This window comes from Manihot esculenta, chromosome 5, assembly GCF_001659605.2.
Source record: "Manihot esculenta cultivar AM560-2 chromosome 5, M.esculenta_v8, whole genome shotgun sequence".
In the NCBI taxonomy this organism is placed as follows: Eukaryota; Viridiplantae; Streptophyta; class Magnoliopsida; order Malpighiales; family Euphorbiaceae; genus Manihot; species Manihot esculenta.
The window spans coordinates 6,441,999-6,583,859 of record NC_035165.2 but is presented as its reverse complement, the minus strand read 5'-3'; the positions used below and the strand labels follow the sequence as shown (position 1 = coordinate 6,583,859).

The following is a 141,861-nucleotide window of genomic DNA, read 5'->3' as shown; positions in this document are numbered from 1 at the left end:
GTTAACAGATGATTTGTGGTCATCAAAAACATGAGCTTGAGTCCACTCATTTTGATTGCCCTCCTTCCATATTATGATTCGCCCATCATAAGAACATGAAGCAAGCAAGGACCCAAACTTTGGGTGCGCCCAGGCTACTTGCCAAACAGGTCCTTGATGGCCCGTGAGCTGAGCAAGATGCTGTGAAGTATTGTTGCTAACACCAATTATCTTAATTGTGTGGTCCGATGAGGCAGTAGCAATGCGCTTACCATAATAATCCATAACCACATCATGGACTGTGTCCTGATGACCTGTCTCAATCTTTTGAGAAGGCATATCGTCTATACTGCTTCCAATAGCTCCTATATTAAAATAGTTCCTTTCTCCTGAATAACAAACAAAACAAAATGACTCAAAACTTTAAATTCTCTTCTTATCAGATATATCAACTACCAAATTTCCCAAATCATGAACAAAACCTTGATTTCTGAAGCATATTCTAAATACCATCAATTGGTGATAAAGCAAAACAAAACAAAACTTTTTTTACCCAAAATATCAACAATCAACTAGTGAAAAACCCAACAGATACGCATATTAAGGTTTTGAATGACTGACCTACATGCACCAGGACATGATATGGAACAAACACAACCTCAAGTGAATTCCCTATAATTGCAACCATGGATATACATAGATTTATTCGAAGCTAAAAGAAGACCTATAAAACAGCTGACACATTGTTACAGAACTAGTGAAAGAGATTTGCTTTCTAATTCAAGATAAGGTTTTTTGTATATTATAAAAAAATGCTAATACAATTTGGATATGGTAAGGACTAAAGAGTGTAAATGTGAAAATAAAAAATTGAGTCACAAAGCTATCTTATGATGAAGAATGTTAAGTAAAAGTGAAACTTAGTTTATGGGGCCATGACAACAAAATTCCAAGCAACTCCCACTCTAAGGCCATTTTTCATTTTCTAGGGGTCTGATTTTCACTTCTAGAACAACTATGTACATTTACACTCGCATAAATTTGTTATTCACTAGCTGATGACCGCTGGATTTCTCCATCCCCTTACGAGGCCGGACCTACGGTAGTAGCCCACAATCAGGAGGCTCCTAAGCCCCCGAATAAGCCAGGCCCAACCCGTCCATCCTCCTGATCGGACTCCTATTTAAGTCACTCACTCAGACCGGCCCAGCCCATTTATCAGCCTTAAAGCCAGCCCTTTCCTAGGTTCTGGTCCTTTTCCCTCAAACCCGGTCACAAGAAGAAAAGACTGCGGGTCCAGTCATTTCGCAGCCCTGTCCACGCAGGCGCCGAAGGGAATTAAATGCTTGCCTGACACAGGGAGGGGCATGGGGTCACCCCTACGTACGAATATAGTACAGCTATTCAAAAGTCATATAGTGCATTACGATATATTTTCACAAGCTGCTAATGATATTTGAGGTCGAAAACTGTTGACTTTCACTTAATTTGTCATCAACTTATGGGATTTGGAATAAATTATGAGTTTATGCTGAAACATGGAACTAGACTATCATAACATCAGCCATTCAAATACTATTGGCTTGAGTATAGGAGGTAGCTTTCCCTAGTGGAATGCTGATATTTGAGGCCAAAAAAGGTTGATTTTTTTTATCCTACTGATAGCACCCGGAAAAATAGATATAGGAGACAATTAGAAAGAGAAAATTGGAAATTTGAATTTTCCTAAATTTGAAATTTTTTAGAATTTTACTTTAAAATCAAGTAAATGAAGAGTAGTTACTGGCCATTCAAAAGTCTATTATTCTTAGGAAACAACCGGATGCTTTCAAGAGTTTTGCTCGTTTCAAAAATGTCTACCCATTAGTGAAATATACTGAAGGATATTTACCTACTCCAAAATATCCAATTACTAGAGACGGACTATTTTGCCATGGATTAAACAGAACGAGGTAAAATTTATAGAATACTAGCACCACCTTTGGATTTATGGCATTCTGATACAGATTATCAACGAAATATCAAGCATGGGTGTGGCATCTAGTTTGACTGTGTGTCTTGAATATATGCAAATAAATGCATTTGTGTATGCACGCTAAAATAGCAGGTCAGCAATAAACTAAAAAAATTGTATGGCAAATTAGCAGCTAACTAGACAAGCATAAGAATGGAACAAAGCTAAGAATATGACATGGGCAACATAGCAAATAGATCAATCCTGTACTATCCAAGCATGAGAATTAGCAGCCTAATAACTAAAATGGCAATATTAAAAATTTAGCCCGCACATATTCAACCCCCTAGAATATTAACAAATCAGCTTATCTATCTTGCCAATGTATACATTCTTCCTCTAAAATCTTATATAACTCCTCCAGCAACAATCTAGGTTTCGTCTGTTTTCTCATTATTATCCTATCATGACCAGTTAATCAAGCCACCAAATCTAAAAACCAGAACACACTGACCTATACCTCAGAATAAGACACCAAACACAAGCAGCTAAATAGATACACCCTAGATCCCAAATTTCAAATCCACAGCTAAAAATCGGCCAAAAACAACAACGCATCAATAATTTCACCGATAACAACTACCATATAGACTATAAGAAAACGTATGGGCATAAATAATTTTAAAAAATAAGCAATGTATAGATCTCCACAACGGTGACACAAACAGTTAGAAATCAGCAAATTATACAAATAAAACGATTGATAGATAGAGAGAAGGAAGGAGAGACACCTGCTAGGGAGCGAGTGATTGAATAGAACAGTTGATAGATTTGAAGGATTCTGAAAGTAGATAGAGAAATCAAGGGTTTCCAATCCCAAACCTCTCGGATCTGCGCCTGGAGTTTGAGCTTTGACAATGAACTGGTTGTTTGTGATCTGCTAATGTATATATGATTTCTCCTTGAGGTTTGTTCCCGTTTCCGGATTGCCCTTGATCGGCTTTGGTTTGGTTCTGTACTTCTGTTTGATGCCGTGGATATATGAAGCTTCGGTTAGAATTAAAAATCAGACGAAATAGGGCACTCTAGATTAATAACCCAAAAGCGATTTTATGCCACCGCAGTTTTGGCAGTTCAGTCTAAAATTAAAAGATTTTATATATTTTTTATTTTAATTTCATTTAATATATATTTAAAAAAATAATTGATATTAAAAATCAAATATTTATATATTTTAATAATTTTATTCAAACATTTAATATAATATTAAAAGTATTGTATAAATTTTATCATAATTTAAAATCATCATTAAGGAATGTGTATTTTTTTATAATGCAGTAATATATTTGACTTTTTTATTATTAAATATAAATTAATTTGATATTTATGCAAATTTTGCTACACATTAATGATGCTACCTAATGTTTATCTAAAGTAGAGCGTAAATTATCACTACAGAGTAAGAACACGTGACAAGAATCAGATATATAGAAACACAGTCTAACATGAAAAAAAGAAGATCTAAACATTTCAGCACTCGAGTTATTATCAAAAAGCTCGCTCTTTCCTCGGCAAAGCGAGCCTTCATATGTAATTATTGTTATTAGGCGCGGCCTAACATGTCTTCATTATACCTGCAATTGTAGAATTTCCACCTAATGGCTAACAATGCCCTATATCAAGCATATGACTATATTATTGTCGAATTATTAAAAAAATATTATGTTCACCTTTATCTCTTACAGAGTATAAAGGTAGAAGAATTACAAATACTAAGATACGTTATTCTCTTACATAAAAGTTCTAAACCATTTTTCACATTCATTCTCTTCTCTAGTATACTAACTTGAGCGTCAGAATGGTTGTCGTAAACACCCACCACCACCTCACGTTTCCTCTCTTGCAAGTTTCAGTCAGTCACAGCATAATTCCATTCCGGCCACGTCATTAATTAGTCTCAGCAACATTATTTGGTTCTGTTGCCAAGAGATCCATTGGTTTCTCTCTGATTCATTTGGGTTTATGCCGGACTCTTGTCTACTTTTTTTATCTCTAAAGAAGGAACTTTTCTTTCCTATTCTTGGAAATGGACAAAATTGTATATGTCATCACCGAAGGACCTGATAAAGGTAAATGAAAAAATAAGCAGGTAGCAAAAGATGTCCTATCTATCTATCTATCAATAACCATAGACCAGGCAAGAGGTAAGGTTCGGCTCTGTTGACAAAGCGATCAGATTCTTTCAAAATGGCCCGCTGGTCATTAAAATCCTCATAAACCGGTATGAGTAAGGAGGGTACTGGTGGATACAAGTAGTTCTGTTAACCTTGTAATCTTAAATATTTTTAACAAGTTAAACTTGGATAAAAACAGTCTTGTCAGAGTCTCTAACCCTTTAGTAGGATAATGAGATAAGACCGTGGCAGTGTAGGGTACCATCAACCTTCCTCCGGTACTCGGGAACGAAAAGTATAGGCGAGAGTTGTATGTAGAGTTTGCGGTGGTAGACATCTCATTTGCATACAATGTGATACTTGGTTGTCCGGTCCTGAACTATCATTATATCATTATTAACATGGGTACTATTTGTCTTAAGCTTCTAGCTCCCAGAGAAATAGCAGTGGTCCGAGTTTAGCCAAAGAAGATTATGAACACTATGCAAAAAGCCTCGGGAAAGCAATCATGCCCATCCACTTGCTAGAATAACCAGAATCTCACGTAAAGCCAGAACCTGGGGATCCAGTAGAAGAGGTCCAAGTAGGTAAGGAGCAAAAGATGTGGTTTGGCACCACATTAATCAAAAAAATGAAGGTTCATTTAATAGAGTTGTTGAAGAGGCAAGTAACCACTTTCTGTAACAGCCCGGAAACCGGTATCCCTCTGTAACGGCTCCAAACTGCTCGGCACTAGGATCCAGATCGGCTTAAGGCCGCCGGGACCCGTAGTAAGCCTACATACATACTATTACCTGGTAAAATCCCATGCATGATCAAAACTTTAACGTAAAAACTTAAACATAAAACCTGTAATCTGAACATACACCAAGCTTGATCCGTATGCTACAACATAACTGTGAACATAAACTTTCCCATGCTAGAGCCCTCACCAAAAGCTCTAGCTGGGTCAACATTACATACATCAAGCCTGGTTCTCAACTCAACATATAACATAAACATAACCATGCATTAACAGGGATTAACCAATCTATAGGGCCAAGCACACTCTAATCCATAAACATTAACTCTACTATCAGATACATACATTATCTCAATTTACATTACATCAACTTATATTACATGTCCACTTCTAAAATACTAAACATAAGCTATTACAACATGCAGATCTGAACCTTGACTTTACCCTGCAGCCTCTGGACTCTGACTTAAACCTGCAACACTGGGGTTAGGGGAAAGGGGTGAGCTAAAAAGCCCAGTGAGTAGAAACAGGAAAAAACCATTCATTAATTACATGCTTTCATGAAATGCGTCATAACACAAGTAAATCACATAACTTTCTCTGGTCCGTCTCGGGGTTCATGCAGATAACTATTCCCCACGGAGTGTTTTCTGAGAGTACTCTTGAATTGCTAGCATCTTTACTCTCAAGGATCGGACATGACCCCAAAAATCCCTCTGTCGGTGCCCGGCTCCCCAAAGAAGCTCATAGGACTAATATAGACATAACATGGTGTCTGGTCCACAGAGAGCTCGCATGGACTTTCCTACAGGTACTCGTCCGGCTCTCAAAGGACATAGACAAGACTCAATGACAGATATGGGCTATTGGAGTCGCCTTGGTCCAAACCTACCTCAGCATCAACATGAAATAATGCAATGCAACATATTCGTGAACTAGTGCAATCAACCTACTATACATAATCATGATGCATGCTCATGCTTTAGGCATTAGAATTTCTTAAAATAAAACATTTAGTTTAGTTCTACTCACCTCCTAGTAGACGCTGACTGACTCTGCAACTGCTAACACTGATGGCCTCCTCGGTCTCTCGGGTCTGATCCTACACAGGTGGATTCGAATGAGGTGCCAAACACATTCTAACAACTCATAAGCATACCCCCTAAAACCCCTCTAAACATCACTGAAACATGCATAGAAAACACCCAAGAAACGGCTGGACAGGGCACTTTCGGCGGCACCTTCGGCGGCCGAAAGTCCCTTCCAGAGACGAAACTCGGGTAGGTTCGGCGGCAGGTTCGGCGGCCGAAACCCTAGGACAGAAACGAAAGTCCCTCCTTCGGGGGCACATTCGGCAGCCTAAAGACTGCCTCCCATGCAGGTTCGGCGGCCGAAACTCCTTTCGGCGGCCGAACCTGGTCCCCTCTGGACGACAGGTCCGATTCTGCCAAGCCAAAAACCAAACTCAAATCCTCACACACTCTCTCCCAATCATGCATACTCACTCCCACAAGCAAAGAGAGCAAAGAAACTAGCTTAAACTCCTCAACACATCATCACATAACATACATTGGGCATAAAACCCACATAAACCCTTAACATGCATATCTACCCATTCTAGCATAAAACCTTCATAAAACTTACTTAAAACTTCATGAAAACACTAGGGAAACAAGGATCTACACTTACCTCTTGAAGATCGAGGGTTGGTGCGATCCCTAACTCGGAGGTGTGGAGAATCCAAGCTCCAAAAGCTCCAAGCTCCCAAAACTCCTTTTAAGCTTTAAATCTTCAAACACAAGGGTAGAAATCATGAAAAACTTGAGAGATGGGTAGAGAAACACGAAAACGACCAAAGGAAGGCATAAAATCACCTGAGCTCGAGAATGGGGAGAAAACTCACCCATTTCCGATCTGAGGGCCTTTTATAGGTGGCCTGGTCGAAGACCTTCGGCAGCCTAACGTGCCCCCTAAACTCATGCAAGTTCGGCGGCCGAACCTCACTTTCGGCGGCCGAACCTTGGCTCGTTCAAACAAGACTTTCGGAGGCCAAAGGCGCTCCCGAAGCCTTTCCATGTTCGGCGGCCGAACTTCACTTTCGGCGGCCGAACCTGGCAAACGCCTCCTTGGTCTTTTCTTTCCAAACCTCAATTCATTTTCATTTAAAACCATGAAATCAGTAAAAACATTTTAGAAACACATTTTACCCCTCTAGAAGCCTCTGGCATCTTCAGAAATTCTAGATTCCAACGGAGATTCCGCCGGAAGGTAGAAATCCCGATGCCGGATTCTAGCCGGGTATTACATTCTTCCCCCCTTACAGAACATTCGTCCCCGAATGTTCCACAAACATACATACATAAAAACATGGCATCAATCATACATGAACAAGCAAGCAAAACAGCAAGCAAAACCTAAAAATCTCTCTCCTGGAAGAGAGACACAGGCACTACTGGAGTAAAACTCCCGGGTCTCCAAAAGAAACACCTTAGCAGTACCCAACCTACTCCTGAACTCCACTGGCTTCCGCTGCGCTACTCTGATCCTTCTCTTCTTCTTCCTCTTTCACTGATCTTACTTTTCTCTTCTCTTCTCACCTTTACTAACTGGCTTCTTCTCACTGCTAACCCGAACTAACTCTAACTCTTACAGGTAGTACCCGAATTTCAGACCTATCTTGGAAAAACAAACAGCTCCTGCTAGCTGTCCCAATAGATCATCCATCCTGCATGGGCATACCTGCTCTTGGTAGTGACCTTGTTTAACTGCTTACAGTCGTCACAAAATCTCAAGGATCCATCCTCCGTTTCCCAACACAACACTGGAACACTCCAGAGTGAGGTACTAGGTCGGATAAAACCCTTATCTACCAAGCCTCACCTCTATTCTGACAACTCTCAACTACAGGTGCCATTCTATAGGGAAGGACAGAAATGGTTCTGCGTCCAGACACCACTCCTATACCAAACTCTAACTCCCTGATAGATGGTAAACCTGACAACTCGCCTGGGAAAACATCTAAGACTTTCTCTCTACAACTGGCACTGAGGCTGGTTCCCGACCTGACTGCTAAACTCTCAAACAAGAGCTAGAACCCTCTGACAATCCCTCCTATGCACTCTACGATACCTGATAGGTTGACATCAAACCTCTAGGCATCCCTACTGTGTTCCCTCAGAAGACTACCTCTGACCCATCCTGTCCTCTGCACCCGACCACCTAGTCTCTACAGACCAAAGTAGCACCATAAGTAGAAATCCATCCAACCCTAAACTGACGTCCAGACAATCAAGTCTAGGACCTCAAAGTCGGGTGGAAGGCATCTACCCTCAACTGACACAGAACTGAACCGGCAGACTGACTCTACCACAGATGGATCACACGTGAGTCCACTGACTCAAAGAGAACACTCTAGCCCAGAAGCTATCAACTCAACCTCTCGACGGCTCCTAGAGCAACTAAAGAAAGAGAAACTCCAGGGTTCACAAAAGCATGCACATCAGAACATCAAAAGTGGGCGTACCTGACACCACCGTGTTCGATGCGTCTGCCTCCTGCTGAGCCTGAACAAGGATCCGAGCCTGAGCTGACGGACCTCCTCTAAGGGAACCTGCTGAAGAAGAGGCTGCCCCTCTCCCTCTGCCTCGACCACTAGCCTGAAACAGGGCTGGAGCTACTGGCTGAATCGCTCTATCTGAAGCTGCTTGCTGGGTCTGAGCTGACCGGAGCGCATTAGGGCACTCACGTGCCATGTGCCCCTCCTGTCTACACCTGAAACAGGTTGTCGTCCCTGCCAGACAAACTCCCTGGTGTGTCTTACCACACCTCCTGCAACGAGTTGCACCCGAACCAGAGCTCGAACCACCAAAACCCAGACTGGCCTTCAAATTCTGCCAAAACTTCTTCCGCGACTTCCTGAGACCTCTCTTCCATTTCTTACCTCTCGTGGCAGCTGTACTCAGAGTGGAGGGATCAATCCCTCCTGAACCCGAGATTCTAGAATCCTGGGTCTGAGCATCCTCCTGAGAATCTCCCATGCCTTCTCTAAACATAGCCACATCCAAACTCATATCTCTCCTCTGAACATCCGACTCTACTTCTCTCATACTAGCTGACATTCTTCTTGGAGCCATTGCTTCTCTGCTTGCATCAAAAGACCGTCCAGGGTCCCTTGATGTTCCCCATCTGCCAACTCCCCACGACTGCGCTCTTGGCAGAGTAGGGGGAAAGGTGTCCATACCTTCCCTCACAGATGGAACCCCAGTCGATTCCACAGACCGACGAGTACCCCACATCCTGACTCCTCTGAAGCACACACACAAGCATGCAAACAACATCAGCATCATACGGTCCATGTGGAAACACATGAACCTACATCATACATACATAGCATACATAACATGTCATACATCATAGCATTTATGCACATGCATGAAATCATGGCATATCACATCATCATAGCAAGACAGGACTCGACATCCTATCCTAGTGGACATGCTCTTACTCTTAATCTTTCTTAATGTGCTTGCCCTACTAACACAACCTCTATGACAACCTCTTTCCGATGTCTGAGCATCTTCGCATCAAAACACCGTACTCTCGAGGCCCTATGCTCTGATACCAACTGTAACAGCCCGGAAACCGGTATCCCTCTGTAACGGCTCCAAACTGCTCGGCACTAGGATCCAGATCGGCTTAAGGCCGCCGGGACCCGTAGTAAGCCTACATACATACTATTACCTGGTAAAATCCCATGCATGATCAAAACTTTAACGTAAAAACTTAAACATAAAACCTGTAATCTGAACATACACCAAGCTTGATCCGTATGCTACAACATAACTGTGAACATAAACTTTCCCATGCTAGAGCCCTCACCAAAAGCTCTAGCTGGGTCAACATTACATACATCAAGCCTGGTTCTCAACTCAACATATAACATAAACATAACCATGCATTAACAGGGATTAACCAATCTATAGGGCCAAGCACACTCTAATCCATAAACATTAACTCTACTATCAGATACATACATTATCTCAATTTACATTACATCAACTTATATTACATGTCCACTTCTAAAATACTAAACATAAGCTATTACAACATGCAGATCTGAACCTTGACTTTACCCTGCAGCCTCTGGACTCTGACTTAAACCTGCAACACTGGGGTTAGGGGAAAGGGGTGAGCTAAAAAGCCCAGTGAGTAGAAACAGGAAAAAAACCATTCATTAATTACATGCTTTCATGAAATGCGTCATAACACAAGTAAATCACATAACTTTCTCTGGTCCGTCTCGGGGTTCATGCAGATAACTATTCCCCACGGAGTGTTTTCTGAGAGTACTCTTGAATTGCTAGCATCTTTACTCTCAAGGATCGGACATGACCCCAAAAATCCCTCTGTCGGTGCCCGGCTCCCCAAAGAAGCTCACAGGACTAATATAGACATAACATGGTGTCTGGTCCACAGAGAGCTCGCATGGACTTTCCTACAGGTACTCGTCCGGCTCTCAAAGGACATAGACAAGACTCAATGACAGATATGGGCTATTGGAGTCGCCTTGGTCCAAACCTACCTCAGCATCAACATGAAATAATGCAATGCAACATATTCGTGAACTAGTGCAATCAACCTACTATACATAATCATGATGCATGCTCATGCTTTAGGCATTAGAATTTCTTAAAATAAAACATTTAGTTTAGTTCTACTCACCTCCTAGCAGACGCTGACTGACTCTGCAACTGCTAACACTGATGGCCTCCTCGGTCTCTCGGGTCCGATCCTACACAGGTGGACTCGAATGAGGTGCCAAACACATTCTAACAACTCATAAGCATACCCCCTAAAACCCCTCTAAACATCACTGAAACATGCATAGAAAACACCCAAGAAACGGCTGGACAGGGCACTTTCGGCGGCACCTTCGGCGGCCGAAAGTCCCTTCCAGAGACGAAACTCGGGTAGGTTCGGCGGCAGGTTCGGCGGCCGAAACCCTAGGACAGAAACGAAAGTCCCTCCTTCGGGGGCACATTCGGCAGCCTAAAGACTGCCTCCCATGCAGGTTCGGCGGCCGAAACTCCTTTCGGCGGCCGAACCTGGTCCCCTCTGGACGACAGGTCCGATTCTGCCAAGCCAAAAACCAAACTCAAATCCTCACACACTCTCTCCCAATCATGCATACTCACTCCCACAAGCAAAGAGAGCAAAGAAACTAGCTTAAACTCCTCAACACATCATCACATAACATACATTGGGCATAAAACCCACATAAACCCTTAACATGCATATCTACCCATTCTAGCATAAAACCTTCATAAAACTTACTTAAAACTTCATGAAAACACTAGGGAAACAAGGATCTACACTTACCTCTTGAAGATCGAGGGTTGGTGCGATCCCTAACTCGGAGGTGTGGAGAATCCAAGCTCCAAAAGCTCCAAGCTCCCAAAACTCCTTTTAAGCTTTAAATCTTCAAACACAAGGGTAGAAATCATGAAAAACTTGAGAGATGGGTAGAGAAACACGAAAACGACCAAAGGAAGGCATAAACTCACCTGAGCTCGAGAATGGGGAGAAAACTCACCCATTTCCGATCTGAGGGCCTTTTATAGGTGGCCTGGTCGAAGACCTTCGGCAGCCTAACGTGCCCCCTAAACTCATGCAAGTTCGGCGGCCGAACCTCACTTTCGGCGGCCGAACCTTGGCTCGTTCAAACAAGACTTTCGGAGGCCAAAGGCGCTCCCGAAGCCTTTCCATGTTCGGCGGCCGAACTTCACTTTCGGCGGCCGAACCTCGCAAACGCCTCCTTGGTCTTTTCTTTCCAAACCTCAATTCATTTTCATTTAAAACCATGAAATCAGTAAAAACATTTTAGAAACACATTTTACCCCTCTAGAAGCCTCTGGCATCTTCAGAAATTCTAGATTCCAACGGAGATTCCGCCGGAAGGTAGAAATCCCGATGCCGGATTCTAGCCGGGTATTACACTTTCGCTTAGTCTCCAAAAGATGTAATAGGTGTGGACCTGACTCTCATCACTCATAAGTTATCCATTGACAAGATCGTCAAACCAGTCCAACAAGAAAAAAGAAAATTCGCACAGAGAGGCAGCAGATGATCAAAGAAGATGTTGATAAGCTTTTAAGTGCAGGATTGATAAAGAAAGTTCAGTATCCTACATGGCTGGCCAATGCAGTTCTAGTAAAGAAAGCTAACGAAAATTAGAGGATGTGCGTGGATTTCACTGACTTAAATAAAATATGTCCAAAAGATCATTACCCGTTACTGTTCATCGATAGATTAGCGAACTCGACCTCAGATCATGCAGTGGTCTCCTTCTTTGATGCCATTTTAGGATATCACCAAATTATGATGGATACCAAGGATGCAGAGAATACTGTATTTATAACAAATGAATGAGTTTACTGTTACAAAGTAATACCTTTCGGATTGAAAAATGCATGAGCAATTGTAACAGCCCGGAAACCGATACCCTGCCGTAACGGCTCCAAACTGTTCGGCGCTAGGATCCAGATCGGCTTAAGGCCGCCGGGACCCGTAGCAAGCCAAACATACATACTATTGCCTGGTCAAATCCCATACATGATTAAAACTTAACCATAAAAACTTAAACATAAAACCTGTAATCTGAACATACACCAAGCTTGGTCCGTATGCTATAACATAACTGTGAACATAAACTTTCCCATGCTAGAGCCCTCATCAAATGCTCTGGCTGGGTCAACATTACAGACCTCAAGCCTGGTTCTCATCTCAACATTCAAAACGTTACATAACCATGCATCAACAGGGATTAACCAAGCTATAGGGCCAAGCACACTCTAATCCATAAACATTAACTCTACTATCAGTTACATACATTATCTCAACTTATATTACATGTCCACTTCTAAAATACTAACCATAAGCATAATCTAAGCTATTACAACATGCATATCTGAACCTTGACTTTACCCTGCAGCCTCTGGCCTCTGACTTAAACCTGCAACACTGGGGTTAGGGGAAAGGGGTGAGCTAAATAGCCCAGTGAGTAGAAACATAGAAAACAGTTCATTAATTACATGCTTTCATGAAATGCGTCATAACACAAGTAAATCACATAATTTTGTCCGCCTCGGGGCTTATGCAATATTTATTCCCCACGGACCCTGGTTTCTGAGAGTCTGTCTATTTGCATGCATCTTTCCTCTCAGAGGATGGACATGACATCAAAAATCCCTCTGTCGGTGCCCGGCTCCCCCATAGGAGCTCACAAAGGCCTGTAACATACATGACATGGTGTCTGGTCCACAGAGAGCTCACATGAACTTTCCTACATGTACTTGTCCGGCTCTCAAAGGACTAAGACAAGACTCGTGACAGATATGGGCTATTGAAGTCGCCTCGGTCCACCCTACCTCAGCATCAACATGAAATAATGCAATGCAACATATTCGTGAACTAGTGCAATCAACCTACTATACATAATCATGATGCATGCTCATGCTTTGGGCATTAGAATTTCTTAAAATAAAACATTAAGTTTAGTTCTACTCACATCCTGGCAGACGCCGACTGACTCTGCACCTGCTAGCACTAATGGCCTCCTCGGTCTCTCGGGTCCGATCCTACACAGGTGGACTCGAATGAGGTGCCAAACACATTCTAACAACTCATAAACAACTCCCCAAAAACCCCTCTAAACATCACTTAAACATGCATGGAAAACACCCAAGAAACGGCTGGACAGGGCACTTTCGGCGGCACCTTCGGCGGCCGAAAGTCCCTTCCAGAGACGAAACTCGGATAGGTTCGGCGGCAGGTTCGGCGGCCGAAACCCCAGGACAGAAACGAAAGTCCCTCCTTCGGGGGCACGTTCGGCAGCCTAAAGACTGCCTCCCATGCAGGTTCGGCGGCCGAAACTCCTTTCGGCGGCCGAACCTGGTCCCCTCTGGACGACAGGTCCGATTCTGCCAAGCCAAAAACCAAACTCAAAACACCCCAAATCCTTACATACTCTCTCCCAAGCATGCATACACACTCCCACAAGCATAAAGGAGCATAAACTAACATAAACTCCTCAACACAAACATCACATAAACCTTAAACATGCATTTCTACCCAAACTCAACCATCAAACTCTATAAAACTTACTTCAACCTTCATTAAACATAAGGAAAAGCAAGGATCTACACTAACCTCTTGGAGATCGAGGGTGGTGTGATCCCTAACTCGGAGGTGTGGAGAAACCAAGCTCCAAAAGCTCCAAGCTCCCAAAACTCCTTTTAAGCTTTAAATCTTCAGACACAAGGGTAGAAATCATGAAAAACTTGAGAGATGGGTAGAGAAAACACGAAAACGACCAAAGGAAGGCATAAACTCACCTGAGCTCGAGAATGGGGAGAAAACTCACCCATTTCCGATCTGAGGGCCCTTTATAGGTGGCCTGGTCAAAGACCTTCGGCAGCCTAACGTGCCCCCTAAACTCATGCATGTTCGGCGGCCGAACTTGACTTTCGGCGGCCGAACCTTGGCTCGTTTAAACAAGACTTTCGGAGGCCAAAGGCGCTCCCGAAGCCTTTTCATGTTCTGTAATACCCGGCTAGACTCCGGTATCGGAATTCCTACCGTCCGGTGGAATCTCGGATGTCGGAAACCTCTAGAAGGGTAAAACCATGTTTTATGAAATGTTTTTAATGTATTCTATGTTTTAAACAAAAAGGAAATTGAGTTTTTGAATGAAAAAGACCAAAGGAGGCTTTGCCAGGTTCGGCCGCCGAAAGTGAGGTTCGGCCGCCGAACATGGTGGGGTTTTGGGAGCGCTTTAGGCCTCCGAAAGCCTTGTTTGAAAGACTCAAGGTTCGGCCGCCGAACCTCATGTTCGGCCGCCGAACATGCATGAGATGTGGGGGCACGTTAGGCCGCCGAAAGGTGACAGAACCTGCCCTATAAGAGACCCCGTGACCGAAACAGGCGAGGTTTTCTCTCCCATTTCGGCCGACGGTAAGCTTTAGCCCTCCTATGATCATTTTAAGTGTTTTCCCTCAAATCCTTTAGATCTTAACAAGTTACATCTTGTTTTTGAAGAGTTTTAAAGTTTAAGCAAGTTTTGGAGCTTTGAGGTTCAAGAACTCGAATCTCCCCATCTTCGAGCTAGGATCGTTTCTCTCTCGATCTTCAAGAGGTAAGAGCCGATCTCTAGTTCTATATGTGTTTTAAGTAAGTTTTATGCAAGTTTTTGGGGTAGAAATGCATGAGTAGGCTTGATGAGTTTTTATGAAAAATCCATGGTTTAATGTGTGTTTATGTGCAATGTGGCTTGCTTGTGTGTTGTAGTTGGGGTTTAAGCTTGTTGGAGGCCCCTAGGAGTTTGTATGCTTGAGTATGATTGTTGTAGAATAGGTTTATGCATGATTGGTTGTGTAGGGGGTTGTTTTGGGCAAGAGGAACCAAGTTTCTGCCCTTTGGCAGAAACCAGGTTCGGCAGCCGAAGGTACTTTCGGCCGCCGAACCAGCGTGGGAGGCAGCTTTAGGCTGCCGAAGCCTGCCCCCGAAAGTTTGAGTTTCGGCTCTGTCCGAGACTTTCGGCCGCCGAAGGTGCCGCCGAACATGCATGAGTTTCGTCTCTGTCTGGGAGTTTCGGCCGCCGAAGGTGCCGCCGAACCTGCCTGACTTTCGGCTCTGGAGGGACTTCCGGCCGCCGAAGGTGCCGCCGAAAGTGCCCTTCCCAGCCTTTTCTTGCATGTTTTCTAGGGATGTTTTGAGGTGTTTTTAGGAAGTTTTTGGGGGTATGTTTAGAGTTATGTTCTTGTTGTTTGGTGCCTCATTTGAGTCCACCTGTGTAGGTTCGGACCCGAGGACCCGAGACCCCCGGTTGTGAGATAGTCTTTCAGAGTCCGTCGTTAAAGCTTCGGTCACCAGGTGAGTGGGATTATTCCCTAAGTTTTTAAGTAATGAATGAATGAACAAATGAATGAATCTGATAGCATACTCATGCATCATTAATGCCATGTGATGTTCAGGATGTTTGCATTAGAAATTCACGAATATGTTGCATTGCATAATTTGATGTTGATGTGGATGGTTATTGGGTGATCCATAGTCCTCTAATGTTATGTTATGATGATATGTTATGGAAGACCAGTGAGGCCCATTCTACGCCCCTGGCACTATGTAAGAGAAAGACCAGCGAGGCCCATTCTACGCCCCTGGCACTTTGGAATGTTATGATATGTATGTTATGTAAGAGAAAGACCAGCGAGGCCCATTCTACGCCCCTGGCACTTGGAGATGTGAGGACTAATGGTGACAATACCATCCTTTATGTGATTAAATGTGATGTGTTGCATTTCATGAAAGCATGTGAAGTAAAAGTTAAGTTATTCAATGTTAATAATAAAATGAATAATAATATACCTAAAAAGTGTGGAACTAAATCAAATGATAATAATAATAAAATTAAGAATAAAATACCTAAAAAGGGAGGAATTAATATCATGTTTTTACTTTTTACTCACTGGGCTTTTTAGCTCACCCCTCTCCCCTAACCCCAGTCTTGCAGGTACTGTGTAGATAGAGAAGTCAGCAAGAGTAAGAGAAGTCTCTGTAATAGCATAGAAGTGGACATGGTTTATTCATAATGTAAAAGTATGTTATGTAATGTAATGTAAGTTATATAGTGTGCTTGACTAGAGTCTGTTGTAATCCCTTGAATACATGAGATAAATGTTTTATGATGTTTATGTAACCCAAGCCTGATATATGTTATGTACCCCATTGGAGTATTTGTTGAGAACTCCAATGAGGGGTTTATGTTATGGTTATGCTTGCACAGGCTAGGCTGGGTAAAGAAATGTTTAAATGAAAGAAAAGTTTTAATTTTTATGTATGTTTTGGTTCATGTATGGGATTGAACAGGTTCACAGGATGTATGTTTGGCTTGCTACGGGTTCCGGCGGCCTTAAGCCGACCTGAATCCTAGCGCCGGTAGCGGTCCGGTTTCCGGGTCGTTCCAAAATGGTATCAGAGCCCTAGGTTCATATGGTCGGACCTAGAGTGTCGGGCTCATAGATGTTATAGAAAGGTCAAGCACAATAGGAAATCATGTCCACTAGGATAGGATGTAGAGTCCTGTCTAGAATGCAAGTATGTATGCCATGAGATATGCTATGATTATGATGTGTATATGATGTGGGTTCATGTGTTTCCACATGAACCATCTGATGCTAATGTTTTGTTATCTGTGCTGTTTTTCAGTAAACAGAATGCGAGGAACTCGTCGATCAGCTAGATTGACTAGAGTACCACCGGAGGATGAGGGCACGAGCGCCCGTCCTCCAGCATTGCCAAGGGCAATGTCAAGCAGGTCCAACAGAGACAGAACAGTGAGGGACCCTAGAAGGTCCTTGGATCTGGGTAGAAGCAGATCAGTAAGGGGTACAGTTCAGGAAAGAATGTCAGTTGATGGAGAAGAAGAGATGGATGTGGAGCAGAGGAGGGACGGTAACCTTGGTGTAAACATGCCAGAAGAGGGCATGGGTGAGTCTCAGGGAGGCACTCAGGCCTCGGGGTTTGTTCTACCACCCCAGTACCCACCTTTTTCACCATACCCCGGGTATTCGATGGGAAGTACATCGGATTACCCCAGTTTTAATCATTACCCTTCTCACATGCCATACCCACCTTTCTACCCACAGTATCCACAGTACCCTATGTACCCACCTCCATCCTTCCATCCAGGCACGGCAAACCCTATCCCAGGGGATGTCGCACCACCACCACCAGCAGAACCCACAGTTCCAGAAACCCAAAGACCTCAACCTACCTCATCTAGAGGGAGCAAGGCCAAGATGACCGACTACATGAAGTTGGGTGCTCCCCAGTTTGATACAGGTGATGATCCGTTTGTGTACCTGGAGAAGGTCAAAACAATTACAGATGAGATAGGTGCTGATGACAGCAGAGCCATTCAGATGGCTGGTTTCACCCTGAAATGCAAAAAGGCCCGTGAATGGTTCAAGGGCTATGTGAAACCGAGGGTGGACAATCTATCATGGGAGGAGTTCGCGACTGAGTTCGCAGGTTGGGCTTTCCCTGACAGTTCAAGGGAGTTGAAGATGATTGAGTTTGAACAGCTGAAACAGACAGATGAGATGGGTGTCGATGAGTACACCGATAGATTCTTAGAGTTGTTGCCGTTTGCTGGGCAACATCTGGACACAGATTCGAAGAAGTCGAGGAGGTATACCATGAGGCTCAATTCCAGGTATTCCTCTTTGATTCAGTCAGCCGATAGAGAAAGTTTCCATGCCATTATAGACATGGCCAGGAGAATGGAGGCTAGTGCCGTAATAGAGGGAAAAGTTAAACAGTCAGTGGCACAACCTTCTGGTTCTAAGACCCCAGGTGGGGGAAGGATAGATCCTTCATCCTTGAGTTCAGCTAGTAAGAAGTGGAGCAGTACCACTAAGAAACCAAAGAAGAATAAGTTCTGGAGCAAGATCAAATCAGGTCTGGGACTAGGAAGTGGCTCAAGCTCTGGTGCTGATAATGCAGTGTGTGCACGGTGTGGTAAGCTACACAGAGGGGTATGCCGTTTTGGGACAACAGCCTGCTACAGGTGTGGGCAGGAGGGACACATGTCCATGGAGTGTCCTAGAGCAGTTCCTATGGCACGGCCCCAGCAGACTACTTCGGGTAGTGTGGCACAGCCAGCAGCTTCAGCCGCGACACAGGCCAGTGGCAGAGGCCGAGGGAGAGGGTCAGCCTCTTCTTCATCAGCTTACAGAGGGGAAGGTCCGTCAGCTCCAGCACGGATCTTCACTATGACACAGCAGGAGGCAAACGCATCCAACACCGTGGTGTCAGGTAATATCATCATTGGTTGTTCAGATGCTTATGCCTTAATGGACCCGGGTGCATCCCATTCTTTTGTTTCTCCGAGAGCGGTCGAGAGATTGGGTTTGATGGTCTCTGGGTTAGAGTGTCCCCTATGGGTCAGTGGACCCAAGTGTGACCCGTCAGTGGCAGAGTCAGTCTGCCAGTACAGTCCAGTTTTCATAGAGGGAAGATGCCTATCCGCCGACCTTGTGGTTCTAGACTTGACAGATTTTGACGTCATTCTAGGGATGGATTGGCTATCTACCCATGGTGCTACCTTGGATTGCAGAGACAAGGTAGTTAAGTTCAGATGTCAGGATGGGTCAGAGGTTGTCTTTAGAGGAGACAGGGGGAGTACACCTAGAGGTTTGATATCAGCCCTACAGGCTCGTAGGCTGCTCAGGAGGGGTTGTCAGGGTTATCTAGCTCATGTGAGAGAGCTAGACAGAGATGTCAGAGAGCCCGCCTCAGTGCCTGTGGTTAGAGAGTTCTTAGATGTCTTCCCAGACGAACTGCCAGGTTTACCGCCTCCTAGGGAGATAGAGTTCGAGATAGAATTGATGCCAGGAACCAGACCGATCTCTATCCCTCCCTACAGGATGGCGCCAGCAGAGCTGAAAGAGCTTAAAGAACAGTTGCAGGAGCTGGTAGATAAGGGTTTCATCCGACCGAGTACCTCACCCTGGGGTGCTCCAGTGTTGTTCGTGAAAAAGAAGGATGGATCCCTTAGACTTTGTATCGACTACAGACAGTTGAACAAGGTCACTACCAAGAACAAGTACCCGTTGCCTAGGATCGATGATCTATTCGACCAGCTAGCAGGAGCAGGTTGTTTCTCCAAAATAGATCTGAGATCTGGGTATCATCAGCTGAGGATCAGAGATGAGGACGTGCCGAAGACAGCTTTCAGAACCAGATATGGGCACTATGAGTTCCTAGTGATGCCGTTCGGGTTAACAAACGCCCCTGCAGCATTCATGGATCTCATGAACAGAGTATTTAGCCAATACCTGGATCACTTCGTTATTGTCTTCATAGATGATATCTTAGTGTATTCCAGGAATGCAGAAGAGCATGCCCATCATCTGCGGTTGGTCTTGCAGACTTTGAGGGAACATGGCTTGTATGCCAAGTTCTCTAAATGTGAATTCTGGCTGAGGAGCATTTCGTTCTTGGGGCATGTAGTGTCAGAGAATGGTATTGAGGTGGACCCCAAGAAGACAGAAACTGTGGCTAACTGGCCTAGACCCACTTCAGTGACAGAGATTAGAAGTTTCTTGGGTTTGGCTGGTTACTACAGGAGGTTCGTTCAGGACTTCTCAAAGATAGCAGCTCCTCTGACCAGGTTAACCAGGAAGAATCAGAAATTTCTGTGGACCGACCAGTGCGAAGAGAGTTTTGAAGAACTTAAGAAGAGGTTGACTTCAGCACCAGTTTTAGCTCTGCCATCTGGTGATGAGGACTTTACAGTCTTTTGTGATGCGTCCCGTGTGGGACTGGGTTGTGTACTGATGCAGAATGAGAGGGTGATTGCTTATGCTTCTAGGCAGCTGAAGAAGCATGAGTTGAATTACCCCACACATGACCTTGAGATGGCAGCAGTAATCTTTGCACTCAAGATGTGGAGGCACTACCTCTATGGGGTAAAATGTGAGATCTTTACAGATCATAAGAGCCTGCAGCACATCCTGAGTCAAAGAGATTTGAATTTGAGACAGAGAAGATGGGTAGAACTGCTCAGTGACTACGATTGCAAAATCCAGTATCATCCGGGTAAGGCTAATGTAGTAGCTGATGCCTTAAGCCGGAAATCACTCGGCAGTCTATCCCACATCACGGCAGAACGAAGACCAGTAGTAAAGGAGTTCTACAAGCTCATCGAAGAAGGGCTACAGTTAGAGTTGTCGGGTACAGGTGCCTTGTTGGCTCAGATGAAAGTGACACCCGTGTTCCTTGAGCAAGTTGCTCAGAAACAGCATGAGGACCCCGAGTTAGTGAAGATTGCCAGGACTGTTCAGTCAGGCAATGATAGTGAGTTCAGATTCGACAGTAAAGGGATCCTCCGCTATGGGAGTCGATTATGTGTACCAGACGACATAGGGCTAAAAGGAGACATTATGAGAGAGGCTCATAATGCAAGATACAGCATTCACCCCGGAGCCACCAAGATGTATCAAGATTTGAAAAAGGTTTATTGGTGGCCAGCAATGAAGAAAGAAGTGGCACAGTTCGTGTCAGCCTGCGAAGTGTGTCAGAGGGTGAAGCTGGAACATCAGAAGCCAGCTGGAATGCTTAACCCGCTACCTATTCCAGAATGGAAATGGGAAAATATAGCTATGGACTTCGTAGTAGGGTTACCAGCGGCGTCCAACAGAGTGGACTCCATATGGGTGATTGTGGACAGACTCACCAAATCTGCTCACTTCATTCCTGTCAGGAGTGGCTATTCTGTGGACAAGTTGGCGCAGGTGTATGTGGACGAGATCGTCAGGCTGCATGGGGTTCCCGTTTCGATAGTGTCAGATAGAGGGCCCCAGTTCACCTCCAGGTTTTGGCGGAGTCTGCAGAATGCCATGGGTACTAGGTTGGATTTCAGTACTGCCTTCCACCCCCAGACTGATGGACAGTCAGAAAGGACCATCCAGACTATCGAGGATATGCTCAGAATGTGTGTGCTGGACTTTGGCGGTTCTTGGAGGCAGCATCTACCTTTGGTGGAGTTTGCCTACAATAACAGCCATCATGCTAGCATCGGGATGGCTCCATATGAAGCTTTGTACGGAAGGAAGTGCAGATCACCTGTTTGCTGGGAGGAAGTTGGAGAGAAGGCCTTGGCAGGGCCTGAGCTAGTAGAGATTACCAGCAGGGTGGTACCCATAATCAGAGAAAGAATCAAGACTGCTGCAAGCAGGCAGAAGAGTTATACAGACTACCGCAGAAGGCAGTTAGAGTTTCAGGAGGGGGATCTGGTATTGCTCAAGGTGTCTCCAATGAAGGGAGTGGTTCGCTTCGGGAAGAAAGGTAAACTAGCCCCACGATACATCGGACCCTTTGAAATCTTGCAAAAGATTGGGAATGTGTCGTACAAGCTAGATTTACCTGCTTCAATGGCAAGAATCCATCCGGTCTTCCATGTTTCGATGTTGAGGAAGTTTGTGTCAGATCCGAGCAAGGTTCTTAGTGAGCCTGATGTGGAGGTCCAAGAGGATCTCACCTATGTTGAACAGCCAGTACGGATCATAGACACGCAGATCAGAAAGTTAAGAAACAAGGAAATCCCGATGGTGAAAGTCCTGTGGAACCACCACAACTTGGAAGAGTGCACTTGGGAGACACGGGAGTCTATGCTCCAGCAGTACCCTCAGCTCTTTTAAGGTTAGATCCCTATGTGTTGATGTGCTTAGTATGTATGTTATATGTTTGCCATGTTATGTGTTGTTTGGTGAACATTCGGGGACGAATGTTCTTAAGGGGGGAAGAATGTAATACCCGGCTAGACTCCGGTATCGGAATTCCTACCGTCCGGTGGAATCTCGGATGTCGGAAACCTCTAGAAGGGTAAAACCATGTTTTATGAAATGTTTTTAATGTATTCTATGTTTTAAACAAAAAGGAAATTGAGTTTTTGAATGAAAAAGACCAAAGGAGGCTTTGCCAGGTTCGGCCGCCGAAAGTGAGGTTCGGCCGCCGAACATGGTGGGGTTTTGGGAGCGCTTTAGGCCTCCGAAAGCCTTGTTTGAAAGACTCAAGGTTCGGCCGCCGAACCTCATGTTCGGCCGCCGAACATGCATGAGATGTGGGGGCACGTTAGGCCGCCGAAAGGTGACAGAACCTGCCCTATAAGAGACCCCGTGACCGAAACAGGCGAGGTTTTCTCTCCCATTTCGGCCGACGGTAAGCTTTAGCCCTCCTATGATCATTTTAAGTGTTTTCCCTCAAATCCTTTAGATCTTAACAAGTTACATCTTGTTTTTGAAGAGTTTTAAAGTTTAAGCAAGTTTTGGAGCTTTGAGGTTCAAGAACTCGAATCTCCCCATCTTCGAGCTAGGATCGTTTCTCTCTCGATCTTCAAGAGGTAAGAGCCGATCTCTAGTTCTATATGTGTTTTAAGTAAGTTTTATGCAAGTTTTTGGGGTAGAAATGCATGAGTAGGCTTGATGAGTTTTTATGAAAAATCCATGGTTTAATGTGTGTTTATGTGCAATGTGGCTTGCTTGTGTGTTGTAGTTGGGGTTTAAGCTTGTTGGAGGCCCCTAGGAGTTTGTATGCTTGAGTATGATTGTTGTAGAATAGGTTTATGCATGATTGGTTGTGTAGGGGGTTGTTTTGGGCAAGAGGAACCAAGTTTCTGCCCTTTGGCAGAAACCAGGTTCGGCAGCCGAAGGTACTTTCGGCCGCCGAACCAGCGTGGGAGGCAGCTTTAGGCTGCCGAAGCCTGCCCCCGAAAGTTTGAGTTTCGGCTCTGTCCGAGACTTTCGGCCGCCGAAGGTGCCGCCGAACATGCATGAGTTTCGTCTCTGTCTGGGAGTTTCGGCCGCCGAAGGTGCCGCCGAACCTGCCTGACTTTCGGCTCTGGAGGGACTTCCGGCCGCCGAAGGTGCCGCCGAAAGTGCCCTTCCCAGCCTTTTCTTGCATGTTTTCTAGGGATGTTTTGAGGTGTTTTTAGGAAGTTTTTGGGGGTATGTTTAGAGTTATGTTCTTGTTGTTTGGTGCCTCATTTGAGTCCACCTGTGTAGGTTCGGACCCGAGGACCCGAGACCCCCGGTTGTGAGATAGTCTTTCAGAGTCCGTCGTTAAAGCTTCGGTCACCAGGTGAGTGGGATTATTCCCTAAGTTTTTAAGTAATGAATGAATGAACAAATGAATGAATCTGATAGCATACTCATGCATCATTAATGCCATGTGATGTTCAGGATGTTTGCATTAGAAATTCACGAATATGTTGCATTGCATAATTTGATGTTGATGTGGATGGTTATTGGGTGATCCATAGTCCTCTAATGTTATGTTATGATGATATGTTATGGAAGACCAGTGAGGCCCATTCTACGCCCCTGGCACTATGTAAGAGAAAGACCAGCGAGGCCCATTCTACGCCCCTGGCACTTTGGAATGTTATGATATGTATGTTATGTAAGAGAAAGACCAGCGAGGCCCATTCTACGCCCCTGGCACTTGGAGATGTGAGGACTAATGGTGACAATACCATCCTTTATGTGATTAAATGTGATGTGTTGCATTTCATGAAAGCATGTGAAGTAAAAGTTAAGTTATTCAATGTTAATAATAAAATGAATAATAATATACCTAAAAAGTGTGGAACTAAATCAAATGATAATAATAATAAAATTAAGAATAAAATACCTAAAAAGGGAGGAATTAATATCATGTTTTTACTTTTTACTCACTGGGCTTTTTAGCTCACCCCTCTCCCCTAACCCCAGTCTTGCAGGTACTGTGTAGATAGAGAAGTCAGCAAGAGTAAGAGAAGTCTCTGTAATAGCATAGAAGTGGACATGGTTTATTCATAATGTAAAAGTATGTTATGTAATGTAATGTAAGTTATATAGTGTGCTTGACTAGAGTCTGTTGTAATCCCTTGAATACATGAGATAAATGTTTTATGATGTTTATGTAACCCAAGCCTGATATATGTTATGTACCCCATTGGAGTATTTGTTGAGAACTCCAATGAGGGGTTTATGTTATGGTTATGCTTGCACAGGCTAGGCTGGGTAAAGAAATGTTTAAATGAAAGAAAAGTTTTAATTTTTATGTATGTTTTGGTTCATGTATGGGATTGAACAGGTTCACAGGATGTATGTTTGGCTTGCTACGGGTTCCGGCGGCCTTAAGCCGACCTGAATCCTAGCGCCGGTAGCGGTCCGGTTTCCGGGTCGTTACATGTTCGGCGGCCGAACTTCACTTTCGGCGGCCGAACCTGGTGAATGCCTCCTTGGTCTTTTCTCTTCAAAACTCAATTCTTTTTCATTTAAAACCATGAAATCATGTGAAAAACATTTTAGAAAACACATTTTACCCCTTCTAGAGAGATCCAACACCCTAGATTCCGCCGGAAGGCAGGAATCCCGATGCCGGATTCTAGCCGGGTATTACATTCTTCCCCCCTTACAAAAACATTCGTCCCCGAATGTTCCTCAACTACTCATGCATAAAAACATAACATAAGAACATATCATCGTACATACACATCAAGCAAGCAATCAAGCAAGCAAGACCTCTAAACTTTCTCCTAAAAGAGACGCGGCATTGCCGGAGTCAAAACTCCCGGTTCTCCTAAGAACACTCTTCCAATAGGAGACACCTCTAGCAATACCCAATTTCCTCTGAAACTCAACGTTTCCACTGCGCTACTCTGATTCTTACCCTTCCCTTCTCTTCTCACCTTTACTAACTGGCTTCTTCTCACTGCTAACCCAGAACTAACTCTAACTCTCACAGGTAGTACCCGAATTTCAGATCTATCTTGGAAAAAACAAACAGCTCCTACTAGCTGTCCCAATAGATCATCCATCCTGCATGGGAATACCTGCCCTTGGTAGTGACCTTGTTTGACCGCTTACAGTCGTTACAAAGTCTCACAGATCTATCCTTCTTTTCCCACAACAACACTGGAACAATCCAGGGTGAGGTACTAGGTCGGATAAAACCCTTATCTACCAAGCCTCACCTCTATTCTGACAACTCTCAACTACAGGTGCCATCCTATAGGGAAGGACAGAAATGATTCTGCGTCCAGACATCACTCCTATGCTCAACTCCATTCCCTAACAGATGGTAAACCTGACAACTCGCCTGGGAATACATCTAAGAATTCTCTCTAACAACTGGCACTGAGGCTGGTTCCCCGACCTGACTGCTGAACTCTCAAACAAGAGCTAGAACCCTCTGACAACCCCTCCTACGCACCCTATGAGCTTGACAGGCTGACATCAAACTTCTAGGCAACCTACACTGTCCCCTCAAAAGACTACCTCTGATCCATCCTGTCCCCTGAACCTGGCCACCTAGTCTCTACGGACCAAGGTAGCACCACAAGTAGAAACCCAATCCATTCCGAGAGTGACGTCTGAACATTCAAGTCCAAGACCTCAAAATCGGGTGGATGGATTCTACCCTCAGTTGACACCTGAACTGAACCGGCAGACTGACTCTGCCTCAGATGGATCACACTTGGGTCCACTGACCCTGAGAGAACACTCTAGCCTAGAAGTTATCAACCCAACCCCTCAACGACTCTTTAGAGTAACTAAGGAAAGAGAAACACCAAGGTTCACAAAAGCATGCACATCAGAACATCAAAGTGAGCGTACCTGACACCACCGTGTTCGATGTGTCTGCCTCCTGCTGAGCCTGGACGAAGATCCGAGTCGGAGCTGACGGACCTCCTCTAAGGGAACCTGCTGAAGAAGAGGCTGCCCCTCTCCCTCTGCCTCGACCACTAGCCTGAAACATGGTTTGAGCTGCTGGCTGAGTCGCTCCTCCTAAAGCTGCCCGTTGGGACTGAGCTGACCGGAGCGCATTAGGACACTCACGTGCCATGTGCCCCTCCTGTCTGCATCTAAAACACACTGTCGTCCCAGCCAGACAAACTCCCTGGTGTGTCTTACCACACCTCCTGCAACGAGTTGCACCCGAACCAGAGCTCGAACCACCAAAACCCAGACTGGCCTTCAAATTCTGCCAAAACTTCTTCTTCGACTTTCTGAGGCCTCTCTTCCATTTCTTACCTCTCGTGGCAGCTGTACTCAGAGTGGAGGGATCAATCCCTCCTGAACCCGAGATTCTAGAATCCTGGGTCTGAGCATCCTCCTGGGAATCTCCCATGCCTTCTCTAAACATAGCCACATCCAAACTCATATCTCTCCTCTGAACATCCATCTCAGGCTCTCTCATACTAGCTGACATCCTCCTTAGATCCATACCTTCTCTGCTTGCATCAAAAGACCTCCTAGGGTCCCTTGATGTCCTCCATCTACTGACTCCCCACGACTGCGCTCTCGGCAGGGTAGGGGGAAAGGTGTCCATACCTTCCCTCTCTGACGGAACTCCTGTCGATTCCACAGATCGACGAGTACCCCACATCCTGACTCCTCTGAAGCACACACACAAGCATGCAAACAACATCAGCATCATACGGTCCATGTGGAAACACATGAACCTTCATCATACATACATAGCATACATAACATGTCATACATCATAGCATTTATGCACATGCATGAAATCATGGCATATCACATCATCAATCAAGACAGGACTCAACATCCTATCCTAGTGGACATGATCTTACTCTGAATCTTTCTTATTGTGCTTGCCCTTCTATGACATCTAAACCAACCTCTTTCCGATGTGGGATATCTCTAATCCTTGAGCATCTTTGCTCAACACACCGTACTCTTGAGGCCCTATGCTTTGATACCAACTGTAACAGCCCGGAAACCGATACCCTGCCGTAACGGCTCCAAACTGTTCGGCGCTAGGATCCAGATCGGCTTAAGGCCGCCGGGACCCGTAGCAAGCCAAACATACATACTATTGCCTGGTCAAATCCCATACATGATTAAAACTTAACCATAAAAACTTAAACATAAAACCTGTAATCTGAACATACACCAAGCTTGGTCCGTATGCTATAACATAACTGTGAACATAAACTTTCCCATGCTAGAGCCCTCATCAAATGCTCTGGCTGGGTCAACATTACAGACCTCAAGCCTGGTTCTCATCTCAACATTCAAAACGTTACATAACCATGCATCAACAGGGATTAACCAAGCTATAGGGCCAAGCACACTCTAATCCATAAACATTAACTCTACTATCAGTTACATACATTATCTCAACTTATATTACATGTCCACTTCTAAAATACTAACCATAAGCATAATCTAAGCTATTACAACATGCATATCTGAACCTTGACTTTACCCTGCAGCCTCTGGCCTCTGACTTAAACCTGCAACACTGGGGTTAGGGGAAAGGGGTGAGCTAAATAGCCCAGTGAGTAGAAACATAGAAAACAGTTCATTAATTACATGCTTTCATGAAATGCGTCATAACACAAGTAAATCACATAATTTTGTCCGCCTCGGGGCTTATGCAATATTTATTCCCCACGGACCCTGGTTTCTGAGAGTCTGTCTGTTTGCATGCATCTTTCCTCTCAGAGGATGGACATGACATCAAAAATCCCTCTGTCGGTGCCCGGCTCCCCCATAGGAGCTCACAAAGGCCTGTAACATACATGACATGGTGTCTGGTCCACAGAGAGCTCACATGGACTTTCCTACATGTACTTGTCCGGCTCTCAAAGGACTAAGACAAGACTCGTGACAGATATGGGCTATTGAAGTCGCCTCGGTCCACCCTACCTCAGCATCAACATGAAATAATGCAATGCAACATATTCGTGAACTAGTGCAATCAACCTACTATACATAATCATGATGCATGCTCATGCTTTGGGCATTAGAATTTCTTAAAATAAAACATTAAGTTTAGTTCTACTCACATCCTGGCAGACGCCGACTGACTCTGCACCTGCTAGCACTAATGGCCTCCTCGGTCTCTCGGGTCCGATCCTACACAGGTGGACTCGAATGAGGTGCCAAACACATTCTAACAACTCATAAACAACTCCCCAAAAACCCCTCTAAACATCACTTAAACATGCATGGAAAACACCCAAGAAACGGCTGGACAGGGCACTTTCGGCGGCACCTTCGGCGGCCGAAAGTCCCTTCCAGAGACGAAACTCGGGTAGGTTCGGCGGCAGGTTCGGCGGCCGAAACCCCAGGACAGAAACGAAAGTCCCTCCTTCGGGGGCACGTTCGGCAGCCTAAAGACTGCCTCCCATGCAGGTTCGGCGGCCGAAACTCCTTTCGGCGGCCGAACCTGGTCCCCTCTGGACGACAGGTCCGATTCTGCCAAGCCAAAAACCAAACTCAAAACACCCCAAATCCTTACATACTCTCTCCCAAGCATGCATACACACTCCCACAAGCATAAAGGAGCATAAACTAACATAAACTCCTCAACACAAACATCACATAAACCTTAAACATGCATTTCTACCCAAACTCAACCATCAAACTCTATAAAACTTACTTCAACCTTCATTAAACATAAGGAAAAGCAAGGATCTACACTAACCTCTTGGAGATCGAGGGTGGTGTGATCCCTAACTCGGAGGTGTGGAGAAACCAAGCTCCAAAAGCTCCAAGCTCCCAAAACTCCTTTTAAGCTTTAAATCTTCAGACACAAGGGTAGAAATCATGAAAAACTTGAGAGATGGGTAGAGAAAACACGAAAACGACCAAAGGAAGGCATAAACTCACCTGAGCTCGAGAATGGGGAGAAAACTCACCCATTTCCGATCTGAGGGCCCTTTATAGGTGGCCTGGTCAAAGACCTTCGGCAGCCTAACGTGCCCCCTAAACTCATGCATGTTCGGCGGCCGAACTTGACTTTCGGCGGCCGAACCTTGGCTCGTTTAAACAAGACTTTCGGAGGCCAAAGGCGCTCCCGAAGCCTTTTCATGTTCGGCGGCCGAACTTCACTTTCGGCGGCCGAACCTGGTGAATGCCTCCTTGGTCTTTTCTCTTCAAAACTCAATTCTTTTTCATTTAAAACCATGAAATCATGTGAAAAACATTTTAGAAAACACATTTTACCCCTTCTAGAGAGATCCAACACCCTAGATTCCGCCGGAAGGCAGGAATCCCGATGCCGGATTCTAGCCGGGTATTACAGCAATGTACCAAAAGCTAGTGTCAAGAATCTTCAAGGAAATGGTGGGATCAACAGTCGAGGTATACATGGATGACATAGTAGTAAAGAGTCGATCCTTAAAAGACCATCCAGAAGATATTCAAAAAGTTTTTGACATTCTGGATAAGAAAGATATGAAGTTGAATCCTAAAAAGTGTACTTTCAGAATAAAAGCTGAGAAATTCCTAGGGTATATAATCTCAGAAAGAGGTATAGAGGCAAACCCTAATAAGACCAGCATCATCCAAAACATGGAAGCACCCTAAACCATTAATGAGGTATAGAGGCTGAATGGGCGAGTCACTGCCCTGAGTCATTTCATATCATGCTCGGCTAGAAAGTGTCTCCCATTTTTCAAAGTCTCAAATGGCAAATGTAAGTTTGAATGGAGAGAAGAGTGTGCAGAGACATTTGAAAGTCTAAAAACCATGTTATCATCCCTTTGTTGCTAAACTCGCCCATTGAAGGTAAAACCTTATTCTTATACTTGTCTGTGACAAAGAAAATAGTCTGCTCGGTATTTTTTTGTGAAAACAATGAGAGCAAAGTCCGGTATACTATGCTAGCCAGGTGTTGGAGGGGGCAAAGTTAAATAGTCATCCTCTCGAAAAGTTGGCATTTTCAGTTCTAAAGTCAGCCATAAAATTACAACCATACTTCGAGTCACACGCTATAAAAGTCAGAACAGATTACCCTTTGCGAAAAGTTTTACACAGGGCGAAGTTATCATGGTGGTTATCTATCTAGGCGGTAATATTATTGGCATGTGATATCATGTATGTTCCAAAAAAAACCATGAAAGTCCAGGTGCTAGCCGATTTTATTACAGAGATAACTCTGCTGTTAGAACTTTCAGAGTTCTCGAAAGAGAATATAAAAAAATGGAAGGTCTAGACAAATGGAACCATTTCGATCACATTTTTAATCTAGTTTTAGCAATATTATTTTTTTATATAAAAAACATTAGAACATCATTAAAGAAAATTAATGAATTAAACACAAGCAAAGAAGTATTTTAAATTGTCATTTGACTACATAGACATTATTTAACCAAATTATCAATAAGAATATCAAAATAGCGAGATATTTTATTAAAAGTAAGAGAGTGAAAATGTGCAGTCAAAATTAAAATTATACAGACGGAAACTTTAATACTCCATAGAAGCTACTCACATAGTATAAAAATCTTAATTTTTTACTAATAGAATCATTTTCAATAAAGTCATTGCCTCGCTAATAGCTACCAAATAATACCAAAATTATTTAATCAAGCTATCTTCATTTCAATCATTTTAAATATTTAAATTATTTAATCTGTCATATTAAAGTATAAACAAACATATTAATTTTTCTAGAAAAAAAAATTAGATACATTAGCATTATAAAATAAAAAGGCATTTTAATTAACTATTTTAATAATAAAAGTTAATTATTAATTTAAGATTTGATAAAAAAATTATCAATTATTTATCACTTCCTTTTTTTTTTCAAATAAAGTAGAATAAAAAACTTTTACTTTACTTTTTTATTATTTTATTTTGTTTATCATTATGTTCATGTACCTCATTTTTAGAAAAATCTGAGTACTTGTCGACCCTTTATAGTGCGACCGTGAGTCATTTCGGATCCGTGGATTCTCTCTCTTAGCTCTTACTTGGTCTCATTTCATGGCCATTTGAGCCAGAAAAAGGAAAGAAAAAGATAAATATTCACAGAAGGAAATATCAAAGCTAACCCCTTTAATCAAATTAACCCTAATCTCCTTCTTTCCTAGATCTCAGAGCACGATTCCATATATCATTTTGACTCGGATCTTCATCTTTACTTCAGTGACGAAGTGTTTCACTCTAAGGTAAGCAACTCTGATCTTACAGAGGAAATGATTTAGGAAATTTATCTTCATCTTTTATTTTGGGGTTTTTCGTTATGGGTTCATTTTCTGATGGGATCGTGTTTCTGGTTTTTCAGTTTAGTGATGAGGTGCTTTGATCTGTGCTTCTAACGAAGAGATCTGGTTAGATTTTGAATCTATAGAGTTTTGGTGGTTAAATCTTCATAACCTGGCTGTGAATCTACGTAGGTTTTTAATTGTTTGGTTTATGCTTGATTTGGACTTGTCATGGAGAAGATTTAGAAGCTAGAGTGAGATATTGCTCCAGATTCTAACCCGAAGGTGTGATTTTTAGCTGCTCTAGTGAAATTTTACCCGAGGATTTGCCTAGCTCTAACTTGTTATGGAGACGCTTGTTGCTGTAGCCCAACACAGGAATCAGTATTATAGCAGAGACAAGGCATATAAGCAAGCTCGATTTGGGTCTTCCCCTTCTAGTCACTTCAGAGAAATCAATTGCCGGAGTTTCCAATCTGGGTCAGGTATAATGCCAACCCCCTTCAAGACTTGCAGCACTACTGTAGCCAAAGTTGCTCCTTCTACCCCTTCCCCCTCCGCTGAGAAAACACCGTCACCAACTATCAAAGCCCACTCTAAATCTCACTCCGTTGGCAATACACAATCCAAGGCTGTTCCAAAAAGCTCTCCAATTCCGATAAATGCCCCTGTGAGGGAGACGCCTTTTGATGATGAGCTGGATATCTCAAATGAGAATTCACCATTCTCCGAGCTGTGGGCTGGACCCGCGTACTCAAATTCGCCGCCGCCTAGTTCCCTTCCAATTCCCAAGTTTTCAATGAGGCCAAAACGAACCGTATCGCTTGAGTTGCCCGTCTCTGATCCTGGTATCAAAGTGTATCCGACTGCCAAGTCTGCCCCCGCTTCCCCCACAAGGGAACATAGCCCATCCACAAAAGATCTGTTTCTAACAGTTGACTCTGCGACTAAGACTCTGCGTCGCATTCTAAATCTTGATGTGGCGGATGACTGAAGGTTGGGGGCCTTATGCTCCTGTAAATATTTTTAGTGTTAGACTGTATATAGAGGGAATAAAATTTTAGTAGTGTGTATCCGTTTAAGTTAAACTGTTAGGTTTTGCTTATGGTGGTTGGGGGCTTTGATGGGTCGATAATCTCCACATCCAGAATTGAGAAATTGATGTGTGATGTGGAGTAGTGTTTCAGTGATTGGGTTCTTAGCAAGTCAGGCAAGTTATTGTAGTTAAGTGGGGCAAGGTACTTGTAGCTTCGGAAATGTGACATGGATCATGGATGGGAGCTGACTTTGATACCTTGGGAAAGCAGAAGGGAACCTAAATTAGGTGATTTCTTTGGCAATTGGATGGAACACTTATTACTCTGTCCTATTGGCTTCAAAAGGCGACGTCGTTGTTATTCTGTCTAGTCTTTCAATATAACCTCCTCGTGTAAATTCTAGTTACCGAGTAAATATAGGCCTAAAGTATCAGGTGCAGTGTATAATCAGTGAACTCTTGTTAGATTAGTTTCACTCCAATCTAGTAGGTTTGTCTCTTGTTTCGTAGTATCATCTTTTTCATCTAAGTCTTCTTCCTTGATTTTCTAATTTTCTGACATCGCTGAATTCCCTAATGTTATTTCAATTGGCATCCTAAACAGTTTGTTCTGATGTAACTACTTTTCTTGGTTCTTTGTTGTCTGCATTGACTTGTCAATGATCAAAACCTTCTCATATACATACAATTTCTTTCTTTGTCTCTTTTAAGTAGGTGTAATCCCCCGTATACACTCTGCATGGGTGTTGTTTCCTCCTTGCCATCTTTTCTGTATTTTTTAGGGAAAGTGGCAAGTTAAAGTGAAAATTAGCCGTTATCGCATCTGCTTCTTGGGGTTGTAAGGTCAATCCAATCCGTGTTGCTTTTTCGAGTTGTCGGCCTATTAGCTTGTTGTTCCTTTTAGTGGATAACAGGGCCCTTTATCTTCATGTAGCTTGTCTTTGTTGGAGACTCTTGCCATACCACGATAATTGCAAGGTAATTGTTTTCAACTGTTTACTTTTTAATGGTTTGTCAGTAAATTTCTATTTTCTTATACTGCATTAAAGTTTCTTCTTTTTTTAATATATATAAATTATCAATCTATTGTTACTGATGCATGCTAAAAATGTGTTACAGGCCACAGTTCTGGAAGATTCCAGGAGGCTGCTTTATGGTAGATGTTCTTTCATTGTTGTGTAATAGTTTCTTGCAAGCAAAACTGCAAGAGTCCTGAGGATACATTTTCAGACTGTCCTGTCCCTCGTGTCTCAGAAACACATGCTAATGTATGTTGTTTTTTTTGTTTTGTTTTGTTTTGTTTTGTGTACCAAGAGTCGTTTAACTAGTCTGCTGTTGGATGATGTTTCGTTTTACAGTTTCATTGTGTGTTGTTGCTATTCTAATTTAATGAGTCCATCTTTTTGTTTAAGTTCATCGCATTGTTCCTTTCCAACTCATTTTATCTTGTTTCTTTCGCCTTTTGATGGTTTGAGTTTGGGCGTCAGGAGAGGGGGGCGGGAGGCTCTTTTTACCTCCAATCAGTATAGTTTCAAATTAGATTTAAAAATGAGGAGATATAATTTAAATAAAGTCTGATATAAATGTAAAACAAGTTTAAAAAACGAGGATAACCTGAAGTTAAAATTCTTCATAGATGGATGAATCCTCGTCCTTTTAAATCCTATAAACATATATTTGATTCATGTAGAAGAGAAAGGAGTAGATATGAAGAGACTGCTCTCTTTCAATTTCTCCAGCGAAGCCCGGGTGCAGTGCATAAACTTCACTCTAGCCGGGAATAGTGCTACAGATGCCCTAAAACAAACAAGAAATGAGGACTAGAGCTTCCTTCGGTTAAATGCAATAAAGGGAAGGCTAACAGAGAATTACTATCAAACGTTTTCTCATATACTTGCTGGACTTCTATTTACATTTGGACGATAGTAAACATTTACAAAGGATGGCAGCGTGTCATTATCGTGGGAGATTCTCTGCTTATCCTACAAGCTTTTTATGGCCAAGTTTTGGCAACCAGGATTCATGGAATTATGAATGACCTCAAAGCTTTTGCCCCAAAGCTCAACCAGCTTACTTTAAAACATATAGCTAGAGAAGCAAATCTGGCAGCTTACAGTCTGGCCTCGATGACTCTGGAAATCAATATTTTTTATACAATCCTCTGAACCATTTTCAGTTTGTATCCTCTGTTATGCCAGAGCAGGCTCTTTTCTCCGGGAGAAAAGAATGGATAAAAGACCAATCCCACAGTGCCCGTGATCATCAATAATGTATACAACGACGGTTACACATCGTTAGAAGACAAAAGACCAATCCCACAGTGCCCGTGATCATCAATAATGTATACAACGACGGTTACACATCGTTAGAAGACAAAGAGGAAAAGAATGTGCCTGTGGTCATCAACAATGTATATAATGGCGATTACATGTCATTAGAAGATAAAGAGAAAAGGAATAAAAGGAAACAAAGGGAGAGACAAACCAAGTTTATTAAAATAAACTCTGAGTCTAACTCCTTATTAAATCTCAGATATCAATCAGTGCTGTCTATGAGAAAGAATGAGATCTTTTCATCATCGGAGTTCTCATTCTAATTTCATCCACTGATATCTACATGGCCAATCATGACAAAAATCATACCGGAAACACTCCAAACAACTTGAGCTCAACCCAGAAAGATCCACGGTTCTCGTTCTCTAACCCAACCGTCCCAGTAAATAAGCCACCCATGTTATTTAACCCTTCACCAAACTCAGTAAGGACCATGCCTCGAACTATCTTATTTGACCAAGAATTGTGAAGTATGGCTTTCCAGTTACAAAACACTGCCTATTGGCTAGGCAAAATATTACAGCATAGAGGATTCGGTACCCCGTTGAGCATATTATCTGTAGTCGAGATGCTCAACATTAATGAGCCGGATCCCACACTAAACTATCAAATCTCCCAATAGAGCAAATGGAGGACAAACAATGGAGACAGAGAGGCCAGTTAGAGAAATGAGTCGATAACTTGAGTTAGAGATGGGATAATGAGAGAGCTTATTGAGAACGATGGGGTTGAGAGCTACTCTTCCGAATCGGCAAAAAGGTCGGAGAGTGAAGAGTTATAAAGAAACCACTGCCTGGAGAAGAGGCCCAAAAGGAAAGATGCAGATGTAGATAAAAAAATTAGAAAGATTAAAAGAGCAATTATTGACAGAGTTGAGATCACGAGACAACAACAGTCTCCTATTGCCAACCTCATCGCCGTTTATAAAGCGGGTTCAACATAAAATCATACCAAAGAAGTTCATGATGCCTATGACAGCCTATAACGGGACAGAAAACCCCCAAGAGCATGTCTTGAACTACAAAACATTCATAGAGTTGCAGATTCATTCAGACGCCCTGATGTGTGTGTCTTCCCAACTACCTTAATAGAACAAGCCCGGACATGGTTTAACAGCTTGGCGTCAGGGAGCATCAAGAACTTCATAGACCTGGCCAGTGTACTCATCAGTAGATTCGTTGTTGGTGTTCCTGCAGAAAGAAAAATGAGCTACTTAGAAACAGTGCGGCAGAGGAGGAATGAATCTCTGAGAGAGTATGTGGCTAGATTCAACTCTAAGGCTTTGCAGATATCCGAGCTGGATGAGGGAAGGGCAGTAGAAGCGATACAGGACACAACTTCCCTAGAGTTCTTTGGGTTGTTATGCAGAAAGCCCCCTACTACCCTATCAGAGTTGATAAAAAAGGCAAAAAAATACATAAGGTAGGATGACGCCTTGACGACCAGCCGATTTGCTAGGGATGATAGAGAAAGAGGCAGGGTTGGGGAGGACAAGAGACAAGACAGAGAGGAGACAAGATCGAAGATCAAAGGTATTGAACAAATACCGATGAAGAAAGTAACAGAGACCTTATCAACCTCGGCTTCCCGCTGAAGTTACTCTCTTGATCGTGTTCAAAGATGAAGTGCTCGTAGCAGTCCAGGATAAAGATTTTATGCAATGGCCTAAACCCATGAAAGTAGAGGTAAGTAAGAGAGACTCGAATAAATATTGCCAATATCACAGAACACACGGTAATGACACGAATGACTGTTATCCGTTAATAAACGAGAAAGAAAGACTGATTAAGAGAGGCCATCTTTGAAATTTTGTGAAGAAGCTAGAGGGTCAGAGGCAACGACAAGGTGTAGTTGGAGAAAGGCCCAGAAGACAGATCAGAGAACTAATAAACGTCGACTCCAGTGGAACAATCAACATGATTATAGGAGGGACTGGAGGCCGTATGAGTAGAAAGGGGAAGAAGAGAGAGAAAAATGAAAATGAAAGTGGTGCAGATATGATGCAAGTCGCTGAGCACTCCTAGATAACCATCTCCTTCTCCCCAGAGGATGCACAAGGGGTGCAGATGCTCCAAGACGATGCCCTGGTTATCGAAACCGTCATCCATAACTTCAAGGTTCATAAGGTGCTGGTTGATGACGATAGCAAAGTGAATCTATTACCCTACCGAGTCTTCTAGCAGATGAAGATACATGAGGAGCAGCTCGTCAGGGACCAAGCCCAGTCAAAGGGATAGGGGGAACCCTAGTAGCAGTGGAAAGTAAAGTAAAAGTAGCCTTCACTCTAGGGGAGCCACCTCTGTCATGGACACACTACGCAATATTCCTAGTGGTGAAGTTACTTTTGAGTTACAACGTCATCCTGGAAAGATCAATGCTGTATGATTTTGAAGCAGTGACTAGTATTTAGTATCTGACCATGAAGTTTTCAATAGAGGTAAGGGTCGAAATCATTCGGGGAAGGTAGGAGGAGGCCTGAGCTATATACCTAGCTATGGCAGAGGAATAACGCGCCCAGCCATAGAAGATAAACCATGAAATTATGGAGGTTAGAGATGAAAGGAAGGAGGCCAGGACTGAACCTATAGACAAGTTGGAGACTTTTTCATTATCTGGAGAAAAAAATGACAAGGTCTTCAACATCAATTTGAGCCTAGAAGAAAGCCAAAAGAAAGCTGCAATGGCCTTAATCCGGTGGCATGTCTTAAGTTTTGCCTGGAAGCCCTCGGATATGCCAGGGATTGATCCCGAGGTAATGACCCACAAGCTGAACATCCTCCCTTATGTCAAACCAGTGAAATAAAAGAAGAGAGGTTTTTGAAAGGAGAAACAACATGCTACGAGGGAAGAAGAGGAGAAATTAGAAGAGGCCGAGTTTATTAGAGAAGTAATATACCCACAGTGGTTAGCTAACCCTGTGTTAGTAAAAAAGGCCAATTGGAAGTATAGGATGTGTATGAACTTCACCGACCTGAATCAAGCCTATTCAAAAGATTGTTAGCCTCTTCCTGATATTAATAAAATGATCGATTCTACGACCGGTTTTGATTACTTATTGTCTCTGGATGCTTTGTCGAGGTATCACCAAATCTCCATGTACAAGTCAAATGAAGAGAAGACCTCCTTTATAACTAAAGATAGGACGTATTGCTATAAGGTTATGCCTTTTGGGTTGAAAAATGCCAAGGCTACATACTAGTGACTGATGAATAAAATCTTCAAAGACCAAATAGGGAGAAATGTGGAGGTATACATCGATGATATGGTAGTTAAAAGCTAAACCTTTCAGTAACATCTAATTGACTTAGAAGAAGTCTTTCGGGTACTACAGCGGTGCAGAATGAGATTGAATCCTGCGAATTGTGCTTTCTTCATCAGAGGAGAAAATTTTTTGAGTTATATGGTCAGTGGGAAAGGTATAGAGCCGAATCCAGAAAATGTAGAAGCCATATTGAACATGCCTGAGCCGACTTGCGTGAGGGATGTATAGAGGCTGCCCTTGCGGGTTTTGAAGTCTGGGCACGTTTAGCAGCCCTGCCTTCGATTGTGATAGCCTCCACCGCTTGAATGGTCACTACCAAGGGCAGGTATTCCCATGCAGGATGGATGATCTATTGGGAGAGCTAGTAGGAGCTGTTTGTTTTCCAAGATAGATCTGAAATCCGGGTACTACCTGTGAGAGTTAGAGTTAGTTTTGGGTTAGCAGTGAGAAGAAGCCAGTTGGTAAAGATGAAGAGAAGAGTAAGGATCAGAGTAGCGCAGCGGAAGCGTGTTGAGTTTTAGGAGAAGGTTGGGTATTGCTAAGGTGTTTCTTTTGGAAAAGGTGTGCCTAGAAACCCGGGAGTTTATACTCTAGCAGTACCTGTGTCTCTCTTTTAGGAGAGAGGTTTTAGGTTTTGCTTGCTTGTTTGCTTGCATGTTCTTGTATGATTGATGCTATGTTTTCAGAATGCCTGTTTGTTTGTGGAATATTCGGGGACGAATGTTCTTAAAGGGGGGAAGAATGTAATACCCGGCTAGATTCCGGCATCGGAATCCCTACCTTCTGGCGGAATCTCCATTGGAATCTGGAATTTTGATGATGCCAGAGTCTTCTAGAGGGGTAAAATGTGTTTTCTAAAATGTTTTCACATGATTTCATGGTTTTAAATGAAAATGAATTGAGTTTTGAAAAGAAAAGACTAAGGAGGCGTTTGTCAGGTTCGGCCGCCGAAAGTGAAGTTCGGCCGCCGAACATGGGAAGGCTTCGGGAGCACTTTTGGCCTCCGAAAGTCTTGTTTGAACGAGCCAAGGTTCGGCCGCCGAAAGTCAAGTTCGGCCGCCGAACATGCATGAGTTTAGGGGGCACATTAGGCTGCCGAAGGTCTTCGACCAGGCCACCTATAAAGAGCCCTCAGATCGGAAATGGGCGAGTTTTCTCCCCATTCTCGAGCTCAGGTGAGTTTTTGTCCTCCCTTGGCCGTTTTCATATTTTTCTTCATCTCCTTCATGTTTTCATGAGCTTTATGGCTGTTTTGAAGAGTTTTCAAGCTTGGATCAAGGTTTGGAGAGCTTGGAGACTTTAAGAGTTTGGGTTCTCCACACCTCAAGTTTTGGGTCGCACCAACCCTCGATCTTCAAGAGGTAAGTGTAGATCCTTGCTTTCCTTGTGTTTTAATGAGGTTTTATGAAGTTTTAATGGTTGAGTATGGGTAGATATGCATGTTAGGATTTTTGTGGGTTTTATGCCCAATGTATGCTTATGCCTGTTTATGTGATGTTATGATGAAGTTTTAAGCTAGTTTATGCATGTGGGAGAGTGTATGCATGAGTGGGAAAGAGCAAGTGAGATTTTGGATAGTTTTGATGGTTTTGGCTTATGTGGGTCATAAGCTGTTTGTGCATGCTTTGGATGTTGTTTTTGGAGTTAATCTAGTTGTTTAAGCTCCTTTATGCATGGTTTAAGGTTTATGCATGTTTTGGTAAAGTTGGATGCTTGTTTTGGGGTGTTTGGAAGGTTTGGGAGGCTTGAATGCATGAGAAGCTGAGTTCTGCCCTTCTGGGAAGAACTCAGGTTCGGCCGCCGAAAGTGGCTTCGGCCGCCGAACCTGCCTTTGGATGCATGGTTTGGCCGCCTAACCTTGCCCCCGAAAGTTGAGTTTTGGCTTGAAAGCAGACTTTCGGCCGCCGAAGAAAGGTTCGGCCGCCGAAAGTGCCTGACTTTCGTCTCTGGAGTGGGACTTTCGGCCGCCGAAGGTGCCCGAGTTTCATCTCTGGAGGGAGGGTTCGGCCGCCGAAGGTGCCGCCGAAAGTGCCCTGTCCAGCCTTTTCTTGGTTATTTTCTATGCATGCTTTGGTGATGTTTTAGGGAGTTTTTGGGTAGTTGTTTAGAGTGTGTTTGGCACCTCATTCAAGTCCACTTGTGTAGGATCGGACCCAAGGGACCGAGGAGGCCAGCAGTGTTAGCTGTTGCAGAGTCAGTCCAGCGTCTGCCAGAGGTGAGTAGAACTAACCTTAATCTTTTATTTTCAAGAAATCAAATGCCTAGAGCATGTTCATGCATCATGATGATTATAGTAGGTTGATTGCACTAGTTACACGGTATTGCATTATTTACTGTTGATGGAGATTGGACCAAGGATGTAACGACCCGAAAATCGGACCGCTACCGGCGCTAGGATCCGGGTCGGCTTAAGGCCGCCAAGACCCGTAGCAAGCCTGACTTGCAACCTGAAAACCTGTTTAATCCCATACATGATCACAACATACATAAAAATTTAAAACTTTTCTTTCATACATCCAACTCAACCTGAACATGCACTGCACATAGTCATAATCATAATCATGATCCCTCTGTGGGATCTCATCAATGCCCCAATGGGCGATACATCATAAGATGAGTTGGCTTTCATGAACATAATAAAACACTTTTGATCATGTAATAAAAGGGATACCTCATACACAATGTCAAGCACAATATCTAATCCTCAATATCATTACATGACTGAAACTGTACTTTTACATAACATTAATACATCTATCATGTCCACACTAACTATTACATACACGTGACTTCATTACTCTTGTAAACCTCCTGGTCTACCCTGTACCTGCAATCCTGGGGAAATTGGGAGAGGGGTGAGCTATTAGAGCCCAGTGAGCAGAATAATAAAACACTTAAAACATATGATAACATGAAATGCATCACATCACAGCTAAACACATCAAGGATGAACTTGTCACCAATAGCCCTCTACATGGTCCAACTGTGCCAGAACGTAGAATGGGTCCTGGTCTTTCCCTTACATATCATAACATAACAGTGTCCAACTGTGCCAGAACGTAGAATGGGTCCTGGTCTTTCCCTTACATAGTGCCAGTGAACGTAGAATGGGTCCCACTGGTCTTACTTTTCGTACTGTACATATCATATCGTCATATCATAGATCGAGGGCTATGGATCATTCAACATTCATCCACATCATCATCAAAATGTGCAATGCAACATATTCGTGAATTCTAATGCAAGCAACCTAATTCATCACATGGCATTCATGATGCATGAACAATGCTCAAAACTTTGAAATTTATTTGCTTTAAACGTAAAGGTTTATTCCACTCACCTCTGGATAGCTCTGACCAGACACTGGGGCAACAGACTCACTGCGGGGGTCCTCGGTTCCTCGGGTCCGAACCTACACAGGTGGACTCAAATGAGGGACCAAACATACCTGAACATAACTCTAAACTATTCCCCAAAAACCCCCTAAAACATCATGGAAAAATCATAGAGAAACATGCAAGAAAGGGCTGGACAGGGCACTTTCGGCGGCAGGTTCGGCGGCCGAAAGTCCCTCCAGAGCCGAAAGTCAGGCAGGTTCGGCGGCACTTTCGGCGGCCGAAACTCCCAGACAGAGGCGAAACTCATGCATGTTCGGCGGCACTTTCGGCGGCCGAAAGTCCCAGACAGAGACGAAAGTCTCCTTTCGGGGGCAAGCTTCGGCAGCCGAAGGCTGCCTCCACAAGCATGTTCGGCGGCCGAAAGTTCCTTCGGCTGCCGAACCTGGTTTCTCCCAGAATGGCAGAAACTCAGCTCCCCTATGCATTTATGCCTCCTATCTCATCCAAACATGCATAAACCTATTCTACAACATTCCTCAATCATACACAAGCAAACATACAAGTTCCTAGGGGCATCAAACCATCAAAAACCCCAACTACAACACACAAGCAACTCATATTGTCCAAAAACACAAATAAAACCCATAACCTAACCATGAGCTAAACATGCATTCTACCCCATAGATCTTGCATAAAACTTACTTTAAACATGAAATGAGCTTAAGATCGGCTCTTACCTCTTGAAGATCGAGAGAGAGACGTTTTAAACTCGGAGGTGGGAGATTTTTGGGTTCTTGAACCTCAAAGCTCCAAAACTTGCTTAAAACTCAAAAATCTTCAAAACAAAGTAAAAACTTGTGAAAAACTCGAAAGATCTGAAGGAAAAGACTCAAGATCGGTGAGGGGTGGCGGAGAACTCACCTTGGCCGGAAATGGGGAAAAAGCTCGCCCGTTTTCGGCTAAGGGACCCTTTTATAGTGGCTGGCCAGGCCACGTTCAGGGGCCGAACGTGCCTCCGCATGCATGCCATGTTCGGCGGCCGAACCTGGACTTTCCTCACTTATGCTTTCGGGGGTCTAAAGGCGCTCCCGAAGGCATGCATGTTCGGCGGCTGAACTTGAGGTTCGGCGGCCGAACCTGAGTTTTCCTTCAAGGTTGTTTTCATGCAAAAACTCATTTCCATTTTACTTAAAACCATGAAATACCTTAAAACATGTTATGAAAATATGATTCTACCCTACTAGAGGCTCCCGACATCCGAAATTCCACCGGACGGTAGGAATTCCGATACCGGAGTCTAGCCGGGTATTACATTCTCCCCCCCTTAAGAACATTCGTCCCCGAATGTTCCTCAACTAGCACATAGCATGGCATAAAACATAACATACATACATAGCACCTAAGCACATAGAGATCTAACCTTAAAAGAGGTGAGGGTACTGCTGGAGCATAGACTCCCGTGTCTCCCAAGTGCATTCCTCTAAATTGTGGTGGTTCCACAGGACTTTCACCATCGGGATTTCCTTGTTCCTTAACTTTCTGATCTGGGTGTCTATGATCCGTACTGGCTGTTCAACATAGGTGAGATCCTCTTGGACCTCCACATCAGGCTCACTAAGGACCTTGCTCGGATCTGACACAAACTTCCTCAACATTGAAACATGGAAAACCGGATGGATCTTTTCCATTGAAGCAGGTAAATCCAGCTTGTACGACACATTTCCAATCTTTTGCAAGATTTCAAAGGGTCCGATGTATCGTGGGGCTAGTTTACCTCTCTTCCCGAAGCGAACCACTCCCTTCATAGGAGACACCTTGAGCAATACCAGATCCCCCTCCTGAAACTCGACCTGCCTTCTGCGGATGTCTGCATAACTCTTCTGTCTGCTTGCAACAGTCTTGATTCTTTCTCTGATTATGGGTACTACTCTGCTGGTAATCTCAACTAGCTCAGACCCTGCCAAGGCCTTTTCTCCCACTTCTTCCCAGCAAACAGGTGATCTGCACTTCCTTCCATACAAAGCTTCATATGGAGCCATCCCGATGCTAGCATGATGGCTGTTATTGTAGGCAAACTCCACCAAAGGTAGATGCTGCCTCCAAGAACCGCCAAAGTCCAGCACACACATCCTGAGCATATCCTCTATGGTCTGGATGGTCCTTTCTGACTGTCCGTCTGTCTGTGGATGGAAAGCAGTACTGAAATCCAACCTAGTACCCATGGCGTTCTGCAGACTCCGCCAAAATCTGGAGGTGAACTGGGGCCCTCTATCTGACACTATCGAAACAGGAACCCCATGCAGTCTGACGATCTCATCGACATACACCTGCGCCAACTTGTCCACAGAATAGCCACTCCTGACAGGGATGAAGTGAGCAGATTTAGTGAGTCTGTCCACAATCACCCATATGGAGTCCAATCTGTTGGACGCCGCCGGTAACCCCACTATGAAGTCCATAGCTATATTTTCCCATTTCCATTCTGGAATAGGTAGCGGGTTAAGCATTCCAGCCGGCTTCTGATGTTCCAGCTTCACCCTCTGACACACTTCGCAGGCTGACACAAACTGTGCCACTTCCTTCTTCATAGCTGGCCACCAATAAACCTTCTTTAGATCTTGATACATCTTGGTGGCTCCGGGGTGAATGCTGTATCTTGCATTATGAGCCTCTCTCATAATGTCTCCTTTTAGCCCTATGTCATCTGGTACACATAGTCTGCTCCCATAGCGGAGGATCCCCTTGCTGTCGAATCTGAACTCACTATCTTTGCCTGACTGAACAGTCCTGGCAATCTTCACTAACTCCGGGTCCTCATGCTGTTTCTGAGCCACCTGCTCCAGAAACACGGGTGCCACTCTCATCTGGGCCACCAAGGCACCTGTACCAGACAACTCCATCTGTAGACCTTCCTCAATGAGCTTGTAAAACTCCTTCACCACTGGCCTCCTTTCTGCCGATATGTGGGATAAACTGCCGAGTGATTTCCGGCTTAAGGCGTCTGCCACAACATTCGCCTTACCCGGATGGTACTGAATCTTGCAATCATAGTCACTCAACAGCTCCACCCATTTTCTCTGTCTCAAGTTCAAATCTCTTTGACTCAGGATGTACTGCAGGCTTTTATGATCTGTAAAGATCTCACATTTAACCCCATAGAGGTAGTGCCTCCACATCTTGAGTGCAAAGATTACTGCTGCCATCTCCAGGTCATATGTGGGGTAATTCAACTCATGCTTCTTCAGCTGCCTAGAAGCATAAGCAATCACCCTCTCATTCTGCATTAGTACACAACCCAGTCCCACACGGGACGCATCACAAAAGACTGTAAAGTCCTCATCACTAGATGGCAGAGCTAACACTGGTGCTGAAGTCAACCTCTTCTTAAGCTCTTCAAAACTCTCTTCGCACTGGTCGGTCCACACAAACTTCTGATTCTTCCTGGTTAGTCTGGTCAGAGGAGCTGCTATCTTCGAGAAGTCCTGAACGAACCTCCTGTAGTAACCTGCCAAACCCAAGAAACTTCTAATCTCTGTCACTGAAGTGGGTCTAGGCCAGTTAGCCACAGTTTCTATCTTCTTGGGGTCTACCTCTATACCATTTTCCGACACCACATGCCCCAAGAACGAAATGCTCCTCAGCCAGAACTCACACTTAGAGAACTTGGCATACAAGCCATGTTCCCTTAAAGTCTGCAGAACCAACCTCAGATGATGAGCATGCTCCTCTGCGTTCCTGGAATACACTAAGATATCATCTATGAAGACAATAACGAAGTGATCCAGGTATTGACTAAACACTCTGTTCATGAGGTCCATGAATGCTGCAGGGGCGTTAGTTAACCCGAACGGCATCACAAGGAACTCAAAATGCCCATATCTGGTCCTGAAAGCTGTCTTTGGCACATCTTCATCCCTTATCCTTAGCTGATGGTACCCCGATCTTAGATCTATTTTGGAGAAACAACCCGCTCCTGCTAGCTGGTCGAATAGATCATCGATCCTTGGCAGAGGGTACCTATTTTTGGTAGTAACTTTGTTCAACTACCTGTAGTCGATACAAAGTCTGAGGGATCCATCCTTCTTTCTCACAAACAAGACCGGAGCACCCCAAGGTGAGGTACTCTGTCGGATGAAGCCCTTTTCTACCAGCTCCTGCAACTGCTCCTTCAATTCCTTCAACTCGGCTGGGGCCATCCTGTAGGGAGGGATAGAGATCGGTCTAGTTCCAGGCACCAACTCTATCTCGAACTCTATCTCCCTATCAGGTGGTAAACCTGGAAGCTCGTCTGGAAAGACATCCTGAAACTCTCTGACAACTGGCACCGAGGCTGGCTCCCTGACCTGACTACTAAGCTCTCTCACATGAGCCAAAAACCCCTGACATCCCTTCCTAAGCAACCTATGAGCCTGAAGAGCTGATATCAGACCTCTAGGTGTGCCCTTCTTGTCTCCTCTGAAGACGACCTCTGACCCGTTCTGATCTCTGAACCTGACTACCTTGTCCCTGCAGTCCAAGGTAGCACCATGGGTAGATAGCCAATCCATCCCTAGAATGACGTCAAAGTCTGTCAAATCTAGAACCACAAGGTCGGCGGAGAGGCATCTTCCCTCAACAAAAACTGGACTGTACTGGCAGACTAACTCTGCCACTGACGGGTCACACTTGGGTCCACTGACCCATAGGGGACACTCTAACCCAGAGACTATCAGACCCAACCTCTCAACGGCTCTCGGAGCAATAAATGAATGAGATGCACCCGGGTCCATTAAAGCATACACATCAGAACACCCAATGACGAGATTACCTGACACCACGGTGTTGGATGTGTTAGCCTCCTGCTGAGTCATGGTGAAGATCCTAGCTGGAGCTGATGGACCTTCACCTCGGGAACCAGAAGAAGAGGCTGCCCCTCTCCCTCTGCCTCTGCCACTGCCCTGAGTTGTGGCTGGAGCTGCTGGCTGTGCCACACTACCAGAAGCTGTCTGCTGGGGCTGGCCCATAAAAGGTGCTCTAGGACAATCCCGAGCCATGTGTCCCTCCTGTCCACATCTGAAACATGTATTAGTCCCAGCTCGACACACTCCCCTGTGCGGCCTTCCACACCTCTGACATTCTGTACCATCTGAGCCCGAGCTCGAGCCACCGCCGAAACCCAGACCGGATTTCAACTTACTCCAAAACTTGTTCTTCTGCGGTTTCTTGGTGGTGTTATTCCACCTCTTGCTACTTGAGCCCTGAGAAGAGAGACCTGGCCCTCCTCTGCCTGGGGTCTTAACCCCTGAAGACTGGGTCACCGACTGCTTCACTGACCCCTCAACTATAGCACTCGCCTCCATCCTTCGAGCCATATCCACCACAGTGTGGAAACTTTCCCTCTCAACTGACTGAATCAACGAGGAGTACCTAGAATGCAGCTTCATCACATATCTCTTGGCTTTCTTCGTATCTGAATCTAGAGCTTGCCCTGAAAAAGGCAATAGCTCCAAGAATTTATCTGTGAACTCCTCCACGCTCATGTGCTCTGTCTGCCTCAGTTGCTCAAACTCAATCATCCTCAGTTCTCTGGAACTGTCGGGAAAAGCCCATCCAGCGAACTCATTCGCAAATTCCTCCCATGTCATACCGTCTAGTCTCGGGTCCACATAACACTTGAACCATTCCCGTGCCTTCTTGCACTTTAAAGTGAACCCTGCCATCTGAATGGCCCTGCTATCATTCGCCCCTAGCTCATCAGTTATTGTCTTTACTACTCTCAGATACTCAAAGGGGTCATCCCCTGACTTGTATTTGGGAGCATCCAGCTTAAGGTAATCTGTCATCTTTACTTTGCTCCCATCGGCTGAGCTAGGTCTAGGAGGTTGAGTAACTAGGGCTGCTGGTTCTGTAGGTGGAGGAGGTGGGGGTGCAGCATTCCCCGAGGTGGGGTTTGCCGGGTTTGGATAGAAGGGTGAGGGTGGATAAGCTGGGTACTGTGTATAAGGTGGATAGAAAGATGGATAAGGCATGTAGGTAGGGTAGGGGTTAAAGCTGGAGTAATCCGATGTGCCTCCCATCGGATACCCTGAACCCTGTGGGAAGGGTGGATAATGGGGTGGAAAACCATACCCCGAGGCCTGAACGCCTCCTTGAGACTCCCCTGTCCCCTCTTCCTTCATGCTAACATCCAGATTCCCATCCCTCCTCTGATCCTCTTTCGTAACCCCCCTCACATCTGAAGAACTTCCTCCTCTATCTGTCCCCCTTCTGCTAGCATCAAAAGACCTTCTAGGGTCCCTTGACACTCTTTCTCTGTTTGCTCTACATGACATTGCCCTAGGCAATGTAGGAGGACGGGCGCTCGTGCCCTCATCCTCAGGTGGTACTCCAGTCAATCTTGCAGATCGACGGGTTCCTCTCATCCTGTTTTCTGAAAAACAGTACACATCACATAAACATTAGCATCATATGGTTCATGTGGGCACACATGAACCCTCATCACATACATCACATATCATTAATGCACATGCATATAATCATGGCATTTCACATCATCATACAAGACAGGACTCCACATCCTATCCTAGTGGACATGATCTTCCTATTGTGCTTGACCTTCTAGAACATCTATGAGCCCGACACTCTAGGTCCGATCCTATGAACCTAGGGCTCTGATACCATTCTGTAACGACCCGAAAATCGGACCGCTATCGGCGCTAGGATCCGGGTCGGCTTAAGGCCGCCAAGACCCGTAGCAAGCCTGACTTGCAACCTGAAAACCTGTTTAATCCCATACATGATCACAACATACATAAAAATTTAAAACTTTTCTTTCATACATCCAACTCAACCTGAACATGCACTGCACATAGTCATAATCATAATCATGATCCCTCTGTGGGATCTCATCAATGCCCCAATGGGCGATACATCATAAGATGAGTTGGCTTTCATGAACATAATAAAACACTTTTGATCATGTAATAAAAGGGATACCTCATACACAATGTCAAGCACAATATCTAATCCTCAATATCATTACATGACTGAAACTGTACTTTTACATAACATTAATACATCTATCATGTCCACACTAACTATTACATACACGTGACTTCATTACTCTTGTAAACCTCCTGGTCTACCCTGTACCTGCAATCCTGGGGAAATTGGGAGAGGGGTGAGCTACTAGAGCCCAGTGAGCAGAATAATAAAACACTTAAAACATATGATAACATGAAATGCATCACATCACAGCTAAACACATCAAGGATGAACTTGTCACCAATAGCCCTCTACATGGTCCAACTGTGCCAGAACGTAGAATGGGTCCTGGTCTTTCCCTTACATATCATAACATAACAGTGTCCAACTGTGCCAGAACGTAGAATGGGTCCTGGTCTTTCCCTTACATAGCGCCAGCGAACGTAGAATGGGTCCCACTGGTCTTACTTTCCGTACCGTACATATCATATCGTCATATCATAGATCGAGGGCTATGGATCATTCAACATTCATCCACATCATCATCAAAATGTGCAATGCAACATATTCGTGAATTCTAATGCAAGCAACCTAATTCATCACATGGCATTCATGATGCATGAACAATGCTCAAAACTTTGAAATTTATTTGCTTTAAACGTAAAGGTTTATTCCACTCACCTCTGGATAGCTCTGACCAGACACTGGGGCAACAGACTCACTGCGGGGGTCCTCGGTTCTTCGGGTCTGAACCTACACAGGTGGACTCAAATGAGGGACCAAACATACCTGAACATAACTCTAAACTATTCCCCAAAAACCCCCTAAAACATCATGGAAAAATCATAGAAAAACATGCAAGAAAGGGCTGGACAGGGCACTTTCGGCGGCAGGTTCGGCGGCCGAAAGTCCCTCCAGAGCCGAAAGTCAGGCAGGTTCGGCGGCACTTTCGGCGGCCGAAACTCCCAGACAGAGGCGAAACTCATGCATGTTCGGCGGCACTTTCGGCGGCCGAAAGTCCCAGACAGAGACGAAAGTCTCCTTTCGGGGGCAAGCTTCGGCAGCCGAAGGCTGCCTCCACAAGCATGTTCGGCGGCCGAAAGTTCCTTCGGCTGCCGAACCTGGTTTCTCCCAGAATGGCAGAAACTCAGCTCCCCTATGCATTTATGCCTCCTATCTCATCCAAACATGCATAAACCTATTCTACAACATTCCTCAATCATACACAAGCAAACATACAAGTTCCTAGGGGCATCAAACCATCAAAAACCCCAACTACAACACACAAGCAACTCATATTGTCCAAAAACACAAATAAAACCCATAACCTAACCATGAGCTAAACATGCATTCTACCCCATAGATCTTGCATAAAACTTACTTTAAACATGAAATGAGCTTAAGATCGGCTCTTACCTCTTGAAGATCGAGAGAGAGACGTCCTAAACTCGGAGGTGGGAGATTTTTGGGTTCTTGAACCTCAAAGCTCCAAAACTTGCTTAAAACTCAAAAATCTTCAAAACAAAGTAAAAACTTGTGAAAAACTCGAAAGATCTGAAGGAAAAGACTCAAGATCGGTGAGGGGTGGCGGAGAACTCACCTTGGCCGGAAATGGGGAAAAAGCTCGCCCGTTTTCGGCTAAGGGACCCTTTTATAGTGGCTGGCCAGGCCACGTTCAGGGGCCGAACGTGCCTCCGCATGCATGCCATGTTCGGCGGCCGAACCTGGACTTTCCTCACTTATGCTTTCGGGGGCCTAAAGGCGCTCCCGAAGGCATGCATGTTCGGCGGCCGAACCTGAGGTTCGGCGGCCGAACCTGAGTTTTCCTTCAAGGTTGTTTTCATGCAAAAACTCATTTCCATTTTACTTAAAACCATGAAATACCTTAAAACATTTTATGAAAATATGATTCTACCCTACTAGAGGCTCCCGACATCCGAAATTCCACCGGACGGTAGGAATTCCGATACCGGAGTCTAGCCGGGTATTACAAAGGATGACCCCACTAGCCCTAGAGATGTTGTGAGACCTGGCCGGGCCAGGCAGACATATACAGTTGTTGTAAGACCTGGCCGGGCCAGGCATACGATGGTTGTGAGACCTGGCCGGGCCGGGCATACTGAGACTGGAAGGGATGTTTTGGGGTTAGTTCCAATCCGTGATATGATTTATTTGTGTTGTGACGCATTTCATGAAAGTATATAATTAACGAACTGTTTTCTTTGTTTCTACTCACTGGGCTTTTTAGCTCACCCCTTTCCCCTAACCCCAGTGTTGCAGGTCTGAAGTCGTCCGGGAAGTCTCAAGAGTTAAGGTTGTGCTTTTGTAATAGATTAGAGTTGTGTGGACATGTATTGTAAATTGAGATAATGAATTGTAAGAGAATGTAATATAAAGTTAAGTAGAGTTATGTTTATGGATTAGAACTGTGCTTGACCCTAAGACTTGGTTAGTCCCTGTTAATACATGATGTATGTAATGTTTTAGATTTTGAGTTGTGTTTGAACTAATCTGGTGGCATGTGTTGTTTACCACGCTAGAGTATTTGATGAGGACCCTAGTAGAGGTCTTATGTTTGTGGTTTGATGCATGCACAGGTTAGGTTCTAGTTCTTTGGATGTGACTCCAACTTGATGTATGTTATGTTGACCCAGCTAGAGTGATGAGGGCTCTAGTAGGGGGTTCTTTATGTTTTCAGTTATGTTACATACAGGTCAAGCTCGGTATTTACATCATATGTTTAAGTTTTTATGTTAATGTTTTGATCATGTATGGGATTTGACCAGGTGATAGGAGGTATGTTTGGCTTGCTACGGGTCCCGACGGCCTTAAGCCGATCTGGATCCTAGCGCCGGTGGCGGTTCGGGCCGTTACAGAGGGGTATCGGTTTTTGGGCTGTTACAGGCGGGACATCCAAGGGAGCAATCCTGATGCCCTCTTCCGAGCTGCTCTCAACCGACTTGCTAATCGTGATAGGCTCTTTAGGAACTTCCTTTGGAGCAGGAGGAGCCTTGGAAGAAGCCGGTGATTTAGGAGGGACTGAAGTCCTAGAAGTCGTTTGTAATACCCGGCTAGACTCCGGTATCGGAATTCCTACCGACCGGTGGAATCTCGGATGTCGGAAACCTCTAGAAGGGGTAAAGCCATGTTTTATAAAATGTTTTTAATGTATTTTATGTTTTTAAGCAAAAAGGAAATTGAGTTTTGAATGAAAAAGACCAAAGGAGGCTTTGCCAGGTTCGGCCGCCGAAAGTGAGGTTCGGCCGCCGAACATGGTGGGGTTTTGGGAGCGCTTTAGGCCTCCGAAAGCCTTGTTTGAAAGACTCAAGGTTCGGCCGCCGAACCTCATGTTCGGCCGCCGAACATGCATGAGGTGTGGGGGCACGTTAGGCCGCCGAAAGGTGGCAGAACCAGCCCTATAAGAGACCCCGTGACCGAAACAGGCGAGGTTTTCTCTCCCATTTCGGCCGACGGTAAGCTTTAGCCCTCCTATGGTCATTTTAAGTGTTTTCCCTCAAATCCTTTAGATCTTAACAAGTTACATCTTGTTTTTGAAGAGTTTTAAAGTTTAAGCAAGTTTTGGAGCTTTGAAGTTCAAGAACTCGAATCTCCCCATCTTCGAGCTAGGATCGTTTCTCTCTCGATCTTCAAGAGGTAAGAGCCGATCTCTAGTTCTAAATGTGTTTTAAGTAAGTTTTATGCAAGTTTTTGGGGTAGAAATGCATGAGTAGGCTTGATGGGTTTTTATGAAAAACCCATGGTTTTAATGTGTGTTTATGTGCAATGTGGCTTGCTTGTGTGTTGTAGTTGGGGTTTAAGCTTGTTGGAGACCCCTAGGAGCTTGTATGCTTGAGTATGCTTGTTGTAGAATAGGTTTATGCATGATTGGTTGTGTAGGGGGTTGTTTTGGGCATGAAGAACCAAGTTTCTGCCCTTTGGCAGAAACCAGGTTCGGCAGCCGAAGGTACTTTCGGCCGCCGAACCAGCTTGGGAGGCAGCTTTAGGCTGCCGAAGCTTGCCCCCGAAAGTTGGAGTTTCGGCTCTGTCCGAGACTTTCGGCCGCCGAAGGTGCCGCCGAACATGCATGAGTTTCGTCTCTGTCTGGGAGTTTCGGCCGCCGAAGGTGCCGCCGAACCTGCCTGACTTTCGGCTCTGGAGGGACTTCCGGCCGCCGAAGGTGCCGCCGAAAGTGCCCTTCCCAGCCTTTTCTTGCATGTTTTCTAGGGATGTTTTGAGGTGTTTTTAGGAAGTTTTTGGGGGTATGTTTAGAGTTATGTTCTTGTTGTTTGGTGCCTCATTTGAGTCCACCTGTGTAGGTTCGGACCCGAGGACCCGAGACCCCCGGTTGTGAGATAGTCTTTCAGAGTCCGTCGTTAAAGCTTCGGTCACCAGGTGAGTGGGATTATTCCCTAAGTTTTTAAGTAATGAATAAATGAACAAATGAATGAATCTGATAGCATACTCATGCATCATTAATGCCATGCGATGTTTCAGGATGTTTGCATTAGAAATTCACGAATATGTTGCATTGCATAATTTGATGTTGATGTGGATGGTTATTGGGTGATCCATAGTCCTCTAATGTTATGTTATGATGATATGTTATGGAAGACCAGTGAGGCCCATTCTACGCCCCTGGCACTATGTAAGAGAAAGACCAGCGAGGCCCATTCTACGCCCCTGGCACTTTGGAATGTTATGATATGTATGTTATGTAAGAGAAAGACCAGCGAGGCCCATTCTACGCCCCTGGCACTTGGAGATGTGAGGACTAATGGTGACAATACCATCCTTTATGTGATTAAATGTGATGTGTTGCATTCCATGAAAGCATGTAAAGTAAAAGTTTTGTTAGTTAATGATATTAATAAAATGAATAATAATATACCTAAAAAGTGTGGAATTAAAGTAAATGTTATTAATAAAATGAATAATAATATACCTAAAAAGTGTGGAATTAAAGTAAATGTTAATAATAAAATGGAGAATAAAATACCTAAAAATGGAGGAATTAATATCATGTTTTTACTTTTTGCTCACTGGGCTTTTTAGCTCACCCCTCTCCCCTAACCCCAGTCTTGCAGGTACCGTGTAGATAGAGGAGTCAGAAGAGTAAGAGGAGGTTATGTAATAGCATAGCTGTGGACATGGTTTATTCATAATGTAAAAGTATGTTATGTAATGTAATGTAAGTTTTATAGTGTGCTTGACTAGAGTCTGTTGTAATCCCTTAAATACATGAGATAAATGTTTTATGATGTTTATGTAACCCAAGCCTGATATATTTTATGTACCCCATTGGAGTATTTGTTGAGAACTCCAATGAGGGGTTTATGTTATGATTAAGTATGCACAGGCTAGACTGGGTAAAGAAATGTTTGAATGGAAGAAAAGTTTTAATTTTTATGTATGTTTTGGTTCATGTATGGGATTGAACAGGTTCACAGGATGTATGTTTGGCTTGCTACGGGTTCCGGCGGCCTTAAGCCGACCTGAATCCTAGCGCCGGTAGCGGTCCGGTTTCCGGGTCGTTACAGAATGGTATCAGAGCCCTAGGTTCATATGGTCGGACCTAGAGTGTCGGGCTCATAGATGTTATAGAAAGGTCAAGCACAATAGGAAATCATGTCCACTAGGATAGGATGTAGAGTCCTGTCTTGCATGAAAGTATGTATGCCATGAGATATGATGTGTATATGATGTGGGTTCATGTGTTTCCACATGAACCATTTGATGCTAATGTTTTGTTATCTGTGCTGTTTTTCAGTAAACAGAATGCGAGGAACTCGTCGATCAGCTAGATTGACTAGAGTACCACCGGAGGATGAGGGCACGAGCGCCCGTCCTCCAGCATTGCCAAGGGCGATGTCAAGCAGGTCCAACAGGGACAGAACAGTGAGGGACCCTAGAAGGTCTCTGGATCTGGGTAGAAGCAGATCAATAAGGGGTACAGTTCAGGAAAGGATGTCAGTTGATGGAGAAGAAGAGATGGATGTGGAGCAGAGGAGGGACGGTAACCTTGGTGTAAACATGCCAGAAGAGGGCATGGGTGAGTCTCAGGGAGGCACTCAGGCCTCGGGGTTTGTTCTACCACCCCAGTACCCACCTTTTTCACCATACCCCGGGTATTCGATGGGAAGTACATCGGATTACCCCAGTTTTAATCCTTACCCTTCTCACATGCCATATCCACCTTTCTACCCACAGTATCCACAGTACCCTATGTACCCACCTCCATCCTATCATCCAGGCACGGCAAACCCTATCCCAGGGGATGTCGCACCACCACCACCAGCAGAACCCACAGTTCCAGAAACTCAAAGACCTCAACCTACCTCATCTGGAGGGAGCAAGGCCAAGATGACCGACTATATGAAGTTGGGTGCTCCCCAGTTTGATACAGGTGATGATCCGTTTGTGTACCTGGAGAAGGTCAAAACAATTACAGATGAGATAGGTGCTGATGACAGCAGAGCCATTCAGATGGCTGGTTTCACCCTGAAATGCAAAAAGGCCCGTGAGTGGTTCAAGGGCTATGTGAAACCGAGGGTGGACAATCTTTCATGGGAGGAGTTCGCGACTGAGTTCACAGGTTGGGCGTTCCCTGACAGTTCAAGGGAGCTGAAGATGATTGAGTTTGAACAGCTGAAACAGACAGATGAGATGGGTGTCGATGAGTACACCGATAGATTCTTAGAGTTGTTGCCGTTTGCTGGGCAACATCTGGACACAGATTCGAAGAAGTCGAGGAGGTATACCATGAGGCTCAATTCCAGGTATTCCTCTTTGATTCAGTCAGCCGATAGAGAAAGTTTCCATGCCATTATAGACATGGCCAGGAGAATGGAGGCTAGTGCCGTAATAGAGGGAAAAGTCAAACAGTCAGTGGCACAACCTTCTGGTTCTAAGACCCCAGGTGGGGGAAGGATAGACCCTTCATCCTTGAGTTCAGCTAGTAAGAAGTGGAGCAGTACTACTAAGAAACCAAAGAAGAATAAGTTCTGGAGCAAGATCAAGTCAGGTCTGGGACTAGGAAGTGGCTCAAGCTCTGGTGCTGATAATGCAGTATGTGCAAGGTGTGGTAAGCTACACAGAGGGGTATGCCGTTTTGGGACAACAGCCTGCTACAGGTGTGGGCAGGAAGGACACATGTCCATGGAGTGTCCTAGAGCAGTTCCTATGGCACGGCCCCAGCAGACTACTTCAGGTAGTGTGGCACAGCCAGCAGCTTCAGCCGCGACACAGGCCAGTGGCAGAGGCCGAGGGAGAGGGTCAGCCTCTTCTTCATCAGCTTACAGAGGGGAAGGTCCGTCAGCTCCAGCACGGATCTTCACTATGACACAGCAGGAGGCAAACGCATCCAACACCGTGGTGTCAGGTAATATCATCATTGGTTGTTCAGATGCTTATGCCTTAATGGACCCGGGTGCATCCCATTCTTTTGTTTCTCCGAGAGCGGTCGAGAGGTTGGGTTTGATGGTCTCTGGGTTAGAGTGTCCCCTATGGGTCAGTGGACCCAAGTGTGACCCGTCAGTGGCAGAGTCAGTCTGCCAGTACAGTCCAGTTTTCATAGAGGGAAGATGCCTATCCGCCGACCTTGTGGTTCTAGACTTGACAGATTTTGACGTCATTCTAGGGATGGATTGGCTATCTACCCATGGTGCTACCTTGGATTGTAGAAACAAGGTAGTTAAGTTCAGATGTCAGGATGGGTCAGAGGTTGTCTTTAGAGGAGACAGGGGGAGTACACCTAGAGGTTTGATATCAGCCCTACAGGCTCGTAGGCTACTCAGGAGGGGTTGTCAGGGTTATCTAGCTCATGTGAGAGAGCTAGACAGAGATGTCAGAGAGCCCGCCTCGGTGCCTGTGGTTAGAGAGTTCTTAGATGTTTTCCCAGACGAACTGCCAGGTTTACCGCCTCCTAGGGAGATAGAGTTCGAAATAGAATTGATGCCAGGAACCAGACCAATCTCTATCCCTCCCTACAGGATGGCGCCAGCAGAGCTGAAAGAGCTTAAAGAACAGTTGCAAGAGCTGGTAGACAAGGGTTTCATCCGACCGAGTACCTCGCCTTGGGGTGCTCCAGTGTTGTTCGTGAAAAAGAAGGATGGATCCCTTAGACTTTGTATCGACTACAGACAGTTGAACAAGGTCACTACCAAGAACAAGTACCCGTTGCCTAGGATCGATGATCTATTCGACCAGCTAGCAGGAGCAGGTTGTTTCTCCAAAATAGATCTGAGATCTGGGTACCATCAGCTGAGGATCAGAGATGAGGATGTGCCGAAGACAGCTTTCAGAACCAGATATGGGCACTATGAGTTCCTAGTGATGCCGTTCGGGTTAACAAACGCCCCTGCAGCATTCATGGATCTCATGAACAGAGTATTTAGCCAATACCTGGATCACTTCGTTATTGTCTTCATAGATGATATCTTAGTGTATTCCAGGAATGCAGAAGAGCATGCCCATCATCTGCGGTTGGTCTTGCAGACTTTGAGGGAGCATGGCTTGTATGCCAAGTTCTCTAAATGTGAGTTCTGGCTGAGGAGCATTTCGTTCTTGGGGCATGTAGTGTCAGAGAATGGTATTGAGGTGGACCCCAAGAAGACAGAAACTGTGGCTAACTGGCCTAGACCCACTTCAGTGACAGAGATTAGAAGTTTCTTGGGTTTGGCTGGTTACTACAGGAGGTTCGTTCAGGACTTCTCAAAGATAGCAGCTCCTCTGACCAGGTTAACCAGGAAGAATCAGAAATTTCTGTGGACCGACCAGTGCGAAGAGAGTTTTGAAGAGCTTAAGAAGAGGTTGACTTCAGCACCAGTTTTAGCTCTGCCATCTAGTGATGAGGACTTTACAGTCTTTTGTGATGCATCCCGTGTGGGACTGGGTTGTGTATTGATGCAGAATGAGCGGGTGATTGCTTATGCTTCTAGGCAGCTGAAGAAGCATGAGTTGAATTACCCCACACATGACCTTGAGATGGCAGCAGTAATCTTTGCACTCAAGATGTGGAGGCACTACCTCTATGGGGTAAAATGTGAGATCTTTACAGATCATAAGAGCCTGCAGCACATCCTGAGTCAAAGAGATTTGAACTTGAGACAGAGAAGATGGGTAGAACTGCTCAGTGACTACGATTGCAAAATCCAGTATCATCCGGGTAAGGCTAATGTAGTAGCTGATGCCTTAAGCCGGAAATCACTCGGCAGTCTATCCCACATCACAGCAGAACGAAGACCAGTAGTAAAGGAGTTCTACAAGCTCATCGAAGAAGGGCTGCAGTTAGAGTTGTCGGGTACAGGTGCCTTGTTGGCTCAGATGAAAGTGACGCCCGTGTTCCTTGAGCAAGTTGCTCAGAAACAGCATGAGGACCCCGAGTTAGTGAAGATTGCCAGGACTGTTCAGTCAGGCAATGATAGTGAGTTCAGATTCGACAGTAAAGGGATCCTCCGCTATGGGAGTCGATTATGTGTACCAGACGACATAGGGCTAAAAGGAGACATTATGAGAGAGGCTCATAATGCAAGATACAGCATTCACCCCGGAGCCACCAAGATGTATCAAGATTTAAAGAAAGTTTATTGGTGGCCAGCAATGAAGAAAGAAGTGGCACAGTTCGTGTCAGCCTGCGAAGTGTGTCAGAGGGTGAAGCTGGAACATCAGAAGCCGGCTGGAATGCTTAACCCGCTACCTATTCCAGAATGGAAATGGGAAAATATAGCTATGGACTTCGTAGTAGGGTTACCGGCGGCGTCCAACAGAGTGGACTCCATATGGGTGATTGTGGACAGACTCACCAAATCTGCTCACTTCATTCCTGTCAGGAGTGGCTATTCTGTGGACAAGTTGGCGCAGGTGTATGTGGACGAGATCGTCAGGCTGCATGGGGTTCCCGTTTCGATAGTGTCAGATAGAGGACCCCAGTTCACCTCCAGGTTTTGGCGGAGTCTGCAGAATGCCATGGGTACTAGGTTGGATTTCAGTACTGCCTTCCACCCCCAGACTGATGGACAGTCAGAAAGGACCATCCAGACTATCGAGGATATGCTCAGAATGTGTGTGCTGGACTTTGGCGGTTCTTGGAGGCAGCATCTACCTTTGGTGGAGTTTGCCTACAATAACAGCCATCATGCTAGCATCGGGATGGCTCCATATGAAGCTTTGTACGGAAGGAAGTGCAGGTCACCTGTTTGCTGGGAGGAAGTTGGAGAGAAGGCCTTGGCAGGGCCTGAGCTAGTAGAGATTACCAGCAGTGTGGTACCCATAATCAGAGAAAGAATCAAGACTGCTGCAAGCAGACAGAGGAGTTATGCAGACATCCGCAGAAGACAGTTAGAGTTTCAGGAGGGGGATCTGGTATTGCTTAAGGTGTCTCCAATGAAGGGAGTGGTTCGCTTCGGGAAGAAAGGTAAACTAGCCCCACGATACATCGGACCCTTTGAAATCTTGCAAAAGATTGGGAATGTGTCGTACAAGCTAGATTTACCTGCTTCAATGGCAAGAATCCATCCGGTCTTCCATGTTTCGATGTTGAGGAAGTTTGTGTCAGATCCGAGCAAGGTTCTTAGTGAGCCTGATGTGGAGGTCCAAGAGGATCTCACCTATGTTGAACAGCCAGTACGGATCATAGGCACGCAGATCAGAAAGTTAAGAAACAAGGAAATCCCGATGGTGAAAGTCCTGTGGAACCACCACAACTTGGAAGAATGCACTTGGGAGACACGGGAGTCTATGCTCCAGCAGTACCCTCAGCTCTTTTAAGGTTAGATCCCTATGTGTTGATGTGCTTAGTATGTATGTTATATGTTTGCCATGTTATGTGTTGTTTGGTGAACATTCGGGGACGAATGTTCTTAAGGGGGGAAGAATGTAATACCCGGCTAGACTCCGGTATCGGAATTCCTACCGACCGGTGGAATCTCGGATGTCGGAAACCTCTAGAAGGGGTAAAGCCATGTTTTATAAAATGTTTTTAATGTATTTTATGTTTTTAAGCAAAAAGGAAATTGAGTTTTGAATGAAAAAGACCAAAGGAGGCTTTGCCAGGTTCGACCGCCGAAAGTGAGGTTCGGCCGCCGAACATGGTGGGGTTTTGGGAGCGCTTTAGGCCTCCGAAAGCCTTGTTTGAAAGACTCAAGGTTCGGCCGCCGAACCTCATGTTCGGCCGCCGAACATGCATGAGGTGTGGGGGCACGTTAGGCCGCCGAAAGGTGGCAGAACCAGCCCTATAAGAGACCCCGTGACCGAAACAGGCGAGGTTTTCTCTCCCATTTCGGCCGACGGTAAGCTTTAGCCCTCCTATGGTCATTTTAAGTGTTTTCCCTCAAATCCTTTAGATCTTAACAAGTTACATCTTGTTTTTGAAGAGTTTTAAAGTTTAAGCAAGTTTTGGAGCTTTGAAGTTCAAGAACTCGAATCTCCCCATCTTCGAGCTAGGATCGTTTCTCTCTCGATCTTCAAGAGGTAAGAGCCGATCTCTAGTTCTAAATGTGTTTTAAGTAAGTTTTATGCAAGTTTTTGGGGTAGAAATGCATGAGTAGGCTTGATGGGTTTTTATGAAAAACCCATGGTTTTAATGTGTGTTTATGTGCAATGTGGCTTGCTTGTGTGTTGTAGTTGGGGTTTAAGCTTGTTGGAGACCCCTAGGAGCTTGTATGCTTGAGTATGCTTGTTGTAGAATAGGTTTATGCATGATTGGTTGTGTAGGGGGTTGTTTTGGGCATGAAGAACCAAGTTTCTGCCCTTTGGCAGAAACCAGGTTCGGCAGCCGAAGGTACTTTCGGCCGCCGAACCAGCTTGGGAGGCAGCTTTAGGCTGCCGAAGCTTGCCCCCGAAAGTTGGAGTTTCGGCTCTGTCCGAGACTTTCGGCCGCCGAAGGTGCCGCCGAACATGCATGAGTTTCGTCTCTGTCTGGGAGTTTCGGCCGCCGAAGGTGCCGCCGAACCTGCCTGACTTTCGGCTCTGGAGGGACTTCCGGCCGCCGAAGGTGCCGCCGAAAGTGCCCTTCCCAGCCTTTTCTTGCATGTTTTCTAGGGATGTTTTGAGGTGTTTTTAGGAAGTTTTTGGGGGTATGTTTAGAGTTATGTTCTTGTTGTTTGGTGCCTCATTTGAGTCCACCTGTGTAGGTTCGGACCCGAGGACCCGAGACCCCCGGTTGTGAGATAGTCTTTCAGAGTCCGTCGTTAAAGCTTCGGTCACCAGGTGAGTGGGATTATTCCCTAAGTTTTTAAGTAATGAATAAATGAACAAATGAATGAATCTGATAGCATACTCATGCATCATTAATGCCATGCGATGTTTCAGGATGTTTGCATTAGAAATTCACGAATATGTTGCATTGCATAATTTGATGTTGATGTGGATGGTTATTGGGTGATCCATAGTCCTCTAATGTTATGTTATGATGATATGTTATGGAAGACCAGTGAGGCCCATTCTACGCCCCTGGCACTATGTAAGAGAAAGACCAGCGAGGCCCATTCTACGCCCCTGGCACTTTGGAATGTTATGATATGTATGTTATGTAAGAGAAAGACCAGCGAGGCCCATTCTACGCCCCTGGCACTTGGAGATGTGAGGACTAATGGTGACAATACCATCCTTTATGTGATTAAATGTGATGTGTTGCATTCCATGAAAGCATGTAAAGTAAAAGTTTTGTTAGTTAATGATATTAATAAAATGAATAATAATATACCTAAAAAGTGTGGAATTAAAGTAAATGTTATTAATAAAATGAATAATAATATACCTAAAAAGTGTGGAATTAAAGTAAATGTTAATAATAAAATGGAGAATAAAATACCTAAAAATGGAGGAATTAATATCATGTTTTTACTTTTTGCTCACTGGGCTTTTTAGCTCACCCCTCTCCCCTAACCCCAGTCTTGCAGGTACCGTGTAGATAGAGGAGTCAGAAGAGTAAGAGGAGGTTATGTAATAGCATAGCTGTGGACATGGTTTATTCATAATGTAAAAGTATGTTATGTAATGTAATGTAAGTTTTATAGTGTGCTTGACTAGAGTCTGTTGTAATCCCTTAAATACATGAGATAAATGTTTTATGATGTTTATGTAACCCAAGCCTGATATATTTTATGTACCCCATTGGAGTATTTGTTGAGAACTCCAATGAGGGGTTTATGTTATGATTAAGTATGCACAGGCTAGACTGGGTAAAGAAATGTTTGAATGGAAGAAAAGTTTTAATTTTTATGTATGTTTTGGTTCATGTATGGGATTGAACAGGTTCACAGGATGTATGTTTGGCTTGCTACGGGTTCCGGCGGCCTTAAGCCGACCTGAATCCTAGCGCCGGTAGCGGTCCGGTTTCCGGGTCGTTACATCGTTGAGTGAGAGCCCCTTGACATGGGCACCAAAACCAGAGAAGGTGCGGGGGTAAGAATAGAGCGACGAGCTGAAGATGCGGGAACTACAGCCTAGAAAACCTCTTTAGTCACATCAGCTGTAGACTTGTTAACCTTAAAGGCGGCCAGAGTCTCCTTTATGCTCTCCCTAGATAGAGTGAAGTTCTTGGAAAGCTTGATGGAATCCATTGGCACGGAGAAAGCTGAAAAAGAAATATCAATCCAATCAGAGCTCGAAACAACAAAAAAAGAACATAAAAAGAAAGAAAATCCAAAAACACTAGCTTTTTGACAGTCTCGCAGGTTAGACATGAATATGCACTTCTCGATATTGTATTTCTTCTTTACAGAGGTCAGTTGGAGAAAGCAAATTTAGTCTACTAAGCTTAACTTAGGGAAGTCATTACAGCCCTGAGAAACTTTTCCCCAGGAGAGGTCAATATCTCAGTTAACCCCTGAACTTTCCTTCAGCTCGACAATCACAAAATTTTTTGCTCGATCTTTAATCGAGTCCTTGTATCTTGCGAGTATAGACAATCCAGCCCGGGGACTGAAGTAATAAAACTCATAATTGGACCTAATAAAGTGGAAGAAAGTATAAAACAACTCGATAGAAGGGGCAAAACTCCAATATAGACAGACAAACTCGAATAGCACATGAACATAATAGAGTTAGGGGACAACATTTGAGGAGTTACCCTAAAATGACGGAAAATCTCAATAAAGAAAGGAGTAAAAAGGAAGGTCGGTCCAAAGTTGTGTTGTTTAACGAAAGAAATCAAGTTACGCCTCTGCTGAGCGTCTATCAAGCCCACCAGTGGTGGTTAAGGGAGAATAATTCGTGGATTGGGCAAAAGAGCCTTAATTTTAAAGATGGTGGTGTCAAAATAGTCGCGAAAAAAATAGTGGGAGAAGGAGGAAGAAGTGACAGAGGACACCAGACTCATTACATCAAGAAACCTAGTAGAAGCCATGAGGAGTAAGACGCATCTCGGATTGGAAAATCAGGGATTACAGAGAAGGGAAAGAGCAAGATAACAGAAGCAGCGCAAGAGGCAGAACAACGAGTTAAAGCAAGAGCGCAAATTTGAAATTGGTAAAGGCAAAGAAGGGACATTTTGGCAAAACTCTCCTGAGTCGCACGGTAATAATTAGGATCTCAAAGTTTACTCCTCATAAATCATGTAATAATTAATGAGCAGTTAAAAGGGCACTTGATGACGATCGAACTTTGGACATCCAGGCCTTAGCTAAACCCACGCTAGAAAAATTAGGTCTTAGTTCTATTAGGCCCCAATGCACGGGCCTACTTCTTATACAAGTCCAGGACTTACCCAAACGAGCTGGGCTGGGCGTGAACTTGCACATGGGAATCTGGCCTTGAATATCCGTTAGTCCCGTAGGACAACAAACCTTAGGATGCCCAGAATCGTGTTCAAGTGGTGCCGAATGGAATTAAATAGTCATCTGATGATAGAAAAGGACACGATACGTCCGTACGTACAGCCAGCGTAACAATAATAGGAGGGTACGAGTGCGAGACGTCTGTTACACGTCATTAGAGAACAAAAAAGATAAGAAATAAAAGGAAATAAAAGGGAGAGACAAACTAAACTTACCAAAATATACTTTGAATCTGACCTTTTACTGGATTTCAAACATCACCCATAATCTATTAATCCTAATTTTATTAGAATTTTGAAGTTGTAGCCCTTAATAAGATAATTCAAGCAAAGGTACCCTCTTTGGTGCTCTGGCGGCTTCCTGAACTTTCCTCAGTATCTTAATCCTTTTATATCCTGTTATTAGATGCCCTAAGAATCAATCATATCTTGATCGAGGAGGCATTTATTCTGGATCTTTTTTAAGTGTGAGGCCTTATGTTGTTGATCAAATTGGATTGAGCGACTTTAACGTCCACAAAGTCAGCAGCTATTGAACTGAATTTTCCAGCATTCAAGATGCCGAAATCTTCCACAGTGCCTCGAAGTGGGTGGCCAGTGTGTCCAGATTAATTGATTTCTTCGTGTATTTGCTTCCTTAATTTCCCAAATAGAAGCGCTGCAGGCTGAAACCCACAGCTACTTCACAGCTGAGCAGAAAGTTCCTCAGTCTTACAAAATTAAACAGATTCTTGACTATGACTTAAAATTTTTGTACTTATCTGTCATGCTAATATTTTATCAAGGTAATTAATTATTGCTGCATATTATTTAAGCATAATATCAAGTTTAGATGAAAGTGCTGATATTTCTTCCTAAATATTTACTCAACCAAATAAACAAAAATGGGTATAAGCAGAAAGGATGAGAACACACGGAAGGTTGAGAATTTCCACCCGTGAAATAATTGGTTGCCCAGTTTAATAATAGAAGCGATGATTGCTAATATAATCATAGAAATCAAGATTAACACAAAAACTTAGGCAGGTGGTCATACAATTGATCATTCTCAACTGTTTATCATCAAAGAATGGAAAAATGACAAGGGACAATATGCTATAGCAAGATTTGGCTTTTGATGAGAACTCTGAGAGCAGTGGCAGCTCAATTCTCTATCCCATTTAATACCATTTCTTGGTATCGGCATGCTTGACTGCAAGGCCTTTTCACCTCTGCATAATCAGCGAGGGAAGGAAGTTAATCCAAGAAGATTTACAGTTTTTAACTTATCAAGTAACTCTGTAATTTTTGGCAAGATCAAATGTAAATGAGGTCTTTGAAATCTTGAAAGAGAAGAAAGGAAAGGCCGAACCTGTAAACGAAAGTGTCATTTTTCTGTTGCAGATTCTTCTTGCATGTGGGACAAGCTGAGGAAACTCCTTGGGGCAGCGTTGGACTTATCTGATAAAGAACAATAATTCTCCAACACACAGTTATCAAATATATGAATGGTTTTTGGATTAGGACCATATGACATCACACACGTATAGTCCTCAGAAAGCTCTATCTCATTCATAGGAATGCAATCTGTGAGCACCCCAGGAGAAGTGTTGGTTTGGATTCCAGAATTTGTAGACCCAGATGCTGATAATTGATAATTTCTAGTTTTAATTCCAAAATCAGCTGGGGGAGAAAGCATACAATTTGCAGGTGGAGGGATTTGGACTCTAAGACTGGTTCCAAACAAGACTATTCTCTTGCTGGGTTTAGAGAAAGAGTTACTGCTCATTTCAGAGGCTTCTTCATCAATAAGTGCAACGCCAATGCCTCTGGTTTCTAATTTGTCCCATGATTGTTGATTCTCTGATAAAACTTCTGGGGATTTACATTGGTTCATGTCACACCAAAAGGGGTTTTTGAAGGGAGAGAAAGATTTAGTAGAGTCAAGAACTGAGGTAGGTGTAACAACAGCCTCAGCTTCAGCAAGAATCTTTAATGTGAAAGCTTTGAGACTTGGAGAAGTAAATAAAGATGGAGTTGGTTTTGTATGGTTCTGCATTGGAGGAGATTGAGAGCTGTGATCAGCATCAGTTATTAGAGGTTGCTTGCTGGCTACAGCTTTTGATCTATTCCTCAGCATAACTTCCTCTAATTCTCAGCACCACAAAATCACTGCATGCTCAATTAAAAAGAAGAAAAAACAAAGAATTAGTTGCTGATTGGGCAAAATAAAAAGAAGAGTAATGCATGCATGTACAAAACTCACCTGAAATGCCCAAGTTATACTATCCAAGCGATCACCGTAGATCGTTGCCAGTAATTGTCACAACTCACAAGATCCACCTTTGAAGGTTCCCAAGCAGAAAATATCCATGCCCAGAAACCATAAAAGAAAAGAAAAAAAAGCACAAAATTTCAAATTAAAAAACAAACCTGACACTGACACACACAGACTTGGGGAATTGAAATGCCTCCTAAATTTCTGTAGCCTCCATGACTGGACGCTAAGAAGAGAAACTGGGTCGTTCTGTCTATCTTCGAATCTCTTGTTTTAGCATTTGCTTTTAATCATTGAACAAGAACAGGAATCAAATCCCAGCAAGCCAAATGATCGGCAGGCAATATGAAGAAGAGCCGTCCCATTTAAAGAAAAAAGGGGGGAAAAGAAACTATATGGACAAGACGACCGGATTTTCAGGACGACATGGATAAATTGTAAGGTTTCGTAATCCCACGTAGAAAGGAAGAAGGCGATAAGTTACGAGTTTCTCTCTCAATTAACTCTGTTAGTGGGTTTTCGCTGTTGCTATGCTACCATCAGTTTCACTCTCACTTCCGCTTTATTCATTCTCAGGCCTTCGAAATTGCCTAGGATTTGCAACTTTGCAAAATGGAAAAAAGAAGAAAATTTATGAAATTATGCCTCTGTTTGTTTGAAAAAATAAATTATTTATTTAAAAAATATTTTTTAAATTCATTGTTAAATTTTAATTTTAAAAAATAAAATATATTAATAAATTTATATATAAATATCTTAATAATATTTTCGTAAGATGACTTTCTTTCTTCATTTGATTATTATATATGGACAAATATTTTATATATAAGATTGTTTTTAAATAATGATTCATTTAATTATTATATAAATAGAAAATAAATTAACCTATCGCAGATTTTCATTTTAGTGTATGTATAACATTCACCTTGTTCTATATTTTTATTTTAGTATATGTATGAATTACCCCAATTAAATCAGACTTATAATTTAATCTGTTACTATATTTTTAAAAAATAAAAAAGTTAATCAGTAGGATTTCTTTATTTTATTTCAAATTTAGTCATATAATTTTATACATTCTAATAATTTAATTTTTATAGTTTAAATATACGTGGTAAATTAGTTTTAAAAATAAAATATACCAAGAGTTACTCAACTATAATTTTCGTTGTAGGAATTAATTTATTAATATTTTAAAATACAAGCACTAAATAGCTAACTTTTACAAAATAAAGGGAATATTATATAGGTTTAGTTAAATTAAAGGATTAAATTATAATTTAAACAAAATAACACCAGCTTGTGGGTTCAGTAGGTCGCTGATGATTGTAAAGGAAGCCAATTGGATGGTTCTATTGTAGGGTTAGGTCACGTGAAGCCGGGCTGGCGCATGAGAATAACTAGATCAGGCTGTTGGTTTGGTTCAGATTGAATTATGAGCTGAAGTCAGGATTTTGATATGGGGCAAGGAAAACCAGAATCAGGCCACTGACAGCCAGTTCCTAGTGATTCTGGTCACGTGCTAAACCCAAATCACATAAAACTAAATTTTATATAGTTTTTTTATGGAGAGATCCATACAATTTTAATTATATCTTAAATTTATGGTAAATTGAGTTCTTGAATTTAATCAAATTTCTAATTTGATGATGATTTGGAGCCAATGGACCAGATTTTGATTTAAGAAAATTGTACTTGTTTTGCCAAAGAAAAAACTTAGAATTAAATTAGTGAAAAAAAACAACAATTCTGTTAATGAGGCATCTAATCTTTTGACACCCCATTTTCAAAAGTAGACTTCTCATGTCCCTTTAGAGAATCAAATCAATTGCTAAATTTTGCTAAGATGCTTTGTCTAGTGGATTGCTATCAGGACTTCCCTTGAAAGAATTCTACATTCTTTTTTTTTGCTCCGTTTCGGCTTCTTTTCTTCATTATCAAACTCATTGATCTTCCACACCAAAAGCTATAATCGTGTCTATCTGGTAGTCAGACAGCTCGTTTAGATATACGTGCAAGCACCAACTTGTCGGAGTGTGGGTTTTGATTACCATGTGGCAAAACCAAATTGGGTCATGAAATTATTGTGTGCCTAAGGATTTGTCCTCTTTACCTGGGCTTTTAATCACAGTGACCCCACCCATCTCCATCATGCAACCGGAGGTCTCTTTCAATGGTGCTCAAGTCTCAATCAGGCAAATAATTTTGAGTTCCAATAATGTAAACATGGAATTTGTTTATTGTGGGAGGCACCTCAAAAGGACCCTCTTCAAGCATTGATTTTCAGGGATGACAATTTAATTGGCACTTGGCACCAAGCAAGATTACCTGATGCTTCTTCTTCGGAGCCGCTTGTCGTTTGCGGTAGAAATGGAGTAACTTCTGTTCTCGTAAACTTATGCCATTTGTTGCCTTTATAACCTGCCAATTGGAAGGATTTAGAGTTCAAACTCCAAATTTGCTGCTCTGCAAATTACACTATCTGCCACCAAAAGAGCCCAGCTCTGCAAATTAGACAGACCTTGCAGGGTCCCAAAATCGTGTGCTTAGAAACTTGGGATTTTCAAGGATTTTATTGAGCACCTGCAACTTTTCGGATCTTGACCTCCCTTCCGCCGTTTTGAGTAGAGTTATATAACTAAGAGGGAATTAATAGTTGACATTATCAGAAATCATAACAAGTATCATTCCTCTTTCAAGTTTCAACCCAGAAAGCTGCAATGATTTATGCAGCTTCGAGTTTACTAATATTGTTGCAAAATAAATAACAGCTAAACCTAAGCAACTACAAAAATAACTCAAGCTCAGATGTCTCTAATCCATGAATCAGCGGACAGAACATTTGTTACAACTGCTGATCCTGTCACTGTTTGATTTTCCTATCATTTCTACCTCTCTTTCTAAATTCTCTCTTCTCCATGGTGTACTGCTTCTTAATTAACAAATTGCACATTGCTGTTTTTACAGCTTCAGCAGCTGCTAAGAAAACATTTTCCTCGATTGTCACACTTCCCTGCAACTTCTCTAGTAGTTTCACTGATCCAGGTAGTTCATCATCTCCCAACAAAGTTAGCTCATGCCCATCAGAATCAGGATTGCTTTTCTTAAATCCAGAAAGAACCCTCACTCGAGCCAAAGAATCACAATCAGAACCACTCAATTTTGAGACACCAGTTACCATCCATAGTAATTCTGCATCAGAGCCACTCCCCAAGCTTGTAGGAATGAAGCTCTCTCCCATAATAGAAACCACCTACAATAGTCACATCAGTAGGAGTTTGAAAAACCTTATTCATGTGGTGTATTGCATGCTTATACATATCTAGTTAAGAATTAAATATTCAGATTCAGCCAAAGATGTTCTCAAATTCATAGCAGACAAACATCAATGCAAATGTGTGTCTAAGGAATTCAGAAATTTGCAAACTAACGAATAGCATCTATTCAGCTGTATGGATGGCAAATGAGTTAAGAGGCCCAACCGGACAAGGGAATCAATGATATCCACTAAGATCCCTACTCTGAGTCTCTGACACCAAAATGATAATCAAAATTTTAGGGTTTAGTATATATTTTATCGCTAATAGTACATTAAAGTCATTATCATGTATATAATAACATTTTACTTGTTAGGACAAGAACAAATAATTTTCTTCTAAATAATGGTATTATTTTTCTAGTTCAAAATAAAATTGGCCAGGCTGACCAGTTCACAGTTCTACCAGGCAGTTTGACTGGTTCTTAGATAGATTCTCTTCTCTGGTTAATAATAAACAGAACTAAGCCAGTCAGGTTTCTAAGCTTTCAGGTGGAACCAGACCTTCGGTCTGAGTTTTAAAACCTTGGTTAGGAACCTCACCTTGATGGCATTCAGAGTTTTGGAAGAAAGCTCACAGCATAACAGCATTACTCCTCGCAAGCTAGCGTAGAATATGTGCAGTTCAGTACATTGAATAAACAGGCTCACATTTCAATAAAGAAAAAGGATTAGAAACAAATGCAGAGTGCTTAGAAACTTGCCCTTGAATGGCCACTGCAATGAGATTACCATCTGGAATTGTGCACAGATCAGAGACAGTATAACAGCCCTCATCACCTCCATTTGACTCTAGAAGTCCTGACTTCAATAAGTCAAAATAAAACAAGTAAATAGCCAACCATGAGTGGAGACAAGAAACAGGGCTCCTACTTTCTAAAACCCCAACAAGTCTTTTAATAGAGAAGAGAAAAGGAGATAAGTCTCAATGCGAGTTCTAATAGTATCACCAACCATGATTGAGTTCTGATGCAAACGCCCCCCCCCCTCCCAAAAATAATAATAATAATAATAATAAAGCTTGAAGCAAATAAACCGACACTTGAACTTCAAAAATGCAAAAACAATTAAAAAACCCCAGCCCATATTTATGTTGATGTGGATGACATGGTAAGTTGGGAAGTTTGTGAGGTAATTTTTATATTCCAATTCTTAGCTTTATCCATCTGCCATTCCAAGTAATGATACTTAGAAGCTGTGGAAGATGGTAATTAGGGGTGAGCATTCAGTCGGTTCGGTTCAAAACCGAACCGAACAAACCAAAAACCGAAATTTTAGTGTTTATGAAAACCGAACCGAACCGATTTTGGTCAGAAACCGAATCGAATCGAACCGGTCTGATTCGGTTCGATTCGGTTCGGTTTGATCGGTTTCGATTTTTAATAATTTTTTATTTTTTACACTTTATTTTTAATATTTTAAAATTTAATTAAAATATTTTAATCTTAATATAATTTAATTTCTCTGTATTATTGAAAAAACATATTATTATCACTAATCGGTTCAGCTCGGTTTTTTCGATTTTTTTCTGATCAAAACCGAACCGAACCGAAATAACCGAAATTTCTGAAATTAAAAATCAAACCGAACCGAAATGTATAAAAAACCGAACTAAATTTTCAAATCGATTCGGTTCGGTCGGTTTTTTCGGTTTGAACCGAATATTGCTCACCCCTATTGGTAATGAAACCATCATGAACCTAAGGGATAATTTTTAACAAAAGACATACCTTAGCACCAACTTCACAAGTATCAAGAAGTGACCCGGATGTAATATCCCACAAGCGAACCTGCATAGATAGTGCCCCTCAACTATAATTCACACTTTGCACATTGATAAAAGAAGGCATCTGATTTAAATAAAAAATATGCTGTCTTATATAAATGCTCACCGTAGAATCACCGCTGCCAGAAACAAGAAACCCCAGGAAATAATCCACTGTGCAAATAAAGGCAAGGCAGGAGACAAACCTGTCAATAGATTCATGAAAAGGTACAAACATCAATCTAGTCACTAGAGAGGAAATGGAATGTATTCAGAAAATATATGCAATAATCAAATATAGTTAGCTAAAAAGAAACTGGCAAGCAAGATCTAAGTTCCATCCTGCAATACTTAACTAAGTTTGACCTTTAATTCATTTTCCAATTTATAATAATGTGCACAAATGCAACAATAATGCAAGGAAAATAGACAAATATAAAAAGTCTCTCACTCTGTATGACCAAGGCAAAAACTTTGTATCTCATGAGCTCCATCTAAGGGCTTCTTTGGAAACACAGTTACCTGACATGAGATTAATATGATGTTAACTGGATGTTTTTTGAAAAACAAGCTATTTATTTGTCTTGTTAATTGGTAATGAAAAGTTAACTTACACGGATCTTAAAGTCACGATCTGCACTAACAATAAATTGTCCATCTGGTGAAAATTCCTGAATATTAATCCGGAATCAGCTTGCTGGTGAAATAATGCCGCTTTTTAAATTGCCCAAAGTGTCCACATGACTGAGAAGATGAAAGAACTGAGAATAACTCACCAGGCTAGTAATGATGCTGCAATAATGAGCAAGCAAGGGTGCTGCCTTTCTATTAACTAAAGATTCATTTCCATCAAGCTCATGCAGACCCACCACCCAAACAACTCCAAACTTATCAGCAAAACAAACATACAGCCCATCATTGCTTATAGCAACTGCACTCACTCTTTTCTCTGCGCAACTGTTGTGCATTTACAAACATCAGGGATATTTTAACCAAAATATAATTTCCAAGCTTCAATGTGTTTAATGTAGCCACCACGAATTAACTCCAATAGGAAATATTCATTAACAAAGTTCAGCATAAGTCGCATTTTCAGCGCAATTTTGAGATTCTAGGGGATGAATCCAAATTAATAAAGGACAAATCAGATTAAAATTTAAGAAAAATTAAAGCATTTCAATAGAACGCACCTCATGCACATTATTAGAACACATAAAACAATTAAGTACAGCTTGGACTGGAAGAACTCACACAGAACTAATGCAGCGCCAAGAGTCGGTTGACCATATCTTGACAAGCTTATCATCAGCGGCGGATACAAGAAGCTTCCCATTTGGACTATATCGAATGGCTCTTATTGAATCCTTATGGAAAGGCTGAGCAGAATCATCCACCAAAGATACCCCGCGACCACCTCTAACATAAACCCATAAAACAATGGCAAAACGAATCGTTTAACATTACAATCAAATCCTTCCAGTTCGAAAAAAAGTAAGGACAAATGAATGACAATAACAATGGAGATTGCTTACAGGAGGTCGAAGATGCGGAGGTCCGATCCGACTGCGACTGCGACAGAATTCTGGTTGGGATGAACACTAATCAAGGCCGGGGCAACCTCAATGTCTTTGTTGTTTTCTCCCGCTTCAATTTGAGTGTCGTCCATGATCAAACGCCAATGAAGGAAGGAAAAGTTGGTTACTCGGTTTTAGGGTTTTTGTCGGTCATCCGGATGAAGAGGGTTCAGGGTGCGGGCATTTCGGGGCAGGTTTGGAATATATGGCGGGCCTCTCCCCTGATTCTGAAGAGCCCAACGAGCCGATACTAATAAGAAGTGGATAACAGTGGTTTTTTTTTTTTTATCTTTTCGAGAAAGTGGACGACAGTTTGATCACATGATTTTATATATATTCTTTGTGTAAGAAGTGAATTTAAAACATGATGAGAGATGTCACTATGGCCAACTTCGACACAAACTGTTAACGTTCTTGAGAATGGAGTGATTAAATTTCAAAATGCTTTCTAAGAACAAAATTTTAAATGATTTTTTTTAAAAAAAAAAAGGAGGTAGAAAAAATGGATGAAAGAAAATGGGTGCACGTCCGTCCCGTCACTAAGTTTCATATCCTACTCGCTGGTTAAATTAAACCGCTTTCAAGTGTTAAGCTCAAGAAGGAAGTTTCTCAACTCAAAACCCCTAACATCCACCAGTTCCACAGAAATCAAAGGATGAAGGCTCAGAAGCCAAAGAGAAAAATTTACATTCCTTGTCTCCAAAAATAGGAGGGAAACCAATGCCTTGACAAGAGCATAATTTTCACAAAATAAAAAAACAAATTTAAACAAATGGAGATCTATATTCTCAGCTGCGTACATCCAAGAATTGCACCACGGCACCTTGTCATCGGAGCGGCCTGTCGCCAAGTTGGTCTCTCACCCCCAACTGTCAAGACATCAACATCAGACATTGGCTTGATATCCCAATTCCATCGGTCAGGACCAATCACCCCACCTATCACATATATGTCATCTCCCAGCCCAGTCATTGCAAATCCAATCCTTCTCCGGAATTCGGATGCTGAAACCACTACTTTCCTCATTTTCCCTTCCTGCTTGCAAATTAGTCCATGGCTCATCACATACAACGCCCCGTGAACAACTGCCATTGGACCTTGGAGCCAACCATAATCCTCAACTGTCCATCCAGACTCTACATTGTCCAATACTTGCACTGTTGATAACCCCTTGTGCAAAACGTGCATCTTTCCCCCAATAACTACTCCAGAGCATGCTGAATTGTGACTGCGATTGAGATCCAGTATTGGGATCCACACATCTTTCTCTGGATCATACATTTCCGCTTGAGATATTGATTTTCGGCAGCTAGTGAAACCACCTGCAACAATTATCTTTCCTTTCAAAACACAGCATGCAAACATTGCACGGGGCACATGCATGGACGCACGTGGAGTCCACAGGCGTAACACAAGGTCATATGACCACACCTCATTGGTTGCAAAGCTTCCATCCTGGTCACCGGTCAATGGGTCTACAGCATCACTTCCGCCGCCAAGCACATACAATTTTCCAGCAGTAGACACAACACCAAAATGGGAAAGGTGCCTGATTTTTGAGGGCAGAACTGGAAGAGTAATCCAAAGGTCTCGAAGAGGATCATAAAGCTGCCACAGATTCTCAGGATCAAAAGCACACACACATAGCAGATCCTCTGCTGAACCAACCTCTTGTCGGGCTTTAAACAGCTCAGGACTAAATATAGCAGCCCGCCATGAATGAGAAACAAGCTCTAACTTGGGATGGAGGTAGAAGGGAACTCGTGCAATGCACCTGATAGCAATGGCATCTGGAAGACCTTCAATCAGTTCAGACATACTAATCACTGTTTCACCTAGTCCCAAATGATCCTTCGCCCGTAAATTTGTTGCTGTGCTGATGAAAGTATTTGCATAGGGCTATCTGATATAATAGATCAATAAGCATGGTTAAGTGGAAACGAACTCATAGACTAAGAATTTCAAAAGCAACATACTTATCAAGGTGGATCTGATTTCATCTGAATATTATAAGAAAACAGGTATGAGACTTGTGTTAGATGTCAACGAAAACACTTGAAAAAAAAAATCCTTGAAGAACCCAATAACCATCATTCCCAACCTGCACAATGGTCATATGTTGATATTGTCACAGAAAGACTTGACATAATTATCTCATTTTATTCCATCTATAATCAGACATCTCTATTTATTTTTGACACTGTTGGTAAATCTTATTAACTAAAAATCTAACTGCAATAAAACAGGAGCCTAATGTGTTTTAGACAAGTGAAAACAGTTGGAACAGAAAGGGACAAATGAAAATGGCAAACATAATTGAAATCCCTATCAATGTTTATGAATCACCTCATTTCTCAAATTTAAAACTGCCAAAGTTAACAATGTTAGTGTCTAAAATTAGGAATGGAGGTGCAGTTATTAAAATGCAACCATTTCAAATATTAAGATATTATCATCTAGAAGAACGGAACAATAAATGAGGATGTAATTCATAGGACCAAATCTAGATAAATGAAAAGGAGAAGGATAACTGGTGTGTCATATGATTGTAGTATCTCTGACAAAGTTAAGATAGGTTCCATAGATTTATGGTCATGCCAGCTATATCGTATAGGAGAGAATGTTAGGCATCTTAAAGTATACTATGCCCACAAGATGACTGCACCACAATTTGGTGCCAAAATATGGATGTCTAAGTAAATGGTTAATAATATGATAATGGATGAGATTATGCATGACCCAATCTGCCAGAGAGCACACACTAAGGACAAAACAAGGGAGGGTCAAATTAAGACTGCTTGGTCATGTCCAATGTAGAGCATCAAACTCCACTAAGAAAGTGTGGTAAGTTAGTGATAGAATGAGTGAGAAGATAAAATGGAGAGTCCTAAAATGCTTTGACGGGGAAGTATTATCAAAAGATTTACAATTTTCAGATATTAATGAGAATTTGGTTTCAAACAAGATTAAATAGCGAAAAAAGAATACATATAACGAAGATGACCCATTTTTTATTATGGTATCCTAGACTGAGTATCTGCCTTTAAAATATTTGGGATTCAACAACATAGAATTCCTATAAATCCTAGAATTTTAATCATTTTCATTGCATGAAGTGTTTATGAACAGGTTAACAAATCCTACAAGATTTAACCAAATGTAAATTGTTCAAGCAGGGATTATGAATTCAAATTCCATAAATTTCTTGTTGAGATGAAAACCTTAATTAGGCGGAACATTAAGGTTTCACAAGGATAAGAAATAGACTTCTTAGTATGGTAAATTTAGCTGACAAAGTCTCCAGCACAAGAAAATCACCTCTTTGACAGATTGTTATACAAAGAAATTGATGTTCCAAAACATCACAAGTAACCAATAATTGATACAGTATAGGACAAAGACCAACAAGGTGTAGAGACATAAAAGACCCTTTTTTTTTCTTTCTCAAGACTAACTTCCTTGTCCTAGGGTGGGAACTTTGAGCAAAATCAAAGTATCATATTTCTCAAAAAATTATACAGCCCTTCAAGTGTTATGTATATTTGTGATATTCATGATAATAACAAGATATTTGCAGCAGATTTTTTACAAGTAAAATGGTATCTAGCATATCATATTCCACACTGGCTATGGTATTTCATGGAGATATTGGAATTCCCTTGAAAAAATGAAAACACTTCTAAAACTTCAATCTGAAATATATTATACACTTTTTTTACCCCTTAACAAACATACACCTACATGCTTGCTTTTTAATAATAGAAATGCAAAAACCAATCACAAGAACCATAAACTTAGCTCAGTCGTAACTAGTGCTCATTTGTTACCATTAGTTTGATTTAGACTTACTAGAAATTGCCTATATGACCACTCTATTAGGATCGCATAAACATATTACTTTTCATATGATTTTTTCACAAAATAAACTAAACAACAAAAAGTCCTGCCACAAGAAAATAGTTCAAACAACAAGTGCATGAATAGAACAGACAGTGCTATGATAGTAACATTGAGATGGCTATGGTCTTATATGTGAATGGAATTAGAGGAAAAAACATACACTTAACAGCAATGACAGACTAAAAGGCACCAAGATCAATATTTTAAAAAAGCTTTATCAAAAAGTCAATGAATGAATCAACCAACATTCCAAGATATGAATTTTAATTCATAAATAATGAAAATACAAAAATAAATGGGCTTAAACAGCACTGATGGGATATAAGCCTTATGATCTAATCTAGGCAATATTCATTCATACTATGTTCCAATGAAACTTCCTTCTGTAACATAATCAAAACCCTTGAATTTCCAATAAAAATCAATAGTTTTTCTTAATATCTTCTCAATTAGCAAAAGTTCTCCAGCAACAGATGAAAGAAAAACAAGTAAAGAATGAGAGAAAGGCAATAAAACCGTACCAAATCCAAGAGTTCAAGTATTTACATCTTTTCTGGATTCAAATCCAATGTCAATTCACAGAATTACATTGAGACGAACACTACGTAGGCAATCTTCTAAATCAAAATACAACAAAAGAGAGTTTCAATCCAAGCAAAATTGGCTATTAAATTTCCATGTATTGTTTAAAACCCTTAACTCCACTTGGAAAATTTTATAAAATCCCATGTTAAGTAAATTTATAGTGTCAGCCCGCTACAAAATTCACATCCAACTGACAGAAACACAGATATTTTAGTTCAAAGCTAACATAATACTGCTAACCCATCTTCCTGATCAAGTACAGAAAGCAACAGTCTAATACATAGAGCTTCACACAGATATATACATTGTGATTTGTGAAACTAACGCATGAATTATCTAAGGCCCTTAACTTTCCCTAGGGATTGAATGTATATCTCCTGAAACACAACAGCCAGATATCCAACAAGCTAAGATATTAGCGTTGATATTTTCCATATATTTCTAAGCAGATTCACAAGCACTCGCAAGTGCATTAATCATAAAAATTCCACATACAACTTTGGCAGAAATAATATCATGAGCATTTGAGGTAACAATTTCATCAGGGAAAAGCCAGCGTGCATCACCGCAAATCTCATATTCACATACGTAAATCCAAGATCGAATTGTGTTTTAAAACAATGTAAAATAACCTCATAATTGGCTGGAGAAAGCCCAAAACCCCACACCTAAAACAAGAAGCTTTAGCGTCTAACACATGCAAATCATGATCAAAACTCCAAAAATTCTAGTACAATCCAGAGGCATTTTTAACTATCAAACGGAAAATCTCTAGGCATTTCTAAATATTGAACGGAAAGCAAATTCCTTAACAAAATCAAAACGCAGAGGCATCAAATAAAAATCATAACACTGAAAATCAACCGCAGGAAAGAACAACACGACAACAAAAAAAAACCCAAAAAAATTCAGTTTTCTAACTTCCATTGCAAAACCCGCTCCCAATTCAGCACAAGAAATAAGGGGTATTCCATAATTTCACAATCTAGTCAATATATGAAGCAATTGGCCATCAAAATTGGTGAGAGAAGTCCATGGCCTCTGCCTAAACAGGAAGTCAGAGAGCGAGATGGTTTACCTTGAGAAGCAATACAATTAACGGGGTCGTATCGTTTTGATTTATAGAGGTAAACAGCGGAAGAGAGTTGCGTAGGATTACCTGCGAGAGAGTATTTAGAGAGCTAAATGCTAAGGCAAAAAGGCCGAGTTAGAATAATGAAGGCTCTATAATAGAGGTTTGTTGGTCTTACGGATTTTAAGCGTTAAATAAAAAAGATTTGTAATCTCGGCTTACCCTAAAACAGAGCATGGCAAATTGGGATATTAATGCCTTTGGCCTTCACCGCGATGGCAATTTCGTTAATTTATACCCATGTTTGGTCGACACGTGGTTAAAATGCAGCTTGAAAATTTTCATTCTTTCCTTCCTTCAAATCTTTCTTCACTGACTTCACTCTGTCGTTTATGACGAAAGTGGCTGCCTCACGAGTTTTTCCACTTCTAATTAAACTGACTTCGGGTTTCACTACTTTTCAATATTAGCTTTTGATCATTGATTAAATATGAAATAAATGAGAGAAAGCCACAGGAAAAGAGTTGGATTCTGGGGGTGGGTTGCTTTACCTCGGTATTTTTTCTGACCATGGTTTTTTACTTGTTTAATTTTGTTTTTTTTTTTTATTTCAGGAAGTGTGTGCTTCTAGTGTGAGGTTTGCGATTAAAATTTATTTAGTTTGTATGTCTTTTAGCCTTCTTTTAGTGGTGGATTTATCTAATGGCTCTCTCTTTTTTATAGTTTTTTTTCTGCTTCTTCTATGGATTCTTTTATATTTTAAAGGATAAGTTAGCATATTTCGACGTTGACATTTTGAAACTACGCTGATTTATTCGGTGATCATTACTTCTTTCGATTATATGTTATGAATTTTATTATATTTTTTTATGTGCCTTGATTTTATATTGATATGAGATTTAATTTTTCATGTTGTTGCTAGACATTTCTTCTCTATTTTTTTATGCATCTTCATTTTTCATCTGTTTCTCATCGTGTATGATCTTTGGTTGAAGCTTGCTTAGTAGGATCGGTCGTTTTTCCAACTATAGTGTGAACAGTAATTGCTTTTCTAGATTTATTGAGTCTTATAAAAAAGTCTCAAAACATTTCTACTTCTAATTATTTTTTGTTGGCTATTTCGATAAATTTTTTTATGATTTGAAAGGTAAATTAATTAATTATTAATATTCATATAGTATCGTGCTTTCTTTAATTTCTCTATAACATTTTGTTTTAACAGGTTTAATTCGATGAATTAATCTTAAATTTATTGTTTGACATAATTTATTTTATAAGATACATGTTTTTTAAAAATTATATAAGCTTTATACTTATTTTAAAATAAAAATATTTTAAATTAAAAAATTAAATTATTTAATTTAAATAAAATAATAATTATTTTAAAAAAATAATTAAATGAAATTTTTGCGAAATTTAGAGGTTAAAAATTTTAACTTTAACAGTCCATTCTCATATAATAAAAAAATAGAAAATATTTTATCAATTTTTAATTCCATTAAATATTTTCATTTATTTATTAATTTAGGAAAAATCTTAAATAAATATGTAATTAATAAATAAATTAAAATTACAGTATGCATACATTTAATTGCATTCTATTAGTTGAATAATACACACTATAATAAATAATTAAAAGTAAAAAAAATTGCTGCTATATTAATTAACATATAATAAAAATATAAATGAAGTTTTAACTCATTAGTTTATTTCAAAAAAATATATAAATATAAATAATTACCGTTAATGAAATATAAAAATTATAATAAACGATAAATATTACGAAATTTATTTAGCAATAATAATATTTATTATTGTTAATAATTATTTTTAATAATAATATTTAATTGCATTCAGTCAGTAAACTATATATTTTAAAAATGATTATATACAATAACTTTTTATGTTTTTTAATATCCTTTTATTTCATAATTTTTATTTATTTTATTTTTTCACATATTAATCAGTAATTTTAATTAAATATGCTTTTCAATGTTTTGATTTGATACCAGCCCAGATCATAGTAACTCTCATAACATTTGATTCGCAGGGTGTACATCGTATGGTGTATAAGAAATTTCTCACATAGCCGATTTTTTTCCGACCAGTAGCCCATCGGTGTTAAGGATTGCAATTGACTTGGTTAATATTAGTCCATAAGCCAATAAATTGCAGAGGTACCTTGACAATTTTCAGAAATAAAATGGGAAAATGGAAGCAGTTTCTTATTTCTTGCAGCAATCTAACAAATGATACATGGGAAACAAATTCAGTAGCTCAACATGGTTACAAGTGTCATTTATAGCTGCAGACAATCGAACGAGCTTTGGATCTCCAAGGAAAGCTTAGAATCTAATGTCTGAAACACATGAAGCAATGAAAATGATGAATATGGTGAGATGAAGTTGAATTCTTGTGAGGCTTGCAGCTGAACTGCCACCTGCTGCTGGCACTGTCTTGGAACCGCCTCCTGGATAGAATAATATGATCATCAGGACAGAATTTCAATAATTAGTTTTCATGTTTTTAATGTTAAAACGTTTGAAATTTTGCCTGAAGTGTTTTTTCAAACCTGCAGGAACGATTGGCACTGATCGTGTATTTGGAGTTTCAGGTGTATCATCTGAAGAATCTGCTGGAGGAATCGCTGGCGAACTTACTGGTGGGGCTGATGGACCATTACCGGCAGCTGTTTGAAAAAATGACCAAGTGAAATTAATACAGCCATATTAAAATTCTTGCTATATAACTGTAGCATGTAGTTTAACCCAGTTGACATACCATTGCACTGGCTAACTGGCGGTGTTTGCACATTACAAGCTCCAGGGAGTGACAGAGCTTGAGTTTGGTTAATGGTAAATCCCAGTGATGAGCCACCACCAGTCAGCAATGCACAGAGGCATAGTGGCTGAGATTGAACAACAGTAGCAAGCTGGGAGCAGCAGGAAGCTGATGGAGTTGAGGAATTTCCTGTGACATAGTTAAGGCATGGGGTTAAGCCCACTAGGGCAGTAGTGCAGCCTGATTGAGCAGTGGCTCTATGACAGAGCATCATCATAAGGAACAGAAGTGCACACAGCTCAAGCCCTTTTGAAGCCATTTGGATTTTCTGGAATTTATGGCGGTAACGAAGGCTAGAAAATATTGTTGGAACTTGGGAGAATGGAATCTCTGTATGTCTGATTGTTGGCAGTTCACTATTGCTAGATTTCTATTTATAGTAACTGAGTTCAGATTGAAGCTCAAGAGTAAGATTTATGGTGGAAGCTAGTAAGGAAAATGACCTGTTAGTTATGTTTGGATAGCCAACTTTTTCTAACATGGGGGTTATGGGTAGAAATATTCGAAGAAGCTCAACCATTCTTGCTACTTGGAAAGTCACGTTTCACATTGTAAGAATATAAAATTATAAAGTTCAATATTGTCTAACTTGTTTGTTTCAACAACCCATAGTTATATGATAAAAGTAGTAGCAATGAATAGCTAATTTTAACGTTGAGGAATTATTGAAAGCAGTCGAATATAAACTTTAATTCAATTTAAAATTGATGCGTTATTTAAAATTTAAAAAAAATTATCTAAAAATATGATAGGATCTACATATTGTATTTTAATTTTTAAAGAATTTTATATATAAATTAATTTTTAAATAATTATATATATAAATTAATTTATATATTCGAATGTGTATGAGAATTTTTCAAAATGGTTGAACTTTGGATTATTTCATTTTAATTAAAGTATGCAATTTTTCATATTTCTTAGGACATTAAGGCTTTTTTTTCAATTATATATTGTCACCCGTTAACTAACTCCCAAGCAATTTAAAATTATAAAAATTTTCAATTGACCCTTTGTTCTGATCAGCATGTACTAATACAGAAGTATCCATAAAATTTGGAAAAGAAAGGGATATCAGTTGGGATTGTAAAAATTCCAAGTGTATTTTCAGTGTTCATTCGGAAAAAAACAATAGTTGGAATTGAATGAGAAAAATTTTATTTAAGTTATTATATATTGTTTCAAAGTAAGTTTTCGTCCTGAAATATATCTCAATATCTATATAAAACTAGTCAGTAAAGTAAGTTAATGAGAAGTTACCATGTCCATGTGATGAGAGGCTGCCAAGTGGCACATATTTGGTCTCTAAAGTTCATCTCTTTAACTAAGAATGTGGCAAGTGGCCCAATAAATTTATGCCAATGGTATACTTTTTCTAATATGTTTTATAGTAAGTCAAAATAAAATTCTTCAATAATAACTAATATGCAATTCCTTTAGTCATATTATTATTAATATGAAATTATAATTTTTCAATACATATAATTTTACTGTACATACATATTTATTTTAATAGTAAATATATTTGATTAAATTTGAAAATTTTCAAGTTCTACTATTCCAATCTCCAATTTTTAATTTAAAAAAATAAAATAAAATTTTATTAAAATAAATATGCATCTTACAAATGCAATAAAAAATTATAATAAATATAAATAATTAAAATTATAATCTAAGTGTCTATGTTTATAATTTTTTTATACTAATTTAAATTCTCACCAAGCAATTCATTAAAAGGTAAAGAAAAAAGACACACGCCACCTCATCTCACACTATTTGCAATTTTAATGCATATTATTTCTACTATTTTTAGCTATAGTTTTATCGTTAATTATTGATAATTATATTATTATCATTAATAAATTTTTTTTTTTGAAATTTCAGATTTAAATTCTAATTGGAGCTAATTATAAAAAAAGAAAGCACTGATAACTCTAATGATATTTCTTTCCATTATGTTATGGTTCAGCCTGGCATTTGGAAACTTCACAATATGTTCTTGTTACAATTTTTGTTTGCACGTTGAGTATTATTATTATTATTTTTTTCCAGAAATTAGTTAGGAAGAAAAGAGGATCAAAAGGATGGAGAGATGACAATTTCAGAAGAACGAACCAAGATCCCTTCACTCTTTTTTTCATTGACCAAAACAAGAAAGAACAAATAATGATACAATCACACTCCAAGTTGAACTAATCTTTATCTTTGAGAAATCACAGAATCAGACAAAAAAATCGTATTAAAAAATATGACAGGGCATAAATCACTCTCTGGAATTTTCACAATGGTAATCTTCATCGACAATGGAGAAAATGAAGGGCATGAAATGAAGGGATGCATTGACAAGCTCAGAATCAGAATCCCATGGCGTTTGAAGCACACAAGACAATGGAAATTATGAACAAAGTGAGCTGAAGTTGGATTCTTGTGATGCTTGCATCTGATGTTCCATCTGCTGTTGGGACTGTCTTGGATCCACTTCCTGCATTCATCCATGGAACCAGTTATGTTTCAGTTCCTGTTAGTATTTTCTGCCGGAAATGCCATATGGAATATCTAGTCTCAAAATTCAGGATTTTGCCCGAGGATCCTTACCTCCAGGAATGCTTGGAATTGAAGGCGTATCATCTGAAGAATCTGCTGGTGGACTCGCTGGGGAGCTTGCTGGACCATTAGCAGCTGATTGAAGATAAAAAAATTACACAATTTAATAGAATATAAATTAATCTTTCATCCTCCCAACCCCCTGTTTCCCAGAAAAAAAACACAAATTTTGATTGTTGACGTACAATTGCACCGGCTAACTGGTGGCGTTTGCACATCGCAAGCTCCTGGAAGTGACAGAGCAAGGGTCTGGTTAATGTTAACACCAACTGATGAACCACCATCATTGAGCAATGCACAGAGACACTGAGGCTGAGACTGAACAACATTAGCAAGCTTTGAACAGCAGGAAGATGATGGGGTTGAGGAATTTCCTGTAACATAGTTTAGGCATGGAGCTAAGCTCATGACTACATTTGTGCAGCCTGATTGAGCTGTGGCTCCATGACAAAGCATCAGTGCAAGAACCAAGAGCAAACTCAACTCAACCCCTTTTGAAGCCATTTGGACTTGTGTAGTCTAGGCAGAAGAGAAGGCAATAACTAATTTGTTTGCAGATTACAAAGGCGAGAACTTCTGATTTCTGGGATTGAGTTCAGGTGAAATTTATAGCTGAAGCTAGAAGAGAAAGAGCATCTATTAGTTGCATTTGGATGGCCAACTTCTACTAAATCGGAGGCTTCTGGTGGAAATGTTGTCAGCATATCAACAGTTATAGCTACTTGGAAGGTTAAGTTTCTTATTATAGGCATACAAAATATAATATTTCTGGCAAGTTTGCTTTAACAACCCATGTAATTTTTTTATGATACAAGGAGAAGCAAAGTGTTGATGTGGCAGTGCATGATTAGGTGGGTGGCCAACTATTTTTGGAACTTGATTTAAGATTTGCCATGGCCTATTATCCATTCTTATATATTCAAATCAAAATAATTAGTTGAACTCTGTTTTACAAGGCGTCTGGCCGTTCAGTCAGATGGACTTTAAGCTCTCAAGTAATTGGGAATGGTTGTGTCTTCTAACGGTTGAAGTACTGTACTGAATCTACGTAATGTCAAACATTCAGAAAAAAAGCAAAGGGTATGAAAATTTGGATGGGCTGTCACCCAGGAGATGGGATTTAGTCCTTTTCTATTTGGCCTCGGGCTCCCTTGTATGGCCTGTAAAAATGTTGAGAATTCTGATTCTTAAACAGCCAAGGAACTATTATTCTAATAGTATGATCCATGATATTCTTAACTGAACTCGCTCGATATACTATAGATTTTGAATATTCTTAATTGAATTCACTCGATATACTATAGATTTAAAATGTATATAAGTGAATTTCATCTAATTTTTTTATAAAAGAAATCACCTATATGAATTTTGAATTCATAGTGTATTAGTTCTAAATAAGTTTTTCTATAAATTTAATACCTTTTTCAAAAATAAAATTTTCCATAAATTCAATATCTTTTTCAAATATATGAAGAGTAAGATATTTGATTTGTTAGCAATCACCTTGTTACTTATTTATAACATTTTCGCGATAATTTTTTTTATCAAGAGGTGAATATATTTATGAGTTAAAAGGAGGCAAAGAGACTCTAATAATGACCTTATTACTTATTTATAACATTTACGCAATAATTTTTTTTGTTAAAAGGTGAATATATTTATAAGTTAAAAGGAGGCAAAGAGACTCTAATAATGACCTTATTATTTATTTGTAACATTTACGCAATAATTTTTTTTTGTCAAAAGGTGAATATATTTATGAGTTAAAAGGAGGCAAAGAGACTCTAATAAAGTGTAATTATACGGTGATGACTACTGGATTACGGCCATCCAGGCCGTAGTTGAGTTTTTGTAGGGGCTGAATCCAAAACCCATCAAAATTCACTAGGCAAGCTGGCCTATTAGCATTCAACCCAGCAGACCGGGAATAAGACGCATTAGGAAAGAATTCAGCCCCTAGGAGAGCCCTTCACATGATGAGAAGTAGCATAGTATACCCAGCTAAACTTTGACCTATCAGCACGAGTGCCGAAAGGGAATTAAATGACAGCCTGACGATAGGGGCAGGTAGGTACACCCATACATATGGCTCTGAAGGATAGCGACAGATGGCACTGTAATAAGGTGGCGGTTATCAGTGACAATGACGGATGCAGAAATTCAATTCAGAGGTTCAATTTAAATAAATATCTCGTATTTTATTATTTTATCAATTTTTTTTATTATTGTCCCATAATTATTGTCCATTTTTTTTTATTATAGTAATATATAATTCACTATTATAATCCTATTTAATTTTATATTATTTTCAAATTAATCTAGTGTTAATTATTACTTTTTTAAATAACTATTGAAGATATTTTTTAATATTTAATAAAATTTAATATTTTTAAAATAATATAATTGGAAGTTTATAAAATAAATTATATTTTTTAATATGTATACAAAATTAAAATGAATAAAAAGTATTGAACGAAAAAAACGTATAAAATAAATATATATTTAAAAAATAAATTTTTATAAAAAATGAATAAACTATTATACTTAAATTATGGTCATTTTCATTTATTTTTTATTCATTAAAATATATTTTTAATGATATTATTATCATTATTTATAAATATATTTTTTAATTTAAGTTATCAATCAATTATTTATAGTTTATCACTGTAGAGTCAATTTTTAATGATATTTACCTTAAAAAAATTTCTTTTCACTTCTAACATATAAATTTATAAAAAAATTGTATTAAAATAATATAATATTTTATGGTTTATTATTGAAATTTATTTTTTTTTTAAAAAATTCTAATCGATTAAAAATTATTTTCGTATAATTTCAATCATATAAATAGATTAGTAACTAAGTGAGATAAATAAAAAAAACTATCACTTAATAATAAAAAATAATATATAAAAGTAAATTAAATAATGAGTGAATAATTTAAGAAAAAAATTTAAGTGGAGACTTGAACTTGAAATTTTAAAAATGAAAAGCTAATTTTTTGGATTTAAAAATAATATAGAAGATGATGGATTAAATAGTAAATTTTTTTTTATAAATAGATTAAGAATTTAAAATTATAAAATATAATGATGATTTAATTAAATAATTTTGAAATAAGGATAATTTTTTATATTTTAAGAAAAATTAATTATATACCTTAAAAAATTTTAAAATTTTCAAGAGGGGCCATAGCCTTGTGGCTGCATCATTAGCGGTTATGGATCACTAAAGAACAAGAAAAAAAAGGAGAAAAAGAAAAGTATGATCCATTTAGACTAAATTTACTCGTACACACAAATCTTTTTTTTTTTTATTTCAAATAATCACATAGATATCTAACGTCAAAAATGATTTTAGAAGCCGACACATGAGCAGCATGATTCTTATCCCCATGAAAATGTTAAAAAGAGATAGAGGTAAACATTGAGAACAAATTAAGAATATCTCTGATCAATCCCTGAATAACAAGGAGGGAACGTGATCCTTAATTTCATTGATCACCATCAATAATGACTTGTTGGAAATTTTTGTTCCTCGCCAGAAGAACCGCTTCTCTGTAAGATAATATGATTCTTTAAAATAATAACTTAATTATTTAAAGAGAGTATGATTTTCAACCATTTTAAAAAAGATTTTGAAATTTTATTTCTCATCATCTTGCTTTATCTTATAGTTTATAAAACATCCTTTCATCGATCTAAACACACTTATTAATGCTTGGGCCAAGCATTGGACCCATGTAATTTGTCTAAAAAAGGAAAATATTAGCAACTTCAACTTGCAAAAATTATAATTTTTTTAAAAAAAATAGTGTTAACAATAATCTATTAATTTAGCAAATATTTTTTTAAAAAAAATAGTGTTAACAATAATTTAAAAAAGGAAAATCCAGTTTGCTAGCATTTGCTGTAATGGAAATTTCTTAACCCAATTGATAGAATATAATTAAATGTGGTTCTCACATTATTTTAATTTATTTATTATTTATTTATAAGTAAAAAATATACATACTTGAGTAAAAATTAGCTACAATATATTGAAGCTTATCGTTGCTATATACATAGCAAACTTAATTTTCACTTGTTCAACATGGATGGTGATGAAGTTGAGATTCGAAAGGTTGTGCAATTGTGACACCTGGCTTAAGAAACTGGATTTAGAGGAAAATCAACGAATCGGATCAGTGTGGAGATAATAAATGTGGATAGTAAATATATTATTTTTGGAAAGACTAAGGTATATAGCTACAAAATGGTATATTGAGGAGATCAAGGAGAAGATCCTCTAATTCAGTTTAGCAGGGTATATATATCCGTAGTCATACAGAGTATACCTATACCACGTCTCATCAAACAAAATAAGTATGCTTTTAGCAGGTTTTTCTGGATGGCTCATTAACGGTGAACAGTTAGTTAATAAATGTTGAGCAAATTTATATTTCGTCTGACATACATGCTACCTGTGTATACATGCACATTTAAGATTTCATACAGATAAAGGTAATTAGACCTTTGGCTGGCTAGTGGAGCAATGAGGTTAGAGGTGTTAGTGTTTGGACTGATTTTCTACTGGTCATGCATAATGGAGCCGGTCAAAATAAAAATATTTCTTAAAACGAGATTAAAGGATATGAATATATATATCTAAATATTAGCGGATCTTATATTTTATATGTTATCAGATGACAAATGCAATGCTTAAGTAATTCATCTTCCAAAAATGGACAATAATTCCAAATGGTTGTAGAGAACTATTCACATGATTCATGCGGAGACTATATTCTTCATTAATGTTGAAAAATCAAAAAGAGCACTGATACCATCATTGAAATAAAAATAGAAAATTTAAAAGTTCTGATAATATGATCGATTTTAAAACAGAAAATAGATGTCTAAAACTGAAATTAAATATTCAAAAATAAAAAAATAAATATTTAAAACTAGATAGAAATAGCTCAAAAAAAGGCATCACGAATACAAATCAGAAACTAAGGTTTCTGTAGAATATGCAATATCAAAACAAAGATGATAACAACTGGAACTTAAATTTAGCAAACATATCTCAGAACATGAGATTATCTTTAGAAAAGAGAAAAAAGATGGAGAGAAGAACAAATATCAAACTTTATTAAAAATATAAATTGAGAAATGTAAATTTCTTTTTCTCTTCTTTCTCATTTCTAACAATCATTTACATAAAACTCTCACTTTCTCTCCTTTTTTTTCTCCCTCTTTCTCTCTCTCTTAATTTCCGACCGTAATATACTCTTTTTATAAGCAAAGATAAGCATTATAAAGTCAATACATGCTCATACCTAGAGATTGGTATATTAATTGTCTTACACACAAAGACTTTCTCTAGCTTCACTCAATTAAAAAAATTCATCATGGCAAACTTATCGCAGTAAAATATCTAACTGCCAACACTTTTCCTTGAGAATTTTGCTATTAATTCTAGATCTCCTCCTTAATTGCACCAAAAAATTTACCACAGTTAAGAAACTAGAGAAAAAAGTAGATATCTAAATATTGAAATTAGATATTCAAAGTTGAAATTAGATATTTAAAATTAGTAATAGAACTGAGAAAAAACATAATAATTTTAGCATATTTTTGCTACTTTTTCTCAAATAACAAATCATAAAAAGAAATAGTTAAGAGTCTTTTAACAACAAAGTTGTAAATTTCAAGAGTTTATAGACGTGCATAGGGTCCCTTCAATAATTTTTTTTCGTAGTTTATGGAATGCATCGGTCTCTTTAATAATTTTTTTTTCTGCAGTTTATGGACATACATTGAGTCCCTCCAACAAAGATTTCTGCAGTTTATAGACATGTCGGTCTCTTCAATAAATTTTCATTCTTTTATGAATATGTTGTTCCCTTCAAATAACTTTCAACTTTTTATGAACGGTCCTTTCAAGAAATTTCCTGCCTTTTATGGATTTGCTGGTTACTTCAAATAACTTTAAACCTTTTATGGACTTGTTGGTCCTTTCAAGAAATTTTCAGCCTTTCATGGATATGCTGATCCCTTCAAATAAAATTTTTCTTTTCAGTAGTTTAGAGAATACTAATATAAAATATCAGTTTAAAGACATAAGGTCTTAAACGTCAGTTTATAAATATGGAGGTCTCTCACAAATTTTAAATTAGTTTATAGACATGCAAGTTTTCTCACAAATTTCAGATCTTCTCAAACAAAGAGATAAAAAAACCAATATTTCAAATTTCTTAAAACTTTAAAAATAGATAAATAACATACCTTTCAAAGTTCCTAAATTTTGAAAGTAGATAAAAAAAAACCTTTTAAATCTCCTAAAACTTTGAAAATAGACGGAGAATAAACCCTTCAAAGTATCTGAATGTTTAAAAGTAGACAAAAAACTAATCTTTCATAACTTTTCAAATTAAAAAGTAGATGAAAATGGAGAAAAATAAGAAATTTGGAAAACAACCAAATAAAAGCATTGAAACAGGCTCTCAAATATCATTTGGCCTCTGATATCATGTTGAAAAATTAAAAGGAGTTCTGATGCCGTCACTAAAATAAAAATAGAAATTGTAGAAGTTCTAATAATATGTTCGATTTTAAAACAGAAAATAGATATTTAAAACTGAAATTACATGTTCAAAATAGAAAATAAATATCTAAAATCAGACAGATATAGTTCAAAAAATAGAGTATCACAAATACAACTAGAAATTAAGATTTCTGAAGAATATACAACATCAAAACAAAAATAGAATAACTGAAACTTAAACTTAGCAAACATATATCAGAATATGTGATTATCTTGACAAAAGAAAAAAAGATGAAGAGAAAAACAAATATTAAACTTTATTGAAAATAAAAATTGAGAAATATAAAATTTTTTTCTCTTCTTTCTCATTTTTAACAATCGTTTACACAGAAAACTCTTTTTTTCTTTCTTTTTTTCTCTCTTTCTTTCTCTCTTAATTTCCTGCTGTAATATACCTTTTTATAGGTAAATATAAGCATCTCAAAGTTAATACATACTGATGAATTGGTACATTATTTATCTTACACACAAAAATTTTTTTTAACTTCACTAAATGAAAAAGCTCGCAGTAAAATATCTCAGCTAACAATTAATAAATGAGGCTAATGCTTTGAATCCCCGATTGAAATCAATATTTTGCTTTATCAGGTTCATGGAAATTAGAATTTCATGAATATGCCAAATTCAATCCTTTATTTCAGTTCCCTGTTTCTTATTGTCAATTTTCTTTTATGTTCTGTTCAGTGTTATTTTTCTTTTCTTTTGTTATTTGATTTCAAGAAGAAGGAAGAGGGGGGATTGAAGGATTTTTCCCTGAAAGTATCTTCTATTTATTTATTCATCCTTAAGCGAAACAAATACTTAAATAAACAATCACACTTCTGGCAGTAGAATCAAGAATCTCTTTAACAGACCAGCACAAAATTGGATAAAAGAATCTACAGTAGAATCAAGATTCAAGATTTTTTTTTTCTCAATTAAATCTCTCATCCTATGTAGTGTTATTGGGACCACAAGAGAGACTCAAATGGATCTCCCCTGTTAGGAGGGTGTTAGCTTGTAAGCACTAATTTTTAAATGCTTATAAGAATTTAAAATTTTAAATAAGTATGTGTTTGATTAAAATGTTTATAAGTGACTGATAAGTAATTGATATGTTTAATAATTAGTTTATAAGTGAATTTATTATTAAAATTATTAAAAAAATATTAAATAAAATATATGATGAAGTTTTAAAATTAAATAAGGGTAATATATTAATTTACTTGGTCAAACCAGCTTATAAGCACCAAAATGAAAAGCTGCTTTCCTCCGTATTATTTTTTTTAGTCTATAAATTGTATTTATACGCTCAAAAACGATTATAAATAAATAAGTCATCTAACTTTTACAATTTATAAGTTAATTTAATCAATTCATAAGTTTAGACAAAAATTCCTAGACGTCCTTTAATAGGCAGTTACCGTCATGCCCAATGCACTCCTAATCAGCTCCAGTCCCTTAGGTCCAAAAACCAAAGGAAATGAATCCTGGCAACCGTTCAGCCGTGGAAGTTAGTTATAGCATTTGAACTCTGGAATCCATTTCAAATCCACCTGTTCTTGTTCCAATTCTTTTGGAACCCATCAAGCTTTAAATGCTTTACACGCTCATTTCTCTTACTCAGAGACCATTACAAGCTCATGCTCTTAGTAAAGGTTCATGGAATATCAATTCTTCTGGTAATTTCAGTGAATGGGCAAATAATTTCAGATATAAATGTGTCATTAGTAAAAGTCTCTTGATTCTAAAGAGCTCAATAAGACACGCTTGCTGGCTCATCCTTGGGATCAGGATCATGGTCAAATGATGAATAAAAATCGATGTGGCTGTGGGGTGTGTTTATACCTTTAACTGTTTCACCAGTCAATGGCTCCAGCACTAGAACCTGAAACCACTTTTCCATGGACACCAGCATCCCTACCGGTGCAAATGCAAGCTGCCCAACAGATACAGGTATTCGACCAATGCTGTCCCTCTCACCCCTCGCCATCAACACCAACTCGCATTTCTCCACCAATTTCTCTGCTCCCATTTATAGCATTCATAGTTTTCAAATGCAATTAAATTGTTTGTTTATTTTTTGGACATACGATCTCTGAGTTCTGGGTGCAAGTTTGCTCTGGTGAAAACAACTTGCTGTCATGTCATCACATGGGGAAAAAATGCCAAAGATATATCAATGGAGAAAAATATTCACCCCGATTAGTATCGCACATTTGAAAGAAAAATCGGGTGATTGGCCGCCTGAACTCATGAAACGGTAACATTGTCCCAACAGTCAATAAAATTTTCAAAATGCAGAAAATGTAAAAGTATCTAATTAGGACCTCAATTTTTTTTCATGAACTACATGATTCGCCAACAATGCCTAGCTAAGAAGCCAAGAAAAGTCGGTCCAATTACATATCCATAGAACAAGTCAGTGACAGCTCACTATCAGGGCAAAATGATTATGTATGAATTTTTATAATCAATTTAATTTCATACTTCAAAGCAAAAAATGGAAGAAGGGAGAAAACAAATGACAGTTGCCTTTTCACTACTCTGCTGCAAAGCCCAAAATTCTCAATTTTATGTGACCACCTAAAATGCCATTTAGAATAATGCTATCATACACAATTATCCCACAAGTTTAAACCAATGCATATTCAACAAAAGGACATAGCCATACATCAAGGAAAATCAGTCTGACATATCAGAACCATTTAGGGGACAATAAAAAAAACACAGCAAGAAAGAAGATGTCAGCTGGAACTTAAATATCTAAGCTTTAGGTGCACCACCAGTATCCTTGACAGATTCACGCCAAGCATATTCCCTAGCACCATCTTTGTCCACAATTTTTATTACGAAATTTGGTGGAGCCACGACCAGCCTCGACCTAATCTCTACAATGCATTTGTCCACCAAATCAATTGCTGCTTCTACTGTCATTCCACTGTGGTAGTGTCGATCCATCATTGAAAGAGAAAAATATGATCCATAACCAAAAGCTCCCTTATCAATCTTGTGAAGAGTGGCAATGTAGTCAATGTAGTAAAGAGATGGTCCTGTCTCTTTGTCATAGCCGGCCATAAGGATGTTGACGAAATATGGATTCTGGAAAAGCAAAATGCCAAGAAGAGCCATTTTTCGACAAAAAAAAAAAAAAAAAAAAAAAAAAAACAAGAAGAGCCATTTTAGTGCCTTTTTTTTTCCACAAAACATGTACTTGTAACAATGAGAAAGCCAATAAAGAATTCAACAGCTCAGCCCATGAAATTCCATGGAAGTTATTCCACAGAACAAATTTCAAAATTTCAGAACTCTTGACCCACTTCTGTATAGGGGCATGGTACTTAACTCCCAAGGATGGGATTCAACTTTTGCAATCTAGATCATGCCCTTGATCTGTGCATGATAGAGGCTATATCAGAAGAAAAGCAGAGGTACATTATGCCAAAATTTTCGCACATGATCAAAATGTACACTAGGATATGGTGTTAGCTTTGATACTGAATAAAGCATAAATTCTTTTTGAGACTCGTCCTCATCCTTGGTTCATAGCTTTCTCAAAATTTTGCTAGTGTCTTATGCCCTGGTGCAGCAAAATTCTATTACTTCTGCCAATGCAGTATTAGACCATTACCATGCTCTAAAATCCAAGAAGGTTTCAGCTACCAATAATTTTCTTCTTTACCCATCAATCCAACCACAAAGAAAACTCCGAAATTTGCAGGAAAATTACAGAGCTCATGATTCCTAGACTGCTTAAATCTTAAAACCAGTGACCATACAGCGGTTTTATGCTGGATTTAACAACAGAATTAGGTTGACGCAACTCGCAAACCAAAATTAGGCTTTGAAGTGTATGAAATGATGTTGCATACTATTAAACCTTAATCAACGATCTAAATTTTAAAGCAACACAGCAATACAAATATTTTTTAAAAGAAGTGAGGAGAAATTTTCCAAATTAAAAATTTAAACTTGTTGTGCTTTAGGATTCTGAAATCCTTCCCCCTCAAATACCAACTTTTCTTACACCCCAAATTGGGGTGCAAGGAGGGAGATTTGAGACAATTTTATCAAATTTGATATCCATCTCCTCCTTTACCCTCCCATTAGTCCATCTCTTCCCAAACATGCAACTTTTTTCATTGTAACTCTCCCTACCCTTCCCCTTCTTTACCTTCCTTGCCCTTCCGTTATTTACACTTCCCTCACCTCATCCAAACATACTGTGAAACACCAGTATGTAACCATTCACAACAAAAGCATTCCAAATCAAAATCACTGATACCCAGGAAACCCCTAAACCTCAAAAATTTCCTAATTAATACGTAAACAGAAAATCGAAACGTACACAAGAAGGGGCAAAAAGAAGAAAAATACCTTGCGGAGAGCAGTGGCGAGTTCTCCACGAGTTAAATTCGCAGCGGCAGCAGTCGTCAAAGGAATTCCATTTCGGAACTGATACAAAGCCACGTTCTTTTGTATGTATTCTGTGAACTGAACTCTGTATATTAAGATTAAATAAAAATTAAGAGAGGAAAAAAAAACACAAAACATATGTAAAACGCAATCATCGGAAAGATGGAGGAAGACCTGTCACCACTTTCGCCGCTGGCGCCAAGGAGCTTGTGGGAGTCGAGGACCATGATCTTATCCTCATTCGATTTGTGAACCAATATGCTATGAACCGCCGAAGTATCGGCGACTACCAGAGCGAATCCGTCTCCTACCAATCCAAACACGCACTCCATTTGCTTCTCTTTCTCTTTCAATCCCTGCCTATGTGAAGGGGCACGCTCCGCAAGAAAACTTGTTAAGAAGAGTGAAGATGCGACTTGAGAAGCAAGAAAGAATCCAGGACGGGCGACGAAGATCTTCGGCCTTCGGCTTCTAATTTCGACAAGTGGGAGTTATTTTTCAAACATTGGGCCCAAGGCTTCTGACCTTGTGTTGTAGGCCTAACGGCCCACAGTTGTATGGGTTATCCTCCACTTAAAATCTTTTTTATAATTAAAACACATTACATAAAAATAAATTTATAATTATTATATATTCCATCTCCATCTCCTTCATAATTTTTATTCACTTTTTTTATAATTATTTTAAAATTATTTTTTATATTAATTATTATAATTTTATTATATATTTCAAATAATTTATTATTTTTTCTAAATGAAAATTTAAAATATTTTTTAATATTTAATAAAAATTAATATTTTTACAATAAATATAATTAAAAAATTAATAAAAAATATATTTTTTAATATGTATAAAATAATAAAATAGATAAAAATTATATAATAAAGAGAGTATAAATTATTAAAATGAAAATTTAATATTATTTTTTAATATATAATCTACTAACAAACTAAAAAATATATATTATCGGTTAATATTATTTGATTATAATATATTTTAATATATTAAAAAATGTACTAATTAATTTTCATTAATTAATTTTCGTAGTAAAGAGAAATGTTAATTTTTTAATTTTATAAAAATATTTATTAATTAATTATTTTATATATAAATATTTATATTTTTATAATATTTAATTATTAAAATTAATAAAAAATTAATTAAAATTAGAAAATTAACTAATAAATTTCAAATAAAAAATTTCTCATAATTAAATTATACAAATTAATACCAAATGTAAAATAATTTTTATTAGAAAAAATTAAAAATTCGAACCTAAACAGCAACCCTAAACCCCCACCACACGCGCACACTTCTCCTTTCCCAACAAGTTGCAGCGGTTCCAGCGTCCAACGACAGCCGCACCAACTCCCAGCGTCCTTTCTCCCGCCGCTCGCTGTCAGCGTTGTCCTCACTCAGGCACGCTGCCCACAGGCCCGCGCCACTCGTCCTCGGTGCTGCCCCTCGTCCTCCCGCTCGCCCTCCTCGCCTCTGGTCCTCGCCACTCTCAGTCACTGCAGGTTTTAGGATATTATGGGTCTTATAAATATTTTGCTTTGGATCTATTAATAATTTGTGCATTTATTTTTAATTGTTCAAGGGTCTGAGTAAGATGTTACAATTGTACAACAACATGATTGACAGATTCAAATTGGAAAGGTTGTGATATACAAGTAACTATCTCTTTTGTTTCAAATATTTTCAGAATAATATGCTTTTTTTAAGTTTCAACTGGGCATGGCGGCTGGGAAAAAGGGGAGAAATGGTTGTATGAGTTGGAGAGAATATAAAGGAGAGAGAGCAATTGACGCAATGGTACCATAAACCACCAGTTGTTTACAGTCATTCGCCCTGGGAGATGACAACAAAAACATCATAAGAGATCATTTACTTGTTTTGACTTGTCTGCAGGGTTTAATTATCGCCTGCATTTGCAAAGGCGAAATCTAATCACAATTTGTTTTATTTGACATCCCCTAAATCATTATTTCATAAAAACAAAACTGTTACTGGTGAAATAGGTAGAGTTCTGCAGGTTTAATACAGATCTCATTCCCCTGCAAATGAAAACCCAATGATATATACATGAAAAATGTAATGTTAAGCCTTGATTCTGACACAGTAACTGTGTTGTTAGGCTTGTTTGCTTTATGTAAATAACATATCTTTCAGCTTCTTTTTATTGCAATTCTATTTATGTTCTGTAATTATTATTATGTTGACGCACTTAGATGGATTATGTTCCATTTATAGTTATTTTAATATTATTTGTTTTAATTTTATAAAAAATTATGATTTATTTTATATTTTTGTGCTTAATTATTTTTAAATTTAAAAATTTTCATCATCTTTATTTTTGGTGTGGGTTTGAGTTTGGGTCTGGGTATTTTGATACACGAAGCTATTTAATGAGTAACATTTCAGCAAAATTACTTGGAGTTAATTGGGTTTGGGTGGGTTCAGGTAGGTAATGATAAATGGATTTGGGATGGGTATGGATAGTAAAATCTAATTTCTAAATAGGTTTGGGTATTATACTTATAAATGGGTTCAGGTACCTTACTTGGTAGCATTCCTAATCTCACTTGGATAGTAAATTTGCATGACTTGTTGGTTTTGCTTAAGCTTCAGGGATTTCGGCTCTTTCAGGTGCTTTTGTAAGTTTCTTGATCTCGTTAAATGGGTTGGAAAGCAGCTGAAAAACTCATTAGGCACTGGAAAGTACTCAGAGGAGATAATGTAAGAATCTTATGTAAAATTTCTTCCTTTATATTATTTTCATTTTTCTGATGAATAATTTTTTGTTATATTTTAGGTGATGATAATCAGGGGCAAGGACAAAGGTGAGACTGGTCTTATTAAGCGTGTCATTCGCTCTCAGAATCGGGTTATTGTGGAGGGCAAGAATCTGGTGAGTATCTTACTGTGCTTCAAGACACTAACATTCAGTAACTGGATTGCTTTTTAGGATTACTTTTAGCTGCAACAGTGAATGTTTAGAACGCTTAAGATGCATGCCTTGAATGATATTTGATTATTGATATGGAGCTTTGCTAAGTTATCATTTTGACATGTTTATTGCTTGAGAATATTGTTGAGGAGCTCATTGTTATATATGTTAAATTTAGGACAAGTCTAACTTATTTCAAAGGCTAGTTGAAGGGGGAGGAGTGCTCAAAACCATTATAAGGGGCAAATTATCCCTATTTGTAACCAATGTGGGATTCATTATACCCCTCAAGCTTAGGACTAAGCTAAAGCGTGAAATACTTATGGGAAAGCTAATATTGGATGGTAAGGCTCTGATGTTGTGTTAAATTTGGATTAGGTGTAACTCACTAACTCACTTGAAAGATAACTCAAGGGGCAAAAGTTTTCAAAATCTTTATAAGTCACGTTGCCTCTATTCCAAACTAATATGGGATTCAACACACTCCCTTTACATTCAGAATTAAATTGGAGCATGAAATATTTATAGAAGGTCTGACATTGAAGGAAGGCTCTTGTACCATGTTAAATTTTGGTCATGCCTAACTCAGCCTATCCTAACTCACATTAAAATTCAAAAGGGAGGAGCCCAAAATCCTTATATGGGACTCATTATCCTATTCCAAATCAACGTGAGATTTAACAATATATTTCAGCAGAAGAGTGTTTCAAGTAGAAGTGATATAATTTTCATACTTGGAAGATTAAGTGTTTGGCTTGATTAATTATGGTTGATATCATATTTTGTTTCATTGTTTGTCAATGTGTTGCTTATCCATTACCTGCCCACCAATATGTCCAAGTAAATCTGATTGCTTATACTTGGGGTGCTTTTACTGGATATTCAAATCAAATCCCATTTATTATAAGTGTATGAGAATTTTAATTTTCTTCAGGGGCATGTGTATTTTAGTCAGTAGTGATCTAAAGATTCAGGTAAATAAATAAAATGAATACAATGAAGAGTATCTCTTTGAATTATGAGCTCAGTTTTGATATTTTGTATGTCTTGTCTCCTGGAAGTAAAATGGATTAGTGGATATGTTTCTTGGTCAATGAGTTTGTCCTTTGCGACAAAGATTGACTGTACCTACCGTGTAAATACACTTGCCATCTTCTCCTTTCATGTTCCAGGTGAAAAAGCACATCAAGGGAGGTGAAGGTCATGAAGGTGGTATCTTTACAGTTGAAGCCCCAATTCATGCTTCAAATGTTCAAGTTGTTGACCCAGTCACTGGGTATGGCTAGAATCAAAGTTCGGATCACCAAAAATTAATATTTTTTCTTTCTATTATTTTATATTCTGAGCAGATTTTGAAACTATGGGTACTTTGCAGGAGACCGTGCAAGGTCGGAATTAAATATCTAGAGGATGGCACCAAAGTAAGAGTTTCTAGAGGGATAGGGGCATCTGGTTCTATAATTCCTCGTCCTGAGATTTTGAAGATTAGGACAACTCCAAGACCTACTGTAGGTATAAAACTTATAACCTTTAAGGAGACTTGCATAGCTAGCATTTAAGATTTTTATTATTTCTGGTGCATTTGTGGGGAGGCATGACAGAAAATAGCAGTTAGTTATGTGGCCTATGCATAGTAGTTGCCTCATTTTACCTTTCTTATGACCTTGCACAAATAATAATGAACAGCTACCCTGTGAATAAATGTAGAAACTACATTTATCTGTAATTATCACTGGTTTATAATTAATTGCCACAAGTTAATTGACCTTTTTGTCCTCGCTAGTTTATAATTAGTTGCTGCAAGTTACTTTACCCTTCCTTTCCTCCTTTTGGCAGCCGGTCCTAAGGATACCCCAATGGATCTCGTGTTGGAGAGGACTTACGATGCTAAAACTGGGAAGGGTATGCCTGACCTGTGAAGAAACCTAGTTCAAAAACTGATGGACGTTAAACATATTAATAGAAGAAGTTGCTGGAACGTGAGTCGTGTGTAAAACAATGATTTTGTAAGTTTTGGCATCTAGTTCTATTTTCATTAGCGCATGTTAGAAGGATAAATGAATAAATGTGTTTTGTCTATGGCGTGTTTATCAGTGGACACTGCTGTGAGTTTCAGATTATCTAGTCATGCAAGAACATAGTTACTCGTGAGATGATCGGCAGATATGGTAATCCTAGTATTCTTGACTACTACTTTTTGTAAAATGCATGCTATTAACTATTTCTACTAGCAATATCTTGCCAGCTTACTCAGCTAGATGAGACCATGCATTTCTGGAAACAAGTTGCGCTAAAATGCACAGATTTCATTTCATGTTTTTATACTAAGGTAACTTTAATTTATTAAAATAAATAATATTGAAGTATGTAATAAATATATATAAAAAGAAATAATGTATGAGTAGATAAGGGAGGCCAGGGATATTTGTAACTTTTTGTGGGAAGTATAAGGACAAAGGGATGGATTAGGATCCCATTGCAGCTATTCTAATCCATTGCCGGGAAGTATAAGGACAAAGGGATGGATTAGGATTCCATTGCAGCTACTCTAATCCATTGCCGCTCTTCCAACCTAGTAGGACAAAACAATTGCGTCTATCGCATATCTCTGTCTCTTCGCAGCCTGCTGAGAAAACTCGATTGATAAAGAGAGGAAGGATAACTTGTCTTTGTCTGGCCTACTCGACATCAATCCTTTCAAACAAACTTCCAATTTCACTCACGCATATTTCACCTTCCATGCTCGGATTTTTCTCCCTTTGCAACTTTATTTTGATGCTTTAGTCTTCGATTAGTGTGATTATGATTTTCGTATTCACATCAAGCAAATTTTATATGCACATGTGATTAATAAAAATTAATATATTATAATTTTAATAAGCTTGCTATGGATATATCTGGATATAGATAAAACTTTAATTTTTATATATCCGATAAAACTTTCATCTACATCAATAAAGATTTGTTTTTGGATTTGAAAATTTAGTTAGAGTTTGAATTTGTTTATTTTTTTTTTACTTTCAAGTTTTATTTTTCTGTCAAAAATTTTTCATCAATAACGAAATTATTCGAAAGCATGTTAATTCTTCTTAAACTCATAGCTTATTATGAAATCTAAAAGAAATTATATGTTATTCCTCTTTTTTCATATAGAATTAATTAATCATTATAAATAAATAAGCAATTGTTTTTAAAACTCATTATTGCATAAACTTATTTATATTTTAAAGAATTATCTTCTGTTGGCCAATTATACATAATCACTTATTATATAATTTTTCAGGACACTTTTTTGTGCCATGGTGAAAAAAAATTGCTTAAATTAAATACATAAAAGTATAGTAAATTTATATATTAAAAATTCATGTAATTTATTAAGCTGGTAAATGTATTAAATTATTTATGAATTATTTAAAATTAAAAATTTAACTTGACTCAATTTGTTTTCAAATAAATTAAACTTAATTACCAAGGTTTATTTAATAAACATCAAACTTAAGATTTTATATATTTGACTCATTATAATTTCAGTCCCACAAATTATTTAGTGAATATTTTTTATTTAATTAAAATTATTTAATTTTAAAATTATTATTTTTAATTAAAACATAATATTCTTTGAGTTTTAATTTAATAAAAACTTGATTCATCTTAAATAAATTAAACTGATTAAAATATATTATTTTTGAGAAATGAATCTATAATAAAAAAATTTCTAACTTTTTAAAAAATTTAAAATTTTTTTTAATATTTATTAAAAATTTAAATTTTTTTAATTGAATTACTATCTACCAAATAACTATTGATGTTAGGAGCTAAAAAAAAATAGGAATCAAATTTAAGTTCTTAAAATTTCCAATAAGCTCATATAGTTTACATGTTAAGTAGGATGGTAACGGGTTGAATATTTTTGAGCACCCGAACTAATAAAATTTTAATAAAATAAATTTAAATAGTTATAATTGAGTTGAAAATAAATTTAAATTTAAAAAATAATATCTCTTTATAAATTCGATCGGATTTAAATTTTATGTATATAAATATATACTATTCGAATTCGTTTTTATAAATAATTATTGAATATAAAAAATATATTTTATAATAATATTTATATATTTTTATTTAAAATTAAAATTTAAATATTTTTTAAAAATATTAAATTTTTTAAATAAAAATTATTAATAAAAAATATTTTTAATATAATTTTTTAATTAAAATATATAAAATTAAAAGGATTAAAGTTTTATTTAAATAATAATAATTAAATTTAGAATAAATTTAAATAATTTAAATTAAATTTTAATTAAATTTAAAATGAAATCGAATATTGTTAATATAAAGTGAGTTGAGTATAGTTTAATTTTAGCGTAGCCTCACGTTTACATCCCCAATCCATAGGGCTACTATTTACAGCGTTCAGTTCAATCCAATTGAGATAAACGTTTACATCCCTAATCCCTAGGGCTAGTATTTACAGCGTTCGCTTCAATCCAATTGAGATAACAATGAGCGTAGGTTTTATTGTCTGGGTCCGAGAATCCAATTGAGATAACAATGGAAGTAGGTTTTATTGTTCCGAGAATCCAATTGAGATAACAACGGACGTAGGTTTTATTGTCTGGGAGACTAGTGCCACGTTAAGCCTACGTCCGAGACACATGGATGTGTCGTCGATTAGCCTTTAAGATCAATCCGCAAACGTTCAACTTTTGTCACTTCTCAGCTGGAGGACATAAAATTGTCCTTGCAATCTACAGTCATTCAATTACGCGGCGATTATGTTCTGGGCATGATCGACACGTTAGGAGTACACTCGTCCCCCTGCATGCAACTCCCTTGCCTGTTCTAATCCCTCTTCATTTCTCACTTGCCCCACTATAAAACGCCATAACCTTCTCCAATCCTTATATCAAGAAAAAAGCACGAATCAAATTTTGTACAATGGCTGTCTTGGGCAAGTTTTCTTTAGCTGTTCTACTCCTTTCCCTTTTGGTTCTCTGTGCTGGCTTGGCTTTGGCTACAACAGACCCAGAGCTGAAGCAGTGCAAGGACCAATGTAAACACCAACGTCAATATGATGAGGATCAGAAGAGAGAGTGCTTGGATCGATGTGAGAAGTATTACAAGGAGAAAGAGGAGCAAGAGAGGAAAGGAGAAGGACGGAGAGAAGAAGGAAGAGGAACGGGACGTCGCGATGAAAAAATGCAGGAGTTGTATGAACGCCCATGTGAGTGGTGCCGAATGAGGTATGAAAAAGAACATCATGGAAGAGAAGAGGAGAAAGAGGGAAGAAAAGAGAACCCTTATGTTTTTGAGGAGCGTCATTTCACCTCAAAAGCGCGGAGTGAACATGGAAGACTCGATGTTCTCCAGAAGTTCACCGAGGAATCGGGAGTTCTACGTGGTATTGAGAATTACCGTGTTGCCGTGGTTGAAGCAGCTCCTCAAACATTTGTATCTCCAACTCATTGGGACTCTCACGCTGTTCTTTTCGTGGCTAGTGGTATGAACATATGTTTGCAGTAGACTATATACTATATTTGATATTGATACGTACTCAGTTTATCGGTTTTATTGATTTTGGTGTAGGACGGGGAACTATAACTGGAATCCAAGAGGAAAAGAGACGAAGCTTCAACATCGAAGAAGGAGATGTCATGAGGGTTAGTGCAGGCACTACTGTTTACGTCATTAACAGGGACGAAGATGAGCGGCTTTTCATTGTCGCTTTCCTGAGACCTGTCAATATTCCCGGCGAAACCGAGGTAAGTTCCCACTAAGATTCGTTTGTAAGCTTTTTATTTAGATTATGCAAATTGCAAGCAAATCAAAAGCCTGGGTCATTTTATAACGGGTTTCATGATACAGGCTTTCAGGGCACCAGGTAGTCAAGATCACGAGTCCTTTTACAGCGCATTCAGCTGGGAATTGCTGGAGGCTGCTCTTAAGGTGTGTGCCAAGAGCTACTGTGAACTTCTATATGTTTAATGGGTTGTCTTTTATCCAAGTAAGCTAACTGGGTCTTTGTTTGGACATTTTGGCATCAATTCAGACCGACAGGAGGAAGTTGGAGCGCATATTGAATCAGAACCAAGAGATCTTTACAAAAGCCTCCAAGGAACAGATCCAAGGTATGAGCCAGCGTGAGGAAGGTGGCGGCATCTGGCCATTTAGAGGAGAATCAAGCGGCCCATATAATCTTCTACACCAGCGCCCTGTTCAAAGCAACAACCACGGTCAGCTTTACGAAGTGGATCGTAGGTATTATGAGCAGCAGCTTGAAGACCTTGACATAAGTGTCTCATTTGCCAATATCACACGAGTATCTCTCTCTCCCTTTCAATTCCTTCCTATCCGTCAACTCGAATAGGATGTATAATTCATGAAATTGTGTTGTGTATATGTACAGGGATCTATGATTGGACCCTACTACAATTCGAGAGCGACCAAGGTAGCTGTTGTTGTGGACGGTGAGGGCTACTTTGAAATGGCTTGTCCTCACGTTGGCCGAGAATCGCAAACCGGCTCAACTTATCAGAAAATAAGCTCGCGCTTGAGACGTGGCACCGTGTTCGTTGTCCCTGCCGGACATCCGGTGGCTTCCGTAGCTTCACGGAACAGTAATCTTCAAGTACTCTGCTTCGAGGTGAATGCCAGAGGCAACACTAGGTATCCTCTTGCAGGTAACTGATCTAGTATCCTCCTGGATCAATCAAATGAAGCTTAATTTTCTATGTCTCGGTAGCTTGAATTGAAGTGTGCTGCTGGTTTTATTTGATGTATGTTTGCAGGGAAAAATAATATTGTGAATAAGATGGAGAGAGAAGCGAAGGAGTTGGCGTTCGGTGTGCGAGAGAGAGAAGTAGACCAAGTTTTCGGTAGCCAAAGTGGACAGTGGTTCTTCCCGGGACCGAGGGAGCGCCAGTGGGAAGGTCGCGCGGATGCATGAGCATGTGAAAGCAAAATTGAGGCCTTCTGGGGTTTAATGCTTTTGGGAGGGGGAGAGGTGGTGAAGGCTAACCGACAGAAGGCTTGATTTTGTGGGGTTTTGTAATGTGAATACTGTGATGTATATGTGATGAAATAATGGAAGGGAGAAGAGTATATAATATATATAATATAATAATAAATATGGATTTTACATCCTCGTGTTCTTTCTTATTCATGTGTATGAATAATGTATGGCAAGTAACGACTGCTATTTACATTAATTTAAGATAATGTATACATTTATATACTACTTTTATTAGATACATTTATATACTACTTGTATTAATAACTATATTTATATACAGTTCCAGTCAAAATAATGATGCATAGAAAAGTAGCCACTAATCAGTTAGGGAATCGGTCCATGGCAGTTGCCGTCTAAATTACCCATGATTCCATTGCTAATGAAAAGCAAGCGTAACTCAAATACCAATCTCATGGGTAGCTAATATTTTAGACGCGAGTACTATTAATTTAATATTTTAATTTGATTTTTTTTATTCTAGTTATTCCGATTCGATAATTTAAAATCGATTAAACTTCAATTAATAGTAATATATATTATTATTTAATCGATTAATAGTAATATATATTATTTTTAATAATATAAAAAAATTAAATTATAATTAAAATTGAAATATTTTAATTAAATTTTAAAAATTAAAAATAAAATATAAAAAATAAAAAATTTATTAAATAATTTAATAGATCAAACTGAATTAAATCAAAATAAATCAGATTAATTTGATTTAAATTGATTTTTATTTAAAATCGATTCGATTTTTATAAATAATTAAAATATTAATTTTTTAATTTAAACAATTTAATTCGATTTAAAATCGAATAGGCTAAATACTCACTATATCTTTAAATATCTTAACCAGAGGAAAGGATCGCTCACATTCAAAACGCGAGTCTCACAAAAAAAAATCAGTGAACAAACCCTTGAAAAAACTATCCCAAACTGAGGACGGGCCGAGGCAAGCAGCCTATTCCGTGTTCAACAAAAGAAGTCGAGCAAAAAAAAACAACGTTGTCTCCTAAGAAAACAACGTTGTCTCCTATTCTCTCTTCTTGCTTTCTCTCTTTAATTCAAGTATCTTTTACTCAGACCAGAGAATGAAACATTTCTCAATTTTTACTTAAAAGATTTTAATACAATTTTTCATTTACTTTTCTATAAATTACTTTGTATTTAAATTTATTATTTTATATTTGAATCGGAGCAAGGAAACATATCATCTTACCTTTTAACTTTTAGGTATAATTTGCCTTCTTTTGTTGCGTAGCCAGTGCACATATGGCCAGCCGTTTCTTACTCTAATATTAGTCTCAGAATATTAGGTGATAACATAAGAATAATAGGATTCCTTGGTATCGCGACACGTGAATACAAGATATGAAAAAACTCTATGTATTGTTTTATCCGGTCCGATCGAGCATTGGAAAGTCAAGACCAAGTGATGTAAAGATCAAAACCTAGCACCTTAGACTTTACTTTTGCTTGGACTAAACAAATTGATTACTTCAAAGTTCGGAGTCAACAAGTAGACCTCTCTAAAACACGGGGTATATCATTAGGATCATGATTGTGCGTGCGATAGGACTAACAAACATGACATGCGCGATGAACAGGGCATGAGCTAACTGGCTTAATATTTATTAAACGATTGTCTACCATTAGTGAGTCGCCTTACATATTTGCCACAACACGTTACTGTTCAATCTAAGGGGACGTAAGCTAGAACATACCAAGATGATTGAGGTATAAATACCCTTGAATCAATCGCATTCGGGGACAGATTTTAGCCTCACAAATTCACCACACATACAGATCCTTCTTCAAACCTCAATATCCACGAACTAAAGTTGAACCCATTAACTCTCAATCACCTAACTAGATCTATTAACTTCCCTGCGAATCAAACCTTTGGTTCATGGATACCCATCTCATTGTACCTCCCAGATCTCAGTTCATCAATTGGCACTTTTTAGCGCAACAGTTACGCGCGTAGCTTCCTCTTCTTTAGCCTTCTCGATGTCATGGAGGGCAACTTCTCGAGATCTGACCATCTTGCTCCCCAACTCTACTAGAGCATTAAGAAACTACATGGCAAAACGATAAATAAGAAAATGACCAAAAATTTCAAAGCAAGAGTAAAGTAAGAAAACTAACAAGAAGGATTTGTCTTTTAGAGGCACCAAAAAGATTCTCTCTTGTCTGGGCAGTAAACGAAGTCGACTGCTTAATGTACTAAATTACTCTGCAAACTATGCTCGCCATCTGAGGATTAGTCGGATTCGAATACGGCCAAAGACATTATTACTAAGCAGCTTGACAATAGAAGTAGGTGTGGAGTAAAGAGTCAGTTGAAAATGTACCCCTGACTCGTTGGAAATCAAGGCGGTTGAAAGTTCATCACTAGCCCCCCTAAGACGAGCTTTCCTTACCCTTGCTTTTACTTGCTTTGTTCGGTGAAGGTTTTCTTAGAAGTAAGGAAGACGAAGCTCCCTTTCGGGAGGGGACCAGGTCAAACTCCTTTACTTGCCTTCTCTTTTTGTTGTTCGTCTGTGCAGCAACAGTGGTCGTCTCCTGATTGAAACGAGAATTTTTTTTTTATTTCAAGCTCTCTCGAGTTCTAGGCTGACCACTGCTCTCAGAATAGCAACCTTCGAGCTACCTTTGAGAGTAGGAGCATCCTTGGCTACAGTAGGGACAACCTCAGTATGGTTGGAGCCAACTAAGGCTAGCTCCAAGTTTGCCCCAGCAGAAGACGAAGGAAGGATGGCTTGGGCTAGGGTATGCTCCACCTCCCGCATCTTCACCACCACATTCATAGTCTTCCTAGTTTTAAAAGCTTCAATAGCATCTTGGACGATATCCCGATTGAGAGAAAAATTCTAAGGTGTTGAGATTTTTTTCATAGGGACTATGGAAGCTACAAAAAGCACCAAAAACAAATTAAAAACACAGAATGACAAAGCAATTAAAAAGCAAGCAACGACATGAAAAATGATCAGTACTAGCAGAATAACAACCCTCCCCCAAGCGGATATCCAAACACTTGAAGACATCGTATTTGAAAGGCAGGAAAGTAATTCTGGTAAAATACAACTGTTCCGAAAGAGTTGCAAAAAGTGTCAACAACCCCCCATCCTAGCTCTAAGCCCCAGTTGAAGCTCCCCTTGAATCCCACTATAGCAAAATGCTCCACCCAGTGCTTGATGGAGTCTTTATAGCCGGTGAAAATGGCTAACCCATTCCTACCACAGAAGTTCAAGAAACATTGTTGGCCTTTAAAATCTTGAAGAAGGCTCAGAATAGACCTAAGGAAGGAGCAAAGCCCCAACTCCGGCACATTGCCTCGAAGGCACTTATGAATAGAATTAAATTTGTGGTCAGCATTCGAGGCGTGACCTGGAAAAACCTAAAGACGGAATGAACAAACCCATAAAATGGGAAAGAAAGGTCAGAATCAATCTGTTTCAAATAGAAAACAAGTTTTCTCTCGGACTAGGCATCCATTAGGTTAGGAGGATGAGGGAAGGAGAATAAGGCAATCCGTTCATTGGAATTTTGAAGCCCGAATGTAATGGGTCTCCGTAGAGAGGAAGGCTCGGGGAAAGTTTCCAAAAGATAGATGGAGGTGACCCTAGAAACTATTTTCTCAACCTGAGAGTGTGACAGAGGAGCCATCGAAGGAGGGATGCATACTTGTAACTCGAAAAGTTTGGAAGAAGAAGGAAGAAACGAGGATGACCCTAAGAATAGTGTGCAAGTGCAACAGGAGCAGCAAAAGTAAAAAAGTAAAGGCAAAACCCTATATTTATACTTGAAATTAGGCATTAATGAACATTCAAAGCATCACATTTTGGTAACCCAAACAACAATAGCCATCAAAACACTTCTGGGACGTCGCGCGCTCGTGTCATGCATACTTATGATTGCTCCTCACAACTCAAAGAAAATTAATGGACTCACATTTAGCAATAAAGCGTTGAATATGATTCGATCCTCCAACCATCATAAATAACATTCGGAGAAGCGAAAGGACATCTGATAACATAAGAATAACATAGCTGATTAGGATCGCTACATGTGGACACACGATATGGAAAGACTCTATGTATCGTTTCATCCGATCCGATTGAACATTAGAAAGTTCGAATCAGGGGATATAAAGATCAAACCTCCTACACCTTAGACCTTACTTTTGTTCAGATTAGGCAGGTCAACCACTTCAAAGTCTGGAGTCAACGAGCATACCTCTCTGAAGCTCGTGGGTCATTATTAGGATTATAATTACGTGTGCGATAGAATTGACAGACATGACACCCGTAATGAACATGGTATAGGCTAACCGATTTAATATTTATTAGCCGATTGCTCACTATTAATAAGTCACCTGACATATCTGTCACAACACACTACTGTCCAATCTGATGGGACATCAGCCAAAAAATACCAAGATGAACGTGATACCCCTAAACCAATCATATTCGGATACAGATTTTAGCCTCACTTACTCACCACACAAAGTTTCTGATGCTGTTGAGATTGGTTAACCCAATGCTCACGCCTAGATAAACTTGAATAGTTAATGACTCGACTGACGCGTGTCGAACACTAACGTGTAAATTTGTCTGTTTCCAGAGTTGTATTCTACTAAACACCTAAGTGTGGAACTAGCAAATTAAATTAACCTACCCAGATAAAACATCACGACAAACAGCTGACATAGATTCTATTTACAGTTCCATCCACCACTCTCGTCACTTCTCCGCCGCTGGATTTATGAAGTTTTCCTTTCTTGCCAAGGCAAAAAGAAGAGAAGAAGAAAAAGGAAAAGTTTTGTATTCTTTGCCATCTCTCTCCCATAAGCAAATTATTAATTCAAGAGCGTTAGGTTGATAATCCGAGCGAGAACGCAACTTAAAGTAATTCCAAAGTTGTTGCCCCTCTCTGTTCCATGTAGGTACCTTCGTCTCCATGCACGAAGAGCTAGCCTTCTTTATTTCTTCCTTGCTACACTATAAAACGCCATGCCCATCTCCACTTCTTGCATCGAGAGAGAGGCACAAGTTAATGATCCTGTAATTAAAATGGCCACCAGATGGAATCTTTGTTTAGCTGTTTTAATCCTTTCCTTTGGTTCTGTCTTAGGTATAGCTACAGGAGACCGAGAGCCAAAGCAGTTCAAGCACCAAAGGGAACACCAACGTCAATATGACGAGGAAGATGAGAACCCTTACGTTTTTAATGTAGAGGATTTCACTCCAATGTTCAAGAATGAACATGGAGCCATTTATTCTCTTCAAAAGTTCTCTGAGAGATCAAAGCTTCTAAGTGGAATCGAGAATTTTCGTGTTGCCGCTGCTAAAGCTAATCCTCTAACATTTTTAACTCCGACCCACTTCGATGCCGAAGTAGTTCTCGTTGTGACTAGAGGTATATAAAATTTTCCAATCAATGTTTTTCCATGGATACTTGTTTGTACTCTGCTGTTTCATGAACTTATATATTCACCATGTTATAATATAGGTCGAGGAGCTATAACTCTTATTGGGGAAAAGAGAGAGAGCTTTAACATTGAAAGAGGAGATGTCATTAGAGTTCAAGCAGGCACTACTGTCTATTGGATTAATACGGACGAAAATGATGAACTTCGTACTGTCTGTCTCCTCAAAACTGTAAATTTTCCGAGCGAGTACACCGTAAGTTTACGCTATAATTTCTTTATTAATAAGATTTTCAAATGGAATTTTCAAACGATTAAACGACCATAGCTGATGATTGCTACGAAGTTTCTATTGTATATAGTTTGGAATTTTCTCATGCATACAGTGTAAATATAATAGTTTCATGATGCAGCCTTTCTATGCCGCCTCAGCCGGTGAAGCTTCATTTTATAGCGCATTGAGCCCGGAGTTGCTAGAGGCTGCTCTTAAGGTGTGTGCCTGTAGTTAATTAATCTCAACTTCCGTATGATGTCCTTAGATTGCTAATGGAGCCTTTGTTTGACATGAATCTGGGCATCAACCAGACTGACAAGGAGATGTTGGAGCATATCATGTCTACTGATCACACAGAAGTCATTGTGAAAGCCTCCAAGGAACAGATCCAAGCGCTAAGCCAAGAAGAGGAAGGTCGCGGCAATTCAACCGCCCCCTTCAATCTTTTGGACATGCAACCTCTTGTTCATAACAACTACGGTCAGATTTTTTATGTGAGCCCTACTGAGTACAGAGCGCTTGAAGACCTTGACATTGGTGTCGGCTTTGTCAACATCACCAAAGTAATTCATCTCCCTTTTCGGACAAATTGATTAAAAGTGCGAAGAAATTCATGAAATTCCAATCTGTTTTTTTACTGTTCATAGGGATCTATGCTCGGACCCTTATACAACTCAGAGTCGACGGCAATAATCATGGTTTTGGATGGTGAGGGCTACTTCGAAATGGTTGGTCCTCGGACTAAAAGCAGCGTACAGACAGGTCCAACTAATAAAAAACTAAGCTCATCGTTGAGACATGGGTCGGTGATCGTCTCCCCTGCTGGCTATCCGATCGCTATGGTAGCTTCAAGAAAGAATGATCTAATAGCAGTCTGCTTTGGAACCAATGCCAAAGGCAACATTAAGTATCCTCTTGCAGGTAAGCTCAGATGATCCTTCGTGTGCCTTAGTAGCTTAAATTATAGTTTTGACGTATGCATGCTTGTTTCAGGGAAAAATAATATTGTGAATAAGATGAAGAGCGAGGCAATAGAATTAACCTTTGGTGTGCCAGCGAAAGAAGTAGAGGAGATTTTTGAAAAAGAAACAGATTATCTCTTATTTCCAGGGCCAAGCCAGCAAGAGAAGCAAGGTCGTGCAGATGCATGAGATCCTAAAGGTAATAGCTATATATATATAGCAAGAGAAATTCTGCTGGGTTATGGCTTTGTGAGAGAGATCAATGAAGGGTTTCGTAATGTGAATAGTGTTATGTATGAAAAATAATGGAACGAAGAGGGCTATGTAAATGGATTTACATCTCCATATTCTGCTGCCTACGACTGAGTGCTACTGCTTACGACAGAGTGCTACTGCTTACGACTGAGTGCTACTGCTTTGAAGTTCATGTTAATTATAAAAATCCCTGTTAAATCATCTTCCATATATATACACCTATATGCTTATAAAAGTTTTCCTATACCTTTTTTCCTATAATATCAGAACACTTTTGAAAAATTATTAAGTTTTTTTGTACTTGAAAAATTATTAGGATCTTTATATGGTACAATAAATAGATAGATAAAGATATTTATATAAAAATAATTATCTTTTTATTAAAAAACTGTTAATTTGTCTATTTATCTAATTTTAATTAATTTATTATATATACCATGTAAAATTATCTACATAATACAACTATACTGCTATATAATTTCTCCATCTCCATTCTCATTTCTCAAAAAGCATCATGTTGTTTCTGCCATCATTTTGCAAAGTGGATTATGGGCCGTTCGACTGATAGTTCAGAGCTGAGGTTCGCTGGTAATTCAACTACTTTCCTCATCTTGGTGGACCAGCGGCCCTAACAATTTGTAACTGTTCAGGCCCATTGGTCCATTGGTTTGGGTTTTCCTCTGCAACCAGCCCATTATCAAGCTTAGCTTCTTCATCCCACATCATCACCGGGGGATGGTTTAGTTTGTACTTTACAAGCTCATTTTATCCAAATCTCCATCTCCAAATTCGTTGGTTTACACGAGCTCATCTTAATCATTCATTGGCCTCCGTAGGAGTCCATTTTAAGAACAGCTTTTCGCTATAATTACCCAGAATCATTTTGTTGCATATCCTTTTTCTATGAATGACAGTATGCAGGAATCAATTAAGCCCCTACTCCCTATTAAGAGCTCAAGAAATTCAGGTCCACAAGGACATGGACAATGCATGATGTAGACCTCACTGCAAATGATGAGCCAGCAGGCTACCCAAATAAAGAATTCCATTCGAAATCTCGAAATTAACCCAAACTTCGATGCTGAGAAAGTGAATCAAATGATGGGTGACATGTAAGGAATCTTGCTGTACCTTTTAAATCTCATAATTTTTCAATTTCGATTAAGCAATCGAGACTGGCTAAAAACCATTGTAGAAAAGGAGGGGTTGACTAAGAGAGAAGAAGAAGAAGAAGGAAGAGTTGCATGCACGTGGGTGGGGGTGAAGACTGAAGAATGAAGATGCCTCCTTCACATGCATGACACACTCTTAAGTCCAAAATGAGATCATTCACTGTAGTAGTGTAGTCGGTCTCTGAGCTACATACTCAGTCCTGACACGCCTTGTTCAACAAGCAATGCTAATAAAAATTAAAGCCAAGGATTATTTTGACATCACCTTTACTTAATGAATGCTTAATTTGGTACCCTGCTCACATGGAAACTGCAAAAACTATGCCTTGCCTACCCAAGTTTTTTCCTCTTCAGTTCTTTCTCTGCTCACCACCCTATGATTCTTTTATTATTATATCTAGATGCGCAGCGTTTTAAGAGCCTATGCCTGCACGCCCTCCTAGTCTACAAGCTTTGCTTTTACGCTTTCATATGAGTTGGTTTCATTATTTTCTCTCGTTTTCCTTTTTCCATCAGCCAGTGAGAGTGAGGTTCATTTATGGTCCCTTTAAACTGGTGCTTAGTGGAATATTTGGCCACGTGAGAATGATGATGTTTGAAGAGAAAATAGCTGAAAACGTAGAGTTTGATAGTTTGTTTAGGTTCCCAAAGACTGAGAGCGAGGCCAAATGTAGGCGTTATGTTATTACTTTCAAGCGTGAAAGTTTATGCCAGGATTCAGAACCCACTCCCAAAATCCAAGTTTTTGCTTTTGCTCATATTGCGGGACCAACTTGTCAATTTATCTGCATTTTCGCCTATTTCTTCTTGTCTTCTCATATTTTACGTCTCCGTTTGTGTAAAGATCTAGTCACTACCTATGTCTTGTTGTATAATTTCATGAAATTGACGTGCATTGGCACCACTCGTTTCAACTTGGCACGAATTACTACCATGCATATGCATAGTTGCTCCAAGGAAAGATTTCTTATAATAATTTTAGTGATAAGAGACAGATTTAATCAACTTTCATATAAATGGCATCAAAATCAGTTCTAAAATTATACAGTTTTGATCTTAAAATTATAATCAAATTATTTTTTTTAAAAAAAAATTAATATGCGTGGCTATGAAATGTGGAGTGATGCAGATAGTAAAAATAATGCAATATTTAGCTCGTGGTAGAAATTGTTCTTGTGAAATTGCTGAAATATCATAAATCACATTTATAGAAAGTTGTCCGTTGACGTCAGGTGGGAGAAGAAACCTCCTCTGCCACTGTAAGAAAATCGCAGCATGCGTAAGCACAGCATACTCGTACGCTTTCGCAGACGTGTGCTCTGAAGGCCCCAAGGAAGAAATCAGATCACTGGCAGAAATTATATTCATGTCGAATTAAGACTAACTAACTATTGAATAAAAAAAAAGGAAAATATCAAAAATTATTTATGATTTTGCAATTAATTTGCAATTTGTGTATATTATTACATGGAATTAATTAGAGATGCAATAATTTCTCCATAATTACATGCCCCTATTCGATAATCACCTGACACGTGGATGGTCCTGAGGTTGTCAGGCCCTGAAAGATGGCAGCATTAGTATTAAAGCCATCAATAATTGTAGTTTTTATAAATCAATAATCAGACAATAAACTGCAATTATTTAAACTGGATAACCTTTGTAAGGATTGGGCGATTGGTTATAATGGATGCGTTTTGTCTCATTCCCAGCAGAATTTTTGCTCTCCTACACTACAAATGCATGTGATGAGCACTGAGAATAATTTCAAAAATGGTGTCTTTATCGTTGTCAGCTTTGGAAGCTATCATCAGGTGGAAATAGAAAAGGGAAGCAATAAAAGCATAATCTCAGCTGAATGAGCTACAGGGTCGCAAAAAGAAATGCAGAATATAAGCCAACATGCGAAGAATTTTAATCAGGTGAAAGAAAAGAAGATTCACCTTAAGTAAATATTTCAAAGTCATGGAAAGGTGGCATGGTCCCGGTGTTGAAAAATAAGATCATGCATATGGCAACGGTCAAATAATTTTAATTATAGTTGATAGATTTTGGGAAGACGAGCCTGTGTTTCTCTTTCCAGCTTTCCTTTTTGGCTTCTTCACATCTGTTTCGATTGTTGAATCTTTGTTTTTGTCTAAAGGTAAGATTGTTTGCTTCAGAAATAAGAAACCAAAGTGGGTAAAAAATATTGTGCCATAATTCTAATTAATTAGTAATTAACATTACCATACTCGGCATAATCCTAATATGATTCTAGACAATAATTGATAATGTATATAATTATAGATATAATTCATCATATCTTGTATTATATAATTTTTGTATCATATTACATAGAAAGCAAAAAAATGAAAAATACTTTTCTTCCTATAATTCTAGATAGTATCAGAGCGGGTTTCGATTTAAAAATTTATCCAATTTTTCCTGCAATCATCATTTGCAAGAATACATTTCCCAATCTTCTCTAACCGAGAAACAACAATGACCGATTCTTCTAACCAAAGTCCAGTCGATCAATCCTAAGCAATAACTGATCTAATAGCAGATCTGTTAAACAAACTCTTTCTGTTAATTTAGAATAGCTAAAATGCAATTCAGAAATCAACAAATCAAATTACTCTTGATTCAGCACAACCGTAGTCCGATGTGAAGTTGAACGACTCCAATTATATCGTCTGGGCAAAGACAATGGATATGTTTATTACAGGGAGGAGAAAATTAAACCACTTGACTGGGATCCCCCTTCCTCTAGTAGAAACAGACCCGGCTATTCACCTATGGCAAGTCAGTGATAGCATTGTCCGAGGATGGATGATCTAGACAGTAAAGCAAAAGCTCCGTCCAAATCTATTGCAACACAAGACAAGCAAAGAGTTTTGGGATGTCCTCAAAATCAGGTTCAATGCAGGCAGTAACAAACTGATTATTTATGAGTTACAGTCTATGTAATACCCGGCTAGACTCCGGTATCGGAATCCCTACCGTCCGGTGGGACCTCGGATGTCGGAAACCTCTAGAAGGGTAAAATCATGTTTTTTATAAAATGTTTTAATGTATTTTATGGTTTTAAGCAAGAAAGAAATTAAGTTTTGAATGAAAATAACCTTGGAGGAAGACTCAGGTTCGGCCGCCGAACCTCAAGTTCGGTTGCCGAACATGCATGCGCTTTGGGAGCACTTTAGGCCCCCGAAGGCATAAGTGAGGGAAGTCCAGGTTCGGCCGCCGAACATGCATGCGCTTCGGGAGCACTTTAGGCCCCCGAAGGCATAAGTGAGGGAAGTCCAGGTTCGGCCGCCGAACATGCATGCGCTTCGGGAGCACTTTAGGCCCCCGAAGGCATAAGTGAGGGAAGTCCAGGTTCGGCCGCCGAACCTTAAGTTCGGCCGCCGAACATGGCATGCATGCGGAGGCACGTTAGGCCCCCGAAAGTGGCCTGGCCAGCCACCTATAAAGAGGTCCCTTGTCCGAAACGGGTGAGCTTTTCTTCCCATTTTCGGCCAAGGTGAGCTCTCCGCCGTCCCTTGTTGATTTTGAGCTTCTTCCTTCGAGTTTTCATGATTTCTTATGGATTTTAACTTGGTTTTTGAAGATTTCGAGCTTAGATCGAAGTTGTGAAGCTTGGAGACCTCAGAAACCCATCTTCCCCAAACCTCCAAGTTAGGTCACACTCTCTCTCGATCTTCAAAAGGTAAGAGTCGATCTTGAGCTCATTATATGTTTAAACAAGTTTTAAGTTGATTCATGGGGTAGAAATGCATGTATAGGTCTATGTTGAGTTATTGTGCAATGTGGGTTGTTTGTGTATGTTTGATGTGTTGTAGTTGGGGTTTAGGATAGTTTGAAGCCCCTAGGAGCTTTTGTATGAATGTATGTATGTTGTGGAAGTGTTTATGCATGCTTTGGTTGAGTTGTGAAGTTTGGGAGGCATTTGTGCATGTTGGAGGCTGAGTTTCTGCCCTTTGGGAAGAACTCAGGTTCGGCAGCCGAAGGGACTTTCGGCCGTGCCCTGTGCAGCCCTCCTTTGCATGTTTTCTATGATTGTTTTGAGGTGTTTTAGGGGGGGTTTTTGGGGAGTATTTTAGAGTCATGTTCATGTATATTAGGTCCCTCATTTGAGTCCACCTGTGTAGGTTCGGACCCGAGGAACCGAGGACCTCAGCAGTGAGACGACTGCTTCAGTGTCTTGTCAGAGCTAGCCTAAGGTGAGTGGAATAACTCTTTATATTTCAAAGTAAGTAATGAAAGTTATAGCATGATTCACGCATCATGAATGCAATGAGATATATTAGGGTGCTTGCATTAGAATTCACGAATATGTTGCATTGCATTTTACGTTGTCGATGTGGATGAATGTTGAATGATCCATTAGCCCTCATATGTTATGACATGATATAATGATGATATGCTATGGAAGTCCAGGCGTGTCTGCACTATGCCCCTGGCACTATGTAAGAGAAAGTTCGGGTGAGCCTGCACTACGCCCCTGGCATGATTGGATATGTATGATATGATATGGAAGTTCAGGCGTGCCTGCACTACGCCCCTGGCATAATTAGACTATATAGAGGGCTAAATGGTGACAAGTTCATCCTTGATGTGATTTGTTTGTGATGTGATGCATTCCATGATATTACATGTTTTAAATACAATGTTTTACTATTCTGCTCACTGGGCTCTAGTAGCTCACCCCACTCCCTTAATTCCCCAGGTTTGCAAGTACGGGATAGACCAGGAGGTCAGCTAGAGTAATGTCATGGTCATGTAATAGCTAGTAGTGGACATGATAAATATTGAATTGTAATGTTTAGTACAATAATGTAATGAATAGTATTAAATAGTTATGTAATGTAATGGTGTTATTGAGGATAGAATTGTGCTTGACCCTAGTATGTTGTTAGTCCCTTTTGAATACATGATTTTAATGATATTTATGTAAACCAAACTTAATATATGTTATGTTACCCCATTGGAGCATTGATAAGGACTCCAAGGTGGGGTTAATGTTTATGATTATGAATAGTGCATGCACATGTTGAGTTTGGAGATTGAATGAAAAGAAAAGTTCAAAATTTTTATGTATGTGTTGATCATGTATGGGATTAAACAGGTATACAGGATGAATGTTTGGCTTGCTACGGGTCCCGGCGGCCTTAAACCGATCTGGATCCTAGCGCCGGTAGCGGTCCGGTTTTCGGATCGTTACAGATTGGTATCAGAGCCCTAGGTTCATATGGTCGGACCTATAGTGTGTCGGGCTCATAGAGGTTATAGAAGGTCAAGCACAATAGGAAAATCATGTCCACTAGGATAGGATGTAGAGTCCTGTCTTGAATGATGATGTGAAATGCCATGATGATATACATGTGCATTAATGATATGCTATGTATGTGATGTATGTGATGCGGGTTCATGTGTTTTCACATGAACCATTTGATGCTAATGTTTTATGTGATGTGTGCTGTTTTTCAGTAAACAAGATGAGAGGAACTCGTCGATCTGCACGATTGACTGGAGTACCACCCAAGGATGAGGGCACGGATACCCGTCCTCCTGCATTGCCTAGGGCAATGTCAAGTAGGTCCAGCAGAGAAAGAGCAGTAAGAGACCCTAGAAGGTCTTTGGATCTGGGTAGAAGCAGATCAGTGAGGGGAACAGTTCAGGGAGGAATGTCAAAGGATGTGGGGGATGATATGGATGTGGATCAGAGAAGGGATGGTAGTCTTGGAGTGAGTATGTCGGAAGAGGGTATGGGAGAGTCCCAAGGAGGCACTCAGGCCTCGGAATTTGTTCAGCCACCCCAATACCCACCCTTTTCATAGAATCCCGGGTATTCGATGGGAGGTACATCGGATTACCCCAGTTTTAACCCTTATCACTCACACATGCCATACCCATCCCCATCTTTCTATCCAGGTACAGCAAACCCTAACCCAGGGGATGCTGCACCTCCTCCGCCACCAGCAGAACCTACTATCCCAGTAACCCAAGTCCCTAAGCCTAGCTCATCTGGAGGGAGCAAGGTCAAGATGACCGATTACATGAAGCTGGGTGCTCCCCAGTATGAAACAGGTGATGACCCATTTGAGTATCTTGGAAGGGTCAAGATGATTACAGATGAGATAGGAGCTGATGACAGTAGAGCCATTCAGATGGCTGGGTTCACACTGAAGTGCAAGAAGGCCCGAGAGTGGTTTAAGAACTATATGAGCCCGAGGTTGGATAGCCTATCATGGGAAGAGTTTGCTAATGAGTTTGCTAGATGGGCTTTCCCTGACAGTTCAAGGGAATTGAAGATGATTGAATTTGAGCAATTGAGGCAGACGGAGGAAATGAGTGTAGATGAGTACACAAATAGATTCTTGGAGCTGTTGCCGTTTGCTGGGCAGAATCTGGACACAGATCAGAAGAAGTCAAGGAGGTATATCATGAGGCTCCATTCCAGGTATTCCTCCTTGATCTAGTCAGCAGAGAGGGAGAGTTTCCATGCCATAGTGGATATGGCCCGGAGAATGGAGGCTAGTGCAATCATTGAAGGAAAAGTCAAACAGTCTGTGGCACAGCCTTCTGGTTCCAAGACCCCAGGTGAGGGAAAGTTAGATCCCTCTTCTTTGAGTGCAGCAGCTTCAGGCAGTAAAAAGTGGGACAGAGGCCCCAGGAAGTCCAAGAAAAATAAGTTCTGGAACAAGATCAAATCAGGTCTGGGATTAGGAGGTGGCTCGAGCTCGGGTGCAGATAATACAGTATGTATGAGGTGTGAGAAGTCGCATAAGGGAGTCTGCCGAGCTGGGACGACAGCCTGCTTCAGATGTGGGCAGGAGGGACACATGGCACGGGAGTGTCCTAGAGCAACTTTGTAGCACAGTCCCAGCAGACAGCTTCTGGTAGTGTGGCTCAGCCGGTAGCTCCAGCCGCGACTCAGGCCAGTGGCAGAGGAAGAGGGAGAGGGAGAGGGGCGGACTCTTCTTCAGCGGGTTTCAGGGGTGAAGGTCCATCAGCTCCAGCACGGATCTTCACCATGACACAGCAGGAGGCAAATGCATCAAACACAGTGGTGTCAGGTAATCTCATCATTGGTTGTTCTGATGTTTATGCCTTAATGGACCCTGGTGCATCGCATTCTTTTATTGCTCCTAGAGCCGTCGAGAGGTTGGGATTGATGGTCTCTGGGTTAGAGTGTCCCCTATGGGTCAGTGGACCCAAGTGTGACCCGTCAGTGGCAGAGTCAGTCTGCCAGTATAGTCCAATTTTTATTGAGGGGAGATGCCTATCCGCCGACCTTGTGGTTCTAGATTTGACAGATTTTGACGTCATTCTAGGGATGGATTGGCTATCTACCCATGGTGCTATCTTGGACTGCAGAGACAAGGTAGTCAAGTTCAAATGTCAGGATGGGTCAGAGGTTGTCTTCAGAGGAGACAGGAGGGGTACACCTAGAGGTTTGATATAGCTTTGGAGACCGTTTGACTCATCTTCACGTTGGGGTTGCTGTCACTCCTAGATCTCCAAGAGGTAAGCCTAGATCCTTGCCTCTCTTATGTCTTTAATTAAGTTTTATGAAGGATTAAGGGGTAAAGATACATGTTATGGTTGGATCTAGAGTTATAGGCTTTGAGTTGGGTTTTTGATGAATGTATGCTTATGTGATGCTTTTGTTGTTTTTGTTGGGGCTTAAGTTAGTTTTTATGCCCCTTATGCAGGTTGGAGTGAGTATGCATGTTGTGGGAAGTTGGGTGTGAGGATTTGAGAGTTTTGGGATTGAAATGCATGAGGCAGAATCGGGTTCTGTCATTTTGGCGAACCCAGGTTCTGCCGCGAAAGCAGGGTTCGGCCGCCGAACTTGCATGGGAGGCAGCCTTTTGGCCGCCTAACATGCCCCCGAAAGCATGCACTTTCGGATCTGGATGGGAGTTTCGGCCGCCGAACCCGCCCCTGAAATTCCCTGACTTTCGAATTTGTGGAGGACCTTCGGCCGCCTAACCTGCCCCCGAAGGACCCCGACTTTCGGATCTGTGGAGACCTTTGGCCGCCGAACCTGCCGCCGAAAGTCCTCTGCCCAGCCTTCCTTTGCTTGTTTTATATGCATGATTTGTGATGTTTTAGGGGGTTTTTGGGGAGTTATTTAGAGTCTTGATAGAGTTATGTTTGGCCCCTCATTTGAGTCCACCTGTGTAGGTTTGGACCCGAGAGACCGTAGAAGCCAGCAGTGAGTCAGCTGCTCCTTTGTCAATTAAGCGTCAGCCAGAGGTGAGTAGAACTAAACTAATTTATCGTTTTTAAGTAATCAAACTTTTGAGTATGTTCATGCATCACGAATGCCATGTTTATTATTGATGCATTGCATAATTTATTGTTGATGTGGATGAATGTTGAATGACCCACTAGCCCTCGAGCAGGTTATGATATGATACGGATACGGAAGACCAGGGTTTCCCATTCTACGCGCCCTGGCACTATGTAAGGGAAAGACCAGGGCTGTCCATTCTACGCCCCTGGCACAGTTGGATATGTTATGTTATGTTTAAGCGAAAGTCCTGAGGAGCTCTCGTTGTGGGCCGGGCACATTGGATTATGTAGAGGGTTACTAGTGACAAGTCCATCTTAAGGTGATTTGTTTGTGCTGTGATGCATTTCATGTGAGCATATGTTTTTAAACTGTTTTTACTGTTCTGCTCACTAGGCTCTTGTAGCTTATATCCCTTTCCCCTAACCCTAAGTTTGCAGGGTCAAGATTAGTTCGAGAGGTCGGCTAGAGGCTAGTATATGTTAATGTATTAGTATAATGGTGGACATGTAATATGTAATGGATAGATTTGTGTTTTACCCTAGTTTATGTTTTTGAAAATCCCAGTGAACATGAATATGATATAAAAGTTTTAAATGATGAGTTATGTTAAACCAAGTTTGATGTATATGATGATGACCATACTAGAGCATTTGATGAGAGTTCTAGTATGAGTTTTATGTATACAGTTTATAATGAATGCATAGGTTGAGCTTGGTATATGAAAAATTTAAAATGATTATGAAAATGTATGATTATGTATGAGATTTTATTAGGTACACAGGATTTATAATAGGCTTGTTACGGGTTCCGGCGACTTTAAGTCGATCTGAATTCTAGCGCCGATAGCGGTCCGATTTTCGGATCATTATAGATTTGGATAGTTATAATCGGGTTTGAAATAGATTTAAATTTAAAAAATAATACTCGTTGCGTATTTGAATTAAATTCAAATTTTATGTATAAGAAATACACTTGACGAATCCGCTTATATAAATAATTAATTGAATATAAAAATATATCTATAATAATATTTATCAAATTTTTTATATAATTTTATTTAAACATTAAAATTTAAATATTTTTTAAAAATATTAAATTTTTTAAATAAAAAATATGTTTTATATAAATTATTAATTAAAATATATAAGACTAAACTTATTCAGATTTTATTTAAATAATAATAATAATTGAATTTAAAATTAAAATTTTATTTAAGTAATAATTGAGTTTAAAATAAATTTAAATAATTTAAATTAATTTTTAATTAAATTCAAATAAAATCAAATAATATTAATATAAATTGAGTTCAAATTTGAATAATTTAATTTTTTGAATAGTCTTACGTTTATATCTCTAGGTCTAAGTCTAGTATTACAGCGTTCACTTAAATCCAATTGAGATAACAATGACCATAGGTTTTATTGTCTGGGAGAGTAGTGCCACGTTAAGTCTACGTCCGAGACACATGGATGTGTCGTCGATTAGCCTTTAAGATCAATCCGCAAACGTTCAACTTTTGTCACTTCTCAGCTGTAGGACATAAAATTGTCCTTGCAATCTACCGTCATTCTATTACGCGGCCATTATGTTCTGGGCATGATCGACACGTTAGGAGTACACTCGTCCCCCTGCATGCAACTCCCTTGCCTGTTCTAATCCCTCTTCATTTCTCACTTGCCCCACTATAAAACGCCATAACCTTCCCCAATCCTTGTATCAAGAAAGAAGCACGAATCAAATTCTGTACAATGGCTGTCCTAGGCAAGTTTTCTTTAGTTGTTCTACTCCTTTCCCTTTTGGTTCTCTGTGCTGGCTTGGTTTTGGCTACAACAGACCCAGAGCTGAAGCAGTGCAAGGACCAATGTAAACGCCAACGTCAATATGATGAGGATCAGAAGAGAGAGTGCTTGGATCGATGTGAGAAGTATTACAAGGAGAAAGAGGAGCAAGAGAGGAAAGGAGAAGGACGAAAAGAAGAAGGAAGAGGAACGGGACGTCGCGATGAAAAAATGCAGGAGTTGTGTGAAAGCCCATGTGAGTGGCTATTTGGAGAAGGAAGAGCGCTTTGTCGCCTACGGTGCCGAATGAGGTATGAAAAAGACCATCATGAAAGAGAAGAGGAGAAAGAGGGAAGAAAAGAGAACCCTTATGTTTTTGAGGAGCGTCATTTCACCTCAAAAGCGCGGAGTGAACATGGAAGACTCGATGTTCTCCAGAAGTTCACCGAGGAATCAGGAGTTCTACGTGGTATTGAGAATTACCGTGTTGCCGTTGTTGAAGCAGCTCCTCAAACATTTGTATCTCCAACTCATTGGGACTCTGACGCTGTTCTTTTCGTGGCTAGTGGTATGAACATATCTTTGCAGTAGACTATATACTATATTTGATATTGATACGTACTCCGTTTATCGGTTTTATTGATTTTGGTGTAGGACGGGGAACTATAACTGGAATCCAAGAGGAAAAGAGACGAAGCTTCAACATCGAAGAAGGAGATGTCATGAGGGTTAGTGCAGGCACTCCTGTTTACCTAATTAACAGGGACGAAGATGAGCGGCTTTTCATTGTCTCTTTCCTGAGACCTGTCAATATTCCTGGCGAAACCGAGGCAAGTTCCCACTAAGATATTTTTGTAATCTTTTTATTTAGATTATGCACGAATTGCAAGCGAATCAAACGCCTGGGTCATTTTATAACGGGCTTCATGATACAGGCTTTCAGGGCACCCGGTAGTCAAGATCACGAGTCCTTTTACAGCGCATTCAGCTGGGAGTTGCTGGAAGCTGCTCTTAAGGTGTGTGATAAGAGCTACTGTGAACTTCTATATGTTTAATACATTGTCTTTCTTCCAAGTAAACTAACTGGGTCTTTGTTTCTACAATTTTGGCATCAATTCAGACCGACAGGAGGAGGTTGGAGCGCATATTGAATCCGAACCAAGAGATCTTTACGAAAGCCTCCAAGGAACAGATCCAAGGTATGAGCCAGCCTGAGGAAGGTGCCGGCATCTGGCCATTTAGAGGAGAATCAAGCGGCCCATATAATCTTCTACACCAGCGCCCTGTTCAAAGCAACAACCATGGTCAGCTTTACGAAGTGGATCGTAGGTATTACGAGCAGCAGCTTGAAGACCTTGACATAAGTGTCTCATTTGCCAATATCACACGAGTATCTCTCTCTCCCTTTTGAATTCCTTCCTATCCGCGACTCGAATAGGATGTATAATTCATGAAATTGTGTGGTGTATATGTACAGGGATCTATGATTGGACCCTACTACAACTCGAGGGCGACCAAGGTAGCTGTTGTTGTGGATGGTGAGGGCTACTTTGAAATGGCTTGTCCTCACGTTGGCCGAGAATCGCAAACCGGCTCAACTTATCAGAAAATAAGCTCGCGCTTGAGACGGGGCACCGTGTTCATTGTCCCTGCCGGACATCCGGTGGCTTCAGTAGCTTCACGGAACAGTAATCTTCAAGTACTCTGCTTCGAGGTGAATGCCAGAGGCAACACTAGGTATCCTCTTGCAGGTAACTAATCTAATATCCTCCTCGATCAATCAAATGAAGCTTAATTTTCTATGTCTCGGTAGCTTGAATTGAAGTGTGCTGCTGGTTTTATTTGACGTATGTTTGCAGGGAAAAATAATATTGTAAATAAGATGCAGAGAGAAGCGAAGGAGTTGGCGTTCGGTGTGCGAGAGAGAGAAGTAGACCAAGTTTTCGGAAGCCAAAGTGGACAGTGGTTCTTCCCGGGGCCGAGGCAGCGCCAGTGGGAAGGTCGCGCGGATGCATGAGCATGTGAAAGCAAAATTGAGGCCTTCTGCGGTTAATGCTTTTGGGAGGGAGAGAGGTGGTGAAGGCTAACCGACAGAAGGCTTGATTTTGTGGGGTTTTGTAATGTGAATAGTGTGATGTACATGTGATGAAATAATGGCAGGAAGAGGAGTATATATTATGTAATATATAATTTAATAAAATATATGGATTTTACGTCGCCGTCTTCTTTTTTATTCATGTGAATATTGTATGGCAAGTAAAATTTAAATAATAAGTGAGCTAAAATAAAATAAAATAAAAAATATTTTTTTAATATACATATAAAAAAGGCGATATGTATATTAAGTATATATATTTATATACTAGTATTAAATAATTAATAAACCTTGCATGTACTAACTTAGAGGAGATTTCTAAAATATATCATCTTCCCTACATATCTGAAAATGTTCTGATTAAAAAAGATAATTTTCCGAAAATTATCCTTATCCTCTTTTCCTCTTGTTTCTTCTCCCGCTATCCTTATCCTCTTTGCTTGTTTCTTCTCCCGTTATCCTTATCCTCTTTCTTATTTTATTTTTATCTTTTTGCAGCAGACAAAAAGAGCGGAATTGAACTTGAACTCGAGATGCATACTTTCTTTATTACCATATCCATCTTTCATTTGCTTTCTCCCATATGAGACAAAATGGAGAAACTCAAATCTCATTGCCTAGAAATCAGAGCCTATCTAATGAAAAGAGATTTCCTTGAGGCTAGTTACTAATGAAGGCTCCGCGGGCAGTTTTGGATGGCTTGGCTAAAGGTGGCAGCAGGAAAGGATTTGTTATTAAAAATTTCCCAATGAAATTGATTGAGACTACGATAAATCATCTGCAGAACTGAACGCAGCAAACTTACATACAATGCTTAAGAGGGAAAGTTATCCACCCTCAAGTTTCCAATCTGAACCTTTATTACATAAAATAGTCATAAAAAAATGTATGGTAGTTTCGTTTTATATGAACTCATTATGCGTCTATTTGCAGCAAATCTCTTTATAATATTATTTAATCAAAACCCTAAAAATTCCAGTCAAAATAATAATGGATAGAAAAGTAGCCACTAATCAGTTAGGGAATCGGTCCATGGCAGTTGCCGTCTAAATTACCCATGATTCCATGGCTAATGAAAAGTAAACATAGAATCGAAAAAAACCGATAAACTGAATTAATTTAAAATTTTAGATATTTTTTTTCATTTCATTTTTATTTTTAAAAGTTTGTTATTTCAATTTAATTTTAATTAGAAAAAAATCATTAAAATCAAACTAAATCCAACCAATATATATATAACTTAAATACTAAATAATATTTGATTTAAATTGAAAAAATTAGATAAAATTAATTAATTTAAAATTTTATTCTTTTTTTCATTCTATTTTTATTTTTAAAAAATTTTAGTTATTTTAATTTAATTTTAATTAAAAAAATTATAGTAAAATCGAACTAAATCAAACCAATTAGTAATAATATATATTATTTTTAATAATATAGAGATTAAACTATAAAAAATTGAAATATTTCAATTAAATTTTAAAATATAAAAAATAATGTATAAAAAATAAAAGTTTATTAAATCGTTCAATCGATCAAACTGAATCAAATCAAAACGAATCAAATCAATTTGATTTAAATTGATTTTTATTCAAAATCGATTCGATTTTTATAAATAATCAAATTTTAACTTTTGATTTATTCGGTTCAGTTCGATTTTGAATCGAAATTGACCAAATACTTATTTTTAAATATTTTTGAATATATTAACCAGAGGAGAGGATCGCACACATTCAAGAAGCGAGTCTCACAAAAAAAATCAGTGAACAAACCCTTGAAAAAACTATCCTCTGTTTGGCCGAGGCAAGCAGGCCATTTCGTGTTCAACAAAAGAAGTCGAGCAAAAGAAAACAACGTTATCTCCTATTCTCTCTTCTTGCTTTCTCTCTTTAATTGAAGTATTTTAATCAGACCACAGAATGAACCATTTCTCAATTTTACTTAAAGATTTGAATATAATTTGTTATTTACTTTTCTATGAAGTGCTTTGTATTTAAATTTATTAGTTTATATTTAAATCGGAACCCTCTAATTCCAAAAAAAAGGAAACATATCATCTTACCTTAACTTTTAGGCATAATTTCCCTTCTTTTGTTCCGTAGCCAGTGCACATATGGCCAGCCGTTTTCCACTAATATTAGTCTCAGAATACTAGGTAATAACATAAGAATAATAAAACTCATTGGATCGCGACACGTGAGTACAAGATGTGGAAAAAGTCTATATATTGTTTTATCCCGTCCGATTGAGCATTGGAAAGTCCAGGCCAGGGGATATAAAGATCAAAACTCCAACACTTTAGACTTTACTTTTGCCTGACTAGGCAAGTCGACCACTTCAAAGCTCAGAGTCAATGAGTAGACCTCTCTGAAACATACGAGATATCACTAGGGTCATGATTGTGCATGCGATAGGACTGACAGACATGACATGCACGGTGGATAGGCATGAGCTAACTGGCTTAACATTTATTAAATGATTGTTCACCATTAATGAGTCACCTTACATATTTGCCACAACACGCTATTGTCTAATCTGAGAGGACTTAAGCTAGAACATACCAAGATAATCGGAGTATAAATACTCCTGAACCAATCACATTCGGGGATAGATTTTAGCCTTAATAATTCATCATACATATAGATCCTTTTCCAAATCCACAAACTAAAGTTCAGTCCTATTAATTCTCAACCACCCAACCAAATCTATTAACTTTTCTGCGAATCAAACATTTGGTTCATGCATACCAATCTCATTGTACTCTTCAGATCTCAGTTCATCAATTGACACTTTTAGTGCAGCAGTTACCCACGCAGCTTCCTCTTTCTTAGCCTTCTTGATGTCGTGGAGGGCAACCTCCCGAGATCTCGCCATCTTGCTCTCCAACTCTATTAGAGTACCAAGAAGCTATATGGCAAAATGATAAGTAAGAAAATGACTCAAAATTTCAAAGCAAGAAAAAAGTAAGAAAACTCACAAGGACTTGTCTTTTAAAGGCATCAAAAAGATCCTCTCCTGTCTGGGCAGTAAATAAAGTCGACTGCTTGAAGGACTAAATTACTCTACAAATTGTGCTGACCATCTGAGGATCAGTCAGATTCAAGGGCTGCTTGAAAACATGATTACTAAGTAGCTTGGCGATAGAAGTAGGTGTGGAGTCAGGGCTCAGCTGAAAATGTACCCCTAACTCGTTGAAAATCAAGGCGGTTAAAAGATTGCCACTGGCCCTGACTGTCGGTTGAAGCCGGTCAAAAATAACCTTTTTGATTATCAACAATATTACAACTGCAGATCGTGGTGAAAGGATTGAATCCACAGGGATTTGAAAACTTACCTATCTTCCTTGTCAAGACCAAGAGAATTAACTAAAAGCAAAGAAACTGAAAGCAAAATAAAAATAAAGTACAATAAAAGTAAAAAGGGGGGTTTTGAGATTGATTGAACTGATCTAATGCTGAGAGCAATAAAAGAAAGCAAATAATAAAATAAAGAGATTTCAATAATGAGAAATATCTAGTTGAAGAATTGGATCCACTTCAGTTGTTGGGATTGATCATTGACACTTAGTTCCCTTGATAGATTCAATAGATTAGTTATGGAGATGGAAGACGCTTCTCACCACCATGTCTCTCCTTAATCATAAACCAATTAGGGAACGTCCTCTAATTAATCACTAATCAACAAGTTGCCAATGAACGTCCTTGGGCCTTAGGCATCAAAACAACTGTTAATTGCATTAAGAAATAGAGAGATCTAATCCTAGCTACCCAAACGCATGGTGACATTGCTAGATTATGCAACTTCCTTAGTTTCTACACCAAGTGTTCTTGTGTTTGAACAATCCAAGCAATTACGGACTTAAAATTATTCAAACTAACAATATATTATCTTGCAATCAAGAATCAAGTGGCCACATTGATCATAATAACAAAGCAATAATGGAATCCAACATGAAATTGCACAAATATTGAATAACCAAAAGATAAACAACTTATGTTCAAATCTCACAATCCATAAAACAACCAAAGTATCACCTAATCTTCAACTAGAATAAAAGGTTTCAGCCACTCATGGCTGAAACAAAACAAGAAAATAAAGAAAGGAAGAAGAAGAGATGGTGCCACTTGCAATCCTGTATGTGTGTCCAAGGGAGAGTAGAAAAAGCATGGGGAGGCTCCTTATGTGTCTTTTTATAGTTGAAAGTGTTGCCCTAGTGATAGCGGTTGTCGAAGCCGTCAAAAATAAATATATTAATCAATCAACAATTAACTTATAAACAGTGGCAATAGGGTCGAACCACAGAGATTTGACATTACGAATTTTTCTATTAATGACTTGGACAAATAACAAAAGTAAATAAGAGAGGGGGTTTGATTCGATGATAATGAATTAAAACTAAATAGCAAGATAAAGTAATAATTTAAAAGATAAGAATTTCAATGGGAAAAGGATTCTAGTTGAAGCATTGATGAATTTTAGTTTGTTTAGAATTGATTATTGACTTTTTGATACTCTTATTTATTTCAATAAGTTAGTTTAGGACGTGGAAGACGCTTCTCACAATCCAAATTCCTCCTTAGTTTTAGTTTGATTAGGAAATGTTCGCTAATCGAACTCTAGCTAACGAGTTGCCAAGAAACGTCCTTGGGGCTTTTAGCATCTAACAACTATTAACTGCATTAGGACTTAGAGAAACTCAACTCTAACCTTGCCAACCGCGTGGTCAAGTTTAGATTATGCAACTGATTATACTTGTGATTAAATAACCTAAGCAATTACGGACTTAAATTATTCAAACATTATATTACTCAAGCAATTAAAAGTAACAGGCCTTAATTGATTTTAAAAGCAAAGCAATATTATAGAAAGATCAAGTTGCATAAATATTGAAAATAAACAAGAGTTTAATAATGGAGTATTAAATCTCCCAATTCATCACAAATCTGAAATTTCCAACTTCAACTAGAAAGGAAAAGTGTTTAGCTACTCATGGTGGACAAAATACACAAAAAGAGAAGAAAAAAAAAAGGAGAAGAGGCTGTTGTGCTTCTGCCGAGTTTCTGCAGAATTTCCGAGGCTGCTGAGATGATTCTTGCTGGCTTAATTTCTGTCCTCTTTATAGGTGGAGAATCCCAATTCAATTAGGGCTTGAAAATCTCAATTTGACTTGGTCTTTGTAGTCTTTGATTCCCCTTTTGTCTTTGAATTTCGTTGTGAGTGGAATTTCTTGGGTGAAAGACTCTCTTGTGGCTCTTAGAATTGAGTTGGAACTGGTCTTGAAGAGTTTGAAGTATGGTAGGAATTCACTGCTTTTGAATCTGGAATTTTCCTCTATTCCCGCACTTTTGTCCGCCTCTGCTGTCATTTTGATTTGGGCAGTGATTTGCCCAAATCGCTTGCCCCAATCGCTCCCTGTGAGTCAGACCCAGTTTTCTGCTTCAGCTTGATTTGGGCAGTGATTTGGCCAAATCACTTTGATCCAATCATTTTTCCAGCTTTTTTTGCACTTTTTCTCCAACTTTCTATTTTCTTTCTTTTCTGTAAAAACACGACAAAAACCATAAATTAAACTGGAAAGTGTGTAATTAAGCAGTAATAAAGGTAATAAAAATGTGGCTAAATTATGTTTGATCACCTAGGTCCTTACTTGATGCCCAAGTTGAATTCTTGGCTGCCCAAGTGTTGCCCATACCGCCCATATCTTGCATTGATGAGGTGGAGCCTCTATTTTGAATTTTGAATTTTGAATGTGCAAGACTTGAGGTGGCATGTGTGACTTCTTTGGCTTCTTTGACAAGCTGAATTTGAATTTCAAATTTGAATGTGCATCTTCTAAAGATTTGGCTTCTTTAATAAGGAAAAGGATTCTTGAAGATCTTGAATTTTAAAGTGCTCTGCAGACTGCACTTTTCTTATTTGGCACTTTCCTTATTTGGCACTTTCCTTATTTAGCACTTTCCATAATGAGCTGAATCTTGAATTTGAATTTTGAATTCTCTTAAGGATTTGAAATTTGAATTTCAAATTACTTTCCTTATTTGCTCCATTTTACACAGTTTTAGGGGCTTTTTCACCAAATTGTCTCTTTACACCATTTTCTGCAGAATAAGATTAAAATCACAAAATTAGACAGAGAAAGTGTAAATTAACATCAATAACATCATGATAATATGGTCTAAATTATGCTCTATCAGACCCCCTAAGACGAGCTCTCCTTACCTTTGCCTTTACTCGCTTTGTCCAATGAAGGCTTTCTTGGAGGCAAGAAAGACAAAATTTCCTTCTGAGAGGGGACAAGCTCAGACTCCTTTACTAGCCTCTTCTTTTTGTCGATCGTCCCTACAGCAACAGTGGTCGTCTCCTTATTCAAACGAGAATTTTTTTTTCATTTCAAGCTCTCCCCAACCTCCTCAGTTGGAGAATAGCAGTCTGGGCTGACCACTGCTCTCACAATGGCAACCTCCGAGATACCCCTAAGAGCAGGAGCATCCTTGGCTACAGCAGGCATGACCTCAGTCTGGTCAGAGCCAACTGACTCGCGGTTGTCGAAACCGGTCAAAAATAACCTTTCTGGTTATCAACAATTTACAACTGCAGATAGTGGTGAAAGGATCGAATCCACAGGGAATTGAGAACTCACCTATTTCTCTTTTTATGACCAAGAAAATAAACTGGAACAATAATAAACTAAAAATGAGATAAAAACTGAAAGTGGGATTAAATGAGATAAACTGAAAATTGGAATAAAAAACTGTCAACAAAATAAAGGGGGGGTTTGAGATTGGTTGTAATAACTAATAATGAGAATAATAATAGAAAGCAAATAATAAAATAAAGAGTAATCAATAATGAGAAAGTTCTAGTTGAAGTATTGGATCCACTTTAGTTGTTGGAATTGATCACAGACACTTTGTTCTTTTAGGTTGATTCAATAGATTAGTTATGGAGATGGAACATACTTCTCACCACCATTATCTCTCCTTACGATTAAACCAATTAGGGAGCGTCCTCTAATTAATTACTAATTAACAAATTGCCAAGGAACGTCCTTGGGCCTCAGGCATCAAAACAATTGTCAATTGCATTAAGAAATAGAGAGATCCAATCCTAACTACTCAAACGTATGGAGATAACGCTAGATCATACAATTTCCTTGGGTTTTATCCCAAGTGTTCTCATGTAAGAATAATCTAAGCAATTACGGACTTAAATTATTCAAACTAACAAATAATTATTTTGCAATCAAAAATCAACGTAGATCTCAACAACAAAATAATATGAAAATTAAATATGAAATTGCATGAATATTGAATTCCCAAAAATTAAACAATATTTGATCAAGTCTCACAATCCATTAATCAACTAAATCTTCAACCAATATTCAACTAGATCAAAGAAATCAGCCACTCATTGGCTGAATTAAAAATAGAAAAATAAAAGGAAAAAAAGAAAAGAACCGAAGAAATTCTTCTTTCCGCCTTGCGTCGAGCTCTGCGGAATTGCCGAGAGGAAATTGAATTGTCGTGTGCTTCTGTCTTCTAGCCGCTTAAAGCTCTTTAAATAGAGCTGGAGAGACGCCCTAATTGGGAAATTGCGGTCCTCGTGAAGAGCTTTGAAGTGGGCCCATGTGCGGGAATGGTCCATCGTGTGCGGGAATGTGCTTTGGCGGGGCCCATGTGCGTAAAGGTTGGTGAAGGCGGGCCATTTGCGCGTTGGTGAAGTGAGAGTGTGAGTGCGGGCCCGTGTGCGTGGTTCTTAGTGCTTGGATGTTGAAGGCGGGCCATGTGCGCGTGGGTGAAGTGGGAATGTGAGTGCGGGCCCAAATGCTTGGCTTGGTCCACGTGAAGGAATGGGCTTGCTTTGGGGGGCCATTGTGCGTGCAAGGTGCGGGAATGGGCCATTGGAGTGAATGTGCGGGAATGGAGTGCTTAGGCTGCGTGAGTGGCAGGTCCATTGCATGAGCTTGGGCTGTCCAAGTGTGGTCCCATGTGCTTGTGGGCTGTCCATATGCGGGCTCAAGTGCTAAGTTACTTGAATACTTAAACCTCAAAATATTTTCCTCATTTAGCTCGTCTTGAATCCAACTTGGCAGCTTTACTCTCTTTCGCTCCAAATAAGGCAGTTTTAGAGGTATTTTCTCCAAATTGTCCGTTTACACCATTTTCTGCAAAATAATATTAAAAGCAATAAATTAAGCAGAAATCATGTAAATATTTATCAATAATATTAATGTAGAATGGACTAAATTATGCTCTATCACCAACTAAGGCTAACTCCAAGTTTGCCCCAATAGAAGACGAAGGAAGTATGGCTTGGGCGGGGTACGCTCCACCTCCAGCATCTCCACCTCCAGCATCTCCACCACCACATCCATAGCTTTCCTAGTCTTAAAAGCTTCAACAGCATCTCGGACGATATCCCAGTTGAGGGAGAAATTCTGAGGTGTTGAGGTTTTTTCCATAAGGACTATGGAATTTGCAAAAAGCACCAAAAATAAATTAAAAATACAGAATGACAAAGCAAATAAAAAGCAAGCAACGACATGAAAGAATGATCAGTACTAGTAGAATAACATCCCCCCCAGACGGATATCCAAACACTTGAAGACATTATATTTGAAAGGCAGGGAAGTAATTCGGGTAAAATGCAATTGTTTCCACCCGGAGAGGAAAGGGAAAGAGTTGCAAAAAGTTTCAACAACCCCCCATCCTAGCTCTAAGCCCTAGTCGAAGCTCCCTTGTGCTCCGACTATAGCAAAATACTACACCCAGTGCTTGATGGAGTTTTTATGGTCGATGAAAATGGCCAACCTATTCCTGCCACAAAAGCTCAAGAAACGTTGTTGGCCTTCAAAATCTTGAAGAAGGCCCGGAACAGACCTAAGGAAGGAGCAAAGCCCCAACTTCGGCAAATTGCCTCGAAGGCGCTCATGAATAAAATTGAATTTGGGATCAGCTGTAACGGCCCGGAAACTGGACCGCTACTGGCGCTAGGGTTCAGATCAACTTAAGGTCGTTGAAGCCCGTAGCAAGCCTACTATACATCCTGTGGACCTGATAAAATCTCATATATGATCACACAAAAACATAAACATTCCATGAACCAAGGCTCGACCTGTGCATATATCAAACTGAAAACATAAACCCATACTAGAACCCTCATCAAATGCTCTAGTATGGTAAACATCACATGCCTCAAGCTTAGTTCAAGTATAACTCATAACTAAAACTTTTACATAAGGATCATGTAAACAGGGATTACAAGGACAAAGCTAGGGCAAAGCACAACTTTACAACCATAAAATAACACATGCCCACATCTATACTATTACAAAGGATTATACCAGCAACTCAGTCGACTTTCCCGAACTAACTCTGATCCTGCAAACCTAGGGTTAGGAGAAAGGGATAAGCTACAAGAGCCTAATGAGCAGAACATAAAAACAGTTTAATAGACATATAATCGAATGAAATGTATCACAATACAAACAATTCACATCAAGATGGACTTGTCACCAGTAACCCTCTACAAATTTTAATAGTGCCCGACCCTCGACGGGAGCTCCTCAGGACTTCCTCTTAAACATAACATAATATATCCATAATGCTAGGGGCGTAGAATGGGCAGCCCTGGTCTTTCCATATTCATCATAACATATCATACTAGAGGGTTAGTGGGTCATCCAACATCCATCCACAACAACAGTAAATTATACAATGCATCATATTCGTAAATTCTAATGCAAACAACCTAATATATAAACATGGAATTTGTGATGCACGAGCATGCTTAAAAAGTTTGATTACTTTGAAAAGATAGTTCAGTTTAGTTCTACTCACCTCTAGCTGACGCTCGCCTAACACTGACGCAGTTATTTCAATACAGGCCTCTACAGTCTCCCAGGTCTGATCCTATACAGTTGGACTCAAATGAGGGACCAAACATAACCTTAATAAGACTCTAAACAACTCCCTCAAGAACCCTTAAAATATACAAAAATATGCATATAAAACAAACAAAGGAAGGCTGGGTAGGGGACTTTCGGCGACAGGTTCGACGGCCGAAGGTTCCTCACAGATCCGAAAGTCCCTGACTTTTGGAGGCAGGTTCGGCAGCCTAAACTCCTTCACAAATCCGAAAGTCCAAGACTTTCCGGAGCAGGTTCGGCGGCCTAAACCCCACACAGATCCGAAGGTTGGGACCTTCGGAGGCGGGTTAGGCAGCTAAAAGATTGCCTCCACAAGCAGGTTCGGCGGTCGAACATGGATTCTCCAGCAAGACAGAACCCGATTCTGCCATACGCACACATCCACCAAACACTATGATCCTCACACCCAACGACTCAAAATCATTCATACTCACTCAACATGCATCAGGGGCATAAAAACTAGCCTAATCCCCATCAAGCAATAACAAAAAAAGAACACAAGAGAAATGTTCATCATCAACCCTAACCCAAACCCTAAAACTTTAGATTTTACTATTTTATGCATTAACAACCCTTAATCCCTTTTAAAACTTATTTAAAACATAGGAAAAGCAAAGATCTAAACTTACCTCTTGGAGATTTAAAGGTAGCAGCAACTCAAATTTGGAGATGAGAAAAAATCGATCTCCGGAGGTCTCCAAGGTTTAAAACTCTAGATTTGAACTCAAATCTTCAAAAACAAAAGAAAACTCATGATTTTTATAAAGAAATTGAGGGAAAAACAACAAGAGCAACAAAGGGAGGGTAAGGACACACCTCTGCCCGAAAATGGAGAGAAAGTTCTCTCATTTTCGGGTTGGAGGCCTCTTATAGGTGGCTGGAGAAACCACCTTCGACAGCCAAACAGGAAGGTCCCGCGGCGGCATGGAGGAACCACATTCAGCGGCCAAAGTTGAAGGTTCGGCGGCCGAACCTAGGGTTTGCTCAAAAAAATTTTTCCTTTAAAACTCTTTTCTTTCTTTTAACACAAAACCAAAAATCATTTTAAGAAAACTTTGTTTTACCCTTCTAGAGAGATTTCAGCTTCGAAATTCTGATTTTTATTGGAGATTCAGTCGAAAGATTGGAATTCCGACTCCAAAATTTAGCTGGGTGTTACATCAGCATTCGAGACATGACCTGAAAAAACCTAAAGACAAAATGAACAAACCTAGAAATGGGAAAGAAAGGTCATAGTCAATCTGTTTTAAATAGAAGACAAGTCTCCTCTCAAATTGGCGTCCATTAGGTCAGGAAAATGAGGGAAGGAGAATGAGACAATTCGTTCGTTGGAGTTCAAAGCCCGAATGTAATGGATCTCCATAGAGAGGAAGGCTCAGGGGAAAGTTTCTAAAAGAGAGATGGAGGTGACCCTAGAAACTATTTTCTCAACCCGAGAGTACGATAGAGGAGCCATCGGAGGAGGGATGCATACCTGTAATTCGAAAAGCTTGGAAGAAAAAAGAAGAAATGAGGATGACTCTAAGAATAGGGAGCAAGTGTAATAAGAGCAGTGAAAGTGGAAAAGTAAAGGCAAAACCCTATATTTATACTTGAAATTAGGAATTAATGAGAATTCAAAGCACCGCGTTTTGGTAACCCAAACAATGATAGCCATTAAAGCACTTCTAGGACATCGCGTGCACGTGTTATGTGTACTTATAACAGCTCCTCACAACTCAAAGAAAATTAATGGACTCACACTTAGCAGTAAGGTGTTGAATATGATTCACTCCTCCAACCGTTATAAATAACATTTGGAGAAATAAAATGACATCTAATAACATAAAAATAATAGAGCTTTGAAAAGTTCGGACTAGGGAATGTAAAGATCAAACCCCCTGTACCTTAGAACTATGATCCACATATTATATTGAATTAAGATCTTATTAAAATTATATTTATTTTATCAATTTGTAATTAATACTTTGAATAATTAATTTAGTTTTATTAGTGTTTATATAAAAAAAGGTAATTACTCTATTTATTATTTTACAAGATTTTAATATGTAAATTTATTTTTTATAGGTATAAATTAATTTATTGTTATAAAATATTTTTACTTAATTTAAATTTTAATTTAATATTTTACAGTAATTTTTTTATTTGAATTTAGAAATAAATCATCTTTATCGATTCAATAATTAACAATAAATATATTAAAGTAAGTACTGTTCAGGATGTATGAAGCCAAATAAGTATTTATCTTCCGTATGATGTCCTTAGATTGCTAATGGAGCCTTTGTTTGACATAAATCTGGGCATCAACCAGACTGACAAGGAGATGTTGGAGCATATCATGTCTAGTGATCACACAGAAGTCATTGTGAAAGCCTCCAAGCGCTAAGGACATCATAAGGAACAGATCCAAGCGCTAAGCCAAGAGGAAGGTCGCGGCAATTCAACCGCCCCCTTCAATCTTTTGGACATGCAACCTCTTGTTCATAACTACTACGGTCAGATTTTTTATGTGAGCCCCACTGAGTACAGAGCGCTTGAAGACCTTGACATTGGTGTCGGCTTTGTCAACATCACCCAAGTAATTCATCCCCCTTTTCGGACAAATTGATTAAAAGTGCGAAGAAATTCATGAAATTCCAATCTGTTTTTTTACTGTTCATAGGGATCTATGCTCGGACCCTTATACAACTCAGAGTCGACGGCAATAATCATTATTTTGGATGGTGAGGGCTACTTCGAAATGGTTGGTCCTCGGACTAAAAGCAGCGTACAGACAGGTCCAACTAATAAAAAACTAAGCTCATCGTTGAGACATGGGTCGGTGATCGTCTCCCCTGCTGGCCATCCGATCGCTATGGTAGCTTCAAGAAATAATGATCTAATAGCCGTCTGCTTTGGAACCAATGCCAAAGGCAACATTAAGTATCCTCTTGCAGGTAAGCTCAGATGATCCTTTGTGTGCCTTAGTAGCTTAAATTATAGTTTTGACGTATGCATGCTTGTTTCAGGGAAAAACAATATTGTGAATAAGATGAAGAGCGAAGCAATAGAATTAACCTTTGGTGTGCCAGCGAAAGAAGTAGAGGAGATTTTTGAAAAAGAAACAGATTATCTCTTATTTCCAGGGCCAAGCCAGCAAGAGAAGGAAGGCCGTGCAGATGCATGAGATCCTAAAGGTGATAGCTATATATATATATAGCAAGAGAAATTCTGCTGGGTTATGGCTTTGTGAGAGAGATCAATGAAGGGTTTCAGTAATGTGAATAGTGTTATGTATTAAAAATAATGGAAAGAAGAGGGCTATGTAAATGGATTTACATCTCCATATTCTGCTGCCTACGACTGAGTGCTACTGCTTTGATTACCGCTTGTTCATGTTAATTATAAATATCCGGTTAAATCATCTTCCATATATATACACCTATATGCTTATAAAAGTTTTCCTATACCTTTTTTCCTATAATATCAGAACACTTTTGAAAAATTATTAAGTTTTTTGTACTTGAAGATACAACCAATCCTTAGTTAATGGTAGTTTTTAGCATTAAAAAAAATAAAATTATCTTATTTTTATAAATAAATATTAATAAAATGTAAAATATACACTGTGGTTAGAATAATGACACGTGTATACCTTTTAAAAGAATACGAATATAAAAAGATTCAGACCACAGCAACTGAAATTAAAACACCAAACTCAAAACATCGAATTGTCCGTTATCGGGGCATATCCACTTTCCTTATTCCTATCTAACGCATGTTAGGAGAAAAGGATAGTTTCAATTTGAGTAAATATTAAATGAGCAACTGCTCAAAATAAATGAGTCAGACTGAATAATCTTTGTCGAGCACAACGATGTTGTCTTAACTTAGAGAGTGTCGGTCGTGAGTCTTTTTTTTTTATAACGAAAATTATTAACCTAAATGATCATCTTAAGTAATTAAATTATAAAGGAACTTATTTTTATCCTTTTTTCTTTTTCTATTTTTTCTTTTTGACAATACTACACGCCTTTTGTGTGGAAAAACATGTATAAATTCATTATCTCTATTGATTTTGTTTCACAAAATTCAAAGAGAAGGGATAATTATGTTGATTTTGCCTAATGCTTTATTTTATTAGGTTTGGTAATTCTCTTCTCTAATTCTCTTATAAACTTAAAAAAATATTTTTTTAGTTTGTTTTTTTTTATGTAAAACTACTAATTGTATTAATAAAATTTCATTAAACAAAGAGAGATATCATCTCAAACAAAGAGACGATTATGCTTAATAGATCTTCTAGCTAAAATATGAGCAGTTAGAATAGTGTTATAACGAACCCATCTAACAGAAATATCAGTTCTTAATTCTAACAAAGATTTACAATCATTCAAAATCAAATCCCTACATAAGATAATATGACAAAACATAAGTTAATTTGGCAAAGATACTCCTCTTTCATTCTTATCTCTCGAGCATAAATCATTAAAGTCTCTCGAATAAAGCCGCGGAAGTGAGTTTCTACGAGATAAAATTCGAATAAGGTTCCAAAACTGACGTCGTCGTTGGGATTTCAGAAATCCATAAAAACTAGTAAACCTCGATTGAACATTACCTTCCCAAAAAACCGAATCAATAAAATTTGAAGAAAAGTCAACCACATAAATAAACTCATGACACTTTCACATTAACGAAAGGTCTCCTCCCAATCCTTGTTTATTGACTAAGAAGCAACCATCAAAATGTAAAAGATTATGAAACAATTTCATACGAGAACTAAAAACTTTTGTTTCTATCAAAAATAAAATGTCCGGCTTGTAACTAGGAACTAAATCCTTCAATGCAATAACCGTCCGAGAATTGCCGCCATAAATCTGTCAAAGAGATCTGTATATTCTGAAAATTGATTAGATTGTATGTGAGGAACATCCCCATCATACAGAAATCATAAGTGACGATCGGAATATCTCTGGAACTCTTAATAGGGACAACAACATCTTCTTCTTCATCGATAGTCAATTGACGCAGATCATCTTTCATGGAGAAGAGGAAAAAAGAAGTTAGTTTTAAGAAAGAGGAAAAGGCGAGACCATTGAGTTATAAAGGGACTACAAAGAGAAACTTGCAATTTGTTTTTTTAGTTTGTTCATGACTAAACTAATATCACTTATTTAGTAGATAAGGATTTTAGTCACTCTTTCAATACACAAATAAAAAAAATATTTAATTATCAAAAAAAAATTCTTTCTAAAACAATAAAAAACACATTCAGATAAAGAAAAATATGAATATCTCCAAAAAAAATCATATATTTGAAGAAATGTACATGGACTTTGAAAAATAGATAGATAAAGATATTTATATAAAAATAATTATCCTTTTTATAAAAAAACTGTTAATTTGTTACCATCTATTTAGGATTCACTCTTTCATTTTATCTATTTATCTAATTTTAATTAACTTATTATATATACCATGTAAAATTATCTACATAATACAACTATACTGCTATATAATTTCTCCATCTCCATTCTCATTTCTCAAAAAGCATCATGTTGTTTCTGCCATTATTTTGCAAAGTGGATTATAGGCCGTTCGACTGATAGTTCAGAGCTGAGGTTCGCTGGTAATTCAACTACTTTCCTCATCTTGGTGGACCAGCGGCTCTAACAATTTGTAACTGTTCAGGCCCATTGGTCCATTGGTTTGGGTTTTCTTCTGCAACCAGCCCATTATCAAGCTTAGCTTCTTCATCCCACATCATCACCGGGGGATGGTTTAGTTTGTACTTTACAAGCTCATTTTATCCAAATCACAATCTCCAAATTCTTTTGTTTACACGAACTCATCTAAATCATTCATTGGCCTCCGTAGGAGTCCATTTTAAGAACACCTTTTCGCTATTATTACCCAGAATCATTTTGTTGCATATCCTTTTTCTATGAATGACAGTATGAAGGAATCAATTAAGCCCCTACTCCCTATTAAGAGCTCAAGAAATTCAGGTCCACAAGGACATGGACAATGCATGATGTAGACCTCACTGCAAATGATGAGCCAGCAGGCTACCCAAATAAAGAATTCCATTCGAAATCTCGAAATTAACCCAAACTTCGGTGCTGAGAAAGTGAATCAAATGATGGGTGACATGTAAGGAATCTTGCTGTACCTTTTAACTCTCACAATTTTTCAATTTCGATTAAGCAATCGAGACTGGCTAAAAACCATTGTAGAAAAGGAGGGGTTGACTAAGAGAGAAGAAGAAGGAAGAGTTGCATGCACGTGGGTGGGGGTGAAGCCTGAAGAATGAAGATGCCTCCTTCACATGCATGACACACTCTCAAGTCCAAAATGAGATCATTCACTGTAGTAGTGTAGTCAGTCTGTGAGCTATATACTCAGCCCTGACACGCCTTGTTCAACAAGCAATGCTAATAAAAATTAAAGCCAAGGATTATTTTGACATCATCTTTACTTAATGAATGCTTAATTTGGTACCCTGCACACATGGAAACTGCAAAAACTAAGCCTTGCCTACCCAAGTTTTTTCCTCTTCAGTTCTTTCTCAGCTCACCACCCTATGATTCTTTTATTATTATATCTAGATGCGCAGCGTTTTAAGAGCCTATGCCTGCACGCCCTGCTAGTCTACAAGCTTTGCTTTTACGCTTTCATATGAGTTGGTTTCATTATTTTCTCTCGTTTTCCTTTTTCCATCAGCCAGTGAGAGTGAGGTTCATTTATGGTCCCTTTAAACTGGTGCTTAGTGGAATATTTGGCCATGTGAGAATGATGATGTTTGAAGAGAAAATAGCTGAAAACGTAGAGTTTGATAGTTTGTTTAGGTTCCCAAAGACTGAGAGCGAGGCCAAATATAGGCGTTGTGTTATTACTTCCAAGCGTGAAAGTTTATGCCAGGATTCAGAACCCACTCCCAAAATCCAAGTCTTTGCTTTTGCTCGTATTGGGGGACCAACTTGTCAATTTATCTGCATTTTCGCCAATTTCTTCTTGTCTTCTCATATTCTCCGTTTGTGTAAAGATCTAGTCACTAGCATATGTCTTGTTGTATAATTTCATGAAATTGACGTGCATTGGCACACTCGTTTCAACTTGGCACGAATTACTACCATGCATATGCATAGTTGCTCCAAGGAAAGATTTCTTATAATCATTTTAGTGTTAAGAGACAGATTTAATCAACTTTCATATAAATGGCCTCAAAAGCAGTTCTAAAATTATACAGTTTTGATCTTAAATTTTAATTATAATCAAATAATTTTTTTTTAAAAAAAAAATTAATATGGGTGGCTATGAAATGTGAAGTGATACTGATAGTAAAATTAATGCAATATTTAGCTCGTGGTAGAAATTGTTCTTGTGAAATTGCTGAAATATCATAAATCACATTTATAGAAAGTTGTCCGTTGACGTCAGGTGGAAGAAGAAACCTCCTCTGCCACTGTAAGAAAATCGCAGCATGCGTAAGCACAGCATACTCGTACGCTTCCGTAGACGTGTGCTCTGAAGGCCCCAAGGAAGAAATCAGATCATTGGCAGAAATTATATTCATGTCTAATTAAGACATCGAATATAACTAACTATTGAATAATAAAATAAGAAAATATCAAAAATTATTTATGATTTTGCAATTTGTGTATATTATTACATGGATTAATTAGACATGCAATAATTTCTCCATAATTACA

General features: G+C 39.4%; 12 protein-coding genes and 1 pseudogene across 16 annotated transcripts in view; 6 read left to right on the top strand and 7 right to left on the bottom strand.

Annotated features, from left to right (window-relative positions):
* LOC110615800 (protein transport protein SEC13 homolog B) overlaps window positions 1-3,038 on the bottom strand; it is a 3,869-nt gene extending 831 nt beyond the window's left edge. Inside the window, exons 1-2 of the mRNA XM_021757911.2 lie at window positions 2,725-3,038; window positions 1-368 (exon numbers count right to left, since the gene is read on the bottom strand). The exon at window positions 1-368 is cut by the window's left edge and continues 831 nt beyond it. Coding sequence (XP_021613603.1) covers window positions 1-318 — 318 coding nt within the window. The 5' untranslated portion in view covers window positions 319-368; window positions 2,725-3,038. The remainder of the gene's footprint in view (window positions 369-2,724) is intronic.
* Window positions 3,039-31,135: 28,097 nt separating this feature from the next.
* On the top strand, window positions 31,136-33,865 carry LOC110615506 (mucin-5AC). The gene is made up of 3 exons (XM_021757381.2): window positions 31,136-31,382; window positions 31,499-33,432; window positions 33,574-33,865. Exon 2 carries the CDS (start codon window positions 31,765-31,767, stop codon window positions 32,410-32,412), a length of 648 nt encoding a protein of 215 aa, XP_021613073.1. The 5' UTR covers window positions 31,136-31,382; window positions 31,499-31,764; the 3' UTR covers window positions 32,413-33,432; window positions 33,574-33,865.
* A 30,216-nt stretch (window positions 33,866-64,081) lies between these two features.
* LOC110615038 lies at window positions 64,082-65,990 on the bottom strand (annotated as a pseudogene).
* A 2,052-nt stretch (window positions 65,991-68,042) lies between these two features.
* On the bottom strand, window positions 68,043-72,306 carry LOC110616363 (tRNA (guanine-N(7)-)-methyltransferase non-catalytic subunit wdr4). The gene is made up of 10 exons (XM_021758766.2): window positions 71,994-72,306; window positions 71,713-71,877; window positions 71,238-71,418; window positions 71,076-71,132; window positions 70,913-70,983; window positions 70,589-70,667; window positions 70,427-70,486; window positions 69,401-69,501; window positions 69,240-69,300; window positions 68,043-68,633 (listed from the first exon to the last, which is right to left on the bottom strand). The coding sequence occupies exons 1-10, from the start codon at window positions 72,125-72,127 to the stop codon at window positions 68,244-68,246; spliced, it is 1,299 nt and encodes a 432-aa protein (XP_021614458.1). The 5' UTR covers window positions 72,128-72,306; the 3' UTR covers window positions 68,043-68,243.
* A 316-nt stretch (window positions 72,307-72,622) lies between these two features.
* Window positions 72,623-78,051, bottom strand: LOC110616058 (F-box/kelch-repeat protein SKIP30). Of its 2 annotated transcripts, none has more exons than XM_021758367.2 (2): window positions 77,599-78,051; window positions 72,623-73,938 (listed from the first exon to the last, which is right to left on the bottom strand). In XM_021758367.2, the coding sequence occupies exon 2, from the start codon at window positions 73,851-73,853 to the stop codon at window positions 72,816-72,818; it is 1,038 nt and encodes a 345-aa protein (XP_021614059.1). In that variant the 5' UTR covers window positions 73,854-73,938; window positions 77,599-78,051; the 3' UTR covers window positions 72,623-72,815. The 2 variants fall into 2 exon arrangements, with proteins under 2 accessions (XP_021614059.1, XP_021614060.1); XM_021758368.2 differs by lacking the exon at window positions 77,599-78,051 and adding an exon at window positions 76,457-77,592.
* A 1,740-nt stretch (window positions 78,052-79,791) lies between these two features.
* On the bottom strand, window positions 79,792-80,840 carry LOC110616046 (non-specific lipid transfer protein GPI-anchored 5). The gene is made up of 3 exons (XM_021758352.2): window positions 80,374-80,840; window positions 80,165-80,281; window positions 79,792-80,062 (listed from the first exon to the last, which is right to left on the bottom strand). The coding sequence occupies exons 1-3, from the start codon at window positions 80,690-80,692 to the stop codon at window positions 79,938-79,940; spliced, it is 561 nt and encodes a 186-aa protein (XP_021614044.1). The 5' UTR covers window positions 80,693-80,840; the 3' UTR covers window positions 79,792-79,937.
* Window positions 80,841-82,532: 1,692 nt separating this feature from the next.
* Window positions 82,533-83,625, bottom strand: LOC110616116 (non-specific lipid transfer protein GPI-anchored 5). Its single transcript, XM_021758440.2, has 3 exons — window positions 83,223-83,625; window positions 83,029-83,112; window positions 82,533-82,915 (listed from the first exon to the last, which is right to left on the bottom strand). Exons 1-3 carry the CDS (start codon window positions 83,539-83,541, stop codon window positions 82,788-82,790), a joined length of 531 nt encoding a protein of 176 aa, XP_021614132.1. The 5' UTR covers window positions 83,542-83,625; the 3' UTR covers window positions 82,533-82,787.
* An 8,544-nt stretch (window positions 83,626-92,169) lies between these two features.
* LOC110616362 (proteasome subunit beta type-2-A) lies at window positions 92,170-94,490 on the bottom strand. Its single transcript, XM_021758764.2, has 3 exons — window positions 94,195-94,490; window positions 93,982-94,105; window positions 92,170-92,706 (listed from the first exon to the last, which is right to left on the bottom strand). Exons 1-3 carry the CDS (start codon window positions 94,350-94,352, stop codon window positions 92,371-92,373), a joined length of 618 nt encoding a protein of 205 aa, XP_021614456.1. The 5' UTR covers window positions 94,353-94,490; the 3' UTR covers window positions 92,170-92,370.
* An 824-nt stretch (window positions 94,491-95,314) lies between these two features.
* On the top strand, window positions 95,315-99,160 carry LOC110615942 (50S ribosomal protein L24). Of its 4 annotated transcripts, XR_002488122.2 has the most exons (7): window positions 95,315-95,540; window positions 96,670-96,759; window positions 96,836-96,931; window positions 98,143-98,246; window positions 98,346-98,482; window positions 98,807-98,976; window positions 99,065-99,160. XR_002488122.2 is itself a non-coding variant. In XM_021758195.2 (6 exons), the coding sequence occupies exons 2-6, from the start codon at window positions 96,700-96,702 to the stop codon at window positions 98,887-98,889; spliced, it is 480 nt and encodes a 159-aa protein (XP_021613887.1). In that variant the 5' UTR covers window positions 95,315-95,540; window positions 96,670-96,699; the 3' UTR covers window positions 98,890-99,160. The 4 variants fall into 4 exon arrangements, 3 of the variants coding, with proteins under 3 accessions (XP_021613887.1, XP_021613889.1, XP_021613888.1); XM_021758195.2 differs by having other exon boundaries at window positions 98,807-99,160; XM_021758197.2 differs by having other exon boundaries at window positions 96,652-96,759; window positions 98,807-99,160.
* A 2,149-nt stretch (window positions 99,161-101,309) lies between these two features.
* On the top strand, window positions 101,310-104,210 carry LOC110614837 (vicilin Cor a 11.0101). The gene is made up of 6 exons (XM_021756515.2): window positions 101,310-102,473; window positions 102,560-102,735; window positions 102,839-102,919; window positions 103,023-103,292; window positions 103,380-103,653; window positions 103,762-104,210. Exons 1-6 carry the CDS (start codon window positions 101,912-101,914, stop codon window positions 103,917-103,919), a joined length of 1,521 nt encoding a protein of 506 aa, XP_021612207.1. The 5' UTR covers window positions 101,310-101,911; the 3' UTR covers window positions 103,920-104,210.
* Window positions 104,211-107,667: 3,457 nt separating this feature from the next.
* On the top strand, window positions 107,668-110,844 carry LOC110614839 (vicilin Cor a 11.0101). Its single transcript, XM_021756517.1, has 8 exons — window positions 107,668-107,759; window positions 108,780-108,809; window positions 109,171-109,409; window positions 109,503-109,675; window positions 109,806-109,910; window positions 110,005-110,256; window positions 110,341-110,614; window positions 110,687-110,844. The coding sequence occupies exons 1-8, from the start codon at window positions 107,668-107,670 to the stop codon at window positions 110,842-110,844; spliced, it is 1,323 nt and encodes a 440-aa protein (XP_021612209.1).
* A 10,935-nt stretch (window positions 110,845-121,779) lies between these two features.
* Window positions 121,780-124,341, top strand: LOC110614835 (vicilin Cor a 11.0101). The gene is made up of 6 exons (XM_021756514.2): window positions 121,780-122,715; window positions 122,802-122,977; window positions 123,083-123,163; window positions 123,268-123,537; window positions 123,625-123,898; window positions 124,007-124,341. Exons 1-6 carry the CDS (start codon window positions 122,118-122,120, stop codon window positions 124,162-124,164), a joined length of 1,557 nt encoding a protein of 518 aa, XP_021612206.1. The 5' UTR covers window positions 121,780-122,117; the 3' UTR covers window positions 124,165-124,341.
* A 12,461-nt stretch (window positions 124,342-136,802) lies between these two features.
* LOC110614833 (vicilin Jug r 6.0101-like) lies at window positions 136,803-137,530 on the top strand. The gene is made up of 2 exons (XM_021756512.2): window positions 136,803-137,106; window positions 137,179-137,530. Exons 1-2 carry the CDS (start codon window positions 136,839-136,841, stop codon window positions 137,334-137,336), a joined length of 426 nt encoding a protein of 141 aa, XP_021612204.2. The 5' UTR covers window positions 136,803-136,838; the 3' UTR covers window positions 137,337-137,530.
* The last annotated feature ends 4,331 nt before the right edge of the window (window positions 137,531-141,861 follow it).

Excerpts from the sequence above, each read along its gene's own strand:
- LOC110615506 (XM_021757381.2), top strand. The coding sequence starts at position 31,765 with ATGGAGACGCTTGTTGCTGTAGCCCAACACAGGAATCAGTATTATAGC.
- LOC110616363 (XM_021758766.2), bottom strand. The coding sequence starts at position 72,127 with ATGGACGACACTCAAATTGAAGCGGGAGAAAACAACAAAGACATTGAG. Across the intron at positions 70,984-71,075 it reads ATCGTGACTTTAAGATCCGT|GTAACTGTGTTTCCAAAGAA; the intron begins GTAAGTTAACTT and ends ATCTCATGTCAG. Across the intron at positions 70,668-70,912 it reads TTTTGCCTTGGTCATACAGA|GTTTGTCTCCTGCCTTGCCT; the intron begins GTGAGAGACTTT and ends ATCTATTGACAG.
- LOC110616058 (XM_021758367.2), bottom strand. The coding sequence starts at position 73,853 with ATGTCTGAACTGATTGAAGGTCTTCCAGATGCCATTGCTATCAGGTGC.
- LOC110616046 (XM_021758352.2), bottom strand. The coding sequence starts at position 80,692 with ATGGCTTCAAAAGGGCTTGAGCTGTGTGCACTTCTGTTCCTTATGATG. Across the intron at positions 80,282-80,373 it reads GCCAGTTAGCCAGTGCAATG|CTGCCGGTAATGGTCCATCA; the intron begins GTATGTCAACTG and ends TTTTTCAAACAG. Across the intron at positions 80,063-80,164 it reads AGTGCCAATCGTTCCTGCAG|GAGGCGGTTCCAAGACAGTG; the intron begins GTTTGAAAAAAC and ends TATTCTATCCAG.
- LOC110616116 (XM_021758440.2), bottom strand. The coding sequence starts at position 83,541 with ATGGCTTCAAAAGGGGTTGAGTTGAGTTTGCTCTTGGTTCTTGCACTG. Across the intron at positions 83,113-83,222 it reads ACCAGTTAGCCGGTGCAATT|CTGCTAATGGTCCAGCAAGC; the intron begins GTACGTCAACAA and ends ATCTTCAATCAG. Across the intron at positions 82,916-83,028 it reads AATTCCAAGCATTCCTGGAG|GAAGTGGATCCAAGACAGTC; the intron begins GTAAGGATCCTC and ends GGATGAATGCAG.
- LOC110616362 (XM_021758764.2), bottom strand. The coding sequence starts at position 94,352 with ATGGAGTGCGTGTTTGGATTGGTAGGAGACGGATTCGCTCTGGTAGTC. Across the intron at positions 94,106-94,194 it reads AGCGGCGAAAGTGGTGACAG|AGTTCAGTTCACAGAATACA; the intron begins GTCTTCCTCCAT and ends CTTAATATACAG. Across the intron at positions 92,707-93,981 it reads TCGCCACTGCTCTCCGCAAG|AATCCATATTTCGTCAACAT; the intron begins GTATTTTTCTTC and ends TTGCTTTTCCAG.
- LOC110615942 (XM_021758195.2), top strand. The coding sequence starts at position 96,700 with ATGGGTTGGAAAGCAGCTGAAAAACTCATTAGGCACTGGAAAGTACTC. Across the intron at positions 96,760-96,835 it reads AAGTACTCAGAGGAGATAAT|GTGATGATAATCAGGGGCAA; the intron begins GTAAGAATCTTA and ends GTTATATTTTAG. Across the intron at positions 98,483-98,806 it reads AACTCCAAGACCTACTGTAG|CCGGTCCTAAGGATACCCCA; the intron begins GTATAAAACTTA and ends TCCTTTTGGCAG.
- LOC110614837 (XM_021756515.2), top strand. The coding sequence starts at position 101,912 with ATGGCTGTCTTGGGCAAGTTTTCTTTAGCTGTTCTACTCCTTTCCCTT. Across the intron at positions 102,474-102,559 it reads TGTTCTTTTCGTGGCTAGTG|GACGGGGAACTATAACTGGA; the intron begins GTATGAACATAT and ends ATTTTGGTGTAG. Across the intron at positions 102,920-103,022 it reads TGCTGGAGGCTGCTCTTAAG|ACCGACAGGAGGAAGTTGGA; the intron begins GTGTGTGCCAAG and ends GCATCAATTCAG.
- LOC110614839 (XM_021756517.1), top strand. The coding sequence starts at position 107,668 with ATGCATACTTGTAACTCGAAAAGTTTGGAAGAAGAAGGAAGAAACGAG. Across the intron at positions 107,760-108,779 it reads GTGCAACAGGAGCAGCAAAA|GCAAAAAGAAGAGAAGAAGA; the intron begins GTAAAAAAGTAA and ends TTTCTTGCCAAG. Across the intron at positions 109,911-110,004 it reads TGCTAGAGGCTGCTCTTAAG|ACTGACAAGGAGATGTTGGA; the intron begins GTGTGTGCCTGT and ends GGCATCAACCAG.
- LOC110614835 (XM_021756514.2), top strand. The coding sequence starts at position 122,118 with ATGGCTGTCCTAGGCAAGTTTTCTTTAGTTGTTCTACTCCTTTCCCTT. Across the intron at positions 122,716-122,801 it reads TGTTCTTTTCGTGGCTAGTG|GACGGGGAACTATAACTGGA; the intron begins GTATGAACATAT and ends ATTTTGGTGTAG. Across the intron at positions 123,899-124,006 it reads CACTAGGTATCCTCTTGCAG|GGAAAAATAATATTGTAAAT; the intron begins GTAACTAATCTA and ends GTATGTTTGCAG.
- LOC110614833 (XM_021756512.2), top strand. The coding sequence starts at position 136,839 with ATGCTCGGACCCTTATACAACTCAGAGTCGACGGCAATAATCATTATT. Across the intron at positions 137,107-137,178 it reads CATTAAGTATCCTCTTGCAG|GGAAAAACAATATTGTGAAT; the intron begins GTAAGCTCAGAT and ends TGCTTGTTTCAG.